At 45.3% G+C, this 127,353-nt stretch overlaps 3 protein-coding genes across 3 annotated transcripts in view; all 3 read left to right on the forward strand.

Moving 5' to 3' along the window:
* LOC138667446 (zinc finger protein 84-like) overlaps positions 1 to 2,841 on the forward strand; it is a 6,898-nt gene extending 4,057 nt beyond the window's left edge. The window contains exon 3 of the mRNA XM_069755649.1: positions 1,229 to 2,841. Coding sequence (XP_069611750.1) covers positions 1,229 to 2,571 — 1,343 coding nt within the window. The 3' untranslated portion in view covers positions 2,572 to 2,841. The remainder of the gene's footprint in view (positions 1 to 1,228) is intronic.
* A 60,952-nt stretch (positions 2,842 to 63,793) lies between these two features.
* On the forward strand, positions 63,794 to 117,441 carry LOC138664113 (zinc finger protein 665-like). The gene is made up of 7 exons (XM_069750539.1): positions 63,794 to 65,562; positions 65,692 to 65,868; positions 65,952 to 66,075; positions 66,159 to 66,247; positions 78,757 to 78,847; positions 80,453 to 81,407; positions 115,260 to 117,441. The coding sequence occupies exons 1-7, from the start codon at positions 65,317 to 65,319 to the stop codon at positions 115,969 to 115,971; spliced, it is 2,394 nt and encodes a 797-aa protein (XP_069606640.1). The 5' UTR covers positions 63,794 to 65,316; the 3' UTR covers positions 115,972 to 117,441.
* On the forward strand, positions 103,526 to 110,534 carry LOC138667877 (uncharacterized). Its single transcript, XM_069755959.1, has 7 exons — positions 103,526 to 103,575; positions 107,297 to 107,446; positions 107,575 to 107,754; positions 107,836 to 107,959; positions 108,039 to 108,136; positions 109,464 to 109,554; positions 110,506 to 110,534. Exons 1-7 carry the CDS (start codon positions 103,549 to 103,551, stop codon positions 110,532 to 110,534), a joined length of 699 nt encoding a protein of 232 aa, XP_069612060.1. The 5' UTR covers positions 103,526 to 103,548.
* Positions 117,442 to 127,353: the final 9,912 nt, after the last annotated feature.

Here is a 127,353-nt window from a genome sequence, read left to right on the forward strand (position 1 = left end):
GCACATGATAATTATTATTATATAACATTATATGGTGATCTGCTGCAGATTCCTGCAATGTCTGGTATAACCCTGTTTTTTGTAAACCTACTACCATCCACTCTGATCATTACATAGTATATTTTTCCCCTTATTAGACCCTTTGATTATGTGTCTGTTTTTTTTAAATCTTTTAAACCAGTTTTGTTTCCCTTACAAATTATTGTACAATCATGTTATATATTCTGATGTCTTGCCTTTGGTGATTTCTTGTTATTCCACTTGATCCATTTTTATCAGTTTATATTTTACACGTGTGATAAAAGATTTTGATAGTTTTTAATTCACTCTTTAACTATCTAGTATTGATTTTTTTTTCACGTTCTATTGCTATAATCATGGCCCTTTTTTAGTATCATGACCTATAAGTCACTTATCCTTTTTCGTTCCTTTTGTTTTGCTGCTTTTGATGCAGAAGAGAAACTTCTGTATTCACAGTCCTGCTTAATACAGAACACATAGAGGATGTCTCTTCATGTACTTTTGAAGTTTGTCAATGATGGGAATTTGAACTCAGGACCCCTGATATGGAAGGTAGAAACATTACTAGGGGGCCACAGGCTGTACTGTTATGTACAGGAGGATTTTCATGCCAGTAAATTGTAGGTGCTGAAAAGCAATCACCAGAGATTTCTGTGTATAGAATTACTATTAAAAATTTTACAAAATCATCCCAGTAAACATGGATATATTTTGTGTCCCTGTAATTATAACAACATGTACAAAAATGCAAAACTTATACGTGCACCATAGCCATGGATTATTTTTATATGACAGTACTGCTGCGCTCTGTGCTAGATGCCTGTATATACCTGCATTTATATACCTGTCACGAAAAGTATGAGAGATGAACACTGCCTAATAGCACTGACTTAAATGTTGACTATATGAGGGTCCACTGAACATGAAACTGCAAATGATTGGTGACAGATTAAGTGAAATCAGAACCTATAGTGAAAAAAACTTCAACAAAGGAAAGAAAATATTGAAAAAGAACAATCTGGTGGCCTAACATCATAATCTACTAGTCTTTGGGTAGTAGTCTACTGTCTTAGTAAGTTTAAAGCTGAATTCTATCTAATTCATAGTTTGTATGAAAAATGTATAAAAGATGGAATAATATGAATATTAATATAAATGAAATGCAGTGCTGTTGACAAATAATAAAAATATGTTTTTTTCTTGGCAGATTATGGTACCAGGAGCCCAGAGGGACATCTGATATTTTCAGATTTTGCAGCAGGTGATCATGGTATCACATCAGATACATATGAAGAACATATAATTATCCCAGATACACTTCAAGCCCTTCTTAGGAAAAATCTAGCATCTGATCCTTTTCAGCAGGTCCTTTCTTCTGCTTCAGTGAATGAAAATATGAAAAACAAAAACCTTATAAGTACTGATGATCATGAAATAACTGACACAGGGGAGAAACCTTTTTTATGTTCAGAATCTGGAAAATTTAACAGTATTAAATCAAGATTTTTGTCACTTCGGAGAAGTCACTCAGGGAAGCAACTATTTTCATGTATAAAATGTGAAAAATATTTTAAAATGAAATCACATCTTGTTTCACATCAAAAAACTCACACAGAGGACAAGCCATTTTCATGCTCAGAATGTGGGATGTGTTTTGATCGGAAAGCATATCTTGTTAAGCATCAGGTATTTCACACAGGATATAAAGCATTTAAATGTTTAGAATGTGGGAAATGTTTTACAGAGAAAAAAAATCTTGTTATACATCAGAGAACTCATACTGGAGAGCAGCCATTTTCATGTTCAGAGTGTGGGAAATGTTTTAATGAGAAATCAAATTTGGCTAGACATCAGAGAACTCACACAGGGGAGAAACCATTTTTATGTTCTGAATGTGGAGATTGTTTTAATCAGAGATCAAATCTTGTTAGACATCTGAGAATTCACACTGGGGAAAAACCATTTTCATGTTCGGAATGTGGGAAATGTTGTAGAGATAAAGCACAACTTGTTAAACATCAAAGAAGTCACACAGGAGAGAAGCCATTTTCATGTTCAGAATGTGGGAAATGTTTTACAGATAAATCACAACTTGTTAAGCATCAAAGAAGTCACACAGGTGAGAAACCATATTTATGTTCAGAATGTGGGAAACGATATAGCCAGAAATCCAAACTTGTTACACATCAAAGAATTCACACAGAGGAAAAGTTGTTTTCAGGTTCAGAATGTTCATGTGATCTTGTTAGACATCAGAAAGCTCACACAGTGGATAGGCCATTTTCATGTTTAGAATGTGGAAAATGTTTTAAGAAGAAATGCGATCTTGTTAGACATCATAAAACTCACACAGGAGAGAAACCATTTTCATGCTCAGAATGTGGAAAATCTTTTATCAAGAAATACGATCTTGTTAGACATCATAGAACTCACACAAGGGAGAAACCATTTTCATGTTCAGAATGTTGGAAATGTTTTACCCAGAAATATGATCTTGTTAGACATCAAAGAACTCACACAGTGGAGCAGGCATTTTCTTTTTTTGTTTAAAATCAGTACAGTCAACATGTAAATTAAAAAATAAGCGTTATAATCTAGTAAATAGTAGTAAGGCAAACTGGGAAAAGGAAGAGCGCACAATAGGGTTTTAAATTTTAAAACAACACATAAACAAAATGATTCCGCTCACCTGGTGTTGTTGCAACAAAGCAACATGTAATAAATGCATATACCAGCTGCTGCAAGACATGAGTCAAAAGGACTTAGAGAAAGAACATATCCGGGTGAAGTGTCAATGGATGCGCTGCTGATAATTGAAGTAAAGGAATATTATCCTTAGAAACTTTATTTTAACAGGTTTACAAAGTCAACGCGTTTCAAGATCAGCCCAGGACCTCTTCATCAGGACAAAAACCTAGTGGCCACTAGGTTTTTTGTCCTGATGAAGAGGTCCTGTGCTGGCCTTAAAACGCATTGAATTTGTAAACCTGTTAAAATAAAGTTTCTAAGAATAATATTCCTTTAATTCAATTATCAGCAGCGCATCCAGTGACTTTTCACCCGATATGTTCATAATCTAATAAAGTCACTTGTGTGCAAGAAAAAAGGAAATAAATTTTGAGCACTAAATTATTATTAGGAAATACATTTGATTACTAATGACCATTTGTTATTGTAAAGCAATGAGAATCTCAGCATGTATAAAATATTTATCATTTGCACTTACTTTTTAACTTAATTTTAAAATAGTTGTTTAGTGCCTGTCTTTCGTTTTATTTGACATTGACCATAGCGAGACGCTTCTACACATGATCAGGATAACTGCTGAAGTAGCCATCGAAAGCCCAGCTTGTGCCATCTAATTAATACACTGACATATATTTATTAGATTACACCATGGGCATACGTATAAATCAACCCTATAGTTAAACTATGATTTTCACATCCTCCACCCTTCCCCAAACAAAAAAACCCAGAAAATTAATATAATTATTTGGCTTGTGCACTTAGACACAGTCACAGAAGAACATGCCCCCCTACAATGCACACTCACACAGTACGATGCCTCATACAGTGCTCACATTACAGTATCATCCATGCACAGTGATGCTTTCAGAATGCCCTCAATACAGTTTGAAGTCCCTACAGTGCCCCCAATAAAATAGGCTGCCAGGATCCCCCCAGCACAGCAAGACTGCCCAACAGGCCCCATATACAGTGTGCTCCATAATACACAATGATGCACTCATAGTACCTCCAATCAGGGGTGGATTAAGGGTAGCCAGGGCCCCGGGCTGTTCAGACACTGTGGGCCCCCCGGGTCATGTGACGGGGGTCATGTGACATACCCGAGCCAGATTATTCCAGAAAAATGGCCAGGCCCTACTCTACTGTAACCTATTAAATATTTGTTAAAATCTGCAATACAATTTAGGTATATTTTGATCAATAATATCACATACAAGGAACAAATACCACCGCACCATGACCAGACCACAAATTACAACCACAGTGATCGAATAATATCACATACAAGGGACAAATACCACAACACCATTTCCAGACCACATATTACCACCACATAGTGACTGAATACTACAATACTGATCAGTAATAAACAAAAACACAATACTATCACTATAAGTGCCAGTATTCACAGGAGATCTGTACTTAGTATGCAGTGTCTGTGTAGAGGTAATACAGAGATCACTGGTGGTATTATACACAGGAGCTCTGTATATAATGTATATGGAATACAGTGATCACTGGTGACATAGTACACAGGAGCTCTGTATATAGTATACAGTGTATAGTGTCAGTGTATAGGTAACACTGACTCACCAGTGACGTCTCTAGGTGAAGTCCTTCATCTTTCATCCAGCAAAGACCGCCATCATTTTTTCCAGCCAGGACTCGTTTCTGCAGGAAATAACACAGTTATCTCGAGCTCCGCTTGCAGAACACATTACTTAATTTTTCACAACTTCTACATTACAACACGAAGAAAAAAAGGCGATATAGTGTCACTCTGCACAGTAACAGGCCTGCCCCCTCATTTAAAACAGTATACTAAAAAAAAAAAATAAATACATCACTGAAGTAATAATATCCCTTAATTAGCCCCTATGGTAATAATATTCCCCACCCTGGCCCCGTGTGTCTCATTCCTGGCTCCAGCCATATGTTCTCCCATCCTGCACTCATGACTATCCATTCTACCCCATATGATCTCCCCATCCTGCCCCATCTGTCTCCATCATATCCATCCTGCCCCATGATCCAATCCTGCCCCATGTCTTTCATTCTGCCCCGTGTCTCCAATCATGCCACGTGTCTACATTCTGCCCATGCCTCCAGTCCTGCCCCCAGTGTGTCCAGCAATCTGCCCCAGTGTGTCCAGCATATTACCCCCAGTCTGTCCAGCAATCTGCCCCAGTATGTCCAGCATATTGCTCCAGTGTGTCCAGCATTGCCCCCAGACAGTGTGTCCAGCAATCTGTCCCAGTGTCTGACTCCAGCATATTGCCCCCAGTGTGTCCAGCAATCTGCCCCAGTGTCCAGCATTGCCCCCAGACAGTGTGTCCAGCAATCTGCCCCAGTATGTCCAGCAATCTGCCCCAGTGTGTCCAGCAATCTGCTCCAGTGTGTCCAGCATATTACCCCCAGTGTGTCCAGCAATCTGCCACAGTATGTCCACCATTGCCCCCAGACAGCGTCCAGCAATTTGCCCCAGTGTGTTCAGCAATCTGCCCCAGTGTGTCCAGCATATTACCCCCAGTGTGTCCAGCATATTACCCCCAGCGTGTCCAGCATATTACCCCCAGTGTGTCCAGCATATTACCCCCAGTGTGTCCAGCAATCTGCCCCAGTGTGTCCAGCATATTACCCCCAGTGTGTCCAGCAATCTGCCCCAGAATGTCCAGCATATTGCCCCAGTGTGTCCAGCATTGCCCCCAGACAGTGTGTCCAGCAATCTGCCCCAGTGTCCAGCATTGCCCCCAGACAGTGTGTCCAGCAATCTGCCCCAGTGTGTCCAGCATTGCCCCAGTGTGACCAGCAATCTGTCCCAGTGTCTGACTCCAGCATATTGCCCCCAGTGTGTCCAGCAATGTGCCCCAGTGTCCAGCATTGCCCCCAGACAGTGTATCCAGCAATCTGCCCCAGTGTGTCCAGCAATCTGCCCCAGTGTGTCCAGCAATCTGCCCCAGTGTGTCCAGCATATTACCCCCAGTGTGTCCAGCATATTACCCCCAGTGTGTCCAGCAATCTGCCCCAGTGTGTCCAGCAATCTGCCACAGTATGTCCAGCATTGCCCCCAGACAGTGTCCAGCAATCTGCCCCAGTGTGCCCAGCATATTACCCCCAGTGTGTCCAGCATATTACCCCCAGTGTGTCCAGCATATTGCCCCCAGTGTGTCCAGCATATTGCCCCCAGTGTGTCCAGCATATTACCCCCAGTGTGTCCAGCATATTGCCCCAGTGTGTCCAGCATTGCCCCCAGAAAGTGTGTCCAGCAATCTGCCCCAGTGTCTCCAGCAATCTGCCCCAGTGTCTCCAGTATTGCCCCCAGTGTGTCCTCCAGCAATCTGCCCCAGTGTCTCCAGAATTGCCCCCAGTGTGTCCTCCAGCAATCTGCCCCAGTGTCTCCAGTATTGCCCCCAGTGTGTCCTCCAGCAATCTGCCCCAGTGTCTCCAGTATTGACCCCAGTGTGTCCTCCAGCAATCTGCCCCAGTGTCTCCAGTATTGCCCCCAGTGTGTCCTCCAGCAATCTGCCCCAGTGTCTCCAGTATTGCCCCCAGTGTGTCCTCCAGCATTGCCCCAGTGTGTCCTCCAGCATTGCCCCCCAGTGTGTTCTCCAGGCTCCAGCATTGCCCCAGTGTGTCCTCCAGCATTGCCCCCCAGTGTGTTCTCCAGGCTCCAGCATTGCCCCAGTGTGTCCTCCAGTATTGCCCCCCAGTGTGTCCGTTAGCTTATCAAAAAAAACAAACAAAAAAAACAACAGTCTCCTCACCTGTCCGCGCTCCAGGCGGCGAGCTCCTTCCAGCAGCGCACACTCGCCGGCGACTGACAATGACGTCAGACGCCGGCGACGTGTGCGCTGCGGCCGACTTCAGCTGCCAGCCTCCAATTGGCTGGCGGCTGTTGTTGCTAACTATTGATGTGCGGGCGCGCGCCCACACATCAATAGGAAACCGCCGCAGCGCCGGAAGGGGCCCGGTGAGCAGATGAGAAGGGGCCCAATGCGGGCCCCCTCTCTCTGCCTACCGGATCCGGGGGCACATACATGCCGGCCCGGCGGTGGGCATTCAATCACAGACGATTAGTGGAGGGTCAATCTGTGCGGTAGCCCAGGGCCCCCCCAGACCACTGGGCCCTGGGCTACCGCCCATATTGACCCTCTGATAATCCGCCCCTGCCTCCAATACAGTTTGATGTTCTCACAGCAACACCAATACTCGCACTCTGTCTTGAAATATGGTATAATGTCAACACAGTGCTCCCCAATATAGTTTGTATAAAGTTGACACAGGAGAAAGACTGGGTATTACAAATAAAAGGAATATTTATATTATGATCAATATCTCAATAGTCTACTCATAGGTGATTACCAAATAGTAAACCAAGCCACCACCTGTGTAAAAAAGTATAGTGAAACCACTATAAGAGCAGGAAAAACATGCACCGAATATGAACTAAGCCAGAAAAAACAAAGGATGTCAGGAAATACTTTGAGTATATGACTTTTATTTAAATATAATGACAAACAGTAACCAATAAAATTGTTTTTAAAAATAATGTATATGTATACTAATAAAATATGATTTACTATGTGCACATATTAAAAATATATATATGTGTGTGCTATTCGCACTAGGCAGGTCAAAAAAATATTATTATTATTTCATTTATATAAACTGGATATCCCAAAAGATAAAGTTGTAAGTCTAGAAGTAGGGATCATATATAAAAGGATATATAGAAATTAATTGCAAAGCAACTAGAGTGAAAAAAATAAAGTGTGTAAAAAACTAAATTAAAAACAGAAAGAGTATATATCTGCTTTTTTTGGGAGTATATATTATCTCACAAGTGACGTGATATTATGAGTGTTAAATATAACATATAACATGCAAATGATGCAAAAAAAGGGCTACATGCTAAATGTAGTTGTGCAAATACCATATGTATAGATCATATAGAAAATATAGACCAGAAGGTGCAATGTGCGTATTATACCAAGTATGGTTTACAATGTATATCATAAATGGTCCCCATATGATGAATTTCTATAGGGGAAATACTGAATATATGATCCAATCGCTACTTACTTTTAATCAAGTTGGGGGATATATCCAGGACCGCCAATATGAAGCTATGTGCACCCCGACGCACGTTTCGGACCCAAGAGTTCCTTCATCAGATTCACAAAGTGAAATGCAGCATCGCTGGCCACAAGCACTTATCCACATGTCGGTCATTGAGTGATGTTATGGGACACGTGCTGGCATCAGGCGTGGAAGGTATACCGGGGAAAAAAGTGGCGGCTGGGGACCAAGTACCGAGGGACGCCCACCGCCGTGATGCTTAGAAAGCCTTGGTGTCCACAAGTCTAAACAACAACATTTCCAGGGCAATCAATCTGGAAATATGCCTGTTTAGTGTTTGGGCCTTTGGGTGGGTGGCTGGGTAGTTTCACTTGCATTCCAAGGCCTGGGGTAGGGACCGCTGAATGCTGCACTGGGACAAAGAATTGGACATGGTTGCTGATGATACTTGTGAATGTGCAACGACAGGTGCAAGGCGTGAGTCATACATGCCTGCGTCCTGGACAGGGGATTAGCAAGCACGTAGCACAAGGGAAGAGGCAGTGGTGTCACTTGCAGACACTGATTGTGGACCCAGGTGTTCGGCCCACCAAGTCGGGTGCTTTGATATGTGCCTGAGCATGCTGCTGGAGGTCATGCTGGTAGTGCGTCTGCTGATCTTGGTAGTGCACAGGTTGCAAATGACAGTTCTTTTATCGTCCACAATTTCTTTAAAAAAAGTGCCAGACTGGGGAATTCCTAGCAGGCAGCCCTCATTAAAATCTTTGCAGAGCTATCATGTGGCCCTCATTCAAAATTTTTAGAAGGTCATCAGGCGGCCCTTTGTAAATATATTGAAAGGGTAAACAGGTGGCCTTCGCTCAAAATATTGAACGGGTAAGTAGGCGGCCCTAGCTCCAAATCTTTAGTGGGTAAACAAGGGGTTAACAACCCCAGTCCGCAAGGGCCACCCACAGTGCATGTTTTCAGGATTTCCTAAAGGTACTGTCACACTAAGCGACGCTGCAGCGATACCGACAACGATGTCGATCGCTGCAGCGTCACTGTTTGGTCGCTGGAGAGCTGTCACACAGACAACTCTCCAGCGACCAACGATGTCGGTAACCAGGGTAAACAACGGGTTACTAAGCGCAGGGCCGCGCTTAGTAACCCGATGTTTACCCTGGTTACCATCGTAAAAGTAAAAAAAACAAACACTACATACTTACCTTCCGCTGTCTGTCCTCGGCGCTGTGCTTTCCTGCACTGACTGCAGGACTGCTGAAAGTCCCCCTCTTGGCTTATAGTCATACACAGGGGTCGGCAGGGGAGGGGGAGCGGGGGCTGTCTAATTATACTCACCTACTCCTGGTGCGGTCCCTGCGCGTCCCTGCTTCTTCCAGCCCTGCATATTCTTCCTGTACTGAGCGGTCACATGGTACCGCTCATTACAGTAATGAATATGCGGCTCCACCCCTATCGGAGGTGGAGCCGCATATTCATTACTGTAATGAGCGGTAACGGTGACCGCTCAGTACAGGAAGAATATGCAGCGCCGGGAGAAGCAGGGACTGCACCGCGCCAGGAGCAGGTAAGTATACGGGGAGGGGGAGCGCAGCGCTACGTGATATTTACCTCTCCTCGTTCCGGTGCGGCTCCGTCATCAGCGTCCTCTGGCTGTGACGCTCAGGTCAGAGGGCGCGGTGAAGTTGTCAGTGCGCGCCCTCTGCTGAATGTAAGTGCTGAGGACGGAGCCGCACCCGAACGATGAGCAGGGGAAAGTGCCGGAGTCCTAAGCGACGGAGAGGTGAGTATATGATTTTTCTTTTTATCGCAGCCACAGCATATGGGGCAAGTGACTGTATGGAGCATCTTATGGGGCCATAACATTTGTGCAGCACTATATAGGGCAGTCACTGTATGGATCATCTGTATGGGGCCATAACGATTGTGCAGCACTATAAGGGGCAGTGATTGTATGGAGCATCTGTATGGGGCCATAACACTTGTGCAGCATTATATGGGGTAGGTGACTGTATGGAGCATCTTATGGGGCCATAACGTTTGTGCAGCACTATAAGGGGCAGTGTCTGTACGGAGCATCTTATGGGGCCATAACGTTTGTGCAGCATTATATGGGGCAGTGACTGTACGGAGCATCTTATGGGGCCATAACGTTTGTGCAGCATTATAAGGGGGAAGTGACTGTACGGAGCATCTTATGGGGCCATAACGTTTGTGCAGCATTATAAGGGGGAAGTGGCTGTATGGAGCATCTGTATAGGGCCATAACACTTGTGCAGCATTATATGGGGCAAGTGACTGTATGGAGCATCTTATGGGGCCATAACGTTTGTGCAGCACTATAAGGGGCAGTGTCTGTACGGAGCATCTTATGGGGCCATAACGTTTGTGCAGCATTATGTGGGGCAGTGACTGTACGGAGCATCTTATGGGGCCATAACGTTTGTGCAGCATTATATGGGGCAGTGACTACGGAGCATCTCATGGGGCCATAACGTTTGTGCAGCATTATAAGGGGCAGTGACTGTATGGAGCATCTGTATGGGGCCATAATGTTTGTGCAGCACTATAAGGGGTAGTGACTGTATGGAGCATCTTGTGGGGCCATAACAATTGTGCAGCACTATAAGGAGCAAGTGACTGTATGGAGCATCTTATGGGGCCATAACGATTGTGCAGCACTATAAGGGGCAAGTGACTGTGTGGAGCATCTTATGGGGCCATAACGACTGTGCAGCACTATAAGGGGCAAGTGGCTGTGCGTAGCATCTTATGGGGCCATAACGCTTGTGCAGCACTATAAGGCGCAAGTGACTGTATGGAGCATCTTATGGGGCCATAACGATTGTGCAGCACTATAAGGGGCAGTGACTGTATGGAGCATCTGTATGGGGCCATAACGATTGTGCAGCACTATAAGAGGCAGTGTCTGCACGGAGCATCTTATGGGGCCACAACGTTTGTGCAGCATTATATGGGGCAGTGACTGTACAAAGCATCTTATGGGGCCATAACGTTTGTGCAGCATTATAAGGGGCAAGTGGCTGTATGGAGCATCTGTATGGGGCGATAACACTTGTGCAGCATTATATGGGGCAGGTGACTGTATGGAGCATCTTATGGGGCCACAACGTTTGTGCAGCATTATATGGGGCAGTGACTGTACAAAGCATCTTATGGGGCCATAACGTTTGTGCAGCATTATAAGGGGCAGTGACTGTACGGAGCATATTATGGGGCCATAACGTTTGTGCAGCACTATAAGGGGCAGTGTCTGTATGGAGCATCTTATGGGGCCATAACGTTTGTGCAGCATTATATGGGGCAGTGACTGTATGGAGCATCTTATGGGGCCATAACGTTTGTGCAGCACTATAAGGGGCAGTGTCTGTATAGAGCATCTTATGGAGCCATAACGATTGTGCAGCACTATAAGGGGTAGTGACTGTATGGAGCATCTTGTGGGGCCATAACAATTGTGCAGCACTATAAGGGGCAAGTGACTGTGTGGAGCATCTTATGGGGCCATAACGACTGTGCAGCACTATAAGGAGCAAGTGACTGTATGGAGCATCTTATGGGGCCTGTTATGGCTGGCAATCAGGCAACACAGCGTGCAGTAATCAGCGCACATACAGAGATCTGGCAATAACCAAAAACAATAGGACGAGCTCTGAGACGTGGAATCTCTGTAGACTGCAGTACCTGATCTATCCTCACACAACTATAAGCAGCAGTGGATTGCGCCTAACAACTACCTATGCAACTCGGCACTGCCTGAGGAGCTGACTAGCCTGAAGATAGAAATACAAGCCTGACTTACCTCAGAGAAATACCCCAAAGGAATAGGCAGCCCCCCACATATAATGACTGTTAGCAAGATGAAAAGACAAACGTAGGAATGAAATAGATTCAGCAAAGTGAGGCCCGATATTCTAGACAGAGCGAGGATAGCAAAGAGAACTATGCAGTCTACAAAAAACCCTAAAACGAAAACCACGCAAAGGGGCAAAAAGACCCACCGTGCCGAACTAACAGCACGGCGGTGCACCCCTCTGCTTCTCAGAGCTTCCAGCAAAAGACAATAGCAAGCTGGACAGAAAAAAACAGAAAACAAACTAGAAGCACTTATCTAGCAGAGCAGCAGGCCCAAGGAAAGATGCAGTAGCTCAGATCCAACACTGGAACATTGACAAGGAGCAAGGAAGACAGACTCAGGTGGAGCTAAATAGCAAGGCAGCCAACGAGCTCACCAAAACACCTGAGGGAGGAAGCCCAGAGACTGCAATACCACTTGTGACCACAGAAGTGAACTCAGCCACAGAATTCACAACAGTACCCCCCCCTTGAGGAGGGGTCACCGAACCCTCACCAGAACCCCCAGGCCGACCAGGATGAGCCACATGAAAGGCACGAACAAGATCTGGGGCATGGACATCAGAGGCAAAAACCCAGGAATTATCTTCCTGAGCATAACCCTTCCATTTGACCAGATACTGGAGTTTCCGTCTAGAGACACGAGAATCCAAAATCTTCTCCACAATATACTCCAATTCCCCCTCCACCAAAACAGGGGCAGGAGGCTCCACAGATGGAACCATAGGTGCCACGTATCTCCTCAACAACGACCTATGGAATACATTATGTATGGAAAAGGAGTCTGGGAGGGTCAGACGAAAAGACACCGGATTGAGAATCTCAGAAATCCTATACGGACCAATAAAACGAGGTTTAAATTTAGGAGAGGAAACCTTCATAGGAATATGACGAGAAGATAACCAAACCAAATCCCCAACACGAAGTCGGGTTCCCACACGGCGTCTGCGATTAGCGAAAAGCTGAGCCTTCTCCTGGGACAAGGTCAAATTGTCCACTACCTGAGTCCAGATCTGCTGCAACCTGTCCACCACAGAATCCACACCAGGACAGTCCGAAGACTCAACCTGTCCTGAAGAGAAACGAGGATGGAACCCAGAATTGCAGAAAAATGGAGAGACCAAGGTAGCCGAGCTGGCCCGATGATTAAGGGCGAACTCAGCCAACGGCAAAAATGACACCCAATCATCCTGGTCAGCGGAAACAAAACATCTCAGATATGTTTCCAAGGTCTGATTGGTTCGTTCGGTCTGGCCATTAGACTGAGGATGGAAGGCCGAGGAGAAAGATAGGTCAATGCCCATCCTACCACAAAAGGCTCGCCAGAACCTCGAGACAAACTGGGAACCTCTGTCAGAAACAATATTCTCAGGAATGCCATGTAAACGAACCACATGCTGGAAGAACAAAGGCACCAAATCAGAGGAGGAAGGCAATTTAACCAAGGGCACCAGATGGACCATTTTAGAAAAGCGATCACAGACCACCCAAATGACCGACATTTTTTGAGAAACGGGAAGGTCAGAAATGAAATCCATCGAAATATGTGTCCAAGGCCTCTTCGGGACCGGCAAGGGCAAAAGCAACCCACTGGCACGTGAACAGCAGGGCTTAGCCCTAGCACAAATTCCACAGGACTGCACAAAAGCACGCACATCCCGTGACAGAGATGGCCACCAGAAGGATCTAGCAACCAACTCCCTGGTACCAAAGATTCCTGGATGACCGGCCAGCACCGAACAATGAAGTTCAGAGATAACTTTACTAGTCCACCTATCAGGGACGAACAGTTTCTCGGCCGGACAACGATCAGGTTTATTAGCCTGAAATTTCTGCAACACTCTCCGCAAATCAGGGGAGATGGCAGACACAATGACTCCTTCCTTGAGGATACTCGCCGACTCAGATAACCCCGGAGAGTCGGGCACAAAACTCCTAGACAGAGCATCCGCCTTCACATTTTTAGAGCCCGGAAGGTATGAAATCACAAAATCAAAACGAGCAAAAAATAACGACCAACTGGCCTGTCTAGGATTCAAGCGCTTGGCAGACTCGAGATAATTCAAGTTCTTATGATCAGTCAATACCACCACGCGATGCTTAGCACCCTCAAGCCAATGACGCCACTCCTCGAATGCCCACTTCATGGCCAGCAACTCTCGGTTGCCCACATCATAATTACGCTCAGCAGCAGAAAATTTCCTGGAAAAGAAAGCACATGGTTTGAACACTGAGCAACCAGAACCTCTCTGTGACAAAACCGCCCCTGCACCAATCTCAGAAGCATCAACCTCGACCTGGAACGGAAGAGAAACATCAGGTTGACACAACACAGGGGCACAGCAAAAACGACGCTTCAACTCCTGAAAAGCTTCCACGGCAGCAGAAGACCAATTAACCAAATCAGCACCCTTCTTGGTCAAATCGGTCAATGGTCTGGCAATGCTAGAAAAATTACAGATGAAGCGACGATAAAAATTAGCAAAGCCCAGGAATTTCTGCAGACTTTTTAGAGATGTCGGCTGAGTCCAATCCTGGATGGCCTGAACCTTAACCGGATCCATCTCGATAGTAGAAGGGAAAAAGATGAACCCCAAAAATGAAACTTTCTGCACACCGAAGAGACACTTTGATCCCTTCACGAACAAGGAATTAGCACGCAGTACCTGGAAAACCATTCTGACTTGCTTCACATGAGACTCCCAATCATCTGAGAAGATCAAAATGTCATCCAAGTAAACAATCAAGAATTTATCCAGATACTCACGGAAAATGTCATGCATAAAAGACTGAAAAACAGATGGAGCATTGGCAAGTCCGAACGGCATCACCAGATACTCAAAATGACCCTCGGGCGTATTAAATGCCGTTTTCCATTCATCTCCCTGCCTGATTCTCACCAGATTATACGCACCACGAAGATCAATCTTAGTAAACCAACTAGCCCCCTTAATCCGAGCAAACAAGTCAGAAATCAATGGCAAGGGATACTGAAACTTAACAGTGATCTTATTAAGAAGGCGGTAATCAATACACGGTCTTAGCGAACCATCCTTCTTGGCTACAAAAAAGAACCCTGCTCCCAATGGTGACGACGATGGGCGAATATGTCCCTTCTCCAGGGACTCCTTCACATAACTGCGCATAGCGGTGTGTTCAGGTACGGACAAATTAAATAAACGACCCTTAGGGAATTTACTACCAGGAATCAAATCGATAGCACAATCACAATTCCTATGCGGAGGTAGGGCATCAGACTTGGACTCTTCAAATACATCCTGAAAGTCCGACAAGAACTCTGGGATGTCAGAAGGAATGGATGACGAGATAGACAAAAATGGAACATCACCATGTACTCCCTGACAACCCCAGCTGGTTACCGACATAGAGTTCCAATCCAATACTGGATTATGGGTTTGTAGCCATGGCAACCCCAACACGACCACATCATGCAAATTATGCAGTACCAGAAAGCGAATAACTTCCTGATGTGCAGGAGCCATGCACATGGTCAGCTGGGCCCAGTACTGAGGCTTATTCTTGGCCAAAGGTGTAGCATCAATTCCTCTCAACGGAATAGGACACCGCAAAGGCTCCAAGAAAAATCCACAACGTTTAGCATAATCCAAATCCATCAGATTCAGGGCAGCGCCTGAATCCACAAACGCCATGACAGAATACGATGACAAAGAGCACATTAAGGTAATGGACAAAAGGAATTTGGACTGTACAGTACCAATAACGGCAGAGCTATCGAACCGCCTAGTGCGTTTAGGACAATTAGAAATAGCATGAGTAGAATCACCACAATAGAAACACAGTCTGTTCAGACGTCTGTGTTCTTGCCGTTCTACTTTAGTCATAGTCCTGTCGCACTGCATAGGCTCAGGTTTACTCTCAGGCAGTACCGCCAGATGGTGCACAGATTTACGCTCGCGCAAGCGACGACCGATCTGAATGGCCAAGGACATAGACTCATTCAAACCAGCAGGCATAGGAAATCCCACCATTACATCCTTAAGAGCTTCAGAGAGACCCTTTCTGAACAAAGCCGCTAGTGCAGATTCATTCCACAGAGTGAGTACTGACCATTTCCTAAATTTCTGACAATATACTTCTACATCATCCTGACCCTGGCATAAAGCCAGCAGATTTTTCTCAGCCTGATCCACTGAATTAGGCTCATCGTAAAGCAATCCGAGCGCCAGGAAAAATGCATCAACATTACTCAATGCAGAATCTCCTGGTGCAAGAGAAAACGCCCAGTCCTGTGGGTCGCCGCGCAAAAAAGAAATAATAATCAAAACCTGTTGAATAGGATTACCAGAAGAATGAGGTTTCAAGGCCAAAAATAGCTTACAATTATTTCTGAAGCTCAGGAACTTAGTTCTGTCACCAAAAAACAAATCAGGAATCGGAATTCTTGGTTCTAGCATCGATTTCTGATCAATAGTATCTTGAATCTTTTGTACATTTACAACGAGATTATCCATTGAGGAGCACAGAGCCTGAATATCCATGTCCACAGCTGTGTCCTGAAGCACTCTAATGTCTAGGGGAAAAAAAAGACTGAAGACAGAGCTAAGAAAAAAAAATGATGTCAGGATTTCTTTTTTCCCTCTATTGGGAATCATTGGTGTGGCTCCTTGTACTGTTATGGCTGGCAATCAGGCAACACAGCGTGCAGTAATCAGCGCACATACAGAGATCTGGCAATAACCAAAAACAATAGGACGAGCTCTGAGACGTGGAATCTCTGTAGACTGCAGTACCTGATCTATCCTCACACAACTATAAGCAGCAGTGGATTGCGCCTAACAACTACCTATGCAACTCGGCACTGCCTGAGGAGCTGACTAGCCTGAAGATAGAAATACAAGCCTGACTTACCTCAGAGAAATACCCCAAAGGAATAGGCAGCCCCCCACATATAATGACTGTTAGCAAGATGAAAAGACAAACGTAGGAATGAAATAGATTCAGCAAAGTGAGGCCCGATATTCTAGACAGAGCGAGGATAGCAAAGAGAACTATGCAGTCTACAAAAAACCCTAAAACGAAAACCACGCAAAGGGGCAAAAAGACCCACCGTGCCGAACTAACAGCACGGCGGTGCACCCCTCTGCTTCTCAGAGCTTCCAGCAAAAGACAATAGCAAGCTGGACAGAAAAAAACAGAAAACAAACTAGAAGCACTTATCTAGCAGAGCAGCAGGCCCAAGGAAAGATGCAGTAGCTCAGATCCAACACTGGAACATTGACAAGGAGCAAGGAAGACAGACTCAGGTGGAGCTAAATAGCAAGGCACCCAACGAGCTCACCAAAACACCTGAGGGAGGAAGCCCAGAGACTGCAATACCACTTGTGACCACAGAAGTGAACTCAGCCACAGAATTCACAACAGGGGCCATAACGATTGTGCAGCACTATAAGGGGCAAGTGACTGTGTGGAGCATCTTATGGGGCCATAACGACTGTGCAGCACTATAAGGGGCAGTGTCTGTACGGAGCATCTTATGGGGCCATAACGATTGTGCAGCACTATAAGGGACAGTGACTGTATGGAGCATCTGTATGGGGCCATAACGATTGTGCAGCACTATAAGGGGCAAGTGTCTGTATGGAGCATCTTATGGGGCCCTTATTACCCTTTATGCAGGATTATATGGGGCATATTTTAATATGGAGCATTTAATGGGGCCCATCAAACTTTATGGAGCATTATATGGGGCTCCTGATTCAATATGGATATTCAAAAACACTTAACCTACTGATGTCTCAATTAATTTTACTTTTATTGGCATCTATTTTTACTTTTGACATTTACCGATAGCTGCTGCATTTTCCACCCTAGGCTTATACTGGAGTCATTAAATTTTCCCAGTTTTTTGTGGCAAAATTAGGGGGGTCGGCTTATACTCGGGTCGGCTTATACTCGAGTATATACGGTAAGCATTTGATCCCTCTGGCAAAGAAGACTGAATACTTGGTGGCAAAACCCTTGTTGGCAAGCACAGAAGTCAGACGTTTTTTGCAGTTAATGATGCATTTTGGTCCACTCCTCTTCGCAGAGGCACTGCAGGATTTTAAACCTTGAGGGTATGTGTCCACGTTCAGGATTGCATCAGGATTTGGTCAGGATTTTATGCAGGTAAAATCCTGACCAAATCTGCACCTGAGGTCACTGGCAGGTCACCTGCTCTGTCCTTGCGTTATTTCTGCATTGTAAGGACATGCTGCGTTCTTAAAAGACGCGCCGCATGTGCGTTTTCACGGGTCTGCCGCATGCATCTTTTAATGCATAGTGGAGACAGGATTTCATGAAATCCCCTCCACTATGCTGTAACATCTGGACGCTGCGTGTTTGATGCTGCGGCTCAACGCAGAGTCAAACACGCAGCGTTTCCTGAACGTGGAAACATACCCTTACTGCGTAATGTGTTACCAATGGTTTTCTTCGTGACTGTGATCCCAGCTGCCTTGAGATCATTAACAAGTTCCCCCCGTGTAGTTTTAAGCTGATCTCTCACCTTCCTCACGATCAAGGATACCCCACGAGGTGAGATTTTGCATGGTGCCCCAGATTGATGTCGATTGACAGTCATTTTGTATTTCTTCCATTTTCTTACTATTGCACCAACAGTTGTCTCCTTCTCACCCAGCATCTTGCTTATGGTTTTGTAGCCCATTCCAGCTTTTTACAGGTCTATGATCTTGTCCCTGACATCCTTATAAAGCTCTTTGGTCTTGCCCATGTTGTAGAAGTTAGAGTCTGACTGATTAATTGAGTCTGTGGACAGGAGTCTTTTTATGAAAGTGACTATTAGTGCAGCTGCGGATTCAAAAACATAATCTACAAGCACGCCCAAGATACTCGGAGAACACCCGAGCATGCTCTGAAAACTCGAGTAACGAGCACACTCGCTCATCACTAGTGACTATGTAAGACAGCTGTCTTTAATGCAGGTAAGGAATTGACTAGGAGCGTCTAAGTCAGTGGTTCCCAACTCCAGGCCTCGAGGGCCGCCAACAGTGCAGGTTTTCAGGATTTCCTTAGTATTGCACAGGGGTTGGAATCATCACCTGTGCAGATGATCACATTACCACCGATGCAATACTAAAGAAATCCTGAAAACCTGCACTGTTGGCTGCCCTCGAGGCCTGGAGTTGGGGACCCCTGGTCTAAGTGGTCTGTATTAGCCAGAACTCTTAATGGTTGGTAGGGGATCAAATACTTATTTCTCACTACAAAATTCAAATAAATTTATAGAATTTACACAATGTGATTTTCTGGATTTTATTTTTGATATTCTATCTCTCAATGTTAAAATTAACCTACCCTTAAAATTATAGACTGTTCATTTTTTTGTCAGTGGGAAAACTTAGAAAATCAGCAAGGGATCAAATACTTATTTCTCCACTGTATACATTGGGTACGGAAAGTATTCAGACCCCCTTAAATTTTTCACTCTTTGTTTCATTGCAGCCATTTGGTAAATTCAAGAAAGTTAATTTTTTCCTTATTAATGAACACTCTGCACCCCATTTTGAATGAAAAAAACTAATGTAGAAATTTTTGCATATTTATTATATGGGCTCACCTGTTTAAATGTTAGCTCTTCACTCAGCCTCTAGCAGAGATTGAGCCACACAAAGTCTTTTCACCTTGCATACATCAACATAATGACACAGCTTGACTTCTTTATGCCCCGGGTTTGGGATATGTGAGCAGCCAGTCCTATCCATCTATTTGACCTCTCGTAAACACGGCCTTGGATAAAGTCTATAGACCCTGGAGAGAGCGTCAGCATTGCCATGTAGTTTCTCAGGCCTATGCTTTACATGGAAGCTAAAATCCTGAAGTGCTAGGAACCACCTGAACACTCGGGTATTGTTTTCCTTCTTCTCTTGCATCCACCTCAGACATGGTCTGACACTAACCTGAACTTCCTGCATAATAGGTAGTATCTTTAAGTGTCCAATGGCCAGTTGATGTGCAAACACTTCAATGATGGAGTAGGTTTTCCCACAGGGTGACAGCTTCTGACTCAGGTACATTATTAGGTGTTCTTTGCCATTCACTTTCTGCGACAAGATGGCACCTAATCCGACAATTGATGCATCCATATGGACCATAAACTTCTTGGAGAAGTCTGGAGCCACCAACACTGGTTGTTTAGACAAGGTTAGCTTCAGTTCCAGTAACCATGACTCGGCTTCTGGAGACCACTTGGGCATAGCCGACTTCATACCCTTAAGGAAGTCCATCAGAGGTGCCGCTAACATAATGAAATTTGGGATGAACCAACCGTAGTAGCCCAAGATGCCCAGAAACATTATGACCTGCTCCTTTGAGAGCAGTTGTCACAACTTCTGGATTGCGTCCACCTTAGTCGCTTGTGGTTTGATCTCGCCCCTGCCTACGACGTAAGCTTCGAGATTACATCTTGGCGAGCTTCGGGAATCCTATATGGCTTCATATTCACCTGGACATGAGGCTCCTGTCATGTCAGACGCTGTGCACACTAGGGCGTCCGACAGACAGCGGTAATTCCACATTTGTCCACTATACGCTCAGTGGCGCCGGCTAGATTTTATTCAGGTTATCCAGGGTTAATCTGGCTGGTAATCTGGTTGGAGGCTGGGTCACGCCCGTGGCCTTTAAATAGTTATTCTGGACTTTGGCTGCGCCGATTATAGCTTGTGTCTTGTGCCTGGTGATCTCGGTCTGGAGTGGTGGTCTAGGAGTTGAAGTATCGTAACTGGTGGTGTATTATCCTTTGTCATATTTCTCCTTCCTATATTTGTGTTTATTTTTGCCCTGTGCACATTATAGTGTTTTCCTGTGTGTCTGCGGCGTGGTGCGTTTTCAGTTTTCCCTGTCTGTACTTTCTGTGTAGGTTGGTGTGTGGTCTTATCACTGGGTGGCGGGTGGAGGTTTCAGCATAGGGCTGAAACAGGAGTCAGGGTCAGGCCTGGCGGCCCAGACAAGCACACCATCAGTGTAAATTCTGGGAGAGGGACAGACAGGGTTTTCCCTAGTCTGAGGGATATCGCAGGGGCCCGGGTAATCAGCTTTATCTACCCAATACCCCCGTAACATTATAATCGGCCTAAATAAATTTTGGATGCCATGGATCCCATGACTTCCATACCCCGCCAGTTGGAGGCGCTGTCCTTACAGGTCATTGAGTTGAAGGGGGCAGTTCAGCAACAAGGACTACATTGCTGAGAGTCTGAGCAAAGGGCACATCAGGCCTTCGTCCTCGCCGGTGGCAGCGGGGTTCTTCTTCGTTAAGAAGAAAGATGGCGGACTACGCCCGTGTCTGGATTTTAGAGAGCTAAACCAGATTACGGTTCGTGATCCATATCCTATGCCACTGATACCTAATTTGTTCAACCAGGTGGCTGGTGCTAAGTGGTTTTCCAAGCTTGACCTCAGGGGGGCGTACAACCCTTATAAGAGTCCGTCAAGGTGATGAGTGGAAGACGACTTTTAATACTCCTGAGGGTCATTTTGAAAATTTGTAAAGGCACAGATGATTGGCCTCGGGGAGACCAAAACATCCAACACTGCGGAGACACCATCACGTGTTTCTCAACGCAGTGATTCCAGAACACTGCCCCCATCCCTTATGGGAAATATGCAGATGCAGGTAAAGAAGCTGCGGAGACACCATCACGTGTTTCTCAACGCAAGCAGTGAATAGCCAGGCCTTTCCCCGGGAAGGAAGAACCACGGGAAGGGCAGCATCCTATGAAGGAAAGCCACCTATGCCAAGCATGGTATCCATCCACAGACAGCTGTTTCGGGGTGTTTGCCCCTCATCAGTGTGGAGTAGGAATCTGGCTATTAGGAGCAGTGCCTAGTAAAAAGGCTATAAAGGCACAGATGATTGGCCTCGGGGAGACCAAAACATCCAACACTGCGGAGACACCATCACGTGTTTCTCAACGCAGTGATTCCAGAACACTGCCCCCATCCCTTATGGGAAATATGCAGATGCAGGTAAAGAAGCTGCGGAGACACCATCACTTGTTTCTCAACGCAAGCAGTGAATAGCCAGGCCTTTCCCCGGGAAGGAAGAACCACGGGAAGGGCAGCATCCTATGAAGGAAAGCCACCTATGCCAAGCATGGTATCCATCCACAGACAGCTGTTTCGGGGTGTTTGCCCCTCATCAGTGTGGAGTAGGAATCTGGCTATTAGGAGCAGTGCCTAGTAAAAAGGCTATAAAGGCACAGATGATTGGCCTCGGGGAGACCAAAACATCCAACACTGCGGAGACACCATCACGTGTTTCTCAACGCAGTGATTCCAGAACACTGCCCCCATCCCTTATGGGAAATATGCAGATGCTCTCTAATGCTCCATCTGTGTTCCAGTCTTTCATGCATGATATTTTCCGCAATTATCTTGATAAATTCATGGTTGTATATTTGGATGATATTTTGATTTTTTCCGATGATTGGGAGTCTCATGTGAAACAGGTCAGGATGGTGTTCCAGATCCTTCGTGATAATGCTTTGTTTGTGAAGGGGTCTAAGTGCTTATTCGGAGTTCAGAAGGTCTCTTTTTTGGGTTTTATTTTTTCTCCCTCGTCTATAGAAATGGATCCTGTTAAGGTCCAAGCTATTCATGACTGGATTCAACCCACATCTGTGAAGGGCCTTCAAAAATTTTTGGGCTTTGCTAATTTCTATCGCCGTTTCATTGCCAACTTTTCCAGTGTGGTTAAGCCCCTTACTGATTTGACGAAGAAAGGTGCTGATGTGACGAATTGGTCCTCTGCGGCTGTTGAGGCCTTTCAGGAGCTTAAACGCCGATTTACTTCTGCCCCTGTGTTGCGTCAGCCGGATGTTTCTCTTCCTTTTCAGGTTGAGGTCGACGCTTCTGAGATTGGGGCAGGGGCCGTTTTGTCTCAGAGGGAGTCTGATGGTTCTTTGATGAAACCGTGTGCTTTTTTTTCCAGAAAGTTTTCGCCTGCGGAACGCAATTATGATGTCGGCAATCAGGAGTTGTTGGCTATGAAGTGGGCGTTTGAGGAGTGGCGACATTGGCTTGAGGGAGCTAAGCATCGCGTTGTGCTCCTGACCGATCATAAGAATCTGATTTACCTCGAGTCGGCCAAGCGGCTGAATCCTAGACAAGCTCGATGGTCCCTGTTTTTCTCCCGTTTTGATTTTGTGGTCTCATATCTTCCAGGATCTAAGAATGTTAAGGCTGATGCCCTCTCTAGGAGTTTTTCGCCTGATTCTCCTGGAATCCTTGAGCTGGTTGGCATTCTTAAGGAAGGGGTGATTCTTTCTGCCATCTCCCCTGATTTGCGGCGGGTGCTTCAGGAATTTCAGGCTGATAGGCCTGACCGCTGTCCTGTGGGGAAGCTGTTTGTTCCTGATGGATGGACAAGTAAGGTGATTTCTGAGGTTCATTGTTCAGTGTTGACTGGTCATCCTGGGATTTTTGGTACCAGAGATTTGGTTGCTAGGTCCTTTTGGTGGCCTTCCTTGTCGCGCGATGTCCGTGCTTTTGTGCAGTCCTGTGGGACTTGTGCCCGAGCCAAGCCTTGCTGTTCCCGCGCTAGTGGGTTGCTTTTGCCTTTGCCGGTTCCTGAGAGGCCCTGGACGCATATTTCCATGGATTTTATTTCGGATCTTCCTGTTTCCCAGAAGATGTCTGTTATCTGGGTTGTTTGTGACCGGTTCTCTAAAATGGTCCATCTGGTACCCTTGCCTAAGTTGCCTTCCTCCTCAGATCTGGTTCCATTGTTTTTTCAGCATATGGTTCGTTTGCATGGCATTCCGGAGAATATTGTGTCTGACAGAGGTTCTCAGTTTGTCTCTAGATTTTGGATCTGCAGTACATCCTTGCGACTGAAGGGGTTTTTCTCTTGCAATGTACATCACTTCAGCAATCCTTTCTTGCATTTGGATGACATGCTCAATGATGCTCCTGTAGGGTGTAGCCTCTGTTTCTCAGGTCTCCTTCGCTATATCCAGAAGGCCATGGGATGTCGGCCATACAGAAGCTCAAAAGGGGAAAACCCCGTAGAGGCCTGCGAAACTTACCTGATGGATAATAGTAGATACGGCAGTAGACAGTCTCAGTCTCGGCTGTCTTTCTCTACAACCTTCTTTAACTTTCAAGGTTTTATTAAAGGGGCATTCCCATGTCCACGATCCTATCTCAATATGAAGAAGGTGTAATAATAATAATATTAGCAAATACCTCCAATTAGAAATGTAGTATTCTATTTCTGATTCGCTATGTCTCTTTCGTCATGTGCAGGCATTGCAGGACCTTAGGTAACCATGGTTACAACCACTAGCAAATAGCTAATTAACTATCAATATATCAATGATTGTAAGCATGGATACCTAAGGTCCTACAATGTCTGCACATGTGTAAAGAGACATAGCGAAAAAGAAAAACTGTACTACACATCTTGGAGGTATTTGCTAATATTATTATTATTATTACACCTACTACATATTATGATAGGATATTGGAGATGGAGATGGGAATACCCCCCTTTAAATCTTTCCACGAGAACGTCTATCTGTGGGTAGCACACCGAGATCCTGAGTTGTGTGAATGTCTGTGATTCAAGTTTATACATAAACTTTCATTTACTTGCAACTTGGAATGCCGAAGTTTATATTATACTTCATTAATGTGACTTCTGATCACCCAATCATACAGTTGAGCAACACTATCATCCATTGCATAATATGAGCATCGCCAACTGATGGTGCAGTCCATCAGCTCGGAGGTTATGGGGCAACAGATGGCTATGTGACCACAACTTCCAAAATCTTCATTTGTCTGTTCCTTTAAAAATGCTTCACGGTCTTCTTACCATTCCATTGATCCCTATTTCATCTGGTTTGCTATACTTACCTGCTTGTGTGCATGCGTGCTGGCAGACCGTTGCTTGGCACCGCCAATGGCGTCTCATCTCGGCTCTGGGTGGATCTCGCATCTGCGGCCCTGCTCATGTGACCACACATGGGCGGCGCCGTATGACGTGTATCTCCCCATCTGATTTCCGGGATTCATCAGAATTGCATGCGCCAATCCAAAGCAATATTACATCGAATGCTTACCGCGGCACAGAGGGGTGGACATGAACTATATATAGGCAACAATCCCACTTGATGCCACTCCCCCGGAAGAAGGCACTGCGCCGAAACGCGCATTGGTGCAGCAGCACTGCAACACCAAGCACATTGCTTTACTCCTTTAATTTTAGCTCAGCTTTCTCACTTTATCTTATACACAACCCTGCTGGACCTATTGAGCTCTCTCTGAGTCCCTTATACATAACCTAGGATTGTTTATTTGCACTATGCACTTACACTTTTGAGCCATCCATAACATGTTTACTCTGCCTTATTATTTTGTGATCACTATTCCCCATGTGACCCCCCAACCCTTATATTTGATATGCGGTCTGGCCTGTTGGTTAATATTAGGTCTAGCAGTGCCCCCCTCCTTGTTGGGTCCTGAACCAGTTGTGAAAGGTAATTGTCTCTCATAGTTGTCAAAAACCTATTACCTTTGCTGGAACTGCAGGTTTCTGTTCCCCAGTGTATTTCAGGGTAGTTGAAGTCCCCCATAATAATGACTTCTCCTTGAGTCGCTGCTTCATCTATTTGCTTTACGAGGATATTCTCTGTTGCTTCCATAATTTTTGGAGACTTGTAACAAACCCCTATCAGTAATTTATTTTTTTTCCCCCTCCCCTTTTCTCCACCCACAGGGACTCTACATTTTCAGGTAGGCAGCACACTGTTCGACGATCCCTGCCTTTGTGACAGATTGCCCTATCTGTTCCACCTTACTGGAGCAGACACTCCTCCGGCTTTCAGAGGACATGCCTTGCTGCAGCAGTGGTGCCCCTGTACTGGCACCCCCCTCATCTGCCAACTTAGCAAAGTTATTGGGGTGAGCCAGATCAGGACTAGCCTCCCTGGCATTCTCCCCTCTCCACCGCCTTCTGTCAGCCAGCTTGCTGCCTAACTTTCCTGCAGCTCCATAATACCATCCTCCCCCACATCTATCCCATTGAGCGTCTGCTCAGAGAGCAGCAAACTCCTTTCCATATTGTCTATGGATCTCAGTGTTGCCAGCTGCACATTTAGATCCAGTATCTGGGCTTCCAAATGCACAATGTGCTCACATCTCGCACAGCAGTATGCACCCTCCACCGGCTGTTCAAGGAAATGGGAAGATATTTGCATTTAAGCTTCCTTCCAATCTATGGAGCTACTTATTGATTTATATAAAAAAAATCTATAACTTCATTGGAGACTGAAGTTCATGATCTTTACTCAAGCTTCAAAAAAGTAACTACCTCTGAGAATGTATTAGCCTTCAATGCTATTATGGGTATAAATTCAACAGAGTGGGAAACACAAATTAAAAACACTCGCGCTAAAAAATTGCTTCGGCATAGTGCAGATTATCAACATCAAGCGGTTTACAAATGGAGACAGGCAATAACTACTGCTAAAAATCACAGATCCCCCTCCGTCTTATCTGTCTAATCTTCTGGTGAGGCATCAGATACTTCATGCACTCCATGCAAACTCGCTTTGGCAATACTGGCAAGAGAAATTGGGAGGACACCCCTAAGATAATTAATCTATCTGATTATGCCTTCAGCTCTGATGTAAAGTACTTACTTACTAAAAGTCTCACATTCTCGCCCAGCATGCAGTTTGACCCTTTTGTGGCCTTGAAGGATTTACACGTTTGTCAGGTCTCTTCTTTTTAAAAAATGGCACCACAATGAGGAGATTCAGAAGGCTTTTCCCTTACCTGACAAACAATTGGCCTTACAGACTTTGGAGCAATTGGCCCATGAGCATGTTAAACCAACTCTAGGTAAGGTGCCTCCCTCCTTATACCCTAGGTCGAGGAAATTCTCTCCTTTGTTACCATGGAGTATTGTGTACAGTTTTGGGCACCGGTGCTCAGGAAGGATATAATGGAACTAAAGTGCGTACAAAGGGAGGCAACAAAATTAATAAAGGGGATGGGGGAACTACAATACCCAGAGAGATTAGCAAAATTAGGATTATTTAGTCTAGAAAAAAGATGATTGAGGGGCGATCTAATAACCATCCTCTCCGAGGATCTGTTTGACGGTCACAAGGGGGTATTCTCTGTGTCTGGAGGAGAGAAGGTTTTTCCCCCAATATAGAAGAGGATTCTTTACTGTTAGGGCAGCGAGAATCTGGAATTCCTTGCCTGAGGAGGTGGTGATGGCGAACTCAGACAAGGGGTTCAAGAGAGGCCTGGATGTCTTCCTGGAGCGTAGCAATATTGTACCTTACCGTTATTAGGTTATTTAAAAGGATGTAGCTCTGGGGATTTATTCTGACGGAATATAGGCTGAACTGGATGGAGAAATGCCTTTTTTTGGCCTTGCTAACTATGTTACTATGTTTGTCATTATGTCCTAATGTAGAGATTTTTGTCAGGCTCGTTTCCAACGACGTTGACAAAATACCCACCTCTATTTACCAGAACATCATCACTAGATGTGAACAACAGAGACTGAAATGACTCAAACAACTCACAGACATAGTGTACAAACCTGCCGACAAAGGTGGTAATATTATGGTGTGGCCTTTCTGGGGCTGAGGGAGAGAGATCTGTTCCCGTCAGATTGGAGTTTGTTGATGGAGCTGTTCTATTTTTGGGCCCGCTACATCAGTGATATTTTCCTGATCTGGTGAAGTACACCTATTGATTTACAGTCTTTTTCTCAAAATTTGAATCACAGTGACCTTGATATACATCTTTCTTACAAGTTTAACTATAATCAAATTCATTTTCTAGATGTCCTTGTTAAGAGAGGTGTTGATGGAATTCTGCTTTCCGATGTCTTCCGTAAGGATACAACAGTTAATTCGGTACTCCACGTGTCATCTTCCCATCCACCCCATGTGATTAAGTCTGTTCCCACTGGCCAGAAGTTCCTTCGCATTAAAAGGATTTGCTCCACCGAAGATTTTGAAATTTAAGCCGAGGATATGAAAATTCGCTTTTTGGATTGAGGGTATAGTATGAGGTGCTTCAAGAGAGCCTGTAATAAGGCTAAGAACACCAACAGGCAACAGCTTTTGTACTCTTCGACAAAAACCAGGTCTAACAACCCGTTAAGATTGGTGACCCAATATCACTCCCAATGGAGTAGGATGCACGATGTACCAGCCAAATACTGGCCTATATTATTAGCCAACCCCACTCTCAAACAATACCTGCCTCCTCGACCCACAATTACAGCTAGAAGGTCTCAGAATTTGGGGGATCACCTAGTGAGGAGTAATTATGTACTTCTTAATCCTCCTCCTTTATTCTCCACGGCTACCCCCCCCCCCCACCCAGTTTCTACTATGACTTATTTATTTATTCCAATTTTTATGTCTTATATTGTTAGATTATGATTATGCTTCAATTACCATACTTTGCCTGTTTCATGAGCGTACCTGTATCCGACCACGTGCCTGCTATCAGTAATAGATCAAAGTGTGCACAGAATCCTCTTATGGATCAATTCTTTTTCTTTTGATGGGTTATCCATCAATGTGTTTCTCTTTTATAATTGTTATTATATTGATGTATGTTTGTCTTGTTACTCTCATCATGCATTTATTCTAAAATATATATACTTGTCATACTCTTAATGCATGTTTTTCACAGCTGCATACTTTTAATGTGTTGATTTATATTATTTACCCCTTGGCTGTTTTTTTTTTCACTTTTTTCACCTTCATCAGTTTCTTTTTCATACTCTTTTATTCTTATTTTCATTACATACCCCCTTAAATTTACATCACTCATTCACACACATTTTGTATACTCTTTAGTTGGTGTGGACAGAATATATGCTCTGTTCCTTTAAAAATGCTTCACGGTCTTCTTAGCATTCATTGATCCCTTTGTCATCTGGTTTGCAAAACTTACCTGCTTGTGTGCATGCGTGCTGGCGGACCGATGCTTGTGCGCATGCATGCTGGTGGCCCGTTGCTTGGCACCACCGACGGCGTCTCATCTTTGCTCTGTGTGGATCTATCGTCTGCGGCCCCAATCATGTGACCACACATGGGCAGCGCCGTATGATGTATATCTCCGCATCCGATGAAGCCCTCGGCGATGCTGACTTCTGGGATTCATCAGCATTGAATGCGCCAATCTAAAGCAGCATTACATCTAATAGAAGGCACTGCGCCGAAATCCGTGTTGGGGCAGTGGCACCGCAGCACTCAGGTAACACCAGGCACATTGCTTTACTCCTTTACCTTTGGCTCAGCTTTCTCACTTTTATCTTATATACAACCCTGCTGGCAGGGCCGGCTCCAGGTTTTTGAGGGCCCCGGGCGAAAGAGTCTCAGTGGGCCCCCCCTTTAACACATACCCCGATTCATGATCGCATATAAACACAGCCCTGTAGTATATAACACTGCCCATGTAGTATATAGCAGCCCACGTAGCATATAGCAGCCCATGTAGTATATAGCACAGCCCACGTAGTATATAGCAGCGCAGCCCACGTAGTATATAGCAGCCCACGTAGTATATAGCAGCGCAGCCCACGTAGTATATAGCAGCGCAGCCCACGTAGTATATAGCAGCGCAGCACACGTAGTATATAGCAGCGCAGCCCACGTAGTATATAGCAGCGCAGCCCACGTAGTATATAGCAGCGCCACTCACTCAGGCACTGGTAGGACTAGGAGCTCCTCCTGAATCTGCCTCATAACTTCAGCAGCACGGCAGCCAGCCAGGGGCGGAGATCAGAGCAGAGAACGTGCTCTCTCCGCCCACATACAATGTCACACTGGCTGCCTTCTCTTAACCCCTATGTGTGCCTGCCTGGCTGCACTGACTGAGTGAGAAGATGCTTGTGTCAGAGCTGGCACATAGGGGTTAAGAGAACGCAGCCAGGCCCAGCAGTGACTTTGTGGGTGGACAGAGCATGTTATCTTCTGCTCTGCTCTCCCAGCTGTATCTATGACAGCGTGAGTGGGCCCCCCTCTCTCCCCAGGGCCCCGGCATTTGCCCAGGTGCGCCGGGTGCTGACGCCGGCCCTGCCTGCTGGACCTTAATACCATTGAGCTCTCTCTGAGTCCCTTATACATAACCTTCTGGTGTCCATAGGTTTATTTGCACTATGCACTTGCACTTTTGAGCCATCCATAACCTGTTTACTCTGCCTGTTTGAGTTGTGGTTCCACCATTGGTCTTACCACTGTCATCATCCTACTATTTGTACTCATATATGTTTTTATATGTTTATCTCAATAAAGCTTTTACATTATTGGTTCTTTGGTGCTATTTCTCTTGATATGATTTTCAACGTTTGGGCACTGAATCTTTTGCACTAATCCTTTCACCCTCACATGCTTTTGAGTATTAGTCCCTTTGAGAACCCCAATATTGAGATTCTAAGTCTGCTTGCTTCCCCAAGAATCTCTTGACTGCCTGATACCTTTCCAACAGGTCATCAACATTCCGGAGATCTCCCTGGGCAACTATGGTCTGCACCAGCCTCGGTGTCAGAACCTCTGCCCACTGCTCCAAAGGCAATTTCTCCCATTCTACCACCCTTTCAAATGCCACTAAGAAGGAATTAGCGTAGCTAAAGGGGTGGTAGAGGGGGCGGTTACCCAGGGCCCCATGCTCTGAGGGGGCCCACCTGGAGCTACGCTATTTAACTGTATTGGCGTGCACAGCACGCCGATAGTTACATTCTGTGGCAGAGCAGGGAGAATCAATCTCCCTGCTCTGCCGCCCGGCTGCTATGAGGCTGAAGAGGAGGCGGCGGGGGGCCCTGTGCCAGCAGTGGGCCCCCACCTGTCTTCGCAGTGTCAGCAGTATCGGCTGCATGCCAATACAGCTGACCGCAGTGATGAGAGAGGGAGCGTTACGCACCTTCTCCCATCATCCCGTCAGCATCTGATGTCACCAACGCCGACACTGACAGGGGGTTGCGATGATGTCAGCACTCGGCGCCCGCGGTCTGATGAGCAGGCGCTTACAGCAGTGCAGGAACAAGGAGGAAGAGAGGTGAGAATTGGATTTTCTCCATCGTCTCATTGGGGGACACAGGACTGTGGGTGTATGCTATTGCCGCCAGGAGGCTGACACTAAGTAGACAAAAAAAAAAGTTAGCTCCTCCTCCATAGTATACACCTTGCCACTGGCCCTGACAGCTCCAGTTTATGCTTAGTGTCCATAGGAGGCACATCTCTGGGTTTTTTCCCAGATTCCATTATCTTGAGGATAAGATAGGGGCGACGGACCTTTTTGAAGGGGTCCGATCTCCCCAAACCAACAACGGGCGAGCACGTGTGAGTGTCGCCTCCACGTATACTTTCCCGCGTCGTGGGATTGCCGGACTAAAAACCTGACCACCCTGAGGTAACGAAACCCTAGGTTGTACAGGCATTTATGCATTGTCCGTGCAGCCTCCACTTCATCACCAATGCATTTGACTGCGGTGCTTAAAGGAGGCAGACGGTCCCTCTCCTCACCTTCTGAAGGGTGAAGGAGTTAGGGTGCCTGCACCGTCTTTTTCCCATATGTATATTTATATATATATTTATATGTGGCTTTTCATTTATGCCTCTTCTCTAACCTGGCGTGTTGTCAGAGGCTGCGGGGGGGGGGGGCTCCTGCTTCTTTGCGCGACTGCACGTGTTATATCGCCATACTGCAGGCGGCGCGTACTTCGTACGGTGCCGGTGCCAGGATGTCTCTCCATTTCCAAAGCACGGGAAGTTCCTCCCCTAGCACTTCCTTCCGGCGGCCCACGGCATTATGGTCGCTGTAGTTTCCTTCATGGGCGGTAGTTCCGCCCCTAGCAACTGTTTCCGGCGACCAGTTGCATTATGGTCGCTGTAGTTTCCTGAGGGGTCGTGGGCGGAAGTTCCGCCCCTTCCGGCGGCGCGTACTTCCGGTTCGCGCTCCCAGCGTTCCTAGGAGAGCGCAGGTGGGGAAAGCAAGTTCCCTGATTTGGCCTGTGGCACGATCCTTATGGCGGCTCCTCCCACCTTTCATTCGCTCATAATCTTTATAAAGGAGGTGTCTCTACTCAGAGCTCGGTTTTGTGTGGTGCTCAGAACGGACGGGGACACAGGGCTGGGGTAAGTGCTACTTCCCTCAGCCTGACAGCAGTTTTTTGTTCTAGACCCAGTAGCTCATAGCAGCTTCTGCAGCAATAGTCATCATGTCTAGAAGGACTAAGTCTCACACGGTCCTGTATACATCATGCTTTACTTGCCGGGCTGCTTTTCCGCATGCGCAGACTAGCCAGATCTGTGAAGCTTGCGATTCCGAACGCGCTCAGGAGCCCCCATCTGCTACCCCGCCTGTTATTTTGCCGGGTATGCCTGTATCTGAGACTGCGGCATCTCCCCCTGAGTGGGTCGTATCCTTAACGCAGTCTATGGCGTCTCTAACAAAGGCAGTTGAGTCCCTTCAAACCCCTGTCAGGGACGTTCATCCATCTATTCCGGAAAGATCCTCCGATTCTCAGGACCCTCCAGCCTGCAGGGGCCGTACTCCCTCTAGGCAGACGCGGGGGAAGCGTACCCATACAGCGTCTCCCGGTCCGTCGGGTGCATCTGCATCTGTGAATTCCGTCTCTCGGTCTCCTCCTGTGAGAGTGAGTGAGCATGGTTCGGACCTTGACTCTGAAGGGTCTTTTGATTTAGAAGCTCCTGATTATCAGGAATCAGTTGACAGTCTCATTGAGGCCGTTAACCAGTCTTTGGGAGTAGAGGATGTAGCCACCTTACCTTCGAGTCATAAGGTGTCTTTTAAAAGATTCAAGCAACCTCATAAGGTGTTTTCCTCTCATCCTGAATTTGAGGATTTAGTTCAACGTCACATGGAGAGACCGGACAAACGTTTCTTAGGCCAGAAGGCTCTGGGTACCAGGTATCCTTTCGCGCCCGAGATTTGTAAAAAATGGGCAGAATCTCCTTCTGTAGATCCTCCCGTGTCCTGTTTGGCCTCTAACACACTGCTGTCTCTTCCTAATGGATCTGCTATTAAAGATCCAACTGATCGGCTCTTAGAGAGTCTGGCTCGGTCAGTGTTTGAGGCTTCAGGGTCAGCCCTCGCGCCGTCTTTTGCGGCGACTTGGGTCGCCAAAGCTATGATAGCTTGGTCAGAGTCCGTCACTAAGGTTCTTCAGGATAGGGAGTTTCCTGTAGAAGTGATAGAGATGTCTAATCAGATATCCTTGGCTGGGAATTATCTGATCAATGCATCTTTGGATGCGGCAAATTGTTCAGCATTGGCAGCTGCTAATGCTATCGCTATCAGAAGGGCGCTATGGCTGAGAAATTGGCGGGCGGACTCTACTTCGAAAAAGTCCCTTACTTCCCTCCCTTATCAGGGTGGTCGTCTCTTTGGCGCAAAGTTGGATCAACTTATATCTGATACCACGGGGGGAAAGAGTAATTTCCTTCCTCAACAAAGAGTGAAGCAACCTTTTCGTCGCCAATTTCAAGCGAGGTTTAGATCCTTTCGTCTGCAGCACCAAGCTCAGGTCCTCCAAGTCGGTCTAACCAAGACAGGGAACACCAGGTATCATATAGAGCCAATCCATTGGCAAGAATGCGATATCAGCCATCAAGATCTAGGGGATCTAGATATCCGCGGTCCTCGGCAAAATGACTGGAGGCACCCTCATGTCGTTTTCAACAGGGTAGGCGGTCGTCTACTTCTGTTCCATCAGTCCTGGCTATCAGTCGTTTCCGACAAATGGGTGAGAGAACTGGTGGTTTCAGGGTACAAAATAGAGTTTCTCTCTCTCCCTCCAAGTCGGTATTTTTCCGTCCAGTCTTCCCAGTGCAAAGTCCCGTCTAAGGGCTTTATTCAAAGCTGTCGAATCTCTTCAGTCCAACGGGGTCATTGTTCCCGTTCCAGGGGTAGAAAGGTTCCAAGGATTCTATTCCAATCTGTTTACGGTCCCCAAAAAGGATGGGACGGTAAGACCCATTCTGGACCTAAAGTGTTTGAACAAGTTCGTCAGCACTCGTCGCTTCCGTATGGAGTCGCTCCGCTCGGTTATTGCGGCTATGGAAAAGGGAGAATTCCTTGCTTCCATAGATATCCAAGATGCCTATCTGCACGTTCCTATATTCCCTCCGCATCAAAGATTTCTACGGTTTTCCATAGGCGAACGTCACTTCCAATTCACAGCATTACCTTTCGGTCTCGCCTCCGCTCCCAGGGTGTTCACAAAGGTGATGTCTACAGTCGTGTCCATCCTGCACTCCCGGGGCATAGTTATTTTGCCATACCTGGACGATCTTTTGGTCAAGGGGCCAACTTTTCAAGCATGCAAAGAGAACGTCAGTATCACTTTAGACACTCTATCCCGTCTAGGGTGGCTGGTCAATTTGAAAAAGTCATCTCTAGTCCCATCTCGAAAGATTTCTTTTTTAGGAATGATCTTCGATACTTCTCGGGGTCTGACTATCCTACCCCAGAGCAAGGTTCTCTGCCTTCGGCAGGAGGTAAAAATTATGCAGCAACCGAGTTTTCTCTCAATCCGGTTTTGCATGAGGGTCTTGGGCAGGATGGTGGCGGCCATAGAAGCAGTACCATTCGCCCAATTTCATCTTCGCCCTCTCCAGCAGGCAATTTTGTCAGCTTGGAACAGGAGTCATGCTTCTCTCAATCTCTGGTGCCGTCTGTCTCCCCGGGTCAGGCAATCTCTCATCTGGTGGATGAGGAGCTCCTCTCTGCTGCAGGGGAAAGCCTTTTCCCCAGTTCATTGGCTGGTAGTTTCTACAGACGCCAGTCTTCTCGGTTGGGGGGCAGTGTTTCATCAACACACAGCACAGGGTTTTTAGTCCCCAGGGGAATCATCTCTTCCAATCAATCTGTTGGAGATAATGGCAATTTGGCTTGCTCTGCAGCACTTTCACCATCTTCTGGCGGGTCACCCGGTCCGAATCCAATCGGACAATGCCACGGCTGTGGCTTACGTAAATCATCAGGGAGGCACCCGCAGCAGGTCAGCCATGCGCGAGGTAGGGAAAATACTCCGTTGGGCCGAGAGCAACCACTCCGTGATCTCGGCAGTTTACATCCCGGGCAAGGAGAACTGGGCAGCGGACTTTCTGAGCCGTCAGGGTCTGGCGTCCGGGGAATGGTCTCTTCACCCCGACGTTTTTCGGCAGATTTGCCAACGCTGGGGTATCCCGGACGTGGATCTAATGGCAACCGGGTGGAATGCCAAGGTCCCCAGATTCGTAGCTCGTTATCGAGATCCAAGAGCTCTCGCCATAGACGCACTGGTCCTTCCTTGGAACCAGTTTCGTCTTCCGTATCTGTTTCCTCCTCTGGCGCTCCTTCCAAGGGTAGTCAGGAAGATCAACATAGAGGGAGTTCCGGCAATTCTAGTCGCCCCAGATTGGCCTCGGAGGTCTTGGTACGCGGACCTCGTTCAGCTGATCGCCGGGGTTCCTTGGCAGCTTCCAATGCGGCCGGATCTTCTGTCGCAGGGGCCGATATTCCACCAGAACTTAGGGGCCCTTCGTTTGACGGCTTGGCCGTTGAATCTTGGATTCTGACCCAGGCCGGTTTTTCTCAGAAGGTAGCTTCCACTATGATTAATGCTCGAAAGACGGTTTCTGCGCGCATTTACCACCACACCTGGAAAGTTTTTCTCTCGTGGTGCAGGAAGAAGGGTCTTCCTCCTTTGCGGTTCTCCGTTCCTAATATTTTAGCTTTTCTCCAAGCTGGTTTAGACTCAGGTCTCGCTCCAAGTACCCTTAGGATGCAAATATCAGCCTTATCGGTTCTTTTCCAGCGCAGGATTGCTATCATTTCACAGGTCAAGACTTTTTTGCAGGGAGTCTCTCACATGGTCCCCCCTTACAGAGCCCCGCTAGAGGCTTGGGACCTTAATCTGGTCTTGAGCGCTCTTCAGGAGGGTCCATTTGAGCCTCTCCAAGAAGTTTCTTTAATGTATCTTTCTTGGAAGGTTTTGTTTTTGGTAGCTATAACCTCCATTAGGCGGGTGTCGAAATTGGCGGCCTTGTCCTGCCAGTCGCCGTTTCTGCAATTTCATCAGGATAAGGTAGTATTAAGACCTGTTCCTTCTTTTTTGCCTAAAGTAGTTTCCTCGTTTCACATCAATGAGGACATAGTCTTGCCTTCTTTTTGTCCTGCACCTTCTCACCGTGTGGAAAAAGCTCTCCATACTCTGGACCTGGTGAGAGCACTGAGGAGATATGTTTCTCGGACCGCTTCTTTTCGACAGACGGATGTTCTGTTCGTTCTTCCTGTAGGTCACAGAAAGGGATTCGCAGCCTCTAGGTTGACCTTAGCCAGATGGATACGAGCCACCATTCAGGTGGCCTACCGCGTCAAGGGTGCAGCCATCCCGGCTGGGATTAAGGCGCACTCTACTCGAGCGGTAGGGGCTTCCTGGGCACTTCGGCACCAAGCTTCAGCAGAACAGGTTTGCAAGGCGGCAACTTGGTCCAGCCTGCACACTTTCTCTAAGCATTATAATGTCCACACTCAGGCCTCTGCTGATGCAAGTTTGGGAAGAAAAATTCTTCAGGCTGCGGTATCTCACCTATAGGCCGTAAGTGCCTAAGGGTTTATTCCAGTGAGTCTTTTTTTCCCACCCTGAGACTGCTTTGGGACATCCCACAGTCCTGTGTCCCCCAATGAGAGGATGGAGAAACAGGGATTTTTGTGTTACTCACCGTAAAATCCTTTTCTCCGAGTCATTCATTGGGGGACACAGCTCTCTCCCTATTTCATCTTGTTATTTTTCTACGGGGTTGTTCAGACTGTAGTATTATTCTAGACATGTTGTCTTTGCTCTAATGCTGTTTTGTTTTCTCTATCTCCTACTGCTTGTGCACCAAACTGGAGCTGTCAGGGCCAGTGGCAAGGTGTATACTATGGAGGAGGAGCTAACTTTTTTTTGTCTACTTAGTGTCAGCCTCCTGGCGGCAATAGCATACACCCACAGTCCTGTGTCCCCCAATGAATGACTCGGAGAAAAGGATTTTACGGTGAGTAACACAAAAATCCCTGTTTTTTTTTTATATCAGGTGCATCATACTATACAGGCTGCCTAATGGGGGTGCATTATACTATACAGACTGCCTAATGGGGGTGCATTATACTATACAGGCTGCCTACTGGGGGTGCATTATACTATACAGACTGCCTAATGGGGGTGCATTATACTATACAGGCTGCCTAATGGAGGTGCCTTATATTGTACTGGCTGCCTAATGGGGGTGCAGTATACTATACAGGCTGCCTAATGGAGGTGCATTATATTGTACTGGCTGCCTAATGGGGTTGCAGAATACTGTACTGGCTGCCTACTAGGGGTGCAGCATACTATACAGACTGCCTAATGGGGGTGCAATATACTAGACAGACTGCATAATGGGGGTGCATTATATTGTACAGGCTGCCTAATGGTGGTGCATTATACTGTACTGGCTGCCTATGGGGGTGCAATATACTATACTGGTTGCCTAATGGGGGTACATTATACTATACAGACTGCCTAATGGGGGTGCATTATATTGTACTGGCTGTTTAATGGGGGTGCATTGTATTGTACTGGCTGCCTAAAGGAGGTGCATTATATTATATTGTGCATGCTGCCTAATGGGGGTACATTATACTATACAGACTGCCTAATGGGGGTGCATTATACTATACAGACTGCCTAATAGGGGTGCAATATACTATACAGACTGCCTAATGGGGGTGCAATATACTAGACAGACTGCATAATGGGGGTGCATTATATTGTACAGACTGCCTAAGGGGGTGCATTATATTGTACAGGCTGCCTAATGGGGGTGCAGTATACTGTACTGGCTGCCTATCGGGGTGCAATATAATACTGGTTGCCTAATGGGGGTGCATTATACCATACAGACTTCCTAATAAGGTGCATTATACTATGCAAACTGCATAATGGGGGTGCATTATATTGTACTGGCTGCCTAATGGGGGTGCAGTAAACTATACAGGTTGCCTAATGGGGGTGCATTATATTGTACTGACTGCCTAAGGGGGTGCATTATACTATACAGGCTGCCTAATGGGGGTGCAGTATACTGTACTGGCTGCCTACTGGGGGGTGCAGTATACTATACAGGCTGCCTAATGGGGGTGCATTATATTGTACTGGCTGCCTAATGGGGGTGTAGTATTATATACAGGCTGCCTAATGGGGGTGCATTATAATGTACAGGCTGCCTAATGGGGGTGCATTATATTGTACTGGCTGCCAAATGGGAGTGCATTATATTGTACATGCTGCCTAATAAGGGTGCATTACATTGTACAGGTTGACTAATGGGGGTGCATTATATTGTACTGGCTGCCTAATAGGGGTGCATTATACTGTACTGGCTGCCTATGGTGGTGCAATATACTATACAGACTGCCTATGGGGGTGCAATATACTATACTGGCTGCCTAATGGGGGTGCATTATACTATACAGACTGCCTAATGGGGTGCATTATACTATACAGACTAATGGGGTGCATTATACTATACAGACTGCCTAATGGGGGTGCATTATACTATACAGACTGCCTAATGGGGTGCATTATACTATACAGACTAATGGGGTGCATTATACTATACAGACTGCCTAATGGGGTGCATTATATTGTACAGGCTGTTTAATGGGGGTGCATTATATTGTACAGGCTGTTTAATGCGGGTGCATTGTATTGTACTGGCTGCCTAATGGAGGTGCATTATATTGTGCAGGCTGCCTAATGGGGGTACGTTATACTATACAGGCTGCCTAATAGGGGTGCATTATACTGTACAGGCTGCCTAATGGGGATGCATTATACTATACAAGTTGCCTAAGGGGGTGCATTATACTATACAGACTGCCTAATGGGGGTGCATTATACAGTACTGGCTGCCTAATGGGGGTGCATTATACTATACAGACTGCCAAATAGGGGTGCATTATATTGTACTGGCTGCCTAATGGGGGTGCATTATATTGTACAGGCTGCCTAATGGAACTGCATTATATTGTACAGGCTGCCTATTGGGGGTGCAATATACTATACAGACTGCCTATGGGGGCGCAATATACTATACTGGTTGCCTAATGGGGGTGCATTATACTATACAGACTGCCTAATGGGGGTGAATTATACTATACAGACTGCCTAATGGGGGTGCATTATACGATACAGACTGCCTAATGGGGGTGCATTATACTGTACTGGCTGCCTATGAGGGTGCAATATACTATACTGCTTGCCTAATGGGGGTGCATTATACTATGCAGACTGCCTAATGGGGGTGCAATATACTATACAGACATCCTAATGGGGGTGCATTATCTCTACAGACTGCCTAATGGGGTGCATTATACTATACAGACTGCTTAATGGGGGTGCATTATATTGTACAGGCTGTTTAATGGGGGTGCATTGTATTGTACTGGCTGCCTAATGGAGTTGCATTATATTATGCAGGCTGCCTAATGGGGTGCATTATATTTTACAGGCTGCCTAAGGGGGTGCATTATACTATACAGACTGCCTAATGGGGGTGCATTATACGGTACTGGCTGCTTAATGGGGTGCATTATACTATATAGACTGCCTAATGGGGTGCATTATATTGTACTGGCTGCCTAATGGAGGTGCAATATATTGTACAGGCTGCCTAATGGGGGTGCATTATATTGTACAGGCTGCCTAATGGGGTGCATTATATTGTACAGGCTGTCTAATGGGGTGCATTATATTGTACAGGCTGCCTAATGGGGTGCATTATATTGCACAGGCTGCCTAAGGGGGTGCATTATACTATACAGACTGCCTAATGGGGGTGCATTATACAGTACTGGCTGCCTAATGGGGGTGCATTATACTATACAGACTGTTGTGAGTTTCGTTCTGGAGCTCCCTCCTGTGGTTGTTAATGGTACTTTTGCGAGTTTTGCCCTTGGGCTCCCTCTGGTGGTTTCAAGTGGAACTGCTGCTCCGTTTGGTAGCTGTAGCAGCTGACTTCACTAATCGCCTTGCCTGGGTTTGTTATTTAAACCTGCTCTGGGCTTTAGTCCATGCCTGCTGTCAATGTTCTTGGTTGGATTTGATTCTTCCCTTGGATTTCTCATATGGCCAGTCCTTGTCTGCAAAAGATAAGTTTTGCTAGTTTTGTTTGTCCATTTGTTTGGACTCTATTGCTTTGCATTTTGTCTCTTTTGTCCAGCTTGTCACTATGTCTTATTCAGGCTAGCTGGAAGCTCTGGGAAAGCAGATTTGCCCCTCCACACCGTGAGTCGGTGTGGAGTTCATTTTTGTAAACTCTGCGTGGATTTTGTAGTTTTTAATACTGACCGCACAGTATCCTTTGCTCTCTGTCTATCTAGTTTAGTTTTGGCCTCCCTTTGCTGAAATCTAATTTCATTTCTGTGTTCGTCATTTCCCTCTCCTTTCACAGTCAATATTTGTGGGGGGCTGTCTTTCCTTTTGGGGGTTTCTCTGAGGCAAGATAGCTTTCTATTTCCTTCTTTAGGGGTAGTTATATCTGAGGCTGTGACGAGGTGTCTAGGGAGTGTCAGGAACATCCCACGGCTATTTCTAGTTGTGTTGTTAGGATTAGGGACTGCGGTCAGTAGAGATACCACCTTCTCAGAGCTCGTTCCATGTTGCGTTTTAGCCACCAGGTCATTTCAGTGTGGCCTCTTAACCACCAGGTCATAACAACAGACTGCCTAATAGGGGTGCATTATATTGTACTGGTTGCCTAATGGGGGTGCATTATATTGTACAGGCTGCCTAATGGGGTGCATTATATTGTACTGGCTGCCTAATGGGGGTGCATTATATTGTACAGGCTGCCTAATGGGGGTGCATTATACTGTACTGGCTGCCTAATGGGGGTGCAATATACTATACAGACTGCCTATGGGGGTGCAATATACTATACAGACTGCCTATGAGGGTGCAATATACTATACTGGCTGCCTAATGGGGATGCATTATACTATACAGACTGCCTAACGGGGGTGCAATATACTATACAGACTGCCTATGAGGGTGCAATATACTATACTGGCTGCCTAATGGGGATGCATTATACTATACAGACTGCCTAATGGGGGTGCAATATACTATACAGACTGCCTAATGGGGGTGCAATATACTATACTGGTTGCCTCATGGGGGTGCATTATACTGTACTGGCTGCCTATGGGGGTGCAATATACTATACAGGCTGCCTAATGGGGTGCATTATATTGTACAGGCTGCCTAAGGGGGTGCATTATAATGTACAGGTTGCCTAATGGGGGTGCATTATATTGTACTGGCTGCCTAATGGGACTGCATTATATTGTACATGCTGTTATGATTAGGTAATTCAGTACCACAATGGACATAGAAGTCAGAGCACATACAGTGACCTGACAATAACCCAAAAACATAGAACGAGCTCTGAGACGTGGGAACTCTGCTGACCGCAATCCCTAATCCTCTCCAACCACACTAGAGGCAGCCGTGGATTGCGCCTAACGCTCCCTATGCAACTCGGCACAGCCTGAGAAACTAGCTAGCCTGAAGATAGAAAATAAGCCTACCTTGCCTCAGAGAAATACTCCAAAGGAAAAGGCAGCCCCCACATATAATGACTGTGAGTTAAGATGAAAAGACAAACGTAGAGATGAAATAGATTTAGCAAAGTGAGGCCCGACTTTCTGAACAGAGCGAGGATAGGAAAGGTAACTTTGCGGTCAACACAAAACCCTACAAACAACCACGCAAAGGGGGCAAAAAGACCCTCCGTACCGACTAATGGCACGGAGGTACACCCTCTGCGTCCCAGAGCTTCCAGCAAGCAAGAAAAAACAAATAAGCAAGCTGGACAGAAAAAACAGCAAACAAAATAACAAAAGCGGAACTTAGCTATGCAGAGCAGCAGGCCACAGGAACGATCCAGGAGGAAACAAGTCCAATACTAGAACATTGACTGGAGGCCAGGATCAAAGCACTAGGTGGAGTTAAATAGAGCAGCACCTAACGACTTCACCACATCACCTGAGGAAGGAAACTCAGAAGCCGCAGTACCACTCTCCTCCACCAACGGAAGCTCATAGAGAGAATCAGCCGAAGTACCACTTGTGACCACAGGAGGGAGCTCTGCCACAGAATTCACAACAGTACCCCCCTTGAGGAGGGGTCACCGAACCCTCACCAGAGCCCCCAGGACGACCAGGATGAGCCATATGAAAGGCACGAACAAGATCGGGAGCATGGACATCAGAGGCAAAGACCCAGGAATTATCTTCCTGAGCATAACCCTTCCACTTAACCAGATACTGGAGTTTCCGTCTTGAAACACGAGAATCCAAAATCTTCTCCACAATATACTCCAACTCCCCCTCCACCAAAACCGGGGCAGGAGGATCAACAGATGGAACCATAGGTGCCACGTATCTCCGCAACAATGACCTATGGAATACGTTATGAATGGAAAAAGAATCAGGAAGGGTCAGACGAAAAGACACAGGATTAAGAACCTCAGAAATCCTATACGGACCAATGTAACGAGGTTTAAACTTAGGAGAGGAAACCTTCATAGGAATATGACGAGAAGACAACCAAACCAAATCCCCAACACGAAGTCGGGGACCCACACAGCGTCTGCGATTAGCAAAACGTTGAGCTTTCTCCTGGGACAAGGTCAAATTGTCCACTACATGAGTCCAAATCTGCTGCAACCTGTCCACCACAGTATCCACACCAGGACAGTCCGAAGACTCAACCTGCCCTGAAGAGAAACGAGTATTGAACCCAGAGTTGCAGAAAAACGGCGAAACCAAGGTAGCCGAGCTGGCCCGATTATTAAGGGCGAACTCAGCCAAAGGCAAAAAGGACACCCAGTCATCCTGATCAGCAGAAACAAAGCATCTCAGATATGTTTCCAAGGTCTGATTGGTTCGTTCGGTCTGGCCATTAGTCTGAGGATGGAAAGCCGAGGAAAAAGACAAGTCAATGCCCATCCTAGAACAAAAGGCTCGCCAAAACCTCGAAACAAACTGGGAACCTCTGTCAGAAACGATATTCTCTGGAATGCCATGTAAACGAACCACATGCTGGAAGAACAATGGCACCAAATCAGAGGAGGAAGGTAATTTAGACAAGGGTACCAAATGGACCATCTTAGAGAAGCGATCACAAACCACCCAAATGACTGACATTTTTTGAGAGACGGGAAGATCTGAAATAAAATCCATAGAGATATGTGTCCAAGGCCTCTTCGGGACCGGCAAGGGCAAAAGCAACCCACTGGCACGAGAACAGCAGGGCTTAGCCCGAGCACAAATCCCACAGGACTGCACAAAAGAACGCACATCCCGCGACAGAGATGGCCACCAAAAGGATCTAGCCACTAACTCTCTGGTACCAAAGATTCCAGGATGACCAGCCAACACCGAACAATGAACCTCAGAGATAACTTTATTCGTCCACCTATCAGGGACAAACAGTTTCTCCGCTGGGCAACGATCAGGTTTATTAGCCTGAAATTTTTGCAGCACCCGCCGCAAATCAGGGGAGATGGCAGACACAATTACTCTCTCTTTGAGAATACCCGCCGGCTCAGATAAACCCGGAGAGTCGGGCACAAAAATCCTAGACAGGGCATCCGCCTTCACATTTTTAGAGCCCGGAAGGTACGAAACCACAAAGTCAAAACGGGCAAAAAACAGTGACCAACGAGCCTGTCTAGGATTCAACCGCTTGGCAGACTCGAGATAAGTCAAGTTCTTATGATCAGTCAAGACCACCACGCGATGCTTAGCTCCTTCAAGCCAATGACGCCACTCCTCGAATGCCCACTTCATGGCCAGCAACTCTCGATTGCCAACATCATAATTTCGCTCAGCAGGCGAAAACTTCCTGGAAAAGAAGGCGCATGGTTTCATCACCAAGCAATCAGAACTTCTCTGCGACAAAACAGCCCCTGCTCCAATCTCAGAAGCATCAACCTCGACCTGGAATGGAAGCGAAACATCTGGTTGACACAACACAGGGGCAGAAGAAAAACTACGCTTCAACTCTTGAAAAGCTTCCACAGCAGCAGAAGACCAATTGACCACATCAGCACCCTTCTTGGTCAAATCGGTCAATGGTTTAGCAATACTAGAAAAATTGCAGATGAAGCGACGATAAAAATTAGCAAAGCCCAGGAACTTTTGCAGACTTTTCAGAGATGTCGGCTGAGTCCAATCATGGATGGCTTGGACCTTAACAGGGTCCATCTCGATAGTAGAAGGGGAAAAAATGAACCCCAAAAATGAAACCTTCTGAACACCAAAGAGACACTTTGATCCCTTCACAAACAAAGAATTAGCACGCAGGACCTGAAACACCGTTCTGACCTGCTTCACATGAGACTCCCAATCATCCGTGAAGATCAAAATATCATCCAAGTATACAATCAGGAATTTATCCAGGTACTCTCGGAAGATGTCATGCATAAAGGACTGAAACACTGATGGAGCATTGGCAAGTCCGAATGGCATTACTAGATACTCAAAATGGCCCTCGGGCGTATTAAATGCAGTTTTCCATTCATCGCCTCGCCTAATACGCACAAGATTATACGCACCACGAAGATCTATCTTGGTGAACCAACTAGCCCCCTTAATCCGAGCAAACAAATCAGATAACAACGGCAAGGGGTACTGAAATTTAACCGTGATCTTATTTAGAAGGCGGTAATCTATACAAGGTCTCAGCGAACCATCCTTCTTGGCCACAAAAAAGAACCCTGCTCCTAATGGCGACGATGACGGGCGAATATGCCCCTTCTCCAAGGACTCCTTCACGTAACTCCGCATAGCGGCGTGCTCAGGCACAGATAAATTAAACAGTCGACCTTTTGGGAATTTACTACCAGGAATCAAATCGATAGCACAATCACAATCCCTATGCGGAGGTAGGGCATCGGACTTGGGCTCATCAAATACATCCCGGTAATCAGACAAGAACTCTGGAACCTCAGAAGGGGTGGATGACGAAATAGACAGAAATGGGACATCACCATGTACCCCCTGACAACCCCAGCTGGACACAGACATGGATTTCCAATCTAATACTGGATTATGGACTTGCAGCCATGGCAACCCCAACACGACCACATCATGCAGATTATGCAACACCAGAAAGCGAATAACCTCCTGATGTGCAGGAGCCATGCACATGGTCAGCTGGGTCCAGTACTGAGGCTTATTCTTGGCCAAAGGCGTAGCATCAATTCCTCTCAATGGAATAGGACACTGCAAGGGCTCAAAGAAAAACCCACAACGCCTAGCATACTCCAAGTCCATCAAATTCAGGGCAGCGCCTGAATCCACAAATGCCATGACAGAATAAGATGACAAAGAGCAGATCAAGGTAACGGACAAAAGAAATTTTGACTGTACCGTACCAATGGTGGCAGACCTAGCGAACCGCTTAGTGCGCTTAGGACAATCAGAGATAGCATGAATGGAATCACCACAGTAGAAACACAGCCCATTCTGACGTCTGTGTTCTTGCCGTTCAACTCTGGTCAAAGTCCTATCGCACTGCATAGGCTCAGGTTTATGCTCAGATAATACCGCCAAATGGTGCACAGATTTACGCTCACGCAAGCGTCGACCGATCTGAATGGCCAAAGACATAGACTCATTCAGACCAGCAGGCATAGGAAATCCCACCATGACATCCTTAAGGGCTTCAGAAAGACCCTTTCTGAAAATAGCTGCGAGCGCACCTTCATTCCATTGAGTGAGTACGGACCACTTTCTAAATTTCTGACAATATACCTCTATCTCATCCTGACCCTGACACAGAGCCAGCAAATTTTTCTCTGCCTGATCCACTGAATTAGGTTCATCGTACAGCAATCCGAGCGCCAGGAAAAACGCATCGATATTACTTAATGCAGGATCTCCTGGCGCAAGAGAAAATGCCCAGTCCTGAGGGTCGCCACGTAAAAAATAAATAATGATCCTTACTTGTTGAACTGGGTCACCAGAGGAGCGAGGTTTCAAAGCCAGAAATAGTTTACAATTATTTTTGAAACTCAGAAATTTAGTTCTATCTCCAAAAAACAAATTAGGAATAGGAATTCTTGGTTCTAACATAGAATTCTGAACCACAAAGTCTTGAATATTTTGTACTCTTGCCGTGAGCTGATCCACACATGAAGACAGACCTTTAATGTCCATCGCTACACCTGTGTCCTGAACCACCCAAATGTCTAGAGGAAAAAAAAGGCAAAACACAGTGCAGAGAAAAAAAAATGGTCTCAGAACTTCTTTTTTCCCTCTATTGAGAATCATTAGTACTTTGGGCCTCCAGTACTGTTATGATTAGGTAATTCAGTACCACAATGGACATAGAAGTCAGAGCACATACAGTGACCTGACAATAACCCAAAAACATAGAACGAGCTCTGAGACGTGGGAACTCTGCTGACCGCAATCCCTAATCCTCTCCAACCACACTAGAGGCAGCCGTGGATTGCGCCTAACGCTCCCTATGCAACTCGGCACAGCCTGAGAAACTAGCTAGCCTGAAGATAGAAAATAAGCCTACCTTGCCTCAGAGAAATACCCCAAAGGAAAAGGCAGCCCCCCACATATAATGACTGTGAGTTAAGATGAAAAGACAAACGTAGAGATGAAATAGATTTAGCAAAGTGAGGCCCGACTTTCTGAACAGAGCGAGGATAGGAAAGGTAACTTTGCGGTCAACACAAAACCCTACAAACAACCACGCAAAGGGGGCAAAAAGACCCTCCGTACCGACTAACGGCACGGAGGTACACCCTCTGCGTCCCAGAGCTTCCAGCAAGCAAGAAAAAACAAATAAGCAAGCTGGACAGAAAAAACAGCAAACAAAATAACAAAAGCGGAACTTAGCTATGCAGAGCAGCAGGCCACAGGAACGATCCAGGAGGAAACAAGTCCAATACTAGAACATTGACTGGAGGCCAGGATCAAAGCACTAGGTGGAGTTAAATAGAGCAGCACCTAACGACTTCACCACATCACCTGAGGAAGGAAACTCAGAAGCCGCAGTACCACTCTCCTCCACCAACGGAAGCTCATAGAGAGAATCAGCCGAAGTACCACTTGTGACCACAGGAGGGAGCTCTGCCACAGAATTCACAACAACAGGCTGTTTAATGGGACTGCATTGTATTGTACTGGCTGCCTAAGGCCAGTCTCACACGTCCAGATAATTCCGGTACCGGAAAAACCGGTACCGGAATTATCCGTGTCCGTGTGCTCCCATGTACATCAGTGTGGCACACGGGCGGCACACGTGTGCAGCTCGTGTGCCGACTGGGTACCACACGGAGCGTGCAGGAGAAAGCGCTAGAGATAAGCGCTGTCCCCTGCATCTGGTGCTGAAGTGGCCATTCATATCTTGTCTCCAGCAGCGTTCGCTGGAACGAAGATATGAAAAATCCTTTTTTTTTTGTCCTCGTGTTTAAAATAAAGATCCCGATCGCCACCCCCCTCCCACCCCCTGTGCGCTCCCCGCTGTTACTAAAATACTCACCTGGCTCCCTCGCTGCGTCCTGTCCTCGCCGCACCTTCTCCTGTATGAGCGGTCACGTGGTGCCGCTTATTACAGTAATGAATATGTGGCTCCACCCCTATGGGAGGTGGAGCCGCATATTCATGAATGTAATCGGCAGCCCCACGTGACCGCTCATACAGGAGAAGGTGCGGCGAGGACAGGACACAGCGAGGGAGGCGGGTGAGTATTTTAGTAACAGCGGGGGGGGGGCACACAGGGGGTGGGAGGGGGGTGGCGACAGGGATCTTTTTTTTAAACACGGGGACAAAAAAAATAAAAAGGATTTTTCATATCTTCTTTCCAGCGAACGCTGCTGGAGAGAAGATATGAATGGCCGCTTCAGCACCACGTGGGGGGGGACAGCGCTGTCTCCTGCAAGGCACACGGACTGCACATGGACAGCATCCGTGTGCGGTACGTGTTTTACACGGACCCATTTACTTTAATGGGTCCGTGTAATCCGTGCGCTCCCACGAACACTGACATGTCTCTGTGTTTTGCACACGGACACACGGTCCGTGAAAACACACTGACATGTGCAGTGACACATTGCTTTCAATGTGTCTACGTGAGTCAGTGTCTCCGGTACGTGAGGAAACTGTCACCTCACGTACCGGAGCCACTGACGTGTGAAACTGGCCTAAGGGGGTGCATTATACTATACAAGTTGCCTAATGGGGGCGCATTATACTATACAGACTGCCTAATGGGGGTGCATTATACTATGTAGGCTGCCTATGGGGGTGCATTATCCTATACAGGCCTATGGGGAGTGCATTATACTATACAGACTGCCTAATGGGAGTGCATTATACTATACAGGCCTATGGGGGTGCATTATACTATTTTGAGGACTATCTGGCACATTATTCTATATAGAGGCTATCTAGGGGCCCATCATACAGTGTTGGGGCCATCAAGCAGTTTGGGGCTAGTAAGGGGTTAGTATACTGTGTGGGGGTTCATTACAGTGATGAGGCATCATGTTATGTATAAGAGAGCATCATGCTGTGTATAAGGGAGCTGAACAGGGGGAGACTCGGGACATTATTCAATGTTAAGTGGGCACTTATTGTTATAGGGGAACTCAGGTTAATGTGACTATCAAAGGGGCACACAGGACAATATTACTTTCTAGGGAGCAAAATGTGGGCACTGTTTTCTAGGGCATTTGCACCCAGCATTACTATATTCTAGAGGGGTGCTTTAGAATTTAGAGGGCACAGAGAACTACACAGCAGGTGAAGTAATAGGGACTAGTGTTGAGTGATACTTTCCGATATCCAGAAGTATCAGTATCGGATTGGATCGGCCGATAGCCAAAAAATATTGGATATTGCCGATACCCGATACCAATGCAAGTCAATGGGACACAAATATCGGAATGTAAATAAGCCATTTCTGTCCTTCTACATCCTCTTCCGGAGGGGGGAAGAGTGTGGGAGGTGCGTGGGCGGACACTGAGTGTCTGTATGTGCGGGCGGGGTCGGCGCGGGCCTGCCAGGGATGTGTACCAGCCTGCTGGGGCTCTGTGCGGACCTACCGGGGGTCTCTGGGGGTTGGCGTGGCGTGCTGGGGCTCTGTGCGGCGTCTCTATGCGGCGTGCGGGATGTCTCTGTGCGGCGTTCGGGGTGTCTCTGTGCGGAGTGTCTCTGTGCGGCGTACTGGGGCTTTCTGCGGGCATCGTCTGATGGGACTGCAAGTCCCATCGGAAGATGCCTGCTACACTGACAGTGATTGACACATTAGCCAATGATGGGACAGTAGTAGTCCCATCATCCGGCTAATGTGATGAATGAAAAAATAAAAATACTCCATACATACTCCATACAGTACAGACATATAGACATACAGTACATTAACCATAGAGTTCATACTCACCATTACTTGTCATTTTGATCCCCGAAGCCAATGTCATCTGTAAAAAAGGTGAAAAAAACAAACAACCAATATACTCCCTGTCCGCAGAAATCCACGAGTGTCCCACGACGATCTCCCATGGAGAACGGCAGCAACAGCTGTTGCAACCGCTCTCTAGGGGCTCCAGAAAGACAATGACGAGAGAAAGGGATTCCTCCGCCGCTGTAAAAAAATAGTCCCTAGCCTCACTTATGGCATTGCTGGGTGAGAATTTTTCCCACGCAGCAATTGCCATAAAGTGAGCCTTTGTCCTAAGGTAACCTCTCAGTGATGCACTGCAGGAGCCATTGCCTCCTGTCAGTGTTTCACTGAGGGTCCTATAGAGCAGTGACATCACCCGATGTCACTGTTCTATAGGGGAGATCGTCGTGGGACACTCTATTAATTGGACTACGGCGGACAGGTAGTATACGGTTTATTATTTTATGGTTTTTTTGCAGGCGCAGAAGTATGGTAAGTATGGTTAAATGAAGCATATTAAAATACTGTTTTCCTAATGTGTGCGTGTTTTATTAACCCTTTCTTACTATTGGATTAATAATGGATAGGCGTCTTATTGACGCCTCTCCGTTATTAACCCGGCTTAATGTCACCTTACAATAGCAAGGTGACATTAACCCCTTATTACCCCATATCCCACCGCTACATGGGAGTGGGAAGCGAGGGGCTAAGTGCCGGAATTGGCACCTTACAGATGCGCCATTTCTGGGGTGGCTGCGGACTGGTATTTGTAGCCGGGGGGGGGGCAATATCCATGGCCCCTCTCTAGGCTATGAATATCAGCCTGCAGCTGTCTGCGTAGCCTTTCTGGCTATAAAATATAGGGGGACTGTTAAATATTAATTATTCTTATTCTGTACTGAGCACATTGTTTCTTGCTGACACTATCAAAAGCTATTTCTGTGTATGTAGCTCAGAGTAGAAGTTAACACCATATACAGAGAACACGTGGTCTGTAGGAAACATATATAAACGTCTTTTAGGAGGGTGTGGGGGTCTTTTGTCACGTGGGACTGTCACCCCTGCCTTCACCGTCATTCTCCATGGACGTCGGACAAAGAAGCAACAGCTGTTAGCCATGCCATAATTCCACTCCATGCCATGATGACTTCAGACTTCACACAGACAGACGGTTTTACCATTCAGGACCTTGGGAAAGATGAGTAACAAGACAAGCGCTGATATTTACACTTGGACAATCTGTTCGTAACTATTTCATCTACCTTTATGTTTTTGCTGCAATGGTGGATAATTCAATAAACCACTATATTTTTCATGAGAATACCGTGACATTTTTCTTTTAAGAGTAAGCACCTAGTGAATAGTCCTGATTAAATATTTTTGCGAAATAATCATTTTTAACAGGGACCCCACGTCATTTTTTGGGGGGGTCCCCCTATTTTAATAGCCAGAAAAGGCTACGCAGACAGTTGCGGGTTGATATTCATAGCAGGCTACAAATATTGGCCCCCGGCCATCGGCTTTCCCCCTCTGGCGCAGAAAATTGCGCGGGAGCCCACGCCGTTTTTTTTCCGTTTTTTTTTTAATTCAACGCTCATTAAGGCCTCTTTCACTCTTGCGTCGGTATGGGTCCGTCGCTATGCATCGGGCCGACGTACCGACGCACGTTGTGACATTTGTGCACGACGTGGGCAGCGGATGAAGTTTTTCAACGCATCCGCTGCCCATTCTGAAGTCCGGGGAGGAGGGGGCGGCGTTCCTGCCGCACATGCGCGGTAGAAAATGGCGGGCGCAATGGCCAAAAAACGATCACTTGAACGTTTTTTCGTGCCGACGGTCCACCAAAACACGACGGATCCGTTGCTAATACAAGTCTATGGGAAAAAACGCATCCTGCGAGCACATTTGCAGGACCTGTTTTTTTCCACCAGATCCGTTTTTTCCCACCGGATCGTTTTTTTCCGCCGGATCCGTTTTTTTCCGCCGGATCGTTTTTTTCCCGCCAGATCGGGTTTTTCCCCACCGGATCAGTTTTTTCCGCCGGATCCGTTTTTTTCTGCCAGATCCGTTTTTTTCCTCTGGATCTGTTTTTTTCTCAAGAGCTGTATTAGCGCCGGATTGTGCCTGATGGCCACACGTTTCATACGTTTTTTGCAGGATCCGTCAAAAAAGCTTCCGCCGGACGGAAAACACATACAGAGGAACGGTTTTTCTGGCTGGCGAAAAAACGCACAGCAACGGATTCAGCAAAAAACGAACAGCGACGGATCCAGCGCTAATACAACTCTGAGGAAAAAACGGATCAGGAGGAAAAAAAACGGATCCCGTGAAAAAAAACAGATCCGGCGGAAAAAACGGATCTGGTGGAGAAAAAACGGATCCGGTGGAAAAAAAACGATCCGGCGAAAAAAAACGATCCAGTGGAAAAATCGGGTGATGTCACTGCTCCATAGGACCCTCAGTGACACAATGGCTCCTGCAGTGCATCACTGAGAGGTTACCTTAGGACAAAGGCTCACTTTATGGCAATTGCTGCATGGGAAAATTTCTCACCCAGCAATGCCATAAGTGAGGCTAGGGACTATTTTTTTACAGTGGTGGAGGAATCCCGTCATTGTGTTTCTGGGGCCCCTGGAGAGCGGTCGCATCTTCTGATGCTGCTGCTCTCCACGGGAGATCGTCGTGGGACACTCGTGGATTTCTGCGGACAGGGAGTATATTGGTTGTTTGTTTTTTTTCATCTTTTTTACAGGTTGACACTGGCTTCAGGGATCAAAATGACAAGTAATGGTGAGTATGAACTCTATGGTTAATGTACTGTATGTCTATATGTATGTACTGTATGGAGTATGTATGGAGTATGTATGGAGTAATTTTTTTTTTATTTCCATTCAACACATTAGCCGGATGATGGGACTACTACTGTCCCATCATTGGCTAATGTGTCAATCACTGTCAGTGTAGCAGGCATCATCCGATGGGACTTCTAGTCCCATCGGACAATGCCCGCACAGAGCCTCAGCACGCCACACAGAGACCCCGCCCGCCGCACAGAGACCCCGCACAGACACCCCTCTCGCCGCACAGAGACCCCGCATGCTGAACAGAGACCCTGCACGCCGCACAGAGACACCCCACACGCCGCACAGAGGCACCTCGCATGCTGCACAGAGACACGCCGCACAGAGAAATCCCGCATGCCGCACAGAGCCACCCCGCACGCCGCACAGAGACCCCGCACGCCGCACAGAGACACCCCGCACGACACACAGAGACCCCGCACAGAGACACCGCACAGAGACACCCCGCACAGAGACCCCGCACGCCATGCAGAGACACCCCGCACGCCACAGACCCCAGAGAGCCCCAGTAGGCCCGCACAGAGCCCCAGCAGGCAGGTATACATCCCTGGCTGGCCCGCGCAGACCCTGCCCGCACATACAGACTCTCACAGTGTCCGCCCACGCACCGCCCACACTTCATTATACTGCATAATTTCACTATAGGAACTTCCGATTCCGATTTCCGATATCTCAAAAATATCGGAACTCTGTATCGGAATTCCGATACAGCGAATATCGGCCGATACCCGATATTTGCAGAATCGGAATGCTCAACACTAATAGGGACACATATGGCAGCAGCGGCTCACTATTGGGGTACTATTAGGATGAGAAGTTTGTGCAGGTTTGGAATAGATGGTGATGTGCTAAAACAAGAGAAGTGAAATGTGTCTTTGTTGTATTGTCTGCAGATGAGTTGAAGCTGTAAGAAGTTGTCATGTCGGTCTGGGCCAGATGGAAAAGACGGGAAAAGTGAACGATTCCATCAGAAAGGACGTCAGCGGTAAGTCACCATCTGTAACTGTGCAGTGATCACTTACTGTATATGTTCTGCAGGGTTGGTATCTACCACTGACCATATTGCGGTAATATCCATGTTAATCTTTGTATAGAGATTATCTTCAGTAACAGCGCTGTCATCTGCTGAGGTTCTCCTCCACTATTAGGGTATGTGCACACGTATTTTTTAGCTCTGCGGATTTTTCCGCAGCGGATTTCATAAATCTGCAGGTAAAAGGCACTGCGGTTTACCTGTGGATTTACTGCGAATTTTGTGCGGATTCCACCTGCGGATTCCTATTATGGAGCAGGTGTAAACCGCTGCGGAATTGGCACAAATAATTGACATGCTGCGGAATGTAAACCGTAGCATTTCCGCGCGTTTTTTTCCGCAGCATGGGCACTGCGGATTGCGTTTTTCATAGGTTTCCATTGTACTGTAAACACATGAAAAGCTGCTGCAAATCCGCAGCTGCAGATCCGCAGCAAAATCTGCAACGTGTGCACATAGCCTTAGGGTGCGTCATCCAGTTGTAATCAAGGTTACCTGGTTAGGGGCCCACTCAGAAGCTTTGCCCCCCTGAACCAAAACCCTAGCTACACCTCTGCCTCGACGTCATCACCTTGGGTCATCAATTGCAAGTGTCTCCTTACCGTCTTCCTCAGATGCAAATAGGAGGCCAATCTGCTGCCTGTGTTGCTGCTATAAACGGAGATTAGCCAGCATCAGTTGCTTTATTAGCTCCTCCATGTTGTCTGCTTTCGCTCCTGCAGTCGCTTTTACTCAACACCTGCAGTATCTCCGTGGCAATCACTCGTGTTCCTTTGGATTTGTGCCCGTGTTTCAAGCACCAATTGTAAGAGATCAGCTCTCAGTTAGACGCTGGTGCACACACAGGGATCTGATTCATTGGTTCAAAACAAACGTACGATTTATTAAATGTCCATAAACCATTCATCCAAACAAAAACAGCCTCTTCTGGGTAGTAAAGGTATAACAGCACCAAAACTGGAAAGTAAACAGTCCATGAAAAGCACAGTCTCACCCGTTTAAATGTCAGACCTTCACTTCGCCTCCAGCTGAGACTAAAGGTACCATCACATTAAGCGACGCTGCAGCGATATAGACAACGAGCCGATCGCTGCAGCGTCGCTGTTTAGGTCGCTAGGAGACGTCAAACACAGCAACAGCAGAACGATGCAGGAGCGATCCAGTGACGTACTTATCGTTCTCGCTGGTTGTTCGCTCCATGAAAAACCATTGCAGGCATCGTTGCTTTTGCTGTCAAACATGACGAATCACGCCGACCTGACGACCAAATAAAGTTCTGGCCTTCTAACTACGACCAGCGATATCACAGCGGGATCCTGATCGCTGCTGCGTGTCAAACACAACAAGATCGCTATCCAGGACGCTGCAACGTCACGGATCGTTGTCGTTCTCGTTGGAAAGTTGCTCAGTGTGAAGGTACCTTAAGCCACACAAGCAAGGTCTTTTCACCTCACACACAGGCTTGGACTGGCCCACAGCAGAATCCTCCGGTGGACCCCTGTGTATGAGTGGGCCACCACCCTCTTATATGAACAGCACTAGGAACAATTTACTTGAATCACTATGTACAGACAAAAGCGGCATCTTATTCATTTACCAATCTACCCCGTTCATTGCTATACACATTTGTGAGATGTCACATTTTAATGTAGCTGAAAAGTGGTGCCCTGGAGTTGGTTACTGGTGGGCCCTTGGCACCCCAGTCTGACACTGCCTGTGTTCAGTTTCCTGGAGGTCTAATGTGAGGGCTGTCCCCAGGGATTGGGAAGGGCTGTAGGGATATAGTTAGTACACACTGGGTAAGATATGATTAAATGGTTTGGGAATAGCCCACACCCTGGGAAGGGTTACAGCAAACAAAAAAGGGAAGAACTTCCTGGTTAGGAGTGTTTGGAGTCAGACAGTGATAGTGCAAGGTTCAAGTTCAAGGTGTGATGGGTCCTAAAAGTACCAAACTTCCAAACAGCAGGAGGGTGCTCCGTACATGCAGCCAGGGCTGCCACTAGGAATTTCGGGGCCCCATACCGGCAACATTTTCGGGGCCCCCTTGAGACTCCGCCCAGGCTCCACCCCAGCTCTGCCCTTACCCCTCGAACTGTCCACAGCCCCACCGCTCTCTCTTGGAACAACTCCACTTCTCCCCTATCACACATTAAGGGTATGTTCACACGTATCTGTGAGGGCTGTGGTTTTTCCTGCAGATTTATCGCGGTTTCTATTGCGGATTCCGCTGTGGGTTTACACCTGCAGTCTTCTATTGGAGCAGGTGTAAACCCGCAGTGGAATCCGCACAAAGAATTGACATGCTGTGGAATGTAAACCGCTGCATTTCCGCGCGTTTTTTCCCGCAGCATGTGCACTGCGGATTTCGTTTCCCATAGGTTTACATTATACTGTAAACACATGGGAAACTGCTGCTGACCCGCAGCTGCGGATCCGCTGCGGATTCACAGCAAAATCCGCAGCGTGTGCACATACCCTAACAGTTCCCATCACCAGATCACACATATAACAGCTTTTGTTTTGGCCAAAAGATTTTTCTAATCTGCCACCACGACACGGCAGACTCTTTTGGCCGTGCCCTACGCTACTGTAACCTATTAAAAATTTGTTAAAACATGCAATACAATTTAGGTATATTTTTATTTATTTTTAAAATGACCAATAATATCGCATACAAGGGACAAATACCACCACACCATAACCAGACACCATATTACCACCACAGTGACTGAATAATACCACATACAAGGAACAAATATCTCCGCATCATGCCCAAATCACATATTACCACCACATGGTGGTCAATAATACTACATGCAGGGAACAAATGCCACCACACCATGACCAGACCACATATTACCACCACATAGTGACTGAATACTGCAATACTGATCATTAATAGAAAAAACCCACAATACTAATATCACCATATGTGCCATTATACACAGGAGATCTGTACTTAGTATGCAGTGTCCGTGTACAGGTAACACATTGACTCACCAGTGACGTCTCTAGATGAAGTCCTTCAGCCTCGCTTTCCATCTTTATGCAGCACAGACCGCCATCACGTCTTCCAGCCGGGACTTGTCACTGCAGGAAATAACACAGTTATCTAGAGCTCCTCTTGCAGAACACATTGCTTAATTTTTTCCACAACTTCTACACTACACCAGATGAAGAAAAAAAGGCAACATAATGTCACTCTACACAGTAACAGGACCGGCCTCCATTTAAAACAGTATCCTCAAAAAATAAAATAAATACATCACTGCAGTAATAATATCCCTTAATTAGCCCCTATGGTAATAATATCCCCCATCCTGGCCCGTGTATCTCATTCCTGGCTCCAGCCATATGTTCTCACATTCTGCCCCCACATGATCTCCCCATCTGTCCCATGATCCTGCCACCCCATCTGTCTCCATCATATCCTTCCTGCCCCATCTGTCTCCATCCTGCCCCATCTGTCTCCATCCTGCCCTATATTCCAGCCCCATTTGTCTCCATCATGTCCTGTGTCTCCATCCTGCCCCATGTTTCCATCCTGCCCCATATCCCTGCCCCATCTGTCTCCATCCTGCCCCATCTGTCTCCATCCTGCCCCATGTTCCTGCCCCACCTGTCTCCATCCTGCCCTATCTGTCTCCATCCTGCCCCATATTCCTGCCCCATCTGTCTTCATCCTGCCCCATATTCCTGCCCCATCTGTCTCCATCCTGCCCCATATTCCTGCCCCATCTGTCTCCATCCTGCCCCATCTGTCTCCATCCTGCCCCATCTGTCTCCATCCTGCCCCATATTCCTGCCCCATCTGTCTCCATCCTGCCCCATATTCCTGCCCCATCTGTCTCCATCCTGCCCCATCTGCCTCCATCCTGCCCCATATTCCTGCCCCATCTGTCTCCATCCTGCCCCTATTCCTGCCCCATTTGTCTCCATCCTGCCCTGTCTCCATCCTGCCCCATCTGTCTCCATCCTGCCTTATATTCCTGCCCCATTTGTCTCCATCCTGCCCCTGTGTCGCACATTCTTCCCCGTGTCACACATTCTGCCCCGTGTCTCACATTACTGCCCCGTGTTTTCATTCCTGCCTCGTGTCTCACATTCCTGTCCCGTGTTTTCATTCCTGCCCCGTGTCTCACATTCCTGCCCCGTGTATCACATTCCTGCCCCGTGTATCACATTCCTGCCCCGTGTATCACATTCCTGCCCCCGTGTCTCCATCACGCCCCTGTGTCTCCCATCCTGCCCTCTTGTCTTTATCATGCCCCGGGCTTGCCGCATTCAGTAAAAAAAAAACAAAAAACCTTTCTCCTTACCTGGCCGGGCTCCAGCGCCGACGTCCATCGCAGGCATCAGCGCGGAGTCGCCGGCGAATGACGTCCGTATCCGCTGACGTCACTGCCAGCTTTAACTGTTGCCTTGCGGGCCCCGCAAGCAACAGAGGACACTGAACCTGCGTCTCAGATGCAGGTTCACTGTACTGTCTGAAGCCTGCCGCTGGGGCCCGGGCCCGATGGGCAGATGAGACGGGGCCCCTCTGCCCACCAGGCCCCATACGCCAGTCACGGCCGTAATGCCCTGATGGCGGCCCTGCATGCAGCGCTACTCCATATACACGTTTCCCCTCCGTACACACACGGCTCCTCTCCGTGCATATGCAGCGCCACTCTATACACACACAGCTCTGCTCTGTACACACGGCTCCACTCTGTACACCTCGTACACACACGGCTCCTCGCCGTACATATGTAGTGCCACTCTATACACACACAGCTCTGCTCCATACACACATGGATCTGCTCCATACACCTCGTACACACACAGCTCCGCTCCGTACATGTAGCGCCACTCCATACACACACAGCTCTACTCCGTACACACACGGCTACGCTCTGTACACTTCACTCACACACGACTCCTCGATGTACATATGCAGTCCCACTCCATACACACACAGCTCTGCTCTGTACACACACGGCTCCGCTCCGTACACCTCGTACACACACGGCTCCTCTCCGTACACCTCATACACACATGGCTCTGCTCCGTACACCTCGTACACACACGGCTCCTCTCCGTACACCTCGTACACACATGGCTCTGCTCCGTACACCTCGTACACACACGGCTCCTCTCCGTACACCTCGTACACACACGGCTCTGCTCCGTACACCTCGTACACACACGGCTTTGCTCCGTACACCTCGTACACAAACGGCTACGCTCCCTACACCTCGTACACACACGGCTACGCTCCCTACACCTCATACACACACGGCTACGCTCCGTACACCTCGTATACATACGGCTCCTCTCCGTACATAGGCAAGAAAACACCTCTAAAGAAGCAGGATACCCCAGCACGCCAGGAGGAGCCCTTAAAGGGACCATACTTCACTTTGTCTACTATCTGTAACACAGCTTGAGAAAGACCCGGAATAGGGTCGAAACGTTACTCCGTTTTCTCTTCCTGCTCTGTGTGTGAATATATTTATGTTTCAACACATGTGAATAAATACATCACCTTTTGCAAGATATATCCTGAGAGAGTGCGGCTTTTTTCTTGCCTATTAGGCTACTTTCACACTAGCATCGGAAATCTCCCCGTCGCATTGCGTCGGGCCGAGAGTCCGACGCTAGCGTTTGTTGTGCCGCGCAACGAGTGCAGCGGATGCATTTCTCCGGCGCATCCGCTGCCCCATTGTAAGGTGCGGGGAGGTGGGGGCGGAAAAAGCGGTCCGTCGGCTGCAAAAAACATTACATTTAACGTTTTTTGCTCCCGGCGGTCCGCCACAACACGGCGCAACCGTCGCAAGACGGTTGCGACGTGGGTCAATATGTCGCAATGCGTCGGTAATGTAACTCTATGGGGCAAAAACGCATCCTGCAAACAACTTTGCAGGATGTGTTTTTTCCCCTAAACGACGCATTGCGACGTATTAAAAAAAACGCCAGTGTGAAAGTAGCCTTAGACTATTTTTTTTTTTCCCAAGTACAGCCTGCACCACCTAGTTGGCAGAGTACGCTCCATTTCCTTCAATATACCTCTGCGTACATATGCAGCGCCACTCCATACACACACAGCTCTGCTCCATACACACACGGCTCCGCTCTGTACACCTCGTTCACCTACGGCTCCTATCCGTACATATGCAGCGCCACTCCATACACACACAGCTCCGCTCTGTACACCTCGTACACACACGGCTTCTCTCCATACATATGCCACGTCCTCCATACACACACGGCTCCACTCCGTACACCTCGTACACACATGGCTCCGATCCGTACACCTCGTACACACACGGCTCCGCTCCGTACACCTCGTACACACACGGCTCCACTCCGTACACCTCGTAAACACACGGCTCCGATCCGTACACCTCGTACACACATGGTTCCGCTCCATACATGTCATACACACACGGCTCCGCTCCGTACATATGCAGCGCCACTCCATACACACAGCTCTGCTCCGTACACACACGGCTCCGCTCCGTACACCTCGTACACACACGGCTCGGTACACCTTGTACACACACGGCTCCGCTTCGTACATGCAGCGCCACTCCATACACACATAGCTCTGCTCCGAACACACATGGCTCCTCTCCGTTCACCTCGTTCACACACGGCTCATCGCCGTACATATGCAGCGTCACTCCATACACACACAGCTCCGCTCCGTACACCTTGCACACACGGCTCCTCTCCGTACATATGCAGCGCCACTCTATACACACACAGCTCTGCTCCATACACACATGGCTCCGATCTGTACACCTCGTACACACAGCTCCGCTCCGTGCACCTAGTACACACATGGCTCAGCTCCGGATATGTAGCGCCACTCCATACACACACAGCTAAGCTCAATACACACACGGCTCCACTCCGTACACCTCGTTCACACACGGCTCCTTGCCGTGCATATGCAGCGCCACTCCATACACACAGCTCAGCTCTGCACACCTCGAACACACACGGCTCCTCTCCGTACATATGCAGCACCACTCCATACACACACAGCTCTGCTCCATACACACACGGCTCCGCTCCGTACTCCTCGTACACACACGGCTCCGGTTCCTACATGCAGCGCCACTCCATACACACACAGCTCTGCTCCGTACACACACGGCTACGCTCCGTACACCTCGTACACACACGGCTCCGCTTCGTACATGCAGCGCCACTCCATACACACACGGCTCCTCTCTGTACATATGGAGCACCACTCCTACACATACAGCTCTGCTCCGTACACACACGGCTCCTCTCTGTACACCTCGTTCACATATGGCTCCTATCCGTACATATGCAGCGCCACTACATACACACAAAGCTCTGCTCCGTACACACACAACTTCGCTCCGTACCCCTCGTACACACACGGCTCCGCTCCGTACATGTCATACACACACGGCTCCGCTCCGCACATATGCAGCACCACTCCATACACACACAGCTCTGCTCCATACACACACGGCTCCGCTCCGTACATCTCGTACATACTGCTCCGCTCCTTACACCTCGTACACACACGGCTCCGCTTCGTACATGCAGCACCACTCCATACACACACAGCTCTGCTCCGTACACACTAATGACTCCTCTGCGTTCACCTCGTTCACACACGGCTCCTCGCCGTACATATGCAGCGCCACTCTATACACACACAGCTCTGCTTCATACACATACAGCTCCGCTCCGTACACCTCGTACACACAGGGCTCAGCTCCATACATGTAGCGCCACTCCATAGACACACAGCTCTGTTCCATACACACACTGCTACGCTCCGTACACCTCGTTCACACACGGCTCCTCGCTAGACATATGCAGCGCCACTCCATACATACACAGCTCCGCTCTGCACACCTTGTACACACACGGCTCCTCTCCGTACATATGCAGCGCCACTCCATACACACACAGCTCTGCTCCGTACACACACGGCTCCGCTCCGTACACCTCGACACGCACGGCTCCGCTCCGTACATGTAGCGCCACTCCATACACACACAGCTCTGCTCCGTACACACACAGCTTCGCTCCGTACACCTCCTCGCTGTACATATGCAGCGCCACTCCATACACACACAGCTCCGCTCTGTACACCTCGTACACACACGGCTCCTCTCCGTATATATGCAGCGCCACTCCATACACACATAGCTCTGCTCCATACACACACGGCTCCGTTCTGTACACCTCGTACACACGGCTCCGGTTCGTACATGCAGCGCCACTCCATACACACACAGCTCCGCTCCGTACACGCACGGCTCCGCTCCATACACCTCGTACACACACGTCTCCTCTCCGTACATATGCGCCACTACATACACACAGCTCCGCTCCATACACCTCGTACACACACGGCTCCGCTCCATACATCTTGTACACACACAGTTCCGCTCCCTACACCTCGTACACACACGGCTCCGCTTCCTACATGCAGTGCCACTCCATACACACACAGCTCTGCTCCGTACACACACGGCTCCTCTCTGTTCACACACGGCTCCTCGCCGTACATATGCAGCGCCACTCCATACACACAGCTCTGCTCCATACATACACGGCTCTGCTCCATTCACCTCGTTCACACACGGGTCCGGTTCGTACATGCAGCGCCACTCCATACACACACAGCTCTGCTCCGTACACACACAGCTCCGCTCCATACACCTCGTACACACGGCTCCTCTCCGTACATATGCAGCGCCACTCCATACACACACATCTCCGCTCCATACACCTCGTACACGTACACACAGGGCTCAGCTCTGTACATGTTGTACATACACGGCTCCACTCCGTACATATTCAGTGCCACTCCATACACATTCAGTGCCACTCCATACACACACAGCTCTGCTCAGCTCCGTACACCTCGTACACATACAGCTACGCTCCGTACACCTCTTACACACACGGCTCCGCTCCGTACACCTCTTACACACACGGCTCCGCTCCGTACACCTCTTACACACACGGCTCCGCTCCGTACACCTCTTACACACACGGCTCCGCTCCGTACACCTCTTACACACACGGCTCCGCTCCGTACACCTCTTACACACACGGCTCCGCTCCGTACACCTCTTACACACACGGCTCCGCTCCGTACACCTCTTACACACACGGCTCCGCTCCGTACACCTCTTACACACACGGCTCCGCTCCGTACACCTCTTACACACACGGCTCCGCTCCGTACACCTCTTACACACACGGCTCCGCTCCATACACCTCGGACACACGTGGCTCTGCTCCACACACCTCGTACACACACAGTTCTGCTACATCCACCCTGTAAACCCCTCCTGACCCCACACAGAAACTTCCCCTCATCCAGCACCATGACAACCTGCACAGCAGAGTCCTGCATACAATGAGGCCCCTGATCATGTGACCTCTGACTCCTCCCCTCCTGTGACCTCATCACAGGTCCTGTGCGCACAGAACAGCCATATATGTGGTGTGCGGCTCTGCAGGTGGAGGTAGGTGCTGGAGATTCCCCATTACTGGGGGCAGGGGACATTAACCCACTCAGTGCTGGTGACATTCCTAGTCTCGCTCCCATATAACTTACTGACGGCCGTTTCTTCTCTTTCTTTGGAGCCAGAGCTTCTGTTATTTCTCTTGTGAGGCTTATTGGGTTTTATTTATCTGTCAGTAGGACCAACCCTGAGGAAAAACAATTAAGGTCAGCTCACCCAAGACTAAATGTAACTCCCAGAGCCAAGATAGAAAGTGAGGGATGCACGGAAGGAGATCACAGCCGGTTCCTAGGTGGAGTAGCACCGAAGAGGCAATAGCTGAAATCCAACAAGCCCAGAAGAATTGCAAATATATTTATTCCAAAAAATAAAAAACACAGTGAAAAAAAGAAAAGCAAGAAAAAAATCTCAAAATGACACGGATAAGGCTACTTTCACACTTGTGTCGGTACGGGGGCATCGCAAACCGACTTACCAACGGACAGTGTGTTAATGTAGTACAACGCATCCGCTGCCCATTGTGAGTTCTGGGGAGGAGGGGGCGGAGTTCCGGCTGTGCATGCGCGGTCGAAAATGGCGGTCACAACGCACAAAAAAAGTTACATTGAACTTTTTTGTGCGTCGCGGCTGCCAAAACATGACGCATCCGTCGCACGACGGATGCGACGTGTGGCCATACGTGGCAATACATTGCTAATGCAAGTCTATGTAGAAAAAACGCATCCTGCGGGCAACTTTGCAGGATGCGTTTTTCCCCAAAACGACGCATTGCGACGTATGTCACACAACGCAAGCGTGAAAGTAGCCTTATGTGACGCGTTTCAACCACGTACTAGGAGCTTACATCTTATGTCTGTTAACCTTCTCTATGCCAAAGGCACAAAAATCTGTTAGATCATTAGAATGAATATCCCAAAAAATGATGTGATGCTCCTGATAATGATTTTTTGGTTATTTTGTGACTGAGAATCATAAATCTGCTCAAAAATATTTATTTTTCATTAGCAACATACTTAGTATTGCAGTTTATCAATTATATCATTTGGTAAGTATTACTAATGACGTGAATTGATTGTTTTTTATGTACCATACTTTTCTGATTATCAGACACAAATCTGGGCAGAAAATGGGGTGCATCTTTTAATCCGAAGGTATTTTACCGAGATCTCAATATGCGCATGCTGCCATTTTCCCAAACCCCACCGCAGGCAGATCAGTGGGAAAGGGGGCTCCGCCATCTTATGAGAGCCTCGCACCGCCTGGACGCCCCCTCTTCCCAGCACAAGGCTCATAGCATCGCCCCACTTCTGAAGTGTGCAGGCTGGGAGAAATCATGTTGCCAATGTAGACTCCTCGTCTCCCCTCACTCATGATTCCATTCTTAAGTATTTTCGATACATTTTTGTTTTGATCTGAAATGCGAAGATGACGCAGGATACATTTGGTAATGTCATAATATTGTTTTTCTTCTCCTTATAATATAGATTATTTGTTTTTGGTTGTCTCAAAGTTTTGGACAAATAGTCATTATGTGTTTTTTTTTTTTTATCCACAATATTCTTGACCCTGCAAAGTGTCACTTTATTTGATCTCCTTTGTAAGAGCCTTGTTAATAATTTTGCCTTCTGGTTCATATTGTCAGATCAAGTCGATTTGTGATAGTGTGTCTAGGATGACAGCTACCTGCATGTAGAATACTGATTCCACTGATAGAGTTTCTATCAGGTTTAGTTTTAATGGTCCCATGAACTTTGTCTCCAAATAATGAGACGTCTAGGAAAGAAACTGTATTTTTTGACATTCCATAGAATTAATGAAATCCAGAGAGAGGGCAGAACAACTTTTTGCCACACCAAGTGAGGATAATATGATCTATATAATGACCATACTATTTTATAGATTCCAAAAATGGATTGGTGGTCATATATAGACAATTGTCCTCCCACCATGAAATGTAAGCTATTGCTTCTTTAGGATCAACTCTCCTAAGCCGTCTGCCAATGTAGGTCATAGGAAGCTGAATAAAATAATACCTTGATGTCTGCCATCTGATGTTCCAGAGAAATCAACATTTTTCTTGTGTTAAGATCTATGGGCCATACATTGACCTGCCTGAGAATCTGCCTCCAGAGCATATTTTAAATGAAAAGGGCAACAACCAATGTGAGACATGCATATTAGGATAAAAGACGGTCATTCTTTATATGTCTTACACTGGTAACACCCCCTTTCATTTATAATAAGCCCTGGAGGCAGATTCTCATGGAGACATATGTCATGCCCATAGATTTTAACACCTAATTTACATATCCGAAAAATGTGGATCTCTTTGGAATAAGACATTGGATCCCAGATATCAAAGTATAATTTTATTCAACTTTGATGGTTTCCTTCAGTCTTTGGTTACATCTATCCAATGACGATTTTTGTTGCCTTGGTAATGCCAGTATGTGATGTGTTTGTGAAGTAACTGTTCTGCTCCATGATGGTTTACAGAGATCAGGGTTCCTACATGCTGCCATTACTGCTACAGTCAGTTATTAGGTGCAATGGTTATGAGAAGATGTGGTGTGCTTTGTGCTCAAATATGGAGGAAATACATTGATAAGATATTAAATGTTCCAGTCCATACTAAGAGAATAAAATATCTACATGTTCTATCACCCCCTATGTTTTCCCTTGTTATCTCTAGACATTGTATTATTACATAGGATCTTTATGATGTTACATCATCATCTCCCCATTCAGGTCCCTACAATATCGGATCCTCTCAGTGGAGATCTTCTATATAAGAGAATTTTCCTGAGTGACCCTACAAGGATGGAGAGGGACAGGGACAAGATGGCGGAGAGGATATTACACCTCACCCTAGAGATCCTCTTCCGGCTTACTGGAGAGGTGAGAGATCCTGATGACGTCACATTACATAATTCTTATCTATGGGAATAACAGATGGACAGAACTGGATAGGTGAGGACTCTGGAAATGTCTGTAGTGAGGTTTATTAATGTGTCTCTCCATAACCAGGATTACACAGTAATGAAGACCTCTAGTGAGCGCTGTCAGGCCCCTGTGTCTGAGGGATGTGGAAGACCCCTGAGCCCAATCATGGAGCCTCCACCTCACCCCCTGATAAATGAGGACATCACTGACCAAAAGATCCTAGAACTCACCTACAAGATGATTGAGCTGCTGACTGGAGAGGTGACACTGCTGGGAATGCTGGGACATTATACAGTAACGTTATGAAGGGATCAGGGTGATGACTGTACCATTGTATGTGTCAGGTTCCTATAAGGTGTCAGGATGTCACCATCTATTTCTCCATGGAGGAGTGGGAGTATTTGGAAGAACACAAAGATCTGTACAAGGACGTCATGATGAAAGTTCCCCAGCCCCTCACATCACCAGGTAATAGACAGGACTAAATACACACAGCTTATAATTATCTGTGTGCAAAAAATGAATTCATTCTCTGTATGTGTTTCCTCCAGTTCTATTGAGTGAGAGCACAGCACCAGAGAGATGTCCCCATCCTCTTTTTCCAGAAGACTGTAACCAAGAAAATCCCAGTGGTCCTCAGGTAGATGGAGAGATGTCATGAGATCTCCCATATGATGTGTAGATGTCTGTGAAGGTCTTAAGTTCAGTCGTGTTTTATCCACCAGTATTATACGCTGAATGGCCAATGTATTACAGACACCTGTTGTATAGACAACAGTTCATGTGGAGTGAAGAAGACAATCAGTAATTTGTTTTCCTTGGATCATTTGCAATGTAAATACTTAATTCTGGGAAAATCAAGTAATCTGAGCAACTTTGCAAGTTATTAATGTGCAATGGTGTGGAAAGTACATTGAGAATTTCTGATTGAGAAAAAACATCCAGTGAACATGGATATAATTTATGTTGGCAGATATGCAACAGATACAGAATTATTTGTGTGCAGGAGGAGTTTACACTTTCTGAGAGTAGATGGCGATGTTGTTACTGTTATATGCTTAGTTGAATGTAATGCATATGCTTGTTGTACTTTGGTTTCACTTTATCTCTGGTAAAAGGTCCTTCAGACTTCCTGTTATGCTGTATTAAGAAGCTGATGCATGTACCTCATGTTCTGTGTAGATAAAAGTTGAATTACCCCATATAATCTACTACAAGTTTCTTCTGCGACCAAACTATGCATCAGGTTATGGGCCCAGCATAGAATACAAAAAGGACTTTGTGAATTCAAAAGAATACTTCATAGCAATTGTCTCCAAACAAGTAAGACAAATAAGTTAAAGATGAGCAATAGTTCAGAGCTGAGACTCACAGTAGCTAAGCTGAACATTGAGAACTATCAGTTATGGAAGTTCAAAGTGGAAATGTTATTGTCTAAAGATGATTTATGGGAGGTAATAACTACAGACAGACTCAATGATAATAATCAGACATGGGACAAGAAAAGCAGACAAGCAAGAGCTACATTCAGCTTATTAGTGTAGGATGATCAGTTAATCCACAGAAGGAATGAGAAGACAGCAAAGGGAATGTGGGAAGCATTGAAAAAGCTACATGAAAGATCCAGCTTAAATCAGAAACTATTCCTGCTAAGAAAACTTTACAAGATGAGATCAATTACATGGAAAGACATGCATGAGCATATAAACTCCATGACGGAGGTGGTAACACAGCTGAGATCAGTCGGTAAATACATTAAGGTAAGCCATATAAAGCAGCAATATTATTGTGCAGTTTAGCAGATTCATACAGTGCTCTGATAAATGTACGAGATACAAGACCTGAAGCAGACATTACACTAGAGTTTATAAAGACCAGACTTATAGATGAATATCATAGAAGAAAAGAGCAAACGATTCCACTGAAAAGGATAGTGAAAATGCTCTTAAAGCGACAGACAAGAAGCCCCATAATACAGAGACAAGAGAATGTTTTAGATGTAAGAAAAAGGGACATTTAAAGAAAGACTGTACTATATGGACAGCAGAACAACAGAAATTACACTAAAAGGAGAATAAACAGAAAGTAAAAAGCACAATTTCCAACCGACATGCCAATCACTGGAATGGTACATTTAAAGTAACTGATAAAGAGTCATCGTCACGCTGGTTTATTGACTCAGGAGCAACACGTCATCTGACTAGTGATAAAAGCTTCTTTACTGAACTTGATGGAAATAAGAAGGAAGCAATTTATCTTGCAGATGGGAGTAAAATAACCGCAGAAGGTATTGGACAAGGAATGGTAATCTGTCCTGATAGATTTGGGCATAATTTAAAATGACTAGTAAAGTATGTGTTATATGTTCCAGGACTAGAAGGAGGATTGTTATCTGTAAAGCGTCTGACAGCCAAAGGACTTGCTGTAAAATTCAAAGATGATAATTGTACAATCCTAGCGGAAGAAAAGATAATAATGTCAAAGCAGGTAAACAATTATATCATCTAAAAACATCAAAGGAACAGATGAAGTTATGTACACATGATCACAAGAATTGTATTCAAATGTGGCATAGACGTCTAGGTCACAGGCATCCTGAGACTATAATGGTGTTACAAAAGAAGACTTTGACAAAAGACCTATTGATATCTGATTGCTCAATTACCGTAAAATGTGAATGTTGTATAAAATCTAAAGCTACAAGAATATCTATACCTAAAGAGAGTGAGAGAAAAAGCACAAGACCACTTGACTTGCTACGCACTGATGTATGTGGACCCATGAAAGTGACCACACCAGGAGGTAATAGATATATGGTGACCTTCATAGATGACTACTCAAGATACACAGTCAAGTACTTAATAAAGAACAAAAGTAAAGTTTTTGAAAAATTAGAAGACTGTGTGACAAAGTCAAATAACAAGTTTCAGAGGAAGCCAATCATCAGAAGTGATAATGGAGGTGAATTTACAGGACACCAAATGGAAAACTACTTAAGACAGAATGGAATAGAGCATCAAAAGACTGTTCCATACACACCTGAGCAGAACAAGGTGGCAGAAAGGAAAAACAGAACTCTGAGTGAAATGATAAGATGTATGCTAACAGACTCCAAACTACCAGAGAAATACTGGGGTGAAGCAGCAATGACAGCTAAAGTAAACTGAAAAAAAAACATATGAACTGTGGCAAGATAAGAAACCAAGTGTGAATCATTTAAGAGTTTTTGGTTGCAAAGTTTTCCTGTTTATTCCAGAAGAATTACGCTCCAAACTTCAAAACAGAGCCATTGAAGGAATATTTGTCGGATATAGTGACAATTGCAAAGGATACAGAATCCTAGATCCCAAGACAAACAGAATCACATTGAGTAACAGTGTAACATTCATTGAAGATCTAAATGATGACATAATGACATCACTGGAAACAACGAATGAGAGAAACAACAGTGATTTAACTGCAGGAACATCTGATAAGAAAGAAGTGAAAATCAATGAAAATCAAAAAAATTGGAAGTCAAGAGATACAGCTCCATATAGATAGAGAACAAGCCGCTCAATAAGAGGAAACAAGCGAAAACCACCTCAACGTCTTTCATACAAGGCAAGTACAAATACAATTTATGAACCTACATCTTATTACCAAATTAACTACCAAAAGAAAAAAAGGCTATAGGATGTAAATGAGTTTTTAAAGTAAAATACCAAGCAGAAGGCACAGCTGATCGATACCGAGCAAGACTCATAGCTAAAGGCTATTCTCAGAAATATGGAGAAGACTATGATGAGACATTTGCACCAGAACTTTGCAGTTACAGACACAAAACAAATGCAGTTGAAACATCTGGTTGTAAAGGCAGCATTTCTGAATGGAGACTTAACAGAAAACATTTACATGGAAAACCCCCAGGATTCAAGGATAAAAGGAAACCAAGCATGGTTTGTAAGCTACGGAAAAGTATATATGGTTTAAAACAAGCCGCTAAAGTATGGAATGATAAAATCACAGAAGTACTCATACATGAACATTTTCAAAGAAGCAAGACTACGGAGACCCGTGTGTCGTAAATAGTGCCTTCCCCCCTACCACCAATCCCGAAAAGATAACACGAACAGGCTTAGATGGGTTGAACTAGTCGGTCACAGTTTATTAATTTGATAAGCAGGGAGGGGCAAATTACATTTCGCAACGGGCTCATCGCCGTGGGCCCAGTCTGCGACCGACAGGCGGCCAGACAATGAGCGGCTACGAAGCTTCGCCCCTCCCTCCACTTCCGCTGTGACTTAAAATTAACAGTATAATTATTGTCAGCATTAAGGTTCAAGTATATAAAAAATATTTTAATAAAACGTCACAAAAACATTAGCAAATATGTAAGGGAGGGAGGGTGGGACAATTGCTTCCAGAGGATCAGCCGGGGGGAAAGAGGAAGGAACTGACCCCGGCACCTGGATTTAACCCTTGTGGGTGTGGCCGGACGCCCCTTCCTCTCTCCTCCCGTTGGTCAGCTGGGCGTCCCAATTAGTGCATCACCTGTGGGAGTAGTGTGAGGGGGGAATTGGCACTGCACGGTGTTCTTATTGGCTTCGTCTATAAGGGGCTCCGCAGTCAGAGGCACATTCCCTATGCGGTACCGTGCCTACCAGACTACGGAGACCCGTGTGTCGTAAATAGTGCCTTCCCCCCTACCACCAATCCCGAAAAGATAACACGAACAGGCTTAGATGGGTTGAACTAGTCGGTCACAGTTTATTAATTTGATAAGCAGGGAGGGGCAAATTACATTTCGCAACGGGCTCATCGCCGTGGGCCCAGTCTGCGACCGACAGGCGGCCAGACAATGAGCGGCTACGAAGCTTCGCCCCTCCCTCCACTTCCGCCACGGAGGATCATATGTACTACCTACACGTGACTCCGACCCCCACCGATCAGCATTAGGGCCTGTTCGATTCCGTCTTGTAAACCTGACAAAAATATATCAAGCCCCAATGTCCGTGAGATGAATGCCGTCGGGCCTCAGCAGTCCTGATTTGTCGCCTTCCAGTTGGTAGTGGCGAACTACAATGCCGAATTTTGATTTTACAAATCTTGCCACTCTAAGGTTGATCTTTTTTCTTGATCGTTCTAAGCCCTTTGGGTCCTTAGCCCCATGCCAGACCGCTCGCGGCACCAACTCCGACCACACAGGTATCATATCGGGCAGTAGGTGGAAGAAACGCTCGATATCAGCTGTCATCGTTGAAATTAGGTCAATACCTCTCCGTTTTCCCAGATCGTTGCCACCAGCGTGCAAGACTAGTATCACCGGCCTTCTGGCCCTTTTAGCAATGTTGATGACTTCTGGGAAGATTTTTTGGCCACTGTAGGCCTATTATCCCTCTCCAGTTGACCACAACGTTCCTGAAACCTAGATTCACGCCCCCGGGCCGATGTTTGGCCCGCTTCTTTGCCCAGTAGATGTATGAATGTCCAACCACCCAAACTGCAGGTTTTTTAGCGCCTGGAAAAGACAAGATATGTTACTTAAGCAGGTCGGGTCTTATGTATCTGGTGAAGCATTTCCATCGACCTAAACGCTGAACTTCAGCCTCGGGGATGCCAGCCTTAGCCGCCTCGGTGGCAGCCCCTATACGAAAAGAATGTGTCCCGTATTCTGACGGATCGACGCTAGCGGCTTCGAGACATCGAGTAAAAATTGTGTGGAACTGGTATTTGGTAAGGGGAGAGCCATCGGCGTGAGACAGAAAAAATCTACCCGCGCATTTCATAGCCGTGTATTTTTTCACTACGTTTAGTGGGCATACGGGGCCATCCGACGATTTAACGAGGACCCACGTCCCTCTCCCGGCGGGATCGCATTTCGATTTGCGCACCCTAATGCGCAGTGCACTGTTACATATGACGAGGTCTTCGTCGATTAGTCCGCCGTCTAGTGAGGTTTTTGACCGTGGTACCAGCTCGCTGATCCGAAGCGCCCCGAAAAATGCGATGGCAAACGCGGCAGACACTAGGACTGACTCGTAATGGGAGGTGTATACCGAAGGGGAAATCGTGATAATATCGTGTAGTAATCTCAAAGAAATGGGGCGACGGCACTCCTGACTGGGTTGGAGCCTTTTCCAGCCTTTTACGGCTTGTCTGATGAAAAAGTATTTAGTCACGTCTGCCCACCCCAAAAGCTGGAAGAAAAACGCTATTCCCGAGAGATGGCGCTGCGCCGATGTTCCCGACGTGCCTCTTTGCCTGAGCAAGTTCAAAAGATCGACCAGCACTTCGCATCTCGCCCGGTCACACCTATCAACTGGTCTTCCGTGAATTAGTGAGCACCACTCGTCCCACGCCTTACCGTAAACCTGCCAGGTAGCCGGCGTAACTGATGCGCGGATCAGTGGCATCATTGATTGGCTACTGTGTCCAAAAGGAGTGTTGGACACTGGGCACCCGATGGATGCGCGGTCGGAAGGATAGCTTTGGAGGCCTGCCAATCGGAAAACAACAGAGCGTTAACAAGGTTATTATCAACCGACTTAAATGTGGCGCGACACCAGATGTTGTGTCTCAGGCATAGTAATGCCAGGCGGCGTAGCAGCGCGAGTAAAGGTGGGGATGCAGAAGACATGCTGTTCAAGCTCTTTGCTGTGCCGGGGTGTTTTGTGGAGAATCTTATGTTCCTGTTCTCTAGTTGTGCGCCCCAGAGCTCCACTGCCGCTACGATCGCAAAGACTTCTAGCAGGGCTGGGTCGCGGCCCCAATTGGCGGCGGCCCATGAGGCTGGCCAGCCCGCTTTGCACCATTGGTCTTGGTAGATTGCCACAAACCCGTCTCTGAGGTTTCCACCCGCTGCTAGCCCCAGCTCTTCGCTTGGCGTTTCTTGAGACATGAGGCAAGTATGGCCGTTGTAGGAATTTAGGAATGTTTTCCAGACTAGTAAATCTTCCTTCAGTGTGCGAGTAAGCCTAATTCTATGGCCTGGCTGGGAGATGCCCTTCGTCGCCAGCGATAAACGGCGTGAAAAGGTTCTGCCCACTGGCATTACGCGGCAAGCAAAATTGAGCAAACCTAGCAGGGACTGCATCTGTTGGAGGGTGACTTTTTTAACCCCGCAGAAATCTTCGACCGTTGGCAGCGTTTTCAGCAATTTATCCTCTGGCAATCTAAATACCATTGCGTTGGTGTCTATCTCTATGCCCAGGAAAGGCAGCACATTACACGGGCCAACCGTTTTTTTCGTTGAGAGAGGTACGCCGAAGTGATTGGCTAGAAATTTAAATTTTTTGTAGGAGGAAATAGCAGAGTTTCGAGTCTTTTGGCCTGACGAACAGGAAATCGTCGAGGTAGTGGACCGTCGAATTGCTGCCGGTTTTGTGACGCACTACCCAGTCAAGAAAAGTGCTGAACAGCTCGAAGTAGTGACAGGAGATGGAGCAGCCCATCGGTAGGCTCATGGGCCCAGCAGTCCGCACGAGCTCGACTGCCCTGTCAAACGAAGCATAGGTTACTGATGCCTCTTCTGGGAGTATCGCGTCGTTAACCGAATCGCCTTTAGGGTATGAGAGGTGATGGATTAACCGATATTTTCCCGGTTCTTTTTTAGGGACGATGCCCAGGGGTGAGATTCTAAAATTACTGAATGGCAGTGATGTAAATGGGCCCGCCATCCTGCCTAGCTCTATCTCTTTTTGTACGTAAGATCTCGGGAAATTCTCGAGCGGATTTAAGATTATCTGCTGATTTCGTCTCGTGACTAAAGTTAAAGGGGATAAAGAAACCGGATTTAAAGCCGAAATCGAGTTGCCGCGCGGCCTCTTTATTAGGATAGAGACATAGCCAAGGGAACGAACTTAGGTCTGTTTCTTTCGAATCCTGTCCTCCGCTCCTTATCTACGGATTGTTGGTCTTCTGACAATAGCGACCATATATCCCCGTAATCGTTATCCCATATTTTCTGCTATATCTCTGGTTCAACGTGTGTACCTAGGGGACTAATTCCGCAGAAAAATGCGTCTTTGTGAAGGCTAGCCGATTGAGCTGTCCTTGTGTCGGTTGGTCCAGCAGGGCGAGTCAGCTGGTGGACCAGCGCCCTAATAGTGGATGCTAATTCTCCTTCCCCTGTAATGTGTATGGCGTGATGCTCGCTCGATTTAGAGCTCTTACCGCTGTCTAACGCAGGCCGAGTGTCTCCCGGTGGTGGAGGTACTCCGACTCCCGTCGTAGTAGTAACTTGCTGGCAGGAAGCCCAGGAAGGTAGATTGGTAGCCCGGGGACCTGAGGGTAGGTATCCCCTGCCGGTAGCCAAAGCTGGGACCATTGACGGCCGTGGCTCGTCGTGTGGCTGAGCGGTTACCGCTGATGGTGTCGCTCCCGCCATGTTGATGTGTTGCTGAGCCGTTACCTCTAATGGTGTCGCTCCCGCCATGTTAATGTGAGGCTGAGCCGTTACCGCTAATGGTGTCGCTCCCGCCATGTTAGTGTGAGGCTGAGCCGTTACCGCTAATGGTGTCGCTCCCGCCATGTTAATGTGAGGCTGAGCCGTTACCGCTAATGGTGTCGCTCCCGCCATGTTAATGTGAGGCTGAGCCGTTACCGCTAATGGTGTCGCTCCCGCCATGTCAATATGAGGCTGAGCGGTTACCGCTGTTGGCGTCGCTCCAGCCCCGATGGATCCTCGGGGTGAGCGCCGTCTTCTATGGTACCGCCTCTCGCGGCACTCGGAACTGTCAGACTGTCCCGATGTGGACGGTGAGCGCCACCTAGCGGACTGGGATCTGTGGCGTTACGTATGTGTGCGGTGCCTGTGGGGGTAATGGTGGGGATTTGGGGTGCCGTGGATGTAATGCTGTGAATCTTCGGAGGAGGATGGGGATGGTCTGCGGCGTATGCGCCTGTGACTGTCGTGGTTAGGGGATGTTATGGAGGCGCGCTGGCTGTGTGCCATAGCTGGCGGTGTGGGGCGGGGTGAAGGCATTGGCGATAACGCAACGAAGTTAGCCGCCGGGGGTGTGTGTGTGGGGGGACCGTGGAGGGAGTATTAGGCTATGTTCACACCTTGCGGATTCCACTGCGGATTTTTCCGCAGCAGAATTCCAAAATCCGCAGTGAAAACCCGTCGCGGCTTCCACTGCGGATTTATTGCGGTCTTTACTGCGGTTTCTTCTGCGGATTTTCATCTGCAGTTTCCTATTGGAGCAGGTCAAAATCCGCAGAAAAGAAGTGACATGCTGCGGAATGTAATCCGCTGCGTTTCCGCACGTTTTTTTCCGCAGCATGTGCACAGCGTTTTTTGTTTCCCATAGGTTTACATTGTACTGCAAACTCATGGGAAACTGCTGCAGATCCGCAGTGGTCAAATCCGCTGTGGCTCCGCAGCAACATCTGCAAAGTGCGAACACAGCCCTAAGCAGCTCCGTTTGCGTCTGGGTGTATGGGGGTGTCGGTGGCGCGCCGTTTATTAGTGGGGTGCGTGTGTTGCATGCGCACGTGTTTGTGCTATACTGTACTGGTCGTGGAGCGCGCCGGTCGGACGAGATGGCCCGATCGGCGCGCTCCGCGACCGCGTTGTAGGGGGATAGGCCTGACCCCACGAACCCCCGTGCGGGCATTGCAGCGATGCCTGACGGAAGGGCGTTGTGGGCCAGGCCGCGGTTGGCAGATGATCTGTGCTGGGGCGCGGGGTGGCTGAGAGGGAGCTGACTGGGGAGACCAGACAGCGCAGCCTGTGAAGCACCCCTCTGGATGATTTGGTGGGCGGGGGCCCCCCAGGCTAGCGCTGCGGTCGCTGAGAGTGCAGCTGCATGTGGAGCAGGCAGCAGGGAGGGGGATCTGCCTGTAGCTGCGGGGGGCCTGCCGAGCGGCTGGCGCACCGCAGAGTTAATGGGGGCGGTGTGCGGTCCCTCCTGATGCCCAGAGCTCCGGGCCTGCAGGTAGGAAGTGGGAGTGGGCGTGTCCCTGCCGGCCCGCGGTGCGCTCTGGGAGATGGGGCGGGCCTGCATCCTTGGGAAGTGCAGGGCTTGCTCCACGAGCGCCGGGCCCCGGTCTACAAAGCAGGGACCGGAAGTGACCGGGGCCTGCGTGTTTGTAGGAAGAGGGGGGCAGCGCGGACGGGCACGGTGCTGCGGCTCCTCGCGGCGTGCGGCGGCGCCCAGCGAGGACGGGGCGGCTGGAAGAGCGCGGCGGCCTGTAACCGCCGGCTCCCCGCCGACACGCAGGCGGTTGGGGGGGGGGGGCGTGAGGAACGCCCCGAGCGTCTGCCCGGGGGAAGCGCTGCAGCGGCGAGAGGAGCGCCGGTGGCAGAGGGCTGAAGCCCCGGCGGGGTGGAGGAGGAGGAACAGCCCGCCGCTCCAGCGATGGACAGAGGTGGCTCCGCGGACAGGGGAGCGGGTACAGTCAGTCCCGGAGAGGGAGCAGCGGTGCTCCGGGAGACACCGAGGTCTGCGGGCAGGGGAGGGGGGGGTTGTTAGCCCCAGGGCGGCAGGAGAGGATGAGGCCCTGGGGGACAGTGTCTGGGAGGACGAAGCCCTGGGGGACGGCGAGGAGGCTTGAGGTGAGGCTAGGGGGTGAGGAGAGGGCACAGGAAGGTGAGCACCCAGGCCAGAAATAAGCGATCGCAACCATTGCTCACCTTCCTGTGCAGCTCTCCGCTGTATGGCCTCGATCATGGGGTCGGACATGGCAGACGGGATTTCCGGGACAATTGCTTCCAGAGGATCAGCCGGGTGGAAAGAGGAAGGAACTGACCCCGGCACCTGGATTTAACCCTTGTGGGTGTGGCCGGACGCCCCTTCCTCTCTCCTCCCGTTGTTCAGCTGGGCGTCCCAATTAGTGCATCACCTGTGGGAGTAGTGTGAGGGGGGAATTGGCACTGCACGGTGTTCTTATTGGCTTCGTCTATAAGGGGCTCCGCAGTCAGAGGCACATTCCCTATGCGGTACCGTGCCTACCAAGCTGATCCTTGTCTATATACAAAGAGACTGACAGATGGATCTATGTGCTGATATATGTGGACGATATTTTAGTTTGTTTTAAAAAAGAAAAGGATGATGCAGAGATTGTGAAAACTTCGGATCAAAACTTCGAAATCAAAGATCTGGGAAATGTGAAACAGTATCTAGGAATACAGATAGAAAGAGAAGAAGATGGGAGTTTCCTTCTTAATCAAAATTGCATGATTCAAGACATAATCGAACCATTTGGATTGAAAGATGCAAATCCAATAAAGTCTCCAATGGAAACCAACTATCTGAAGGAAATAAATAGTGAACAGAATCTGTTACCAAATAATGAACAATACAGACAGGCAACAGGAAAATTCTTATATCTTGCAACTGTTACAAGGCCAGACATTGCAGTAGCAGTGGGAATTTTGAGCAGGAAGGTGTCAAAGCCAAACAAAATGGATTGGAATGCAGTGAAGAGGTTAATCCAATAATTTAAAGGGACAAGCAGCATTAAACTAAAACTAAACGGCAAGTGAGAAATGCATTTTAACTGGACACGTTGATGCAGACTGGGCTAGAGATCCAATTGACAGGAAATCTACCATTGGCTATCTTTTCTTTCTCTCAGGTGGACCAATTAGTTGGTCTAGTAAGAAACAATCTATAGTAACACTGTTGTCGACAGAAGCAGAATATGTCACCGCAGCACATGCCAGTCAAGAAGTTCTATGGTTAAGACAGCTTCTAACAGACTTAGGACAACAACAGTTGGGGCCAACATAGATGTATGAGGACAATCAAGGATGTCTAGTTCTTGCTCAGATGGAAAGCGTTAATCCAAGAACTAAACACATTGATGTGAAATTTCATTTCTTGAGAGATCACCAGGAACAAGGAATCGTAACTTTAGAGTGCTGCCCAACTGAAGATATGACAGCAGATATTTTCACAAAGGCACTGAATGCTGAAAGATATCAGAGACTGATGAAGAAATTAGGCTTAACTGAAAAAGTCCTTACTGTTGAGCAAGGGTGTTGTCAGATATGCAACAGGTACAGACTTATTTGTGTGCAGGTGGAGTTTACACTTTTCTGTCAGTAGATGGCGATGTTACTGCTATGTGCTTAGTTGAATGTAATGCATATACTTGTTGTTCTTTGGTTTTACTTTCTCTCTGGTAAAAGGTCCTTCAGACTTCCTGTTATGCTGTATTAAGAAGCCAATGCATGTACCTCATGTTCTGTGTAGATAAAAGTTGAATTACCCCATATAATCTACTCTCACAAGTTTCTTCTGCTACCAAACTATGCAACAATTTGACTATTGCACAAAGCTGTTGTAATGATTCCACAACTCAGTTTGTCTTAGGATGCAGTGATTGATAGCTCAGTTGTTCAGTCTGGTGCAGGGGCGTGCTGAGCTGTTTGTGCAGTGATTGACAGCTCAGTTGTCCAGTGTATTGCAGGGGCATGCTGAGGTGGCTGTGTCTTTATTGACAGCTTTGCTGTCTAACATGAGACTGGGAGGTGCTCAGCTGTCTCCAGATGCTCCCTGTTCCCTTGATTACTCTGCTATGTACCTGGGTTGGCAGTCCCAAGTAGGTGTCAGCCGTAGCTTCATCTCTGTGTGGTTTGTTTTCCCTGTGCCTAGTGCCTTGTTTGTTGATTTATCGCTGCCTGACCTTGGACCTCGTTCTGACCATTACCTGACTACGTCTTTATCTCTTCTCTCTGTTTATCATGTACCCTCCTGTTTATTGACCGCGGGCTACTTGCCTATCCCGGCTCACGGCTTGTCATTGAGAAGTGACTCAGCATCACAGCTGTCCTTTCAACATTGGCCAATATTCTTGCAGAACAATCAATTCTTACTGGTATAGATGACATGGCAATGCTCTGGAGTTTAAATGCCAGGGAAGGTCCTATGTACTACATGATGGGCTTCTCTAATAATGTGGCCATTCAGTGCATGTTTTATACCTGGTAGAGATGACAGAATAAAGCTGATCATATTTATATTTTCATGATTTTCTGGTTATTGAGACTGTTGGTTACAGTCAGGAGCTGACATGTTGAAATTACACAGAAGATCTGCAGCTATGTGATGACTACTGCTGTCATTTGCGATAGTCATTCATTTATAATCTTTTCTGTCATTCTAAATCATTACACACGGAATCTTTATCTCTCTTTGACTCTTACAATGTTTGTTTCAGTGTGAAGATCTGCCGCACATTAATACTACAGAGACATATGTGAGGGGTGATGAGCGGTATAAAGAGGAGATTCCCACAGATAACCGCATGGGTGAGTATAACCTAAAAAGCAATCAGCGCTGGAAGCGCAGGTCGGGGTTGTCTCCATCCCAGAGGGAACACAAATCCATTATGGGTATTTATTTGTGCTCCATGATTGTGCATATAATATGATTATTCGTGTGACTTGTTCTTACATTTCGTCTCTTGCATACTAAATACTAATTGCATAGTAGTCACTAACTGCTACAATTATGATTTTTTTTCATTTTACCACATGTTACATTGTTATTGGGCTTTGGGTTCTATTTTTGATGTGAAAATTGCAAACTGGAGCTTTTTTCCACGCACAAAAAAATCAGGTTTTATCTCTATGCATTTTTTAATATTCTGTGCTGGATTTAAAGGCATGTGTTTGATGCATCCAATAATTGGCCCTAGCAGAGATCCATGGGTCACTCCTGTGATTGACTCCAGTAGTCACGTGTTTTTCCATTCAGAAAAAATATTACAGAGACTGGTGAGGTAGTTGGAAGGCATTTTAAGAGCAACTTCAGGGAATCAGTAAAGTGAGTATTCTAATATTTCAATACGCACTGTAAGGTTCAATTTCTTTGACCTTGTATTCAGCACCAGGACCAGTGTCAAAGGCTTACCTGGTGAGGTGGGACCTCTAAGCCCAAAGTCCAAATGGGCCCAAGGGCAATGGGCATCGGTGCAGCAGATGGGTGAAGCACGCAGAACATAGAAAGCAGACAGAAGACCGTTAGCAGAGGTACTGGAAGACTTAGGCCAACAGATAGTTAAGATACTGTAAGCCATAGGCAGGCAGGAGATATCCTGAAGACCTTAGACAGGTTGTAGAGGTACTGCAAACTGCAGGCAGACATAACTGAGGTACTGGAAGCCACAAGCAGACCAGATGTGTCCTGATGACCATGTGCAGGTAGCAGAGGTACTGGACGCCACAGGCAGACAGAAGATGTCTTGGAAGCCACAGGCGTACAGGTAGTATAGGCACTGGAAGCTGCAGTCTGGCAGGAGACATCCTGGACACTGCATAAATGTTGCAGAGGTATTGAAAGCCCCAGGCAGACTGTGGCCGGCGTGCATAGGGGATCAGCAGTTACGCTACACATAGCCAGGTAGCACAGGTGATCAAATGGTAATATGATTTTTGGGGGGTATTTAACATGCAGTTTCATTAAACTCTGATGAAAAATGTATCCTTTTTTGTGTATGAGTTACGTCTAAATGGTGCCTTAGTCATTTGATTTTTACTAAAATTTGTATAAAAATGTTTAAAATAATTACAGTTGGCCAAAAATAATAAGCCTTGCCAAAACATCATGGCCCGATGATCCCTTCTCTTTCAGTAAGTATTCCCGACTCTTCATTTCATTAGTCGTCCTGGCATAATGTCATCATTGTGGTTCAACGTAGGCATGATCTCATGAGTGGATTAATCAAATGAAGAGCCAGGGATGCTGGCTGGTAGGACAAGATTCGCAGGGCTGTAGTCTGGTGGTCATGGACTATCGACATGGCCACTGGACTTGGGTCCTGCAAATATTTTTGACAATCTCTAATATAATTAAAAATATAATTTCAAGGCTGCATTATTAAAAAGTAATACAATTGGCTTTATTCTTGGCAGGTGACTGTACCAGGAGGTCAGAGGGGCATCTGATATCTTCAGATTTTACAGGAGATGAACATGGTATTACACCAGATACATATGAAGAGTATGTTATTATCCCAGATATACCACAATCCCTTCACACTAAAGATCTGTCATCTGAATCCCTTAGACAGTTGCTATCTTTTGAATCATCGCAGACTGTTAAACAAGCTAAAAATAATAGAATGGATAGAGACTATCAAAGAGTTCACATAGAAGAGAAATCCTTTTTATGTCCAGAATGTGGAAAATGCTTTACCCACAAATTACATTTCCTTAAACATCAGAAAACTCATTCAAAAAAGAAACAATTTACATGTTCAGAATGTCAAAAACATTTTACAGAGAAATCTCATCTGGAAACTCGCACAGGGGAAAAGCCGTTTTCATGCCTAGAATGTGGTAAACATTTTGCAGCTCACTCAAAACTTATTAGACATATGATAATTCATACTGGGGAGAAGCCATTTCCATGTTCAGAATGTAGGAAATGTTTTACAGATAAATCGGTTCTTATTAGACATCAAAAAATTCATACAGGGGAGAAACCATTTTTATGTCCAGATTGTGGAAGACACTTTACTCACAAATCAAATTTTCTTAAACATCAGAGAACTCACACAGGGGAAAAGCCTTATTCATGTTCAGAATGTGAAAAATGTTTTACGGATCATTCACAGCTTATTAGACACTGGAGAATTCACACAGGAGAGAAGCCATATTCATGTCTGGAATGTAGGAAATGTTTTACAGCTCATTCACAGCTTGTTAGACATCAGAGAATTCACACAGGAGAGAAGCCATACTCATGTCTGGAATGTAGGAAACGTTTTACAGATAAATCAGCTCTTCTTAAACATCAGAGAATTCACACAATGGAGAAGTCTTTTTCATGTTCAGAATGTGAGAAATGTTTTACAGATCAATCACAGCTCTTTAGCCATCAGATAATGCACATAGGGGAGAAGCCATTTTCCTGTCCTGAATGAATTCTATTACCAGAGAGTGTGTTTCTGGATCAGAATAATTTAAGCATATCATTCTATTCTGGAAGCATAGTTTGGCTCAAGAACACATATATATGTCCACTGAATGAGACATAAACATATTTACATCCTTGATTATCGTGAACCTACCACCTGGTCCTTTATTATAATTTATTCACTATCAGCGAATAGGTGAGCTAAACTTCTATTTACTCTGGCGGTATGGTGGAAAGCAGCAGATCGGAATGCACAGTGTGGAAAACAGCATACAGGCGTACAGCAAACAATGTGGCACAAGCAGCTAACCTTTCAGGTCACACTGAATCCTGGAGAATACCACTACTAATTACATTTGATTTTTGGCCCTCTGACTGTTTATTTTTGCAGGATACATTTTGATCACGTGTGGGCACTCAATAATGATTAGGAAGTGTATGCTGTTTACCAATAAACATCTATTAGCGAAAAGCAAATAAGATCAAAATTGCACGCAAATATATTTCAATCATATGTATAAAATATTCCACAGTATACTGCATCTTAAACAATTTTTTTTGTTTCTCGATATGTGATCTGAACAGTTCCTGAGCTCACAATCCAATGATGGGCAGCACTGTGGCTCAGTGGCTAGCACGGCAGCCTTGCAACAAAGCCAACGTCTGCAAGGAGTTTGTATGTTTTCCCTGTGTTTGCGTGGGTTTCATTAGGGTTCTCCAGTTTCCTCCCACACACCAAAGACATACTGATAGCAATCTAGATTGTGAGCCCCTTTGGGGACAGTGCCAGTAATAATGTCTGTAGAGTGCTGTGGAATTAATGGTGCTATATTAGTGAGTAAAATAAATAGATAAAAATAAATTAGCTTGTCTCATGTAATTAGCAAGGTGTTAATTCAGTATTTTACATAAGGTTTTGTTAGCCAAAATCAGGAGTGGAAGTGAAAAATACGTGGTGACGTGTTTCTGTTGCACATTTCCTCTGATTGTTCGACTGCTGATTTTGGCTTACAAATTCTGATGTTACATACTGACCAAATACTGATCGTTTTTATGTGGCCTAAAGGAGATGCTTCAGATAACCCATTTCAAACTTGTTGCAAAATCAATATTAACCCCTTCACCCCGAAGCCTGTTTTCAACTTCCTGACCAGGCCATTTTTTTTTAAATTCTGACCACTGTCATTTTATGAGGTCATAACTCTTAAATGCTTCAACGGATCCTGGTGATTCTGAGGCTGTTTTTTCGTGACATATTGCACTTTATGATAGTGGTAAAATGGAAATTTGGCGAAAATTTAGAAAATTTTGCAATTTTTAAACTTTTAGTTTTTATGCCCTTAAATTAGAGTGTCAAATCATACAAAATAGTTAATAAATAACATCACCCACATGTCTGCTTTACATTAGCACAATTTTGGAAACATAATTTTTTTTGTTAGGAAGTTATAAGGGTTAAAAGTTGACCAGTGATTTCTCATATTTACAACAAAATTTGCAAAACCATTTTTTTAGGGACCACCTCACACATAAATTTTATTTATATAGCGCCAACATATTCCGCAGCGCTTTACAAATTATAGAGGGGACTTGTACAGACAATAGACATTACAGCATAACAGAAATCACAGTTCAAAATAGATACTAAGAGGAATGAGGGCCCTGCTCGCAAGCTTAGAAACTATGAGGAAAAGGGGAGACACGAGAGGTGGATGGTAACAATTGCTTTAGTTATTCGGACCAGCCATAGTGTAAGGCTCGGGTGTTCATGTAAAGCTGCATGAACCAGTTAACTGCCTAAGTATGTAACAGTACAGACACAGAGGGCTATTAACTGCATAAAGTGTATGAGAACATGATACGAGGAACTTCTTTTTTTTTTTTTAATGATAGGCCACACAGGGATAGTTAGGTTAATGCATTGAGGCGGTAGGCCAGTCTGAACAAATGAGTTTTTAGGGCATGCTTAAAACTGTGTGGATTGAGGTGACTTTGAGGTGAGGTGACTTGAGGTGACTTTGAGGGGCCTATAACAGGGGTGTCAAACTGCATTCCTCGAGGGCCTCAAACCATGCGTGTTTTCAAGATTTCCTTAGCATTGCACAAGGTGCTGGAATCATTCTCTGCAGGTGATTAAATTATCACCTGTACAATGCAAGGAAATCCTGAAAACATGACCTGTTTGCAGCCCTCGAGGAATGCAGTTTGACACCCCTGGCCTATATGACGGAAAATGCCCAGAAGTGACACCATTCTAAAAACTGCACCCCTTAAGGTACTCAAAACCACATTCAAGAAGTTTATTAACCCTCTAGGTGCTTCACAGGAATTTTTGGAATGTTTAAAAAAAATTGAACATTTAACTTTTTTCACAAAATTTTTACTTCAGATCCAATTTGTTTTATTTTACCAAGGGTAACAGGAGAAGTTGGACCACAAAAGTCGTTGTACAAACAGTGGAAATCCCCCACAAGTGACACCATTTTGGAATGTAGACCCCCTAAGGAACTAATCTAGATGTGTGGTGAGCAATTTGAACCCCCAAGTGCTTCACAGAAGTTTATAATGTAGAGCCGTGAAAAAAAATCATTTTTTTCACAAAAATGATCTTTTCGCCCCAAATTTTTTATTTTCCCAAGAGTAATAGGAGAAATTGGACCCCAAAAGTTGTTGTTAAATTTGTCCTGAGTACGCTGATACCCCATATGTGGGGGTAAACCACTGTTTGGGCGCATGGCAGAGCTCGGAAGGGAAGGAGCGCAGTTTGAATTTTCAATGCAAAATTGGCTGGAATTGAGATCGGACACCATGTCGCGTTTGGAGAGCCCCTGATGTGCCTAAACAGTGGAAACCCCCCACAAGTGACCCCATTTTGGAAAGTAAACCCCCTAAGGAACTTATCTAGATGTGTGGTGAGCACTTTGAACCCCCAATTGTTTCACTAAAGTTAATAACGCAGCGCCGTGAAAATAAAAAATATATTTTTTTCCACGAAAATTATATTTTAGCCCCCAAATTTTATTTTCACAAGGGTAACAGGAGAAATTGGACTGCAAATGTTGTTGTCCAATTTGTCCTGAGTACACTTATACCTCATGTGGGGGGGAACCACTGTTTGGGCTTATGGCAGAGCTCGGAAGGGAAGGAGCGCTGTTTTGGAATGCAGACTTTGATGGTCTGCGGGCGTCACGTTGTGTTTGCAGAACCCCTGATTTACCTAAAGAGTAGAAACCCCCACAAGTGACCCCATATTGGAAACTAGACCCCTCAAGGAACTTATCTAGATGTGTTGTGAGAACTTTGAACCCCCAAGTGTTTCGCTAAAGTTTATAATGCAGAGCCGTGAAAATAGAAAATATATTTTTTTATGCGAAAATGATATTTTAGCCCCCAAATTTTTATTTTCACAAGGGTAACAGGAGAAATTGGACTGCAAAAGTTGTTTGATACCCCATATGTGGGGGGGAACCACTGTTTGGGCGCACGGCAGAGCTCGGAAGGGAAGGAGCACCATTTTACTTTTTCAACACAGAATTGGCTAGAATTGAGATTGGACGCCATGTTGTGTATGGAGAGCCCCTGATGTGCCTAAACAGTGGAAACCCCCCAATTCTAACCCCAACCCTAACCCCAATGCACCCCTAAGTCTAATCCCAACCATAACCCTAACCACACCCCTAACCCGAACACATTCCTAATCCTAACAATAACCGTGACCACACCCCTAACCCAACACACCCCTAACCCTAATACCAGCCCTAATCTCAACCCTAACCATAAGGCTGGGTTCACATTGCATTAACAGCAGCCCGTTAACGTATGTGTTTAACAGGCTGCTGTTAACGAAAGTGCTGGTTTTGCAGCGCGCTAGCGCAGATAGAGCATCTGCTAGCTCTATCTGCGCTAGAGGTGACGGACCTGGAAATGCTGCAGCCCGCGTCTCGGGGTCCGTCACTCAATGATGGCACATCACTATTGCACGACATAGGAAGTAATGGCGGCGATAACGAACAACGTTACACCGCGTTATGCCATGGTGTAACGTAGTCCGTCTAACGGACGACCTAAACTCAATGTGAACACAGCCTAACCCTAACCACACCCCTAACCCTGACAACCCTAACCCCAACCGTAAACATAATCCGAACCCTAACTTTAGCCCCAACCCTAACCCTAACGATAGCCACAACCCTCACCCTAATGGGAAAATGGAAATACATTTTTTTATTTTATTTTTCCCTAACTAAGAGGGTGATAAAGGGGGGTTTGATTTACTATTTATAGCGGGTTTTTATAGCGAGTTTTTGTTTGGCAGCTGTCACACGCTAAGAGACACCGTTTTTTGCAAAAAAATAGTTTTTGCATCGCCACATTTTGAGAGCTATAATTTATCCACATTTTGGCCCACAGAATCATGTGAGGTCTTGTTTGTTTGCGGGACGAGTTGATGTTTTTATTGGTACCAATTTCGGGCACATGACATTTTTTGATCACTTTTTATTCCGATTTTTGAGAGGCAGAATGAACAAAAAAGAGCAATTATACCGTTCCGCGTGTGGTAAAATTGATAAAGCAGCTTTATTCTTCGGGTTAGTATGATTACAGCGATACTTCATTTATATCATTTTTTATGTTTTGGCTTTTTTTTTTTTTATAAATCAGGTTTATTGAAGCAAATAAACAATACAAACAATGGTACAGTGCTGAAACAGTTATTAAGCTCAACGGGGTACAACCCATAGATCGTACAAAAAGAGAAAGTCTCAGCAAGTTTTAAATGTAGTTGGCCAATGCCAACGATGACACTTTCAAGTTAGCAAAGATACTTTTCATAGTTGAAACATATAAACAGCAGCAAAGGCAATCAAGCATTACTAGCTATATTTAATCGTTTATATTAGTATAGAATGTCATTAGGTATAAGAAATAAGTAGAAGTAGAAAGAATTAAAGAAACGGAAAGAGGGGAAAAGAAAGAAGAGAAAAAAAAGGGGGGGGAAGGAGGGGAGGAGGAGGGGGGGGAGGGAAAGCGGGTGAAGGTAAGAGGGTACGCTAAGTATGAGGAATGCGACACCCCTCCCGGGCTGACCCCAGGCCCCATGTAGTGGAGAGAAGATCATTGAGTCACCAACATTGGCTTTAAGCCACGACAGCAGGCCAGAGGATAGGGGCAACAACCATTAAGCGAACGCTTCCATGTCGGCTCCAGATATGAGTTAGGACCTGGACAACCATACGTCCAACTCCGGGGTCTCTCTGAATACAATCCATGAAGCCCAAGTGTTAAAAAATTTCACCGAGTCCCTTTTTCAGATGTGCATCTCCAACAAATATCCAGGATCACCGGGAACATAGCATGAACCCGGCAGGGGCATCTATACCACCTCGACAGAACCTTGTAACTCCTCTCCTGTGACACAGCCGACAGCGAAGTCCTAAAGGTGAACAGCAAAATCTTATCCCTTTCCTCATGGGACAAAGAAATCCCCAAGTCACTCTCCCATCTTGAGAAAAACGTTGGGAAGTCATGTGTTGGGGTCTGACTCTCCTGGAAAAGATTATATAAGAGGGAAACCTTACGAGACGGGGGCTCCTCTGCAAGACAAATTTTCTCAAAAGAGGTTAGCACCCCCATGGACTTATTAAGTTTAAACAATGTGCCTATGAAGCTCTTTAGCTGTTCGTAAAAGAACCAAGAGCCCTCAGGAGGTTCCCCCCTGGTATATTTCGTGTAGGGACTTAATACCTGTCTGATTTATGAAGTCAAATATAATGGGTTTTGACGCTCTGTTTTTACTCAGGAAATTTTCCCTACGGAGGCCTGCGGGGAAGTGAGGATTGTCATAAATTGGGGTTAGTGGACCCGGGGCTGTAGAGGTTATAGTATTTCTGCCACTCTGTCGTACAAGTAGAAGCATGTTCCTAGTCATGAATGGAAGGTCCGACCTCCCCCCCCCTCCTGTGTTCCATAGTATCGTCTGAGGATCCCCGCCAACGAGATCACCCTCCAGGCCCACCCATTTCTTGTTGTTACTGCTGTGGTATAGGTCTAAAATGCAAGTGCCTATTGAGGCTCGACTATATACTAGGAAGTCTGGTAGGCCAATTCCCCCCCTCCTCTTGGACCTGCTTAATACAAAATGTGATATTCTTGATCTAGCATGAGGCCAGACCAGTCGGATGACCGCTTTCTTAAGTTGCAAGAAGAAGGACGCGGGAAGATATAACGGGATTGTCTGGAAATAATATAAAAGGTGAGGCAATAAGTCCATTTTAATTACATTGACTCTGCCAAACCAGGACAGTTGAAGTTTATGCCACTTCTCTAAGTCCAGTTCCGCTTTTAGTAACGCCTTTTTAAAGTTTGCGTCGTATAAACCAGATGTTTTGGCTGTTATTCTGATCCCCAAATATGGAAGTGAATCAAAGCGCCACCCAAACGGGAAAGAGGCTCGCAACCTGCTCACCTCAGATGGTGGTAGGGATATGTTTAAGGCCATGGATTTGTGGGAATTAATTTTGAAGTTGCTTAGGTGACCGAATTTCAATAATTCTAAAATAATATTGGGTATACTAGTTATGGGGGAGGTAACATATAAGAGGCTATCATCGGCAAAAAGCGCCAACTTGTGTTCCTCTGATGTTAATTTAACTCCTCTTATGGAGGGGTTATTGCGTATGGCGGTGGCCAGGTATTCCATTGACAGGATATATAGGAGAGGGGAAAGCGGGCACCCCTGCCTCGTACCATTCCGTATCTCGAACGTGTCCGAAAGGGTGCCATTTACCTTCACCTGGGCGTTAGGGGAGGTATACAAGGCCTTGATTCTATGCATCATGTTTTCTCCCAGACCAATCCCCCCCAGGGCCTGGAACAAAAACTCCCAGTGTACCCTGTCGAAGGCCTTCTCAGCATCGATTGACAGGATACACATAGGATCTCCCCCCTCCCGTCCCGTCCCGTCTATTAAAGAGATGGTCCTAATAGTATTATCACGCGCCTCCCTACCTGGGACAAAACCAACCTGGTCTTGGTTTATCACGTTTGGAAGGAGAGGGCTCAGTCTATTTGCAATCATCTTTGCGTAGATTTTAATGTCTAAATTTATAAGAGATATTGGACGATAGTTATTACGCAACGAGGGGTCTTTATCTGGTTTTGGTATGACCGTGATATGAGCAGCTAGAGCCTGAGGGGGAAAGGAACCACCCGAGGAGACCGAATTACACACTTCAAGAAATATCGAGCTCAATAATGACGAGAATGATTTATAAAAACCAGCTGAGTTCCCGTCTGGACCTGGACTTTTCCCTTGCTTCAGACCTTTGATAGTATCCAAAACCTCCTCCAGCGTAAACTCCCTCTCTAGTCCCAGGATCTCGTCCTCAGGTAGAAGGGGTATATTGTTTTGATGTAGATATGTATTAATTTTGTTATGGAGAGAGGATATGGAAAAATCCTTGTAGTGGCCATCTATGTTGTATAAGTCTTTATAGTAATCACTGAAGCTCGAGATGATGTCTCTAGTATTATGTAACTTTTCCCCTTTCCCATTTTTAATGAAGGGAATAAATGTATTTGGGCCACGTGGGTTAATATATGTAGCCAAGATCTTGCCACTTTTGTTTTCGTATTGGTAAAAGCGATTTCGGAGCTTTTTCCTGAGGTAACGTGATTTTTGGTCCAATAAAGCGAGCAACTTTTGCCTGGTTGTGGACAAATATGCGAACGTAACATCATTGAGATCTCTTTTGTGTTGCACTTCTAATTTATGAATTTGGTCTGATAGTTTAATTATTTCTGTGACCCTCTCCCTCTTCAAGCGTGCACCATGTGAGATGAGAACTCCCCGTATCACGCTTTTCAGGGCCTCCCATTTCATAGGAGAAGATGTGGTGTCCCCCCCCATGATCCGCTACAAAATTGGATATCGTTTTTTCCCCATCGGTTTTGCATTGGGTATCCTGGAGTAAGTTCTCATTCAGTCGCCACGAAAAGCCCAGTTTTGTATTAGAATGGAACAGAATTGAAAGAAATATCGGGGCATGGTCTGACCACAAAATCGAACCCACCTCTGCTTCCACTGGGAGATCCAGCAGGTTGTGTGAGATAAAAAAAGTAGTCAATTCTGCTGTAAGTGTTATGCACTTGTGAGAAAAAGCTGTAGTCCCTTTTACCTGGGTGAAGTACCCTCCATATGTCAACTAGTCTCATATCGCGCATCGCTAATCCGAGCAATAGAAGAAAGTGAGTATGAAGTCTTACCCGAAGAGACGTCTACCACTGGATTCATGGGAATGTTGAAATCGCCCCCCAGTATCACAGGAGAGGAGCCAGCAAATTCCCCGAGGCGCCTCCCACACTCCGCACTGAAGCTCTGCTGACCTTGATTCGGAAAATAGACGTTAGCCAAGACAAGGACATTTTTAAAAACACATATCTACCCTCTGGGTCTATAGAGGAAATCAGCACTTCCGGCACAAAGTTTTTATGAAAAGCTATCGAGACCCCCTTAGATTTGGCATGCGGATTGGAACTGTGGTACCATTTGGGGTAATATTTTGAAACACAGGGAGGGGCAACCCCAGTTTTAAAATGCGTCTCCTGGAGCATCAGGACCGAAACCTGCTGTTTATGACTTGTGTATAGAACCTGTCTCCTTTTTTCAGGAATATTTAGCCCCTTTACATTAAAGGAGCAAAACTTTAATTTACCCATAATCTGAATGCGTCGCTAAGCAGCAAATTTTTATTGATCTGCCCGGAAGGGGTACCCGCATGGAGAGGAAGTATTTAGAAAGGGGAAGAAAAGGAAAGGGTGTAGAGAAAAAAAGGAGAGAAAGAAAAAACAAAACATATCTATAATTGCTCTAAAGCCAGAGCTCTGTAGCTCTAACTACAGTTAGACAAGTTTTGGTAGTATACTACCTGAGAATCCAACCAAAGGGCTGGAAGCCCAAAGAAGAACCATGACCCCCCCCCCCCCCCCCCCCCCCCCCACACACACACACACACACACACAAGAAAACATATGAAATATCCATTGGACACATGTCAAAACATCAAATTATATATATCGCATAAGGTAACAAGGTAATTAATTGTCAGTGCAGGAACCTAAGTGTGAAATCAAGGCTGAATATGAGTCATGGGAAGTGTAAGCACAGGCCTATTTATGCAGGCGAATCCTCCATATGGGTAGGGAGAAAAAGGGGAGGGATAGAAAGAGAGGGTGGGAAAGATAGGGAGAAAGGGTGATGAGGGGGAGGGAGGGAGGAGAGGTGGAAGAAGGGAAGGGAAAGAGATGCTTAGGAGAGGGGGAAGGGAAGGGCCTGGAGGGAGAGCCCCCGCTACGGGCCTATGACTTCACACAATCTGCAACACCTGCACCTGGAGGCGTTCATTATAGATGGCGGTAGTGCGGACATGCCGACAGATGAGTACTCATGGTCTCCATATATATTGATGTATTGGGAATGACACAGGAACTGGTGGTGTATCAGGGGTACTTAATAAGGGTGCTCCAGTCGGTGTGAATCAGGAAGATCTGTCTGGTAGCGATATATCCAATCTTATGTGAGCTACCCTTTATTGCCCACCTAGTCCGTAGTACTATCCGTTGTGTTGATACATTTACTTCACCTACCGCCATAGGTGTCTATTGTCTTCCTTGTTCGTTTTGGGGTATAGGCATTCCCTAGCACAGTAGATCTCTGTATAGTACTAGAGGATCCTTTAGATGCTGGGTAGAGGTTGTCATTAGGTGTTGTAGGGTACACTAGGGCCCCTAGGGATAGTCATCGTGGAGCGGGGGCGCCAGTACGTCCCCCTAGGGTGTCTACCTCCGCAGCCAGGTAGGGGAGCATCTAGATGACCTGACTAGGGTGATATAGCCGTCCCCATTAGTTTAATGGTGTTTTTATAGCACGTTTTGTATTTTTGGTTTGTTTTTGTTTATTGGTCACTATGGGTTGGGTTCGTCGCCTTGATTTTAAGCAATAAATAGTGGTTTTATACATTTTCTGAGGTCTACTTTATGATTTAAACACCTGCACCTAAAACACTGAGAACATGAGAATAAAGTGCAAACATAATAAAACTAAGCAATAAATGCCAGACTATCATAACCGAAATACAAAAAAGAGAGAAAAACCAGACTATAAAAGCCTTCAAACGAAACCCACTCCATCAATAAGCTGAGCTCACCTTTCTGGACCACCAAACCAGAATGCTAAGTTCTCAAGGCGGATCAGATGGAAGCCGCTTGTTGTCTCGTTTTTTGGTTTGTTGAACCTTGAGCCATTTTGGTGGAGCTTCAGGGAGTGTTGGGCTCACGGGCCACTCGGGAAGATTTACCATAGGAAGTTCGAAGGTGCCCAGGAAAGTAGTTAAGTCACAAAGCCTTCGAAAAGAAGCCGACTTGCCTCCCTTAGAGGCCGTTAATTGGAACGGGAACCCCCATCTATATGGGATGTCTCTCCTCTTGAGTTCGGCCAGTAATGGTTTTAGAGCTCTGCGCAGTAATAAAGTGCGTCTAGATAGGTCAGAAAGGATTAAGATTGGTTGGTCCTCAAATCTGATGACTTCTTTTTTCCTGGCAGCCGTCATTATGGCTTCTTTGATTCTATAATAGTGGATTCTACATATAACATCGCATGGTCGAGAATCAGAAGTAGGTTTAGGACCCAGAGCGCGATGAATCCTATCAAACTCGATAGAGCCGCCATCCTTGTCGTCCAGCAGGTCTAAGAAGATATTTTGTACTGTACGGTCCAGATCAGGAAAACCAACAGATTCTGTGAGGCCTCGTATACGAATGTTATTCCGTCTATTGCGTTTTTCGAGGTCCTCCATTCCAGATGAGATATCTTCTAGTTTCATAGTATGATCTATTAAGAGATCCCTATGAGCTTGCAGTTCTCGAAAGATATTCTCATGTGTTTTTTCCACGTCCTCTATTCGTGTGGTAAATTCTTTCTGCAAGTTGTGGATTTCTTGCTTATATGTATTTTCAAGCCTGTAGGCGAATCCCTCAAGGTCTTTTTTGGTAGGTAGAGCTTTGATGTACTTGCTCAATTCTGCGATGTTCATTTCCTCCGAATCTGTGGTGTCCTCATCGAAGCCGTCAGCCGACGAGCTACGTGCGCCCACTGAATCCCCAGATGAGGAGTTATCACGGTTAGTAGTAGAAGTCATTGCAGACCTTGTATTTCTAGTCTGGGGAGTTGAATTTAGATAGCGTTTCATGTCTTCAGAGGTAATTTCCCCAACCGATTTTGTTTTCTGTTCAGGGATCTTTCTGGTTTTTCCCATAGATGTCTATAGTAAGCACTGTGTGTCCAAAGTAGTGATGGGGGGTGGGGACAGTCACTCCATAGAGCCTAGCACCCCATTAGCAAGCCCACCCCGGGCCGAGTTCCCAATACTCAAGGGGGCCGTAGGCCAAGCCCCGTGAGCTGGATCTCAAAATCCAAGGGTAATGGAAGAAATAGGAGTCGGGTCATGTTTTGGCGTTTTTACACAATAAAAACTATTATATAAAAAATAATTGTTTTTCGCTTTATTCTGAGAGCTATAACTTTTATTTTTCTGCTGATGATGCTGATGTGGCTTTTTTTTTTGCGGGACAAGATGACGTTTTCAGCAGTACCATGTAAATTTATATCCGTCTTTTTGATCACATTTTATTGCACTTTTTATTCGGCAGTATGATGATAAAGCATTGTTTTTGCCTTGTTTTTTATTTATTTTTTTTGCGGTATTCAGTGAAGGGGCTAACTAGTGGGATAATTTTATAGAGCGGGTCGTTACAGACGCGGCGATACCAAATATGTGTACTTTTATTGTTTTTTTTATTATTTACATAAATAAATGGATTTTTTTGAAAATATTTATTTTTTTCTTTATTTGGGGATTTTTTTATTACATTCTATTTTTTTTTACTTGATAACATTGTCCCAGGGTGGGACATCACTATATTACATCAGATTGCTGATCTGACAGTTTGCATTGCACTGTGTCAGATCAGCGGTCTGACAGGCAGTGCAGGAGGCTTTCCGGTGCCTGTTCTCAGCAGGCGCCGGGAAGCCACCTCACTTCAGGACCAGGAAGGAGCCCCGCGGACATTTTTGATCCGGCAACTCCTTGGAGAATACCGGAACAATGCAATCGCATCACATTGTTCCAGTGGGGGAGCGCAGGGAGCCCACGTCACTGCGCGATTCCCCTCTATGTCGCTGACACTACTGACAGCGGCATCAGAGGGGTTAAATGCCCACGATCGGCTCTAGCGCCGATCGTGGGCATTGCTGTGGAGTGTCAGCTGTCACATACAGCTGACACCCGCACGCGATCGCCGCGGTGCTCACCGTGAGACTGTGCGATCGTGCCGCCGTACTAGTATTGCGGTTTGCGGGAACTCAGTTCTCGCAGAGCAGTACTAGTACAGCGCATGTCGGGAAGGGGTTAAACATTTTTTTTTATAATTGAATTGGATCTATATTTTCTTCTTTAGATGTTAAGATTTTGCCTTAGAAGATAGGGAGTTGAGTGAGAGCTGATAATTTGTATATAAAAATTATATAATACGGGGGGAAAAGACATACTGTATGTATGTCAAATTCAACTGAGGAATGAAAGGTAAACCATAATTTATAAACCAATCTACTCTAAACAGGAATATGATCTGGAGCATCAACCTGATGGGATCGACACTAAGAATAAGAATTATATTTTACATACCGTAATTATTTTCTTCTAAGATTTATTTTTTAAACCATCAAGAGTTCCTGCTGTGACCAGTTCTTCGTGTAGGGCATTCCCTAGATTAATAGTTCTCATGGTAAAGAAATCTTGTCGCCTCTGGAGAGTACACCATTTTCTTCTACAAACAAAGAGAGGGCACCAGTTTTCACCCTATTTTATATAAAATCTATGCAAATGCTTGTTTGTATGTGTATGTATGTATATATATATACAGTTAGGTCCATATATATTTGGACAGAGACAACATTTTTCTCGGATGGGTTTTTCTGTTATCACAGCTTAAGGATGGCTTGTTTCACCTGCATGGAAAGCTCCTTTGACCGCATGTTTACTTCACAGCAAAACCTTCCAAATGCAAGCACCACACCTCAATCAACTCCAGGCCTTTTATCTGCTTAATTGAGAATGACATAACGAATGGATTGCCCACACCTGTCCATGAAATAGCCTTGGAGTCAATTGTCCAATTACTTTTGGTCCCTTTAAAAACAGGGTGGCACATGTTAAAGAGCTGAAACTCCTAAACCCTTCATCCAATTTTGATGTGGATACCCTCAAATGAAAGCTGAAAGTCTGAACTTCAACTGCATCTGAATTGTTTTGTTTAAAATTAATTGTGGTAATGTTTGTAACCAAAATTAGAAAAATGTTGTCTCTGTCCAAATATATATGGACCTAACTGTATATACTAGATGGTGGCCCGATTCTAACGTATCGGGTATTCTAGAATATGTAGGTAGTACTGTATATACCACAGGCTGCGTACTATATTGCACAGTGACGTAGTATATAACACAACCGACGTAGTATATAACATAGCTACGTAGTATATAACAGAGCTACCTAGTATATAACACAGCCACGTAGTATATAACATAGCCACGTAGTGTATTGCACAGGTATGTAGTATATTGGTCAGCCACGTAGTATATAGCAGAGCCACGTAGTATATAACATAACCACGTAGTATATTGCACAGGCACGTAGTATATTGCACAGGCACGTAGTATTTTGCACAGCCACGTAATATATAACACAGTCACGTACTGTATTGCACAGCTACGTAGTGTATTGCACAGCTCTGTAGTATATTGGTACGTAGTATATTGGACAGTCACGTTGTATATTGCACAGTCACTTTGTATATTGCCCAGCTACATAGTATACAGTATAGCACAGAGATGTAGTGTATAACAGAGCCCACGTAGTATGTAACACAGCCCACATAGTATATAGCAATGTGGGCACTATATGCGTGGTTAAAAAAGACTTAAAAGAAAAGCATATACTCACGTTCCGAAGGCCCCTTCAAGTCCTGGTGCCTGTGTGCGGTGCACACGGCAGCTTCCGGGCCCAGGGTTGGTATGAGCGCAGGACCTGTCATGACATTGCGGTCACATGACCGTGATGTCATGGCAGGTCCTTCTCGCATAGCATCCATGGCACCGGAACCTGCCGCTTGCACTGCCGAGGACAGCTTGCAATGTCGGAAGGTGAGAATAACCTTTATTTTTGTTATTATTATTATTTGTAACATTAGATCTTATTACTATTGATGCTGCATACGCAGCATCAATAGTAAAAAGTTTCGCTGCCAGACTATGGCTGTCGCTGATTGGTCGTGGCAATGGTCGTGGGTGTTTTGCCACGACCAATCAGCGACTTGGATTTCCATGACAGAGAGAGGCCGCGACCAATGAATATCTGTCAATGGTAGAAAACACGGCACTCAATAGGTATGAGGAATGGTGGTGCTCAAGTAGGGTGTCCACCCCGTAGAATATAGATGAATAAACTTGGCACTCAGAATGCGAGGAACAAGGCTTCTAATTTTATTGATGCATCCAGACACATGAACAATGCTAAACGTTTTCGGTCCACACCGGACCTTCGTCAGAGCGTATTTTTTGGCAATGACTGGAACTAGAAGCAAACAGGAGGCACAAAGGAGCGTCCAAGAGAAGAAACGCTGCGGCGGGTGCACTGAAGGCTGGAGGAGCGGGACCCACAACACACGAGAAAAGCGCCAAGGCTAGGAGCAGAGCCTAGAGGGAGAAGCAGCGCTACGGGTCCGGAGCAGGAGAGAGCACTATGCCCGGCAGCAATGAATATCTGTGACAGACAGAAAGACAGACAGGAAGACAGACAGACGGAAGTGACCGTTAGACAATTATATAGTAGATACATACATACATTACTCAGAATAGTAAAGGGAACACTTAAACAACAGAATATAACTCCAAGTAAATCAAACTTCTGTGAAATCAAACTGTCCACTTAGGAAGCAGCACTGTTTGACAATCAATTTCACATTCTGCTATGCAAGTGGAATAGACAACAGATTGAAATTATTGGCAATTATCAAGACACAATAAAGGAGTGGTTCTGCAGGTGGGAACCACAGACCACATCTCAGTACCAATGCTTTCTGGCTGATGTTTTGGTCACTTTTGAATGTTCGTTGTGCTTTCATGCTCGTGGTAGCATGAGACGGACTCTACAACCCACAAGTGGCTCAGGTAGTGGAGCTCATCCCGGATGGCACATCAATGCAAGCTGTGGCAAGAAGGTTTGCTGTGTCTGTCAGAGTAGTGTCCAGAGGCTGGAGGCGCTACCAGGAGACAGGCCAGTACACCAGGAGACTTGGAAGGGGCCGTAGGAGGGCAACAACCCAGCAACAGGACCGCTACCTCAGCCTTTGTGCAAGGAGGAGCACTGCCAGAGCCCTGCAAAATGACCTCCAGCAGGCCACAAATGTGCATGTGTCTGCACAAATCGTTAGAAACCGACTCCATGAGGATGGTCTGAGTGCCCAACGTCTACAGATGGGGGTTGTGCTCACAGCCCAACACCGTACAGGACACTTGGCATTTGCCACAGAACACCAGGATTGGCAAATTCGCCTCTGGCGCCCTGTGCTCTTCGCAGATGAAAGCAGGTTCACACTGAGCACATGTGACAGACATGACAGAGTCTGGAGACGCCGTGGAGAGCGATCTGCTGCCTGTAACATCCTTCAGCATGACTGGTTTGGCAGTGGGTCAGTAATGGTGTGGGGTGGCATTTCTTTGGAGGGCCGCACAGCCCTCCGTGTGCTCACCAGAGGTAGCCTGACTGCCATTAGGTACCGAGATGAGATCCTCACAACCCTTGTGAGACCATATGCTTCTGCAGTTGGCCCTGGGTTCCTGCTAATGCAGGACAATGCCAGACCTGATGTGGCTGGAGTGTGTCAGCAGCTCCTGCAAGATGAAGGCATTGAAGCTATGAACTTGCCCGCCCATTCTCCAGACCTGAATCCGATTGAACACTTCTGGGACATCATGTCTCGTACCATCCACCAACATCACATTGCACCACAGATTGTCCAGGAGTTAGCGGATGCTTTAGTCCAGATCTGGGAAGAGATTCCTCAGGAGACCATCCGCCGCCTCATCAGGATCATACAGGCACGTGGTGGCCACACACACTACTGAGCATCATTTCCTTGTCTTGAGGCATTTCCACTGAAGTTGGATCAGCCTGTAACTTAATTTTCCACTTTGATTTTGAGCATCATTCCAACTCCAGACCTCCGTGGGATATTAGTTGTGATTTATGTTGATCTTTTTTTGTTTTATTCTCAACACATTCCACTATGGAATGAATAAAGATTTACAACTGGAATATTTCTTTCAGTGATATCTAGGATGTTGGATTTTTAGTGTTCCCTTTATTTTTTTGAGCAGTGTATGTATAGATAGATAGCAGCACATGTGCATGAATCTAGGCCATGTGAAAACACAGGCAAATATTCAATATGGATTATACTTCTCAAAAGTATTTAAAAAAAAATTTCATAAAACTTACAGTAATAGATGAAATGAAGATTCTTGGCGCATAAATTGGCCAATTCATGTGTGCCCATCAACCACGACAAGGTGAATTCCCTCTGATAGGTCCTACTCTACTGTACATGCCACTTTTAGGCCACCAGCGTACAACTATGGGCAAAACATGTCACTCTAGGGCTAAGCCTACAATTTATGGACAGGTAGAGCTGATTATGGCCACCTGCAAGGTCAATGGGAGGAGTGCAAGATCAGCCTGGAGGCAGCCAGCATCCAATAACTGAATAGAGAAAAAAAAACAACCTGCACTCCTAATGTGAACACGTGCCTGCTACAAACTGCATCATATAGATAAAAAAAAGAACACAGCAGCACATGTGCATGAATCTAGGCCATGTCAAAACACAGACAAATGTTCAATATGGATTATACTTCTCAAAAATATTTTTTGGATGGGCACATATGAATTGGCCAATTTATGCGCTAAGAATCTTCATTTCATCTATTACTGTAAGTTTTATGAAAAAAAAATGTTTTGAAAAAATTTGTGAAAAAATATTTTTGAGAAGTACAGGTTGGTTTTCTCTCTCCCTTCCAACCCCTTCACTCTTTAAAAGGCTGTTCTTACAGATTACCCTATATTACAGCACGCATTGAACCGTTAGGCAGAACTTGTCATCACGATTTGTTTGTACCTCCTTTTTATAAATTTCACGCAGGTGCCGCCCTTGACGTGGGTGGTGCTTGCTCACATTCATGTCCCGGCGATCTATAGCAAAATGGCACAGAGAGCGGCACATGCTCAGATTGGTCTCCAGCAAAATGGCGTTGTGTCTGTGCATGCACAGATTGGCGTTGTGGCTGTGCATGGGCCACCAGCAGTGCCATTTTGCTGGAGACCGCAGCGGCAACCCTGCTCCTGCCTCCTGTGATCCTGCTCCACCGTCTTCCTCTCCCCCCCCCCTCCCAGCGAGCCAGGTAAGCTACATTTGGACTATAAGGCACACCCCCATTTTCCTCACAGATTTGGGGGATGTCTTATAGTCCGAAAAATACGTTAATTTTTTTTAAGGCTTTATTTTACATTTTATAACACAGAAAACACCAACAATATCAATCATTAGAATTGTACAAATGATGTAATAAATGTCAATGTCCACAGAAGCCATATAAAAAAAACGAAGGAAGATTTTCATGTAGAAACAGAAGTAGCTCAAACCAGACATCATGAATTTTTGGACAGGACCAAACGGAATGCAGAATGGAGCCCACCACAGCTTCACAATGAAAACACTAATCATTCTGGATTATCTCAAGCCTTCTCAACCTTTCCAGGGTATAATTATAAAGGAAATTTGTCAGGATCAAACAATCCTTAGGACTCACCATCGAGGATTAAAATGTATTATTAACCTCTCCCAATTCCTTCATTGTCGATTCTGGTTTATCCGCCACCCATAAAGCTTGACAACAGACAACGGGAGAGGAGAATATGCTTGTGTGAGAAGTTTAGGTAAATCAGAAAGCCACAAGAGCTTTTACAAGTTTGAAAAGCCTAGAGACACTGGTGCACTGATTAAATTGATTTAAAAAGATTGTCCACCTCCAAGAAAGTAGGCCCCAAACAATAAAATATCTTAAATAACAAATTCAGCCGATACTCGCCTTCTATGGTTCTAGCTCCAGATACCTGCTGCTACTCCACTACCAGTGTTTTGGCTGCAGCAGTGATTTCAGTTTCCCGACGACTATCGTATACGACACTCGGCATTAAGGGATTGAATGCAATCGCTCCCTGAGCCTCAACTCAAATGTATAAAATTATCCTTTGACTCATTCTTATGATTTGTACATGATATTTTGTGTTTTCGTGTTCTTTGAGACCTGACTATTACTGCTTGCACTGATGTAAATGACACCTTCCCTGGCCCACCACATCTAGTCTTGATTGTAATTTTGGAACAACTGCTTGGACTAAAATTTGTCCAGAAGACCAAAAGTGGTGCACCATCATCCAAAAGGACATAAATGTACCTCCATCAGATCATGAACGTCATACACATGCACTGTAACTTTTAGAAAATGTGTAGGCTATAGTGCTGCTAAGTTGTAAACTGAAAAACAGGCCTATACTCACTTTTCCTGGGTCCAGAGCGATATTTCTGCCAGTGCTTTGGTCTTTGTTGATTTACTGTATCATTGATGTCACATCCACAGTGCATACCACCGTTGAAACCAATCCCTTAAGTCGGTGGTTCTGCTGATGTAGATGGCAGATGGCACAAGCTGCAAAGAAGTGATTGAATGCAGCAGTGATGTGCATTGTAGACTTGCAGACAATCAAAAAAGACTGATTAAGCAGCACATTATTGTGTGTGAAGGGAGGGAGAGGGAAAAGAAACCGACCAAAAAAGTCCCAATACAGTATATCATATATTATCATAAGTAACTTTATTTAAGGGAACCTGTCACCCTGGTTTTTCAGTAGGAGATAAAAATACCGTTAAATTGGGCCTGAGCTGTGCTTTACAATAGGGTATTTTTTGTCCCTGATTTCCTACCTATGCTGCCGAAATACCTTACAAAAGTGTCCTTTTTCGCCTGTCAATCAGGCTGGTCAGGTCATATGGGCGTGGTCACAGTGCTGTTTCTCCCCCACATCTTGCTTAAGTTCCCGTTGGTGGCGTAGTGCTTCTCTCATGCGCAAGTGCCGAATGCACTGCGCAGCTGTAGAAAAAGAGCGCGCTCGCCGCTATTCAGCGGTTTCTCGGTGGGCGCGGCCATCTTCCTGAGGCCGCGCGTGCGCAGATGGAGTCTCCTGCTTCCCGGGGCTTCAGGAAAATGGCCGCAGGATGCCGCGCGTGCGCAGATGGACATCGCGGCGGCCATTTTCCTGAAGCAGAGTTCGAATCCCCGGGAAGCAGGAGACTCCATCTGCGCACGCGTGGCCTCAGGAAGATGGCCGCGCCCACCGAGAAACCGCTGAATAGCGGCGAGCACGCTCTTTTTCTACAGCTGCGCAGTGCATTCGGCACTTGCGCATGCGAGAAGCACTACGCCACCAACGGGAACTTAAGCAAGATGTGGGGGAGAAACAGCGCTGTGACCACGCCCATCTGACCTGACCAGACTGATTGACAGGCGAAAAAGGACACTTTTGTAAGGTATTTCAGCAGCATAGGTAGGGAATCGGGGGACAAAAAATACCCTATTGTAAAGCACAGCTCAGGCCCTATTTAACGGTATTTTTATCTCCTACTGAAAAAACGGGGTGACAGGTTCCCTTTAAAGATAGCAGCAACAAGGGTGTCAGCACAATTACACTAAAAACACAATTAAAAACAGGGACACCCACACAGGATATATAGCAGTGTGGGAAGGAAGGCAACAGATCAACATAGTGTACATATAATCCTATCAAAAAGAAGTCCTTACTCAAGCAGCCCAATAGTGAGTCTCATTATAAGAAAAAAAGTAAAGTGCCAGTGCAATCTTCAATGTGTTGAACTGTTAAATAGCAGGTCCTAATATAAAACACTATAAGCACTGAAAGGTGCTCATCTCATCGTGGACCCATATATTTGCATAAAATATTTGCACCATAACTGGGTCATTAAAAGGGTTTTGTCTTATAATCCATTGAACCTTTTTAGCTTGATTATAGAGGGCACTCCAGTACTGGGTTTTCATGCTCACATTATGAATAGTAGTGATATTGAGACAGCATCAAGCTTAAGTTTCACGTGAATACACAAATGCCAAATGTGATGATCCCTTTTCGCAAATCAAATCTAAGTGAAAGAAGGTGGCTGCTGCATCCAATACTGATGGACTTGCTTTATTATAGCATCACAAATTCTAAAGCAGCAGCAACGTTTTGATCACAAGTATAAATATTGGACTTTATCAAGCAAATCCCCATATTCACATTAGCGATGGAAACCAATGCCTTTCACCCATGTTACAAAGTCTTGCATTAAAAAAAAATAATGTTTGAAGCATAATTTATTTATAAATGAGCAAAAGTACTGAGGGATTAATATATATTGTGGATAGAATATTTGAAAAAAAATGTATTCTAAGAAATTATAACAGCATTGAACAATATTTTGGCAAATGCCAAACACCGTGGACAAAGCTGTACAATTTATGTTTGATACATTTTGCCCATAATATGTGAACTTGTAACCTGTGTCAATTTACTTATAGTCTTGTGATTTCCTTCAGTAATCTAATAAAAAAAAGCCCCTCTAATAAAAAGACAATACAGCCATGGTTAAAAGGATACAGCCCTCTGTCAAAGAACAGCTGCCTTAGGGTTGACAGTAATCTGAATGCAATTTACTGATACGAATTCCAGATGTTCCAGACTTTCCATGTATAGGTATATGGAGAACAGTGTCTGGTATTGGGGAAACATGTTGGTATACAACGTCATCAAAGACAGAATAATGGATCGTAGTGAAATTATGAAGAATTGCACATTGCAACCCTCCCGTTCTAAGGTTCATTAAAGGGACACTGTCACCTGAATTTGGAGGGAACAATCTTCAGCCATGGAGGCGGGGTTTTTGGGGTTTGATTCACCCTTTCCTTACCCGCTGGCTGCATGCTGGCTACAATATTGGATTGAAGTTCATTCTCTGTCCTCCATAGTACACGCCTGCGCAAGGCAAGATTGAACCTTGTGCAGGCATGTACTACGGAGGACAGAGAATGAACTTCAATCCAATATTGCAGCCAGCATGCAGCCAGCGGGTAAGGAAAGGGTGAATCAAACACCCAAAAACCCCGCCTCCATGGCTGAAGATTGTTCCCTCCAAATTCAGGTGACAGAGTCCCTTTAATATTGAAGACCAAATGACCATCCATTAATTGGAAATAGTGCCAAAGGCACACTCCACATAATGGCATACCCCGTTGAGATGATAGTTAAAGATGGGTCTCCAGATGTCCAAACCTTGTCTGGAGAATGGACATGACACATTGCGAGAGAGTTCAGATGCCTCACCAGCCACTATGGCAAAAGGGTCTGTTAATCCTGGCTGTGGTTGGTGCTTCAGAAAGGTAAGATGGTTTCGTAGAAGCCCCTGACCCATTTTGGAAGACGAAAGATGTAATCATCAGCAGTGCTTCTATAGAACCCAATATCTACAATTAAAAAATGGAATTGGCTCTAAGCCAATGCCAACAGCACAACGAAAAAACACTATAATTATAGAATTGGAAGCCATACTCCGACAGCTTCTAACAATGAATATGGTTTTCAAACATGCACGCACACACGTATCCCCTCCACACACCTTGTACACACACGGCTCTGCTACATTCACCCTGTAAACCCCTCTTGACCCCACACAGAAACCTCCCCTCATCCAGCACCATGACAACCAGCACAAACAGTCCTGCATACACTGAGGCTCGTGATCATGTGACCCCTGACTCCTCCCCTCCTGTGACCTCATCACAGGTCCTGTGCCCACAGAACAGCCATATATGTGGTGTGCGGCTCTGCAGCTGGAGGTAGGTGCTGGAGATTCCCCATTACTGGGTGGGGGCAGGGGTCAGTAACCCCCTCAGTGCTGTGGTCACATTCCAGGAGACAGAACGTGTAGTTTTCCTCTGAAGTAGATGTATGAGGGGCCATATTTGCAGAATGAGCTGATCATTTTGTACATTTTAAAGACAATATTCCAAAATGTATCAATATAAGAGGTATTTTCATGCTATTAAATTGTTTTAGTTAGACTGCATGAAAATAAGCAAGTTTCTGACTAGCTTTTTTTATTTGCTGTGGTTCTTCTGCTGGGAGAGCTTTTATCTTTTATAGTGTACAGCTTGTTTCCAAGGAGACAGACCATCAGAGTCCATCTAAGTATGCACCGTAGCTACATTCCAGGAGAGGAGTTAACACCTAAGATCCCAGTAAGCTTGATTCACCCCCAATGATTTATATACAGCAGATAGCTGCTCATCTTCTCCCTCCCTTCCTGTCAGTTTCCCACCTGTGATCATCCCTTTATTGTCACACTTCTCCCCTCCCCCAGACCACAACAGGGTAGCTTCCAGAGCAGCTAATCACAGCTCTCACTTTCCAGAGCTTTGTGTTTGATTAAATACCTTGTTATCTCTATATGCAAATAGGCTTACACTGGACCACAAGGGACACAAAGACCAGAAAAGCTATAGAGTGAGGTCCCAATTGAGCAACAAAACTAAAAGCAGAAAAATACCCTTTAAAATGTAACTTTTATTAAAAAGTTTAAAAAGTATTGGTTAGAGGGATATCATATACAATACTAAACAAGACATATATCACCAAAGATTCAAAGATAAAAAAGGTGAAAAAAATGGGGCTATAAGGGAGCAGACTCCCCCCCCCCCCAACCCGGGGAGCACAAGCAAATCATGATGTATGGGCTAGTATGCCCTAGAGCTCCCTAATGGATGCCCTACCTATCAGTGGAGGTTGGCAGCCTTAGTTGCTATGGTATGGCACCCCCCACTTGTCAGCGGCTAGCCCTTAAGCCCCTAATGTACCCTTAACCTAGTGTGTAAGAACAATCAACAAACATGGTTATCCTTCTATAGGTTCTGTAGAAGGACGTAGATCTGGGTATTTATTATGATGGAATATAGGCTGAACTGGATGGACAAATGTCTTTTTTCGGCCTAACTATGTTACTATGTTACTATGTTACTATACGAAAGTGGCCAGGTAATTAATAGTAAAAAGAAGTTGCAGTATCACAAGAATATGCAGTGTTACCAATGCCCACACCTTGTATGAAATTATGTAATTTAAAAATTAGGTAGCATGTGGATAAATATCCCTTCCTACTTCCTAGGAGATGAGTGTAATATGCTGGCCACTAGTCAATTAGTGGGTATGGAGGCGGAGGATGTGGACACAATATAGTCACCGTGTCCACTAGCCCATACATCGTGATTTCCTTGTCTTTTTCTGCTTTTTTTGGACCACAAGGGAACAGGTGGATTCCTAGGCTCCTGTACTGGAGTAGGCTCTTTTACAGGAGTGGGCTCAAGCACCACTATATGAGCAGTAGCTGGCACAGTACAATTGATTCACTATGTACAGATGAAAGCAACATCTCATTCATTTAACAAACTGCCAAGTGCATTACTACAGTCATGGCCAAAAGTACTGACACCCCTGCAATTCTGTCAGATAATACTCATTTTCTTCCTGAAAATGATTGCAAACACAAGTTGTTTGGTATTATTATCTTCATTTAATTTGTCTTAAATAAAAAAAACACAAAAAGAATTGTCCTTAAGCCAAATTGGATATAATTCCACACCAAACATAAAAAAGGGGGTGGACAAAAGTATTGGCACTGTTCGAAAAATCATGTGATGCTTCTCTAATTTGTGTAATTAACAGCACCTGTAACTTACCTGTGGCACCTAACAGGTGTTGGCAATAACTAAATCACACTTGCAGCCAGTTAACATGGATTAAAGTTGACTCAACCTCTGTCCTGTGTCCTTGTGTGTACCACATTGAGCATGGAGAAAAGAAAGAAGACCAAAGAACTGTCTGAGAAATTGAGAAACCAAATTGTGAGGAAGCATGAGCAATCTCAAGGCTAGAAGTCCATCTCCAAAGACCTGAATGTTCCTGTGTCTACCGTGCGCAGTGTCATCAAGAAGTTTAAAGCCCATGGCACTGTGGCTAACCTCCCTAGATGTGGACGGAAAAGAAAAATTGACAAGAGATTTCAACGCAAGATTGTGCAGATGTTGGATAAAGAACCTCGACTAACATCTAAACAAGTTCAAGCTGCCCTGCAGTCCTAGGGTACAACAGTGTCAGCCCGTACTATCCGTCGGCGTCTGAATGAAAAGGGACTGTATGGTAGGAGACCTAGGAAGACCCCACTTCTTACCCCGAGACATAAAAAAGCCAGGCTGGAGCTTGCCAAAACTTACCTGAAAAAGCCTAAAATGTATTGGAAGAATGTTCTCTGGTCAGATGAGACAAAAGTAGAGCTTTTTGGGCAAAGGCATCAACATAGAGTTTACAGGAGAAAAAAGAGGCATTCAAAGAAAAGAACACGGTCCCTACAGTCAAACATGGCGGAGGTTCCCTGATGTTTTGGGGTTGCTTTGCTGCCTCTGGCACTGGACTGCTTGACCGTGTGCATGGCATTATGAAGACTGAAGACTACCAACAAATTTTGCAGCATAATGTAGGGCCCAGTGTGAGAAAGCTGGGTCTCCCTCAGAGATCATGGGTCTTCCAGCAGGACAATGACCCAAAACACACTTCAAAAAGCACTAGAAAATGGTTTGAGAGAATGCACTGGAGACTTCTAAGGTGGCCAGCAATGAGTCCAGGCCTGAATCCCATAGAACACCTGTGGAGAGATTTAAAAATGGCAGTTTGGAGAAGGCACCCTTCAAATATCTGGGACCTGGAGCAGTTTGCCAAAGAAGAATAGTCTAAAATTCCAGCAGAGCATTGTAAGAAACTCATTGATGGTTACCGGAAGCGGTTGGTCGCAGTTATTTTGGCTAAAGGTTGTGCAACCAAGTATTAGGCTGAGGGTGCCAATACTTTTGTCTGGCCCATTTTTGAAGTTTTGTGTGAAATGATCAATGTTTTGCTTTTTGCTTCATTCTCTTTTGTGTTTTTTCATTTAAGACAAATTAAATGGAGATAATAATACCAAAGAATTTGTGTTTGCAATCATTTTCAGGAAGAAACGGAGTATTATCTGACAGAATTGGAGGGGTGTCAATACTTTTGGTATGTAGCAGCATAGGTAAACTTGTGAATGAGGGCAATGCAACATTTTCATGAATATTTTCATGTAAATAAATAGTTGGCCCCCAAATTCCATATTTCTGGTGTGCCCCTGTCACCCTATTTCAACACTGTATGTAAGTATTTTGATTTCAGTATATACTTCATAACAATGACAGTAACAGATGGAAACTGACCAGAAGTAAGCAGGCTGTAGAGCTGTGAACTACTCAAAAGAATACCCCTTTAGTAAAAAATAATTTATGCAGACTCTAGAGTCCCATGTGTAATAATTCTGTATCTGAATCAGACTTCAAATCAGTTCTTTACATCTGTCATGAGAAGCTTCAGTGATAAGTGAGTTACTAGATTGGGCTTAATGGCCTTCTGACGCCACTCAATAGTTTATTGCTGGAGAGATGTGTTACATGGGATCTTTATGATGTTACATTGAATTATCTTCTCCCCATTCAGGTCCCTACAATATCGGATCCTCTCAGTGGAGATCTTCTATATAAGAGAATTCTCCTGAGTGACCCTACAAGGATGGAGAGGGACAGGGACAAGATGGCGGAGAGGATATTACACCTTACCCTAGAGATCCTCTTCCGGCTTACTGGAGAGGTGAGAGATTCTGATGACGTCACATTACATCATTCTTATCTATGGGAATAACAGATGGACAAACTGGAGAGGTGATGACTCTGGGAATGTCTGTAGTGAGGTTTATTAATGTGTCTCTCCATAACCAGGATTACACAGTAGTGAAGAAGACCTCTAGTGAGTGCTGTCAGGACCCTGTGTCTGAGGGATGGGGAAGACCCCTGAGCCCAATCACTGGGCCTCCACCTCACCCCCTGATACATGAGGACATCAATGACCAGAAGATCCTAGAACTCACCTACAAGATGATTGAGCTGCTGACTGGAGAGGTGACACTGCTGGGAATGCTGGGACATTATACAGTAACGCTATGGAGGGATTGGGGATGACGGTATCATTGTATGTGTCAGGTTCCTATAAGGTGTCAGGATGTCACCGTCTATTTCTCCATGGAGGAGTGGGAGTATTTAGAAGGTCACACAGATCTGTACAAGGACGTCATGATGGAGGTTCCCCAGCCCCTCACATTACCAGGTAATAGGACTAAATACGCACGGCCTATAATTATCTGTATATAAAGAATTAATTAACTTCTTGTATGTGTTTCCTACAGTTCTATCCAGTAAGAGGACAACACCAGAGAGATGTCCCCGTCCTCTTCTTCCACAGGACTGTAAACAAGAAATTCCTAATGTTCCTCATTATCATCAGGTAGATGGAGAGAAGGTGTCATGAGATCTCCCCTATGATGTGTAGATCTTGTGTTCTGTCTTGTTTAATCCACCAGTATTATACAATGAATGGCCATTTTATTACAAATATGGACCTCATCATGATCAGAATGCCTCCTGCAAGAAAATTAGACCCATGTCTGTGGAGTAGAGCAAATGACCATGTGGCTTGCATTCCATACATCTGATGAATTCACATAAGATTGGGAAGATATAGCAATCTGAGTGATTTTCAATGAGGCATGGGCATCGTTGCTTAATTAGCCAGGTTCCATTTTTCAAAAAATTGACGATAACATTTTTATATACAATGGTGTCAAGCGTGTACCAAAAACATTGTGATTAAAGACATTTAAGGAAAGGGAATCCTGTTGATGTAATGGAAGATATCCAGAATTGTTTACAATCATGCAAATTGGTTTCCAACTAACACATCTGAATACTCTCCTTGTAAATGGGCACAGATGGGCTATAACAGCAGACAATCAATCCCAATGCCAAGTTAAAAGAGAACAAAAAATGGAGGAAAACATTGTCCAGTTAGATAAATCCAGATATCTGTTGCACCATGGTGATGGCAGGGTCGGAACTGGTCACAGGCAACATAAGTCCATGTACCTTGCATGTCACACGTCAACATTTCAGGTTGCTGGAGGTGGAGAATTGGGAATGTTTTCTTGGCTCATTGTGGGTCCTCTGATATGTTTGGACACTGGGGCCTACCTAAGCATTGTAGCCGAATAAGATAATCTTTTTATGGCAGAAGAGCAATGCACCATGATACATCTCTCATATTGTTGTTGACTAATTTCAGACCAAGGCATTGAGTTTTCCATTCTTCTTTAGCCTTCATAGCCGCAAGATCTTAATCTTATAGAGCATTTCTGGATGAGGCAGAACGGGCTGTTCATTATCCTGTTCTCATGGGCCAATATGACTGTAAATATTTTTCAACCACTAGTTAATTTAATTACAAGCTAAAATTTCTGATATTCTGATGGCCAAAGCAGGTCCAACGTGTCTCTAGATGAGTGTCTTTTAATAAAGGAGTCATTCAGTTTATGTTTAGGGGAGATGACAGGATAAAGTGATCATAGACATTAGATGTTGTCTGGATCTTCTCACAATTTTCTGGTTATGAAGACTGCTGGTTAGAATTGGGATCCGACTGGTTGATTTATACAGTCGACCTTGTCTATGTGATGCCTACTGCTGTTATGCCATTTTTGGTCATCATGTTAATTTATGATCTTTACTCTTCTTGTGACTTCTCCACCTGTGTGTGACTTTTGCAATATTTTTTTCAGGGTAAAGATCTGCCCCATATTTGTACTACAGAGACATATGTGAGGGGTGATGAGTGGTGTAAAGAGGAGATTCCTACAGATAACCGCGTAGGTGAGTAGTGACCACTAAATGCGAGGAAGTCACAGATTCTACTCAATCTTTGGCTACTTCAGTTTTTGGAGAATTGTTTGAGTTTTTTAGGAAAATATGGATGTATAAGTGGCAAACTTTCAATTTGTTAAATTGCAAATGGGGATTTATTTTACATAGAAAAAAATCACAGTGATGTCCACACATTATTTTCTGGCCTTAAGGACACAAGATTGCTGCAGCCAATCGCTGGCCACAGCAGAGTCGAATTGATCACCACTGATATGAACTAGAGCCACTGGGAGAATATGATTGGGGACAGTGACGAGTTGATGATCAGTAACCAGATCTATAGTGTCAAAAGAATGAGATATAGCCTCTGCTCAAACATTCTTGTTTACAAGGTAAAAGTGTCAGTAAAACTGAAAGTAGGAGAAGAGCAAGAAAATTCATCAGGAAGGAGAACAAACCTTCGGAAAAGAATGGAAAAATGGAAAATTGCCCCGTCATTAAGTGGTTAATGTGGGTGTTAATGTTATTTATTCAATGTCACTACATGTGTGGTTTATTGTACACATTGTCCTCCCCCAAAAATAAGGAGAAGGTGAGCACTCTGATAGTATTGAATGAATACATGAGCTTCACTGTTGCTACCTATGTAAAACATGTGAGATTCTTAATTATCATTTTTTTTTTTTATATAAAGAAACATATAAACCACTGAACAGTGACAAGTCCTTCCAGTGGCTTTTATATCGTTCTCACTGTGTGACCCTACATAGAAGCACAGCGAACCAAACTATGGCGATAGTGATGATCTCAATGATATTATTGTCTCTGTCTCTGCAGTGATTTAGCAGAGACCTATAATAAGGATCGGGTGTCATACACACTGCTCTGAAAAGCAAAAAGAACTAAGAAAATTTAGGGGATTAAGATTCAAGTCTTTACTGACATAATTTGTCTAATTAGATGAGAACAAAATGATTGATCAACTATGAATAGAAAACAATAGTCATCAAACAATTGAGGGATGATTCCAAAATACTTTGAAACTGAAAGCACAAATTTGATATCACTTTTTGCTGTAATTTCAGTATGACAAGCCAAAATGTGACTCGGTAGTAGTGACTCATGTATTGCCCCCTATGTGCGTGTATACACTCCTGTCAATTATTTCTGATCCTGATGAGACTGCGGATGGTATCATGTTGGATATCCTCACATATTTTAATCAGGTAGTCATGCTCCTGCTTAGGACGTGGGGAATTCCAAGGACAGTCCGATCTCTTGGGGGTGGTAGTCCGGTCTCAAGCTGCCTCAAGGAGCCTCTCCCATGCCCATTCACTTCTCAAGAAGGGTTCATCCTCCTCCCTTCCTTTCAGAACACAACCACCGCTTACCAGTAATGTTGCTCCTCTATTTTAAGTAACGTGTCCATGGTTTTGCTGTCAGCTCTTGCAGCCTTCGAGGCAAATGTTACGTCTGTAAAGCCCACTGTTTGAACGAGATGTTATGACAGTTCACAAACTCTTCTATGAACCCCCATCTCCACTGCCGGTTATACATAACGACTTCCCCTCGGAAAGCCAACTGTTAGTACATTATGGCTAGCCGGCCTGCTAGCATGTCAGCTGCCTTGGTCTTGGCTCGACTCCTTCTTTCTTCTGACCAGCTTAGGCCCTGCAGTTCGCTCACTAGTTGGTGGTTCATTGCTTTCATGTCTGCAGTCCACAAGAACCCCAATGGTGAAGGCTGCATCTTGGGTTCAGGCCTTGGTGGTTCTGAGAAAGCATCCAGTTCCAGACCACAGGCTCCTGACACCTTTGCTGTTGCGCCAGCTTGTTCTGGCTCCGATATTCTTCCGGTCTCTCTCTTGGTAGTCTCGTGAGATTCTGTTATCCTTGTCACCTAATAAGCACGTAATACTCTATGGGTGAGTAATTGAATCCAAAAATATTTTCTATGCTTTTTTGGAGTGCTATATACCACTGATACGTAGCAGAAAGCGCAGTATACTCTATGGGTGAATAATTGAATCCAGAAATATTTTACTATTTTTTTTGTAGTGTTATATATCACCGAAATGTTACAGAAAGTACCTAATACTCTACAGATGACTAAATGAATCCAGAGATATTTTTCAACACTTTTTTTGGAGCGTTTTATACCACTGAAATGTAGCAAAAAGCACATAATACTCTATAGATGACTACTTGAATGCAGAAATATGTCTCAATGCTTTTTTAGATTGTTAGGGTATGTGCACACGTCAGGATTTCTTGCGGAAATTTTCCTGACAAAAACCAGACATTTCTGCCAGAAATCCGCATGCGTTTTTTTCACGTTTTTACATGCGTTTTTGATGCGTTTTTGGTGCGTTTTTTTCCAAATGCATAGAATAGTGGGAAAAACGCATCATGTGCACAAAACATGCAGAATACATTCTAAATGATAGGATGCATAATATATGCATTTTAATGAGTTTTTATCGTGAAAAACCGCGAAATAAACGTGAAAAAACCTGAACGTGTGCACATACCCTTATATAACACCGAAATGTGACAGAAAGCACTTAATACTCTATGGATGACAAATTGAATTCAGCAACATTTTTCAACGCTTTTTTTGAGTGTTATATGCCACTGAAGCGTAACAGAAAGCACCTAATACTCTATGGATGACTAATTGAATCCAGAAATATTTTTCCATCCTTTTTTGACGTGTAATATACCACCGAAATGTAACCGAAAGTATCTAATACTCTATGGATGAATTGAATCCAGAAATATTTTTCAATACTGTTTTGGAGCGTTGTATACCACTGAAATGTAACAGAAAGCATGTGATACTCTATGGATGACTAATTGAATCCAGAAAAAAATTTCAATGCTTTTTTATATTGTTATTTACCACCAAAATGTATCACAAAGCACGTAATATTCTATGGATGACAATATAGTCTATACTGTATTGGTGAGTAATTAAATCCAGAAATATTTTTCAATGCTTTTTCCAGCTAATGCTCGCCGAGTAAGACATGCAAGCACCCAGATATCTGAGTATCACCAAGCACATTCGCTAATCCCTATCGATCACTTGAAGGAACCCAGGCGACTCTGTAGCAGCTCAACTTCTGACAATGTCTCTGATAATTTCATCATGTAGGCTATCACGTGGTTTGTGTGAAATCCAGTAGATATGTCTGACCCTGAATATCACCATCAAAAAACAGCTATGCTTGATGATGTTGCAGGCAGCTAAACTCTCACTTTGGCATCTCCATACTCTTTCTCATCTATTACATGTGCTCAATGTGAATCTTTTCTCATTTGTGAAGAGAATGGCAAATTCCAATTGTGCAAAGAGATCCCACTGCAGGACATCAACACTTTTGGAGTCTGTTTATGACAGTTTGGTTAGAAACATGCATGCCTGTTGCTGCTGAAGGTCAATCTGTTGGACTCTGACAGTTCTACTCATGTTCCTCCTCATTGAATTGATGAGATAACACTGCTTGGTTGAAACAGTTTTACAACCCTGTCTTGCTATCCTCATGTAATGTCCTGAGTCTTGATATTTGCTCCACATTCTTGAGACTGTGCTGAGAGACACAGAATATCTTCTTTAATTATACTTAAGATTCTGCCATCCTGAAGGAGCTGGTTTACCTCAAAGATCTTTAGGTACTACTTAATGTTAGCAGTAGTAACAAGGGCACTTAGCAAAACACCATCCTAGTGAATAATCAGTCAGGAATGCTAAGAAAAGGTTTGTTTGTGACCACCGCCTGCAAAATCTCTTTTTGGGAGTTGTCTTTCTGTTTCCTTTTTGATGCCCTTGATGTTTTTTTTAACTTGCATCTCAGAAGGTGACATTGATTAACCATCAATTTTGTTTCCTTACTGGACAGGTCCCTTAAATTTGTCTGAGTTTTGGGTTATACTGTGATGTGCGAGTGTTCCATTATTTTTTGAGCAGTGTATTTAATTTACATTGTCTTTAATGTTTTGAAAGGTGGATTCTTAATAGAAATGGGCTGGCTGATGACTGTGATAGGGTGTTTCATTTGTATGCATGTATAAAAAACACAAGGAGGGCACCATCCTAAATATATAATGTTTAAAGGGATCTACCTACAGTTAGTCTATAACAATACATTCACTAATCCAAGAACAAGAAGACTAACACAAAAGCAGGGATCACCTTATAACAAAGTAACAAAATATTTTTATTGCACACCAAAACCTACAACATGGACGTATAAAAACAATTAAAAAACATTAACGCCGCTCAGTGTGATTATAACCAAACGGGTACATCATATAGCTACATAATACCAAATATTCAGAAAAATATATATATAAAGGACCATGGGGTACCAAAGGTTGAGTACAGAGTAATAGAAAAATTCAAATATATTTTTCCAGCAGCAATTGTTGTAGGTTTTGGTGTGCAATAAAAATATTTTGTTACTTTGTTATAAGGTGATCCCTGCTTTTGTGTTAGTCTTCTTGTTCTTGGATTAGTGCATCATTTGTATGCATGGTTTCAGTGTGACAAACCACACTGAGTTTGAAGCATGGGCATGCACTTTTAGACGTGTGCACTGAGAGCTTCTGCTTTCAGTAAATGAATGTACCCTGGTGCAAGTCCACTGGCTTCTGTTTGTGCTCCCGGTGTCCTACATTGGCTGTAGTGCTGACCTCACGTCAGCAGCATGACAGCCTATCAGAGAACTCAGCAGCTCAGCCAATGTAGATTCTCGTATTCAGAGCCACTAAGCATGATGTAACATCTTCACCTAAACCAATGATAGACATCGGGAGCATTGATGGAAACTCTGGCAGTGGTCTTTAAGGTGAATGATTTTACATTATTGTTTGTAGGACAGTTTAGAGGATTTTTTGTTGGTTGATCTTTGGGTCTCCTCTGAACATTTCACTAAATATAAATAGATCATTTATATTTCTCAAAAGATGGAGACTGGTAAACTAAAACATGGACCTCTGGAGTAGTTTGTCCAACAGTGAAGTTAATAACAAATATCAAAATCTGGTGGCCTAATATCAAAATCTGTTAGTCCTTGCTTTGATGCTTAAGCTTGCCACCACTGTCTTAAAGAGGATGTCTGGCCTTACGATACAAGCGGGCTCGATCAATGGAATTGTAATGAGAGAGGCTGCACACATCTAGTCCCAATGTGTCTGGATGTATGCAAATCACATACTTGCACTCATATGACTGCCTGGTCTAGGCGCCGGCACCAGACAATGCTCACAGCGCGTAATGCGCATGCTGTGAGGATTCACAAGTTTGCAGTCACATAGAGTGACTTCAGACTTGTACCCTAATGTTGGGCAACCCTTTTACTCAGTTGATAACTTAATTTTATTACAATTCGTATCAAGATACTTATATAAAAATGTTATAAAATGTATAAATATAATTGTTAATATAATTTCAGTGTACTCTTATTGTAAAATAATAAGTTCAGTTTTATTATTGGCAGATGACTGTACCAGGAGCTCAGAGAGACATCTGATACATTCAGATTTGAAAGCAGATGATCTTGGTATCATGCCAGATACATGTGAAGATCATGCCTTTATCCCAGTTATATCACCAGCCCTTCACAGTAAAGATCTACCATCTGATCAATTTAAACAGGTTATATTTTATGGTTCCTCACAGACTGTTAAGAAAAAGAAGAAAAGTAAAAGAAGGGATGGTGAACATCAAAAAACTCACACAGAGGAGAAGCTATATTCCTGTTCTGAATGTGGTAAATGTTTTTCTAGGAAATTAAGTCTTGTTAAGCATGTAAGAAGTCACACAGGGGAGAAACCATTTTTATGTTCAGAATGTGGTAAAGGTTTTACACAGAAATACCATCGTGTCATACATCAGAGAATTCACACAGGGGAGAAGCCATTTTCATGTTCTGGATGTGGAAAATATTTTACAGATAAGTCAAGTCTTATCGTTCATCAGAGAATTCACTCAAAGGAGAAGGCATATTCATGCTCAGAATGTGGAAAATGCTTTACAGGGAGGTCAAGTCTTGTGATGCATCATAGAATTCACACAGGGGATAAACCATTTTTATGTTCAGAATGTGGGAAATATTTTAGTAAAAAAACAAATCTTATTAAACATCATAGAACTCATACAGGGGAGAGGCCATATTCATGCTCTGAATGTGGGAAATGTTTTACACAGAAATTCCATCTTGTCACACATCAGAGAATTCATACAGGGGAGAAGCCATTTTCATGTTCCAAATGTGAGAAATGTTTTATAGCAAAAGCATATCTTGTTGCACATCTGAGAACTCACACAGTGAAGCCATATTCATGTTCAGAATGTGGGGAATGTTTTCGCCACAAAACAGATTATAATAAACATCAGAAAACTCACACAAGAAAGAAACCATAGTGATGTTCATATGGGAAATGTTTTAACAGAAGTACATCAGAAAGTTCAAAAAGATAGAAGCCATTTTCATGTTATGAATGTGAAAAATGTTTTACAGAGAAATCAGGCTTTATTACACATCAAAGAGGAAGGGACCATCCAATTTGTTTTGAAACTTTATTATTAAATTTTATAAGAAAAAGTACAGCAGTTACTGTCTACAAGTGAAAGGGAAAGCAATGTAGATCACCAATTGAATATTAGGAAATGTATGCAACTATCAGTTATTGGAAAGCGAGCAGTATTCAAATAACTTGCCTATAAATCAATCCTGTATAAAATATTTCACATAATAATAATAATAATTTTTATTTATATAGCGCCAACATATTCCGCAGCGCTTTACAAATTATAGAGGGGACTTGCACAGACAATAGACATTACAGCATAACAGGAATACAGTTCAAAACAGATACCAGGAGGAATGAGGGCCCTGCTCGCAAGCTTACAAACTATGAGGAAAAGGGGAGACACGAGAGGTGGATGGTAACAAATGCTATAGTTATTCGGACCAGCCATAGTGTAAGGCTCGGGTGTTCATGTAAAGCTGCATGAACCAGTTAACTGCCTAAGTATGTAACAGTACAGACACAGAGGGCTATTAACTGCATAATATATGCAGTCTAATTAGTATCGTATTGGGGTGGCAAGGGCCCAACAGTAACCAACTCCAATTCAGCTGCATGCATATGTGACATTATCCTCAATCACAAATATATATATACAATGAACTGTATAGATTGTTAAATGAATAAGATGTTGCCTTGAGCTTAAATAGTAATTCAAGTATTTTGTGCCAAGTACGTGCAATAAGTGCACAGGGGCCTGCCGGAGGATTCACCTGTTCTACTGTGGGCCATTCCAACCAAGCCTGAGTATGACAGAATATTAACCCCTTCACGACCTTGGGATTTTCCGTTTTTCCGTGTTCCTTTTTTTGCTCCCCTTCTTCCCAGAGCCATAACTTTTTTATTTTTCCGTCGATATGGCCATGTGAGGGCTTATTTTTTGCGAAACAAGTTGTACTTTTGAACGACATCATTGGTTTTAGCATGTCGTGTACTAGAAAACGGGAAAAAAAATCCAAGTGCGGTGAAATTGCAAGAAAGTGCAATCCCACACTTGTTTTTTTGATTGGCTTTTTTACTAGGTTCAGTAAATGCTAAAACTGACCTGCGATTATGATTCTACAGGTCAGTACGAGTTCATAGACACCAAACATGGCTAGGTTCTCTAAGTGGTGAAAGAAAATTCCAAACTTTGCTAAAAAAAAAAATTGTGCCATTTTAAGATACCCGTAGCGTCTCCATTTTTCATGATCTGGGGTCGCGTGAGGGCTTATTTTTGCGTGCTGAGCTGGCGTTTTTAATGATAGCATTTTGGTGCAGATATGTTCTTTTAATCGCCCGGTATTGCATTTTAATGAAATGTTGCGGCAATCAAAAAAACTTATTTCGAATTTTTTTCTTGCTACGACACTTAGTGATCAGGTTAATGCTTTTTTTATTGATAGATCGGCGATTCTAAACGCGGTGATACCAAATATGTGTAGGGTTTTTTTTTTTATTGATTTATTTTGAATGGGGCGAAAGGGGGGTGATTTAAACTTTTATATTTTTTTATTTTTTTCACATTTTTTTTAACTTTATTTTTTATTTTTGCCATGCTTCAATAGCCTCCATAGGAGGCTAGAAGCTGGCACAACGCGATCGGCTCTGCTACATAGGAGTGATCATGAGATCGCTGCTATGCAGCAGAAATGCAGGTGTGCTATGAGCGCCGACGACAGGGTGGTGCTCACAGCAGGCTGGCATCAGTAACCATAGAGGTCTCAAGGACCTCTATGGTTACAATGCAAAAGCATCGCTGACCCCCGATCATGTGACGGGGTCAGCGATGCACTCATTTCCGGCCGCCCTTCCGGAAGCGCTGGTTAAATGGGTTTGACAGCGGCATTTAACTAGTTAATAGCGGCGGGTGAATTGCGATTTTACCTGCCGCTATTTCGGGCACATGTCAGCTGTTCAAAACAGTTGACATGTCCCGGCTTTGATGCGGGCTCACCGCCGGAGCCCTGCATCAAAGTGCGGTATCTGACCTCGGACTTACTATCCCGTCCGAGGTCAGAAAGAGGTTAAAGAATTGTATGATGCTACTCTCTTCTGCCTGATATCACATTGGTTGTGAAGAAACTTTGTTATACGTGATCAACACATTTGCCCAGTCAGCTACCCAATGCCCAGCTTGTCTTATCTTATTAACAGCATGTCCTAAAATTAGATGAAACCAACTGAGCATTAGATGGAGGTTTTGCAAATGTCCATATACACCATCCACTATTCACTCCTGATATCGGATTAGGTGGGAGAGGTGGTCTGATAACGCCATTACAGTTGAAAATTAAGCATTTTAAAACGTATGTCATTGAGCTTAGTGCTTTATTCATTAGATGGTAAAAGATTTCCTTAGAACCTGTGGTGTTGAAGGAGAACTAGTATTTTGAATGTACAGGGCGGGACATTTATAAGGATACACCTAAATAAAATGGGAATGGTTGGTGATATCAACTTCCTGTTTGTGGCACATTAGTATATGGGAGGGGGAAAACTTTTCAAGATGGATGGTGGTCATGGCGGCCATTTTGAAGTTGGCCATTTTGAATCCAACTTTATTTTTTCCAATGGGAAGAGGGTCATGTGACACATCAATCTTATTGAGAATTTCGCAAGAAAAGCAATGGTGTGCTTGGTTTTAACTTTATTCTTTCATGAGTTATTTACAAGTTTCTCTTTGTTTACAGCCATTGACATGTCGCAGAGGTTAACACGTGAGGAGCGGATAGAAATTTTGTTGATATCTGGTGAACGCAGTACCCGGGTCATTGCAGCAGATTTCAATGCAAGACACCCTACGCAAGAAAACTGTTACCATTCCCATGTTATTTAGGTGTATCCATATAAATGGCCCACCCAAAAAAAGTTTGCCTCATCACTGAACATAGTGTTCTGTGCAAACTGAGGGTCCTGTTCCAATTTTTGTTTTGCCCATTCTGCAAATTCAGCGCGCCGATCTGGGTCATCCTGGTTGATATGCTGCTTCTGGATTTTGTAAGGGTGCCATTATTGAGTAGCTAATATCAGCCGAAGGGATGTTCGACTGTTGTCGGATCGGCGCGTTGAATTTTTTCCTGATCCACTCATCACTAGTCAGGGGGTACACAGCTGCAATGTAGCAGAACTGGGAATGTCGGTAGGCACACAGTGACATGTAACTGAGTTGGGAATGTGAAGAGGCGCACTATTAGTAAAGTGGAGCAGTGGAAGACCGGGGTAGTTGCAGACACCATCTACCTGAATTCTTTGGCAGTGTGCAACGTTCTAAGCTGGGCTAAATGTGAGGGACATCACAGGAACACCCCAGATTATTATATGCAGAATAAGTAGGCAGCCTCATAGAAAGGATAGAGTGCTTGTTGCTAGTTCCAGGGAAGGAGAATAACAGTATAATATTAGTAACACATGTGTGCTAGTAGGCAATATATGCCTATGCATTTCAGTTATTATGCTGTTACAATGCAGGTACCTGTGGGGCATTTCCTGAGGAATCAGCATTTGTAACGCATGGAGTCTTTCCTGCCACACCTGGGTCCCCATTCTTACATATATATATTTTTACATGACCTCTTTGAATTGTGCTCCTTTGCTCATTTGTATCTGGTGTTTCCATTCTCATGCTAGGATATATTGCTGCTTTGCCTGTATTTTCTATGTATATTTATTTGCACTTGCACTTTGGATTGTTTTCTCTATTTGTGGTTGCTATTCCTTCCTGCACTGGTATTGTATGATAGTGTTTGATTAGAATTCTTTTATATATCCCATTATTAATATTTCATCTCCCAGCTTGTAAAAGGGAGAACCTATATATACAAGACAAAAGAACGGAGTGAAAAAATCCCAGAACTCATAATATCTAAAAGCAATGTATATTTTATTAGATCCAATAACAATAATTTAAAGATCAAACACTGTAATAACACATATAAAACAGGAGAAATGTGGAGGAAAAACTGTCGGTATGCTAGATGGTGTGGGGGAACCTAATCATCCTAAGCAAGGTATATACGGCAAATGCCGATGATAGAACTATAGGAGGGAAAAAATATGTGATCAAAACAGAGCTGTGGAGCACATAAGTGTACAGGCATAGACCTCCATATTAAATCCCAATCCAAATATAAAATACCAAAGCTTACCCATGTGATAGGCGAATGATTCTCCCAGTTCCACCAGCGGCCCCCTGACGCACATTTCGCGGTCAGCTTTTTCAAAGACACTTATGTGCTCCACAGCTCTGTTTTGATCACAGATTTTTTCCCTCCTATATTTCTATCATCGGCATTTGCCGTATATACCTTGCTTAGGATGATTAGGTTCCCCCACACCATCTAGCATACCGACAGTTTTTCCTCCACATTTCTCCTGTTTTATATGTGTTATTAAAGTGTTTGATCTTTAAATTATTGTTATTGGATCTAATAAAATATACATTGCTTTTAGATATTATGAGTTCTGGGATTTTTTCACTCCGTTCTTTTGTCTTGTGTGTATTTTGGAGTTTTCCTGTAGGTCCTATTGATGTGGACAGTACTAGTGGGGGAACGATACTTTCTTGCTCTCGACCATTAACCCACTATATGTTTTATGGTTTATGTATAAACCCATATATACAGCTCTGGCAAAAATTAAGAGACCACTGCACAGTTTTATAAAAATCAGTTTCTCTACATGTCTGACAGCCATTCCGTTCCAGTGTCCGTTGAATGTTCTTCTGATTAGGTGATCACCTGAACCAAATCTTATTTAACGAAGGAAAGTATAAAAAACACTGCTGTGGTGTTCACAATCCTCTTGCAATAGGACAAGCTGGATGGCAAAACAAGTGCTAGTAATATCCCAAAAGTAATAGGAATGAAAAAAAAAACTTTTAACCATGCCAAAGGAGTTGAAAAGAAAAATCTTGAGTGAGGAAAAGAAGGGCTCAAGCCTGGCTTTACTAGCAGAGGGACACAGTCGCATCATGTTGCCTTCATTCTTAAAATTTCTAAGATGGCAGTCCATTACAGCAAGGTCAAGCAGCAGACACTGGGGACAGCAAAACTACAGACCGGCAGAGGGCGAAAACAACTCTCCACCGACAGGGATGACCATCATCTTATTCGAATGTCACTGCAACCAAAGGATAACATCAAGTGACCTACAAAAAGAATGGCAAATGGCAGCTGGGGTGAAGTGCACGGCAGGAACAGTTCGTAACAGGCTCCTAGAGGCAGGACTCAAGTCATGTAAAGCTAGAAAAAAAGCCTTTCATCAATGAGAAGCAAAGGAGAGCCAGGCTGAAGTTTGTCAAAGACCAAAAGGATTGGACTATAGAGGACTGGAGTAAGGTAATCTTCTCTGATGAGTCTAATTTTCAGCTTTGCCCAACACCTGGTTGTCTAATGGTTAGACGGAGACCTGGAGAGGCATACAAGCCACAGTGTCTTTGCACCCACTGTGAAATTTGTTGGAAGATTGGTGATGATCTAGGCATGCTTCAGCAAAGCTGGAATTGGGCAGGTTAATCTTTGCTAAGGACATATGAATCAAGCCGCATACAAGGTTATCCTGGAAAAACAGTTGATTCCTTCTGCCCCCGGCAATGTTCCTCAATTCTGAGGATTGTTTTTTCCAGCAGGACAATGTGCCATGCCATACAGCTAGGTCAATCAAGGTGTGAATGAAGGACCACCACATCAAATCCCTATCATGGCCAGTCCAATCTCCAGACCAGAACCCCATTGAAAACCTCTGGAATGTAATCAAGAAGAAGATGGATAGTCACAAGCCATCAAACAAAGACGAAGGGATTAAAGTTTTGTACCAGAAGTGTCATAAGGTCACCCAAAAGCAGTTTGAAAGACTGGTGGAAAGCTTGCCAAGACGCATGAAAGCTGTGATTAAAAATCATGGTTATTTTACAAAATATTGATTTCTGAGCTCTTCCTGAGTATTGTTGTTTCTAAAAGATTATGAACTTGTTTTTTATGCATTATTTGAGGTCTGCAAGCAATATATTTTTTTGTTATTTTGACCACTTCTCACAAAATTTATTGCTTGGAACTTCGGAGACATGTTGTCAGTAGTTTATAGAATAAAAGAGTAATTTACATTTTACTCAAAAATATACCTATAAAGAGAAAAATCAGACAAACTGAAAATTTTGCAGTGGTCTCTTAATTTTTGCCAGAGCTGTATTTTTTGACCCTCATCCCCTTATTTCTGTGTAGTGTGGATACAGGACACCATTACGTATTGGCACTATTAGTGTTGCTTGTCAGTTTTAACTGTTTTTATTCTTTGTGATTGTTCTTGTATTTTAATGTTTTGTCAAATAAAATTGATGTATTGGTTTATGTATTTGGGTGTGCGCATATCTATTCTTTGATGTCTCTCTTTAGTGTTTGGAGTCAAATGGGGGGTCTATATAAAAAATAAGGGAGGCACACAGGGAAGAGTCATTATCAAAAATAAGGGAGGCAAATGAGGTGTCATTATCAAAAGGAGGCACATGGGAGGATAATAATCAAAAGCAAACTTGGGGGGTATTATGATAAGAAGACACACTTGGATGGTCATTAGTAAATAGATGAACAATGGGGTCATTATTACCAACACAGTGTCTCCCCTTTCAATAAAAAAATAATTCTCCCTCCATTTATTAATGACCCCTTTCAGGGTGCCTCTTAATGATAACCTCTCCACCAGTGTTAAAATGAGACACAGGAGTATTATTATAAGGAGCAGAGAGATATAATATTATTGTTTTATTACTGTCTAGGGGCAGAGATGAGTCACTGTTACTATGTGGGTGTATAAAGTGACCACGGGTGATAGCCATGGTTGAGTTGTTGCTCCATAGTGCCCAGGTACTTTACAAGAAAAGATGGGTCCTGATGGGGTTTTTGCAATGTGAAGGCCTTGCGCCCGTGCAGGCTGCCTTTAGCCGACGGTATTGGCTGGCCAGGACCACAAATTCCACAGATTAATAAAAGAGACTTCCATTCAAACATGGGGACGTTACTGAACTTTATAAGGTTTCTGTGCAAGGGATAACAAGTACACAGTCTTAAGCATGTTTCCTTCACAAGGAACAGCATTTTCACATACATTGTATCCTTTCACTGTAATCCACTCCAGGGCCAGTGAAGCACACTGCTTCTAGGCCACAGTCCTGATGAGCAAGTTTCTCTCTATTTGCTCAGCGGTTCCGCATTCTATTAGTATAGACACTCTAGATCTACCGCTCTGGACTCCCGTAAGTCCCACGCTCTCAAACCTCTTTAGTTCCATTACCTTCAGCCCTGTTAAGCTCTCAGGTTTCTTGTGGCACTATCCAAGGACCTCTTTAACGGTATAAGTCCACTGTGTCTCTTCAGTAACTCTCATCATCAGCATTACTATTATGGTCATCTACATACTGGAGCACACTTTGAATAGTCTGTGGGAGGACGTGGTGGTCCCAGAGAAAAAGATGGAAGCAGAGAAGGATGCTGAAGGGATAATAGTAACTCTAAGTTCTGGACTGTCATTGCACAGGCAAGTGCCATGGGATGGTGGATTACAGTGATCGAGGGAGCTCATGGTACCATACAAACTGTTAGTGAAGTTGCAGTAGTTGAGGAAAAAATTGAAGAGGACAAGGAAAAGAGGTGATGGATGCGCAACAGTCAGGAGATGAAGAGGATAATGATCCCATCTCTGTTGTTTGTGAATGGTGTGAGGAGACAGAAAAAGCAACCTTGAGTGTTAACCCATCACCAAAACACCATGGACTTGGACCTCATGGAAAATGAGCGCCTTCTTGCTGCACTATCTGCAACATGATGCCAGTATTCTTAGGGCTAGAAATAGTACTGACTACTGGCTTGCCATTCTAGATCCACAGCACAAAAGTAAATTTAGCCAGTTGCTCACCCTCGGAAAGGGACACACACATGCTGGAGTATTGAAACACGTGTGCAAATAATCTTAAGTGTGATTTTCTCCAAGACAGCAGTGAGGCACACTCATAGTTCTAGACGTCCAATTCCAGGAACGTCACAGCATCATCGCAAAAAAATTAGCACCACCAGCATTGTAAGTGACATAAGCAAATTTTGTGTCGTTTCACATATATTTTACACCAGCCTGTGCACCAGCAGGATAGAGTACAACTCTGACACGTTGTGAACGACTGAAGAGGGTGGTGCAGGAGTATCTCAAGGTCAATATCAATGCAATCAGGGGAGTTTGGATCCTTTTGCATTTTGGTCTTCAAAAATGAGTGGCCTGGGATCGCCTGTTACGCCTTGGAGGTTTTGTCATGCCCTGCAGCCAGCATTCTCTCAGAACGTGTCTTCAGCATCTCTGGTGGTGCCCCCACAGAGAAGCACATCTAGCTGTCCCTTGACATAGTAGACCACCTAATTTTCATCAAAATGAAAAAGTCACGGAACTCCAATGACTTTTGCACCCCAATCGCAGACTGGGCAGACTAGACGATGTTAGGGCTAGCGGAAAGCACCGAGTAAATATAGATGTTTATTATTATTGATGCGTTCGCAGCCCGGGGTCCACCGTGCAGGAGAACCTGCTGCTAGTAAATGGTGGCACTATTTGGCGGTATAGACTAGCTCTGTTACTTCACAGAGAAGCCGTGAATGGAAAGCACTGCACCCTGTTATACTTCACAGGAGCACAGGCTAACTGCCCAACAGAGAGCAGTCAGTGGTCATGCAAGCACACAAAACTCCTCGCTGGAGGTGCCAGCATTCTAGGGGCTTATTTCAGCCAGGTCCCTGAATACACTCAAACACACAATCGCCTCACCGGAGGTGCCGGTGTTCTAGGGGCTTATATCAGCCGGGTCCCTGAATACAATCTCACATGACCACACTGGCACAAAGCGCATAACTCAGAAAGATACTAGCGCATGGCCATGCGGTCATGCGCACCTTATATAGCTGCAGCAACTACAGGACTTTCCAAAAAAGGACCAATGGGAAACTGCCACAGAACTTGAGCAACTTCAGGACCTTCCTAGAGTACCAATGGGAATAGCTGCAGTACCTGAGCATGTGACCATTGATCTCCAATGAAAGATCTTACCCTGGGCTTGCTCAGAAGGGGAAAAGTAGGACTTAGTCCCAAAGACGTCTGCTTGCTGCTGACCAGTACTGGCTACAATGGCAGAAGCTGGAAGGACAGCAGTAACCCTTCACACAGTGTCAGACTGAGCATGACGCTGGGACCGACGCCTCCGCTGAGCAGGCTCCACTGTGGCAGGAGAAGAATGGGAGACCGCAGCGGAGATGGCTCGAGATTCCACCTGTGCAGAGGCAGGAACTCGACCCTTAACATTACCCCCCTCCTAGGCCCCCATCCCTGGACCTCTCCACACTCGAAGGCAGCAATGAGCTGCGGAGCCCGAATATTCTCAGCATGCTCCCAGGACCTGTCCTCAGGACCATAACCCTTCCAGTCCACCAAATAACATTTTTTGCCACATACCATCTTGCACCCCAAAATAGCATTCACCTGATAATCGTCCGTAGACGAACCCGATGTCCCGGCAGATGACTCAAAAAACCGGGACATGTATACGGGCTTTAAGAGGGACACATGAAAGGTGACGGTGATACCCAAACGTGGTGGAAGGGCCAGACGGTAGACCACAGGGTTAACCTGTTCGAGGACCTTGAAAGGGCCCAAGTAGCGAGGAGCAAACTTAGTGGACTCAACTCGCAGCCTGATGTTACGGGCGGAGAGCCACACTAAGTCGCCAGGAGCAAAGGTCGGAGCGAGGCGCTGATGTGCATCGGCGGAGGACCTCATTCTCTCCTTGGAGGCCCGAATGGCATCCTGAGTGCGGTCCCAAATGTCCCGCGCCTCCACAGCCCAGTCTGCCACCCTGGAGTCGGCGGAAGACACGGGCATAGGCACAGGTACCTGCGGATGTTGACCATAGTTTAGGAGGAATGGGGTCTGTGCGGTGGAGTCGGCTACGGCGTTATTCAGCGCAAACTCCGCCCACGGTAGCAAGGATGCCCAGTCATCCTGCCTGGCTGAGACAAAATGTCGGAGATATGTGACCAAGGTCTGGTTGGCCCTCTCTACCAACCCATTCGTCTCGGGATGATAAGCTGATGAGAGATTCAACTCAATGCTGAGTAGACAACAAAGCTCTCTCCAGAATCGAGACGCAAACTGGGGACCCCGGTCACTGACAATATTGTCCGGCATACCGTGTAGGCGAAATATGTGTTTGATAAACAACGCCGCCAGAGCCCGTGCAGAAGGTAGCCGTGGAAGAGGCACCAAGTGCACCATTTTGGAAAAATGGTCGGTGATAACCCAAATAATGGTGCAGCTACGAGACTTGGGTAAGCCCACCACAAAATCCATCCCGACCATCTCCCAGGGTCTATCTGCCACCGACAGGGGATGAAGCAACCCAGCAGGCCGTTGACGAGGAGACTTGTTCCTGGCGCAGGAGACACATGCCCGAACATAGTCTGCAACATCACGGGCCATATGCAGCCACTAATATGTCCTCGCCAGTAGCTCAGATGTCCTTTTGGTACCAAAATGTCCACCCACCCTAGACGAGTGAGCCCAAGAGAGAACCTCCGGACGCAAACTGGATGGTACAAAAGTCTTGCCCGGAGGCACAGACCTAGCGAAACCGTGGCCACAGTTCTCAGGCTCTCGAAGGGACAATAAGCTGAGGCTCCTCTTCCTCCTCCTCAGATGATACAACAGAGCGAGAGAGAGCGTCGGCACGAATATTCTTCTCCCCGGAAAGAAAATGGAGGGTGAAATGGAACTGAGAGAAGAACAAGGACCATCTAGCCTGGTGAGAATTTAGCCGCTGGGCGGTCTGTAAATAAACCAAATTCTTGTGGTCTGTGAATACTTGGAAGGGAAAACGAGCCCCCTCCAAGAGATGTCTCCACTCTGAGAAGGCTAACTTCATTGCTAGCAACTCCCTGTCCCCGATGGAATAATTCCTCTCTGCTGGTGTGAAGGTTTTGGAAAAGAAGAAGCAAGGATGCTTCCGACCTTGAGCATCCTTTTGGAAGAGGACTGCTCCAGCACCAACGGAAGAGGCATCCACCTCCATTATAAACGGCTTATCTACATCGGGGCGATGTAGAATGGGAGCGCTAGCAAAATGAGATTTAATAGAAGTGAAAGCCTTGGAGACCTCCACAGACCACAGTTTGGGATTTGCTCCCTTCTTGGTGAGGGCTACCAAGGGAGT

The sequence above is a fragment of the Ranitomeya imitator genome, chromosome 2, assembly GCF_032444005.1.
Source record: "Ranitomeya imitator isolate aRanImi1 chromosome 2, aRanImi1.pri, whole genome shotgun sequence".
NCBI classification, from domain to species: Eukaryota; Metazoa; Chordata; class Amphibia; order Anura; family Dendrobatidae; genus Ranitomeya; species Ranitomeya imitator.

Bases quoted from the DNA above. Each gene is read 5' to 3' on its own strand.
- LOC138664113 (XM_069750539.1), top strand. From the start codon at position 65,317: ATGTTCTATCACCCCCTATGTTTTCCCTTGTTATCTCTAGACATTGTA. The intron at 66,248-78,756 runs GTAGATGGAGAG...TGTTTGTTTCAG, and splicing joins AAAATCCCAGTGGTCCTCAG to TGTGAAGATCTGCCGCACAT. The intron at 78,848-80,452 runs GTGAGTATAACC...TATTCTTGGCAG, and splicing joins TCCCACAGATAACCGCATGG to GTGACTGTACCAGGAGGTCA.
- LOC138667877 (XM_069755959.1), top strand. From the start codon at position 103,549: ATGTGGTGTGCGGCTCTGCAGCTGGAG. The intron at 107,447-107,574 runs GTGAGAGATTCT...CTCCATAACCAG, and splicing joins TCTTCCGGCTTACTGGAGAG to GATTACACAGTAGTGAAGAA. The intron at 107,755-107,835 runs GTGACACTGCTG...TGTATGTGTCAG, and splicing joins TTGAGCTGCTGACTGGAGAG to GTTCCTATAAGGTGTCAGGA.